Here is a 144,179-nt window from a genome sequence, read left to right as displayed (position 1 = left end):
CCGTGTTTAATTTGTAGGGAATTTTGAAGCAAAATTTTACTTTATTACGTCTGTAATGTCTCATATATACTCAAAATTACACGAGTTTAAATTACGTGCAAATAAAAGAGATTTTGTTTTAGCAATTGTTTTTTTAATGTATTAAATTGCACGTATTTATATTATACACATTTACTTGTTATCGTTCAGATTTTAGATTGTTTATTATATTTATTTGGAAAAATAAATGTCGATTTAATCAACATTTACATCATCATGTTGCAAACGTAATGGATTGAAATGCCGAGAGGAAAAGCGAAAGGAGACGAGTACGTGGAAAAGGTTGCCGGAAAATTGCGGAAGTTGTTACTCTGCGTGATAAATAAAGTCGCGCTTTCTCGCCGGTGCGAAAGAATTGATCCCCTCGGCGTACTTGGCGTCGTCGTAATGTCGAGTACCTAGAGTTCAGAGGGTATCGCGTAATCTTTAATGGGTCTAATAATTTTCACTCTTCTCGTTCCGCGATAAATCATGAGACCTGCCATGCCGCTTTCTATCACCTTTCGCAGGCTGGTTTCGCTCGAACTTGTGTGACGAAGAGAAACAATCGATCTTTCGTTTTAGACATTCTTATCATAGGCTTGACACTAAATGTAACTATCTTATTTTATGTTAGTTTCCATTGTTCAAGTACCTAAAGCGTAAAATGCGAGAAAAAAACGCTTAACTTTAAGAGCGCCATGAGACGTTATAATGACTTAAAATCAGTGTCATATTTCGCATCTTATTATATATTTTTTCCTAGAGCGAAATTGTCGTGACTTAAGAAAAAACCCTGTAGTTCATTTTAAAGATTAAACAGATCTGTTCCATGTAATTGTAGCGCAATTACATTTGCTTGGGTTATATATATATGTAGATAAACTATATATGTATATAGCAGTCAACCGATATCGACAATGTGATTAATTTTAATTGCTACAATGCTACAAATTATTTAATACTTTTTTAAAAGAAAAACAGGAATTAGCTACGTTTTAAAAAAAGTTGAAATTTATATCTAACTTTAAATTTAAATTTCAAGAATAATATGTCTATCTTTGTTTTAATCGGGAAATAGAAATTAATTTATTATTATATTTTTCCTGAAATTTTTACATTTCAAGAGGAATAAAATTGTGTGATTTTAATAAATCAGGAATATGTATAGTTATATTTTCCGCGTTCAATTTAATTTTATTTATTTTCGATTTATTAAAATCACAATTTTTGATTTATTAACATTACACAATTTCATCCTTTTTGGGACGTAAAAATTTGGAAAGCAACGACTGGTAATCAAATAAAGTGATAATCAAATTAATTGATTCGATTAAATATTTTTCCAATCTTTTCCTTTTAAAAATTAAAAAGATATATCTCATTCTTTAGAGAAACATTTGCTTTGATGTGCGATAGTGACCCATCGACTGCAAAATATAAGAAATGAAATATTCGGCACGTGTATATTTCAAACGTAACGTTAAATATTTCGTGGCATAGCACTCGGAGGGTGGTACTGTTTTTATATCTATGACGTATGCGCGCCGTTGCGTAAACAAGGTCGCCGCGGCGCGCGCGCGCGCGGCGCCGGAACCTGTCAATCCTGCCATTCGTATCGTACAGCGTGCCTCGGACGGGTATGAAGTGGCGCGTGCCACTGCGCGTATCGTCGCACCGTTCCTCAGAATGCGATGCTACCTTGTGATTACTCGCCGAATGGTGATTCACACGATTGATTAATTCGAACTAACATGATCAACAATTCGTAAGAGTTGACGGCGCCGGCGTTACAATAAGACCGCTATATTTCTCTTCACGCGATTTATCTCTTGGAAGTATATATTTTTATTTGGAGGTTAACCTCCTTTTTGGTTAGTAGCGCGTAGGCGCTTTCAATTCTGCTTTTGAGTTATATAGCGCATTCTTTTGGAAGTAAAAACCAAAGCGGGATAGAACTTATAAATTGCTTCGCGATTGTCAAAATTGCCTTTTTAACGATCCTTCGATTCAGATTCCGATATATTATCTCGTCCGTTAGCCAATCGAAAATGATAGGCACATCGCATAAAAGTCGGCGAAAATTTTAAAATACGATGCAAGACATTTGTATACAAATCCGAATAGTTCAAGTAATAGAAAGTATAGCAATCGATAGTACTGACCGCTTATAATTAATTCGGTATGCGAGGAAAAGAATTCGGTATACTTATATTAATAATTTCATAAATATTTCGTGGTAACGATAAATTGGCTGATACGGCCGGTGCGCTCGACGACTCATACTTGTTTTTTTTTGCGGTGTGTATCGTGGTATGCGTGTTTGCGCGATCATCTTGTTATCATTCGCGCGATAAGACTCGAGCATGCAGGCATTAGCTCCGTTCATTATTGTACTACTCTTCGAAACACGATCGCGATAGGTATGAGAAAAAACGAAATTATTCTCTAAGAATGTTTAGCGATGAGCAACTTGTGTCACTATGTAAATCTCACAATTAATTACTTGTGACCGTATCGAGGAAAATATTTTACGTAACTTATTCGCTTTAAATCGAAGCCGTAACAATATTCGGTGGAAATTATAGATTGTTTATAATAATTACGCGGATAGTACCCGCTTCTTCAATTATATTTTCAGATATTGTCGGATTAGATAAGATAAAAATATCATTATTTTTCAAACTATTGGTAAAACACCGCGAATAGGAACCAGATCGCTGTAATCTGATGATTAATGCGCACGCCAATGCAATTAACAGTATTTTCGCGAGTGAGTGTTGTGTGAGTACCGTGAAGAAAAGCAGTAACGGAAGAGTAAGAGAAAAGAGGCAGACTTTTGGATAGCATTGGGCGACGGCGGAGCATCAGTTATGCGGTAAGTGTTTTGCTATTTATTATTTATTGGTTGTGGAATTACTCACGTATTCTTGCAATGATGACGATAGCGCCATTATGTGATGTAAAAAATGCATATTCTTTTACTCGCTATTTTGAATTACTTACTGTTTAATCAAATGATAAAACTTTGATTAAATCCTACATAAAATAACCTGATATAAAAATATTCTGACAAATATTTGAATGGTCAATGAAACTCTGAACTTTTTAATTCTCTTCACTGTAATGAAGCGTATACGAAAAATATTTAGGAGATACGAATTTTTCGCGAAGCATTTGCGAGAATTTTTTGATTACAAGAAACGGCCATCTTGCACGCCAGCCACTGCTCTAATTGAGGAAACTTCGCGGAACTCATTAGTCTCGCTAGTGTCACTCATTTTCACCACAGGCTCGCGCAATTAAAGAGAGCGACACACCGGAAGTAGTTTCTATCGCGCGACGTCGACCGTGCGGTTTTATCGTTTTTTTTTTCGCGCGCCATTTGCCGGAATTTTCCAGTGGCGAAAGTATAGCTGACATTGGCTCTCGTTAGTCGTGATCGCGGCCACTCACGTAAATCACCCCCGGAATTCTACATTCGCGCGTCGCGCGATGCAGCTTTCGCCCCGTGTCGCCGCTTTCTGTATCTATCCCTCGCACTCGCGCGCGGCAAGAAGGTAAATGTTGGCAAGATTACGATCCTCGCTAAATTTATTCTATTAATTAAGTTTACCTGCTCCGTCGCCGCCTTACGCTGTCGTCTCGACTGTCGCCGAGATGGTCAGTCCGATGGAGGATAATACGAGGAGAAACTGCTTCGTAATTCGTAAAGATTATAATCGCGCGAGAAATCCACAATACGCATTTTCGCAAGATCTATTCGACGACTTTACAGGGAGAAGTACGCCAAGCGGCCAAGATCTAAACTTAACCGTTTTATTTTTAGTATCATAGACGTATTTTGTTCCCTTAAAATACGTGAAACGTATAACGTGTCTCAAAATTATTCACGGAAAAAAAAAGATTGGCTACTGTAGCAAATTTAGTTGTAAATAAAATAGGGATAACTAACATTTTTTGCAACGAGAGCTATAATTTAGCAATACCTTTCTTTTAATTTAAAGTTTTGCTACTATTGCTAAATTAGCTCTCGCTGCAAGAACTGTTAGTTATCCCTATTTTACAACTAAATTTACTATAGTAGCTAATCCTTTTTTTCCATATTCAATCTGATCATATTCTTATCTTATGAATTGAGTATTTACGAAGTAAGTCATTCAGTACACTTAGGTATAATTGTTATATTTAATTAAATTAATTACAGTCTGAAAAATGTGCCTCAAAATTATTCATTCTTATCTCGTCTTAATCTTATAAATTAGGTACTTATAATTATCATTTATGAATTAAGTCATTTTTAGTACGCTTAGCTTGAAATATTATCTATTTTATTTAATTAGTAACGATCTGACAAGAATATATCAAGATGAACTTTGGAAAGAACTCGTATTTAACTTTACGACTTAAAATACTACAAGAAGCCTCGTGCTTCGTTCTCTTTATCGTCCTGCCGTGGAAGACAATTTAACTTATTTAACGCGACGCAGTCACAAGTTTTCTCGGAAGTCTGTATCAATTGCTGTGTTTTCCGCCAGCGATAATCGGGTGTTAACTACGCGCCGTCAAGGGGCGGCATCGCGTGGAGGATAGGCATGAGGGAGAAGGAAGGGGGGATACTCGGTGCCGGCGAAATTTCGGAAAATTTATGGCTGCGACCTCCGCGAATTTCGAGAAGGGGCGAGAGAAACATCTTAACGAGGGGTCGGGCTATCGGCGAGAGCGGATGCGCGTTCCACTTCCGGCGGGGATGGGACGGCGCGGTGCCATCGCCGGGGAATTATTGCGCCTCTCGTGCGCACCCCCGCCGGGTCAACGCGCGTCGAAACTTCGCCGGGTGCTGTCGCGCACCTGCAACAACGGTGGCATTCCCTTTAGTCGAGAAGCGGCCTCCGCGCTCCGATAGTTTGGGGCGGCGCGGTTCGCCAGAAAATCACATACGATGCTTACATTAATGCGTACACGCACGCGAACCCACACGCATACATATCGGCTGGAGCATTCATGCGGTCGTATTGCATTAACGGAAGAAAGGAGAGGGGTGCGAGAGGCGATGAGCTTAATCAAATTAGTAACGTTCCCGTCATATTCTGGAGGAAAAGCGCGCGAGGCCGGTAATATAGCAGTGTATAACTGACGATTAGAAACGGTACTCCGAATTTTCTGACATCAGATTTATTAAGTAATTTTTGTATATTCTTTTTGATAGACAAGAGTTAAGGCTCACGCAATGACACAATGATCAGTATTGAGATTAAGGAGAGGATACGTGAAAAATTTTGGCCAGAAGCTTACAAAATAAATCTATGCAAAATAGAAATATTATTTTATGAAATATATGTTCTTTTCTCTCATAATAATTATAATGTATTATTACTCCGACAATGTCGCAGTATAAATTTTTAAACCAAAGTTTTATTATATTTTATTGTTCACGGGAATATGTGTCATATTATAATGAGGTGTGGTTATAAATTTTGTATAATTGAGTTTTATATGCATTTATTCGTTAAACATAATGATTATGTTTTTACTTGATATAGCCACAATTTCTCTCTATATGTTTTATTTCAATAACGTTTATTTTTCGACTATAGGGATGATTACATGAAGTAACTGCATCATTTTCTGTTGCATTTTCTTTATCAAAGAATTTTCTATTGTAACAATTTTTACGATTTGTCGTCACGATTACTCTATCGGTTGGATGGAATGAATAAATAGAGTATTTGTGGCAAGGAAAATCACTTTTTAAATCGGTCATGTACGAAGGAACATTCGCAACACATGAGATTACATATTAATTACATCGGTCGTCGTAATGGCTGTTCTATCCGTGACCCGCGTCATTTCGCGCATGGCCTAATAATATATTTGTCATTATTCTGGACCAGTTGTCCGCGCGCCGTATATTTTAAATAATGCGTGCGACGTGCGGTGCATCGCGCCGTGCAAAATTGCAATTGCAGTTTTCGCGCCTGGCCGTGCTGCTGGTCAATAAATTACAATTGTTCGTCGCACATAATTCTCTGTTGCATTAATAAATATCGTACGCTCCATCGGGCGCCACGCTGCGCGAGCTGTTTGTCCATTATGTTGTCGGTTCTTTAAACAACAAAAGAAAACGCGGGGTCGCGTGAAATATCTATCTATGAATAATGGATTTCTGTCCGTTTACTGTTAAAAAAAAAAAAACAGATGTGTTAAGGTGGTTTATTCGCGACTATGTGAGTCAAAATAAACCTCATTTTAAAACTTCTAATTTCATACACTTTCATAGTCGACTAAATTCATTAATGAATTTCTCAAAATGATTGTATATCACAAATCGAATAAATAATCAATAATAAAAAAGAGGCGAATGAAAATAGTCCAATTTTCTTAGCGTAGTACAGAAGAGCTTCAGATGTGGCAACGTCGCAACATTCATGTAAACAAATGGTTGCACGTGTATCGTTCGGAGCAATAAACTTAGAAGTTAATTTTATTTAAGTGCAACATTTACTTTTATATCATGAACGAACAACCGCGTTTTAACCTATGCAACTCGCGTTATGAATTCAAAGCGCGACGTTGCCACATATCCGAAGGTTTGTGATCACAGTGAGGAATGGACTGAAATCGATGTCTTTTAACTAATTTTGTGAACATTCTATACGGTTGAGATTGTTGGCTTTGGTACCATATGATTCGAAAGACACTCCTCTGTTTTTATTCTAATTTTCAACCTGATCTGTTTTTTCTATAATTTACTACCATCAATTTATCTCAAAATTACGGTCTCTCACGCGTCGTCCGCCATAAACGCAATGCTTAAGATAGGGAAAAAAGCATATTTTTAGACAATAATATCTCGGAAACTACACGGTCAATCCATTTCAAATTTAGCATGAAGATTCGTCAGTTGCTTAATTACTTTTACTGAAAAAACTGCATCGATCTGTTTTCATAGGTTATATGGACATACCACCTTAAATACACGAAATGTAATAAGAGAAGAACGCCGAAAATCGGCCTCGACAAATTTAAACAAATTCTTTCTTTTTTCCTTTTATAGAAAGTAGAATTATTATTCGACTTTATTCGAAATAGGATGGCGTACATTTATATCGCAGATTATACCGGTCGATCGATCTGACTTGTCTGATATTTAGACAGGAACTTACTCAATTCGTTCTCGTACACACAAACCACTATTGTTCGGTTATTTAGAAAGCGTTTGTTGACTTATACTGTTGTTTAGATGAAATTAGCCGCTATCTGTTACCAAAGTTCTAGCTAGCGGTATGTCGATATGTGGTTGGCAGTTCAAATATTGCTCAAATTAAATAAAGCGCGGGTCTTAGTCACCCACGATGTGGTGCCTTCTAAGATTTTACATCTTTATAGAAATTTTTCGCAATAGACAATTTTCCAGGAATCGTAAAAACTCTGATCTGAAACACAGAATGAAAAGGTTTGCAAGTTCCGATTCTCTTCCCGGAAAAAAAATACCGAGGTTAGAGTTACAGCATTTTTTGGAGAATACATAATAGCGCGACTCTATTTTCGTTGTTATTTTTCACCGAAATTCCGTGTTTCCACGCATCGGCGCTCACCGCTGCCATTTCCGCGTACGCTGATGACGTTTACACTTGCATTTCCGTCCTAGTGCCGCGCGGATCGGCGACTTCATACCGGCGCGGCGCGGCAGATGCAATAAATCTCTGTCAGGTTTCGGTAACATCACGGCGTCCATCCAGGCAGCGATACAGGGATACGTACGTCGGATAACGATTTGTGCTACTTACTCAACAATTTACGTGCTGGTTAAACTGAGTTAGTTAGCAACAAAACAACTTATTCGAGCTACGCGCGGCTTTCCGAACATTGACGAATACTGGCAAACTGTATGTGTCGGTGAAACATCTTGCCCACCGTCGCACTTTTCAGATCCGTAGTATTGCGGTATTATTCCTCCGGACGAAGTTGAGTTTAGACTCGGACGAAGTAGACTTTCCTAGGTACCATTGAATGTGCACAGTGCTCTAGAACTGTCGCCATTTCTTTGAATTACAGATACTAAAGAATAGACCTCGAGAAGTATGGCTGTTTCACCGGTGCACCGGTAGATTTAAGTTATAAATAATTGAAAATAAAGCAGTAGTTGTAAGTTATTCTGTATAATAAATAACATTAAAATGATGCATATATTTTAATTGCAAACGACTTTATCTTTAAGTATCTTTAATTATTTATTTATAATTATTATCAAATATATCATTTTTTTTTTAAATCAAATTTGCTTGAAATTAAGGCTTTGTCAGCTGTTTGTTATCTTACATCGCAATTTGCAAAAACCGGTTAGCTTCAATGATAACAAATAGTAACTTATAACTTAATGCAAACGAAAATTATATCCAACAGAAGTTTATGAAATTTCATAACAGGGCTAGAGAAAGATAATTCTCATAGAGTGTACTGTTTGTAATGCAAAATAATGCCTATGACTTATGAATATCTGCAGCAAAAAAAATTTTTAAACAGCGATTTTTTTAATATAACGCTGCGACTGAGTCTGACAGGGAAAAATTTCTCAACGAACTCTTTTTTCCTCTTTTTTTATAATCAAGCGCTTTTCAGTGATCCTTATTTTACAATTTCTTGAGGAGATAAATTTTTTGCATTTAAAGTATTATAGGAATAAAGCTTATCTACCGTTTTTTTTTCGTTGTAACGATGCAAGAAAAGTTTACAAGATAACTGAAACCTCGGTTATTTGCGGTGAATACTGTAATTTGAAATAACTTATGTCATTAGGCACATGTGATACAATCATAGCTATTGCAGTGATTATTTAAAAGACATAGATTTTCGCCACTTAATTTTACAAAATTGATATACCTATTCATATATATATATATATATATATATATATATATATATATATATATATATATATAAAAGTCCTAAAAAATTTCCAGATATATCTAAAAGAAACTTATCACTTGAAGACTATTGATATTGAAGTTAAAGAGTGTGTTCGTATAGATAAAACAGAATCACATGGCACGCTCTTTATATGCGAAGTGCAAAACGTATCTATTGCGCTTTATCGAAAAGCTAGAAGGGAGGTCACGGCATACGGTTATTAAGGAGGAGCCGGACGCGGGCTAGTGCGCTCGTTCGTCTCCGACGGACTCGTTAACATTATCTTCGGGGGTTGTAATGCGGTGCATGCGGTAGCCCATCTCTCGAATCCCAGAGATTGCCCTAACGAATTTCCTGCCCGCGGGAAGCACGATCGTAAATCACTCGTTACCGCGAATCGCTCGTTGTAATACCCCCGGATCTGGCGCGCGTTTTTAACGCGAGGGCCTGGAGGGTGCGTGTTTTCCATGTCGATGAAAACACGATGGTGGCAACGACGAATGATGATGACGGCGACGACGACAGTGATAATGGCACTTCGAGACTCTCGTCAAGTAGTTAGTAGTATACTGCGCAACGTATCGCGCATTTTGGTTAGTGATAATGAGCAATCAATGCTCTAATGCACTTCTGCAATCAAAATGATATTCTGGATTGTACGTAACTTTCTCAACTCTATACATTTTAGTTATATTGGCAAACGCTTATTTTATTTTATACTTAATTACACGTTACATGAAAAAAATAAAATAAAATTAAGAAGTTCATGGATTCAGTGTTTGAAATGTCAAGATATAATCTCGCATGATTTTGTTTAGAAAAATACAAAAGTTTTCTCAATTTTTAATGGTTTGCACAATATGTTTTTATATCAATCGGATGCACATAACACATATTTAGAATATAATATATGTTACATTCGTGAGATTAAATATCCGACTTATGTGCGTGCAGCTCATACTTTTATTATATTTTCTTCTATATTGTTTAAGTCTGTTCATTTACACACATCGAAGTTGTACGTCTGACTCATCGCATATTTTGCGGAAACATGCACATTCGCACGTTGACTCAGCCGACTACGCAATGTTCATTAGTGGCTTGTAAAGGCTCGTAAAAGTAAAATGATTTGACATTTAACAAGGAATCGATGAAAAGATAACCGATTATGAATGCGCTAGCCGACTGTTTTCTCCACTGTTTTCAACGCTTTCTCTTTTTCTTTATCTTCCTCTCTCGTTTTCTTAGAATTTCTTGGATTAGAAACCGGTAAAAATAACATGACTAATCTTTCAGTTGCTGGAGTTTCACCATCTTGTCACTTTTGCATCGACATTGTTGAAAAAAATTAGTACCCGGTGCTTTGTGTGATTAAAAAATCGATTAATTGGCTGATCGATTGATTTCGGAATAAAAGTGATTTTTAGATATATAAAGTAATATATTACTACGAATATGTCCTGCTGTGTATCGATATGCTCGTCATAAAAGAAAAAAGTTAAAAAAAAAAATGACAAATCTTTCTATATATACTCACAATTATATTATTTATTTGAATATTGATATAATATATTTTTATATTAAAGATTAATAATATTAATGTAATTATTAATATTATACGCGAGAATTAATAAGCAAGACTATTCTTATAAATTCTAGTTTCTAAATATTTTTTAAAAATTACCAGAACTGTCTTGGTTTTAGCTTTGCAAGAAATATGTAATATCTTACTAGTGCTATACTCCCTATCTAGAAATGTATTGAGAATTTTTATGGATCAATACTCTATATATCATTATAACTTGCATTGGATGTCGTGGATGGGCGGACATCCAGAGTACCATATATTTCTCATTTTCTGAAACGAATTGCCGCGTCCGCGAAGACTGTCTTCCTCTAGACACAAGTTCGCTTGATCTTCTCCTCCGTTCCTTCTGCTCCTTTACTGACTGCGTCTATAAATAAAGGGAGAGGCGAGGTAAGTGCGGAGCCGGCAGGTTGTCGTCGGAGTCATTAAGGGTAGTGCTTCGGTTTCCCTTGGAAGCGCGGGTTTCCAAGCACGCTTGTGCGCGTTGCATCGACGAAAACGCATGCATGCACGTAGATGTGTGTACGTATATACATACGCAAACACGCGCCGGAGACACCTTAGCAGAATGAGAGGTCGAGAACTGACTCGCACTAGCGTCGAATTATCAGCTTGTTTCTCATGTGAAACGTTCGTTTCTGCAAGTGCAATTTATTGCAAATTATGTACTTTAAAGAAAATATTTTGATCACAGTGCATTAAACAGTTTTACCGCAAAATGGGGACCATCTTGTAGATAAAAATTGTAGAAAATTATGAGAATTACGCACACATACCAGGATTCTTCAAGATAATCGAGTTTTTTTACGATCCATATTCATATCCCAGATTAAATAGAATTTACGGACGTAGTTACGGTTAAAAGATTTTTTAATACAACTTTTTTTCGTCAAACAATATATTTTGATCAAAGGGAGGAAGGAAGGAAGACGAAAGAATCTGATGAGTTTTAGTCTGGAGTTTTATAGCTCTGAATTAGACAAAAAGTTGGAACGTTGTTTCGTATGACGCGAGATGTTTTCCCTCGGGGGGGGGGGGTGAATTTTATGAGATGGTCAAAAGGCGGGTACATTCCCCATTATCGCAGGTAGTAATGCAAACTTGCCCTCTCGGCGCTCCTTGCGGAGTTTTAAACGCGCCATTAAATGAAATATTTCAACCCCGTGAATCATTGATGTCGCCGTTGTAATCATCGCCGTGCGCTGCCACCAATTACTTTGCTTGTCGTGCCCGTTATATCTTTCGAAGAGGGCAGCTAAGATTGTACTTCTCGAATAAAGAGCATGTCTTCGAGAAATTGTAACATATTTCTTTATAATTTTGGAAACTATATCACTTTGTGTTTCCTGTGTAAAATTGAAAATGAGAAATCTCAAATGACTTGAGCATATCCGAATCAGTATACCCTTTTACCGCTAATGCGTGCTCTTTCCGTGAACGATTCGTGTCTTTGTCAAAATCTGCGTATGGCAGAAATGAAAAAGGCCGTCTGAAGTCTAACATTGGCGAGTGTTTCGCGCGAGAACGTCGACAAAGGTGCTCGTGTAATTTTCGCCGCGCTTTCACGGCTGTAGCCGTGATTTTCTAATATTCGGCTGCCACGTAATGAAGACCGGGTTGTTTGCGGGATGTGTATAATACCATGAAAAGAAACGAACGTACAAAAGACCGCGCGATGCAATACAGTGCGACACGTATCTCGAGTTATTACTGATGTTTCCCTTGTCGGTTTCATAGCGTGATGCGAAAGGCTTTTATAAAAATTTGAAATGGCTGAGATTATTAAAGTTAATTAAAGCGTCGAAAGTTAATCAAAATTATGTTTTATACATTTTTTTGCTACTCAGCCGGTGTGTGAAGAAACACATTCGAAACATTTTTCTTTCTGATGTGAATATATATAGCACTAGAAATATTAAAAATAAAAAAATATGTAACTAATCTTTCTCTCTTTTTCTCTCTTGTACTTTTATATAGATTTTTTTCAATTTGAACTACATTATATACTTACACAGTAAAAAATTGTGTGTACATAGCGGTCCATATGTTAAAAATTTCTTGTGTTACCAAGATTTGATTATTATTTCAATGTAAAATTAATATACAACAGCTATGTTATTATTTTCTTAACATTTTCGTGTGTTACATTTATGTCAACGTGATAATAACTTAACACTTTATACATGTCATTTATAGAAATTAAATATTATTTTGAGTTTTTTTAACACAATTACTTTAGAAAATCAACACGTTTTAAAGTTATTTTAACACAAACAAAAGTTAAATTAAATTTTCAAATAATCGTAAACTTTGACGCACAAAATAATTAAATTTACTAAAATTAAATGTTTCTATATATTACACACAATTCAAGTAAAATCTGTAAAATAATTAATATCATGTGTTAATATAACTTGAAAAATAAAGTCAATAGAACAAATATAAATGTAAAATGTAATGTCAATTAATTAACATTTCTAATTTGTCAACAAGTAACACACGATGAATGAGTCATTTTAACTTAAAATTTAGGGTGAACTTTCTGGGCCATGTAAAAAATGTTAAAATTACGTATTATTTTTTACTGTGTATATATAGTAAAAACTGTGAGTTTGATATATTATAGTGTTACCTTTATCTCTTTAAGGATTGACGCATTATAGTGATTTGTATCACAAGTAGACAAGTGACATAATCACAATTTGTCATTCTTTGCAAAAATAACGGATATTAGTAAACGAAGTCCTCTTCTCTTCTTCATCTACTCGGCTTGGAGACGTGGTGATCCAATTTTGTGCAATTCATCACTGTGATCTTTTTATCATTAGCGGACCGTACGTATGGCTCATACTGGGAGAATTGCATAATTTTGCGCAAGTTCCATGTCGCACAAATGGAGTCTCGATGCGACAACCGTAATTCGAGTAGGGGCTTATGCCACCATGAGAATATCAGATAATGAGCAAACAAAGGGTTGAAACTTGTTCTGACCAGAGTCAAATGGGGAGAATATTTCAACGAAAATTCTTTGGCATCGGCGCATCGATCTCGTGCGGCGTGACGTAATTACATAAATAAGTTTTAATTGACATCGATAAATTTAATTATTTTATCAATTAACGATCGGTTTCTAGATAAATGCAAAATAAAGATTGAGGTTTGAGACAATAAATACATTCTAGTTTTTCAAACACCTACACCACAAACTTTTTGATTATAAATTCTTTAAATTATGGATAATAAAATATTGACGAATTAAGTGTAAGAAATGTAAATATATATATAATGAAATATGAATCTTAAATGATATATTTATCTAGAGGAAAAACTTTAAACATATTTTAAAAATTATATATATCAAGACATTTAATATTGCAAATTGACAAACCACAATAAACGAATAGATGCTCCGTTATAATTTTTTGTTGCGCGAAATTATTTTGTAATTAAACAAAAACATACTATTAAGTCTTTTTACGACGCCGGCTAGTTATCGCATGTACCTACTAACTAAGGAGATTATTACAACGTCGTGCGTATGTTCGTCCAGGGACGTTAGATTAGCGGCAATCATTTACGACTCCTCCTGCGACATTCAAACCGGCAGAAGCGCGTGTCACAAGGCGCGCGAGAAAGGGTTCGGCTAATCACTTTTTAACTATATTAGCACCGGTAAGCCACCCTTGTCTGCCGCGCTGCACCCTCGTCGCATCAAAAATAGATTACACCGCGCGTTTGCGTCCCGATGTATTCTCTCCGGCCACGGCGGAGCATGCGTCTCCGCATTACCGGTATATTACGCCGGTAATATATAAACGAGCACGACGGCGAAGGAAGTGCAACCGCATTAAAAATGAAAGTTCTTTTCGCGACGGGAAAAGAAGGCCGCCGCCGCACCGCGGCCGCCGCGAAGGAAAAGCCGCGAGCTGTCGCGTGTTGGTCCGACAAAATGCGGACTTATTTATTCAGTTTTCGGAATTTGTATACGTAGTTTCTGGCGGAGTGAGTGGCTGGACTCACAGTTCTGTAACGAAACATTTAACGTCGCTGCATGATTCGCGAGCTTGGTAAAACATTAACTCTTTGAGATATTTCAATGTATTAATGCGATTAAATAGCTTCTTTAATGTCGCATGCGCTAAAATGGTAAAACATTGACTCATTTATTCAGTACTTATTATTTGTGTTCTACACAATGAAAGAACATTTTTACACTATATTAAAATAACAGAAATGTTAAAAATTAACTTTTTTTGTATCAAAATAAGTTTATTACTATTATTTAGCAGATTAAACGTTAAGCTATTGATTTAATATGTCATCAGAAAAGAACAATGCAAGTATTCGCTTATGGAAAATAAATAAAATGACGATAAAATTTATGTCGCTAAGATGATGGACTTACTTAGATAATAGAAAATTGTACTCCAACGATGCTGCGCGTGACCGAAAGAAAGAACAATCTATAATCGCGAGAGAGGGAGCATTCAGAAAAGAGTACGTCTAGCGGGTGGGAGAAATAGGGGAAAGCCGAAGAGTGTTTTCTAGATCCGAAGTTGCTGCCACCGCAAGACAATCTTGCCGCATGCCTCCGCTAATAGACTGCACACGTCAGCCTTTTTCCCCCGGCCATTTCTTTTTTCCTCTATCCCTCCCGGGCCGTGCGCGATCTTCCTCCACGTCGGATTCGCTGCCAGGACGATGGATAACCCCGGGGCCCTAACAGCCGTTTAATTTGTGTCTGGCTCTACGTTTTTGTGCCGCGGACGGTCCTTCGTCCGAGCACGGAAACAAGACGCCCGCCTGCGCGACGACCCTTCGCCTTGGCTACTTGTTGTAGCCTGTCCGAGTGTTTTCAAGTGTTTTTCGAATCTCCCCGTCCAAAGTGAGAGCGTCTGATGGTCTTTCGAGCCGTTGACATGGCACCCGTGACAATAACAAATTGGTTTGGTCTAGTTTAAAGAATGAGAAATTTTAGGCGAGCGAATGGGAGTGTGGTAGTTCAAACGGCGGCAATTCACGTAGTTTGTAATGCTATCGTGTAATTCGATATTTATATATATTTATATATATATAGCACAATATTTATAGTACGATAGTGGGTTTCTTTATTTACTCCGAAGTTTAATTTATCTTTTCTCTTAAACTATTGGAATTAAACAATTATTGGAATCTTAACTTTAGCGCAGACGTCCTTTCTTCTCTGACAGATTTCGGATATTTAGTCTCACGCTGTGGATCTTGATCAAAATTACAAAGCAGGTCGACCATCTTACCTCATTATTTACGTAGACAAACGTACATATCTAGCGAGATTCTTAAAATACAAAACGAGAATAAACATTCTATGTGGGACGAAGCGATCGAGAAATCAAGAATAAGGAATTATAAGAAATAAATAAGCGCAACGCGTGTGTAAATTAATTAGAGAAACATATTTGACTTTCGCCATGTCTAGACAGATTCAAATGTGGATAACGTGTAATAGTAATCTAATATCAATGTCAGTCGTAGTTTGTAATAAACGAAGCAAACAGCTACAAATGCTTGTTCAAAGGAAACGTCTGTTTTTATCAAAGTTGTGGTATATATACATGTTTCTCACCGAATGCGCTTTTCGCATTTAATAATTAAATGCGAGCGCGTTTGCTTGTCTTATACTGAATTTGCGAACATTAAAGTTCCTTTCTATACTCTAAAGAGTGTGCAAACATTTCTCTACATTGTGAATTATTATCGCGAAGCTCTGATGGTTTTACATACATCTGCGGAAATTAAACAGTAACTGTGAGAGATGTGCACATATTCGATAAAATAATTTAATTTATTTAAAAATTTCTGCGCAATAAATTCGTTAAATTGGATTATTTATCCAATAATAATATTAATTTTGCTTATGGAAAAATCAAGTTGAAATTAACGATAAAAAAATAGACAATTTAGAGAAGGGTATATTTAAACGTTCTCTTTATATTAAAATTTATTTCCGTATCTTTAGGTTGGGGAAAAATTTTCTGTATTTTTTTTTTAGGGAAGCCGTCCGAGAGTTCAACGTTGAAATTTGTGTTTTAAATGTCCAACATTCTGCGGCACGGCGCAAGCTCACCAATTATTCATCTCCATCGGACGATGGAAAGGCGTGTCTCGTCTCCGGCGACACTTCCTAATTCCTAGACAACGGTTGGAAGATCTAATTTCCTAAGCTGTCATTCACGCCACCAGAACTCCGTGCCTTCGTCAGCGGTGCGGACGGTTACGGATCGTTCTAAGGATCCGTTTAAGTCGGAGACGTGTTCCGATACGCTCCGAAAATTTCCTGCGGCAAAACATTCCGGCGGCTGTAAATTTACTTTAATACTTTTAATACGTGATCATGCGTGACGCTGATAACACAATTTTATATTTCTTGAAATTACACGAGATTTATATCAGTAATTACAATTTTTTGTTGATAAAAGAGAGTATTTCTTTAAATATTTAGTTTATATATATATATAAGTATTAAACGGAATTAACGTTGTTTTTGAAAAAAATTCTAAAAAATAAATTTTATTGTAGCAACCTTGTGAAACCGTCTTAGAACACATAAAATATAATTATAGTTAATTGCAATCAATTGCTTATAAATTTCGAATGTAAATGAATGAATGAAATAATTGAGATGTTAACACTTTAATAGCATTAAGTTTTAAATAAGATACCGATACATTAAATCGTCCTTAAAATGATTTTATTAATAATTACTACGGCAAAGCTTTCGCTGCTTTTACATGCAAAGTACAGCGGGCAGTTTATGAGAGAAGGGGAGGACGCGGAGTCGAATTACACCGGTTGACGTCTCCAGTGACTACAGTAATAATATGCAAATTCGATACGGATGGTTGAAACGGTTGCCAGAATAAAAGTAATGCAACGGAGCGAAAATGCGCGCGCACGCTCGTGTCGGAGCTTATAAGCTTTAAATTTGTTTTGCGCGCAAGTCCATTTTGCCTCCCTTTCCTTCGACGGTGCGCGAAACGGTTTCGTCATAAGCTCTTAATGCCGCATTGCAAATTCACGCGAGATTTTTTCGCGTTGCTGTCGGACTCGGATTTTTTTTTAACCCTCTCCCTGCTTTTCCTTCCTTCCCCGCGTTTTGTAGGATTAGGAAAAATTGTGGTCTCAACACAGTCTCGTGAAACTCGTCAACATATATCTATTAAGAACAAATATTCACTTTGTCAAGGGAAGAGACCAAGGGGGGGGGGGTGCATAAATACCACCTTGCATCGAAACGTTCAAGCGAAAGCTTGATTCTTTAATGATTTTTTTATTACTATTTAATCAAACTTTTATTCTCGATAATATTGCTGTATTATCCAGAAAACATTGTATACTGATTACTTGATGTAACACTTGATTCATTATTTTGTTATTATATCATAGGCGAAACCGAGTAGATAAATCTTTAAATAATAGATACTATTATATACAATATTAATACAACTTTATAGAGAAATTATCTTTTTCTATTTTCTAATACTTTTTTAACTCTAATCAAGTTTATTTAACATTTTCTTTAAACTTTAATTTTCCCGATAAATAATTTAAGTAATTATATTAGATAAGCCATTAATAACTATTCTCAATGAATATTTTTGTGCTCTTGAGAAATCACTGCAATGCTTTTTCTGCCATATTATTTTCTATCCAGAATATATTTCTTTACATCGTAAGATCTTTTGCAAAACTATTTGTTTCAAACTAATCGGGAAAATCGAGCGTTTTAAGCGTTATCGCGCGTGCGTGATAAATGTTCGTCAATATCGGAAGAATGTAACACATTCAATTGTTATGCGTTACACGGACGAACGCTTTGTGGCATGATAGGGTAGATTTGTCGGATCGCGTTTAGATCGATACCGGAAGGCAATCGGAATCAAGGGAAGGAGCGGACAAGGACCAATCGGCGAAACGGATGGTCTAATTTAATCTTGACTAAGCTCGCGAAGAAAATTGGCCCGCGATCTGAAATGGCCGTCCAAGGAATCGCAGCTGCTCTCTTCGCACTAACCAGAAATCTTGTCCCGACTTCGTTAAAAGAAGAACACGCGAAGAACCTCAGCACGGACATGAACCTATTAAAATCGCCGTTTGTAGAATTACTTTTGCTTGTCGTCGATTTTCGCGGAAAAATTCCAGCGTCGCTAGACTTTCGTAATTAACAAATCTCGACAAGCTCGTGAAATTTAATTTAACTGCAAGTATTTCAATTTATTGCATTCCCTGAATTTTGCGAGGCAGCGAGCATTTAGCGAAAGGTAAATTAGATTTGTATATTTATTTAAGGTAATTACGCGATAATTTTTAATTAAATTAATTAAATTGATTAAATCTCTCTTAATTTGCACATTAATTCAATTTATTCAATAATATAATTATATAATATATATAAATAAATTGTAAAGACTTACATAATTTCCCACAGCTAACATTACACAGTTTTAGAAGCATTAATTTGTCATATAATTTTATCTTATTCTGCATTTTTATTATACATTTTGCATTTACATACACATAAGCAATAATAGTAATTAATTTTTTATTCAAAATTAATTTATGCATAATTTTATAACAATTAAGCTACATTATAAGGCATTACCTTATTTTGTATGATTATTATACGTATCTTATCGTCATATACGCAACTTTAACATTTTTTAATTTTAATCTTTTTTCTTTATTATTAATTAATCGTTAACATGTATCTATATAAACACTCCCACGCGAACGAATAGCTATAGCAATGAAAGGTCGAGGAATCTTTAACAAGCGCGATCTAATCCTGCAGTATTACGCGATCGGCACGATCGCAATTAACGAAATGATAAAGTGCGTTTGGTCGACGCGAGAAACCGGCGCGAGTGGGCACGCGAATCCGGAAGAAAATGTATCGATGTAGCAATTTTTTTTTACTTATGACATAACGGCAAGTCGTGTAATATCGTAAGTTACAATCGATGTGTTGGAGCTTACGCGAGTAATGCGTACGTATTTGCGATTTGCCGTACACGATCATCAGCCACATACATATTCGCGGTAACCCCTTCGGGTCTTGACTTTTACGTGTCTGGAATTCCTAGGACGAATCCGCGCTATACGGACTTCCAGCAGCTGGATATGCATACCGGGTGAATCCGAAAAGCGAAAATCCGTGGAAAATACTTTCTTAAAATAAAATTTGAGAGTTGCATTGAATCTTCAAATAAAAATTTAATAGCAGTAGAGTGACTTATTTAAAAAAATCAATATTTATTAAAAAAATTATTGTAAAAAATAATTTTCTCTTAATAATTGTGCAAGATAGCATTGTAATTTTATCTTTATTTCAATTTACTATTGTTTTTTTACACATAGCTCCTTAAAATAAAAAGATCATATTCTATTATTGAATTATAATTATCGACGAGTTCGCACTCGTCGCACTATAAATCGTGATCACAAATGCGTTCTTTCCATCCGATTTCTTATAAGTCGTCCCGATATCCCGAAAGGACCATCTCGGCGCGTCGTACTAATGTGGTCGATTGCCGCACAAACACACCGTCGATCGGCTATTAAAGATCGCGAAAGAGCGAAAGGAGGGAGAGTGAGAAGAGCGGCAATCTATTCCAATTTAACACCCGAGTCCGTGGCATTAAATAATCGCCATTGCCTTCGGTGAGACTGCTCATCCCCCCCTTCTCCTCCGTTCAATAATGGACTTTTATCCAACGAGCTTGTACTTAGCGTACGAGACGGGCCTGGGCGGGCCGAGATATTACCGCCGGTAAGTCGGCGGTGTTGTGACAGTAAAGAGCTCGAAATAAATCTTGGTTACAATAATTTCTTTTGCGGCCCGCGGCCCACGACGCGCATAAATCAAATATCATCGTTCCGCGCGAGCGCTCTCGCGCCGCGCTTCTCTTCCTTCTTTCCCATATAGTCGTCCTCGACTCGATGCACTTGTATTCGCCCGGGAATGCCACCCGCACCCTACGTTCGCCAATGCAAACTTCTTTCTTTCATTCTTCCTCTCGTCGCAATACTTTTTAAGAGTACGATCGCTTTATGCGTATTTGACGACTTGCGTGCCGTACACTTGAGGGTTTCGTTGTCTAAAGTCGCTCGAAAGAGCATATTTCCAAAAATTCTTGATTATATTATTTATTTAAGGTGTTAATTTAGACTTTGGAATTTCTTATCCATGAAATTATTGATAAGAGACTATTTCACGAAGAGTGAAGTTTCCGGTAAGCTGCCTCCGACGTATTGATGTATGATTAATTTTCATTAACATAATGGACTTCCGTGGAGGAATGTAATAAGATCAATGAAAAATTGAAGATAGGTAAAATTGTTCACGTTCATCGTGCGATCACCGCGAATGAAAGTGCTTTAAGAATCGCGTAAATTATGAATCATGTCGAAGAGTTCTTCGGCAAATCCGTCGTAGAATTTGGAGACTCGGTAGTTTTACAATATTAACACGCGCGCGTACGCACGAAGCAGTAGCGCAGGAATGGCTAATCTACCTCGTTAATATGTACTTAGCGATATAATTATTGCATCCGGTTGTACATAATGCAGCGGATATTCGGAGCAACGCCACGAGAAGTTAGGACGATAAAGCCGTTTACAAGCGACGGAATTAGTAGGCTTCGTGTACCGAAGTGCCTAACTATCCTAAACTTCATCCTCCAAGAACATTAAGCGAACTGGTCATCAAGTATGTAAACATGACCTACGTCACGCGAGTAGACACTGTTTAGCGCAAAATCAATTATTTTAATAAGGTTGGAATTCTTAATTCTTTATTTTTAATTTAAATTTTATCGTAACTCGAGCGTAGGGGGGAATTTAGATGTATAATTATGTAATTTATGTAACCCTCAGGAGTACACGTCTCTGAATACGAGATTGGCAACTCCGAGGTATTCAGCTATCCAATGTCTGGGGGGTGTAACTATAAGGACAAACACAAAAAAAAGAAAAAAAATCATATGACCTGTAGAATAACAATATTTCCATAAAAACAGATTACTCAAAATATAAAGTATTATATTATCGTTGTGTTTTTTATAGATTTTACTATTTGTTCTTATTATGTACAGGTCTTTAAAATTCGACACTTTTGTGATCAAAGATTCTTTCTGAATATTTCCGATATAAAAATATTAAGCATGAATTTATCAGGCGGTATTTATTATAATTTTATTCGTGATGATGTTGAAAAATTTACATTAAAATGTGTACTCTTTTGAATAAAATACTAAATTTTTGCGTTTTGAGTGTTTGAATGCACCGGTGATCATGGATTAAATCATGTCCGGAACAATAATTTGCAATCTTTCAAGATGAGGCAGTCTCCTGTTAAATAGCGAGCGGCGATTTAATAATTCTTTCGATGGGAGTAGCCGGCCAGCGACACAATCATGTTGAAAGTAGGTTTCGCCACGCCGGCCCCCGAATTCGATCATGAAATCGTGTTAAAAGGCACTTTAACCAGGCGACTCGATTTTCCGGCACAAATGATGGCACCCCGTGCTGTTCTTCCGCTAACGCCGACGCGCTATTAGCTCAGCTAATTTTCTATTAACCGTACCGGCGAGCTATATTTGCAAGCCGCAGTCTATCTCAAACCCATCTGCAACAATCTACGAGATCAGCTTGAAAAAGAGAGAGAGAGAGAGGGGAGGGAAAAAACGGGGACGCGTAAGAGTCTTAATAAATTTGCGTTAGCGTCCACTTTCCTAAGGGCTGCAAAATGTGAAACTTATTGCAGCGAAATTGGCTGTTTCGTCACTGCGACGAATTGATGAATATGCGTGAGATGACTTGTTGATAGCATGGCATCCTGTTAACTAATTTTCAAATACATAAGTGTAGTAATAATCAAGCAAAAAAAAATTAAAAGTATTTAGCAGCATCAGCTATCAATATACTTTGCTCCAGCTCGCGAATCTTCTTTTGAACATTTCTTAATGTAAAATATCAAAGTTTTTCGTATTATAATGTTAATACTTCTCTCGAGATTTACTGAATAATAAGCTCATATATTTAATTCAGAGAATATTTTTGCTCGCGATTTAATTCAGAGTTTGTTGGCGAGAAGCATGTTATCCCGCAGACTATCAAGATAAACTCGGGAAGGTCGAGAACGTTTTGTTTCCCCTGTTGATTTTCCCCTCTTTCCATGGTATGTTATCGCGACGGCAATACGAAGCGACGAGCCAACAAGGGTTAACCTAATTATTTAGCCGGCCGAACTCCTTGGCCGTGGAGAACGAGTGTAACTATTCTGCCAGATAGTACCCACGGGACGTAAACCATAGGGGAAGATGCTGAGCAAAGTCATGCTTGTATGCGAAGAGTGTAGAAGAAATAGGATAGAGAGTGTGGGAGAAAAGAGAAAAATAGTTTGCCAATATTAGACAGTATAGTAGCTAACTTAAATAAAAAGTTTGTTATATTATTATAGAAAAATATGCCACACACAAAACAAAGACAAATTATTTTTTCGAATTCCTTTTTTATTTTCATAATATATGATTGAAATGCATTAAAAATGTCTATAATTATTTACAATTTTCTTTGATATAATTATACTGTATTTTTTATAAATATTAGTGCTAGTTACAATCAAAGAAGTCTCATTACTGACAAATATTAGTATTTTTCGAATTTAATAGAAACATTCTGTCAGTTTAAAATTGTTCTAGTCCTTATTGCATTTATGTAGTATTATAAGATATTTAATAATATCAAAATCGAAAAATTAATACGTTATATAAGAACGAATTTGAACAAATTTTTAAGAATTTTTATTTTACATGTTCATATTTTGTATATAATAATTTTTCAACATTAATGAATGCGTTTTTGCTTGTTTTTGCGTGATTGAGAGAATTCTATTTGAAGGATTTCTCTAATTGCCGATTATTATCTTGCCGTTAATTGATCTCTTGTCACATTGGCCGAGTTGCCAATGGAATTTCCCATGCATGGAGATTTCTCTTCCAGTATATCCGTGAGCCTGCGATATTACGGCGACTGATTATCGTAAATTTCGTGCTGCCTCTTCCGGGAGATCCCCGAGGTTATTACGTCCGGCAGACTCTCCCTCAGGGACATGTCCACCAGGCATTTCTTGGGAACTTTGGATCGATAACGAGCCCTGTGACTGTGCCCGATAAATCGGAGATTCCACCGGGGTAGTGTTGCAATCGTTTAAGACTTTAGAGCTCTATTCGTAAAGTAGCGGTAAACCTGTAAATAAATTGTTAGAATATGAGCGCGATAATAGGATGTAGGAGTATACAAGATCCTTAAATTATTAAGTTTCCATATGCAGCCAGTATTTTACAATCAAGAAATAACTTTAAATATATTCAAACATTAATTATTTTTACTTATAGTGATTTAGACGCTTAGTTTCGTAGCAAGCTATCTAACGGCGAAAGTTTATTTTGGTCTGCGGAATTATGACACGCTCGTAAAAGCATTAACGAAAATTCCGAGTGAACATTAGAGAGATTCTCGACTCCTGTTAATTCTTCATTCAGATGAGAATTCAATTTCCTATTACCTAGATCGTCACAGACTTTGCCCACGTGCTCTTTTCCCTTACTTTATTTCCATTCTATCTAATCCTACGCGATTTATTTATGCCCCAAGTTGGATATAGAATTGCGAGACGAGGCGATTCGAGTTCCCACTAATTTCTTTTTCACAAGCGGAGACACCTTGCGCAGATCTGCGTTACCTGCTCTTTGCTAAGCCCCCGCTAGGCCCCGTCCTTAATGGGCAGCCATACATTATCGTAAATGAGGAAAGTTGGGCGCGGGATAGGGCGGCAACGGAGGGTTGCCCACGCGGCGCCAGCTGCAGGACTGCGCAGCTTCCAACTTCATAACCGCCGGCGAGATGGCCCAAACTGGTCATACACCCCGAAATTTCCAAAGTGCACACCCTAACGTTCGAGGCGCGCGCCTCTTTTCTTCGTCTCTTCTTTCAGTGCCGTGCGCACCGAACTTTGCTCGTTAAAGCCGCCCGATATCGAACGCGTAAAAAGGATAACGAATGTTTCGGTCGTTAACTCTCCCGCGCGTTGCAGGGATCAACGCGATCTTGTATGTACGCTGTATGTAAAAGTTGTCGACACACTGTTTTGCTGAGGCTTTTATTTTATTTTCTCTCTCTTTCTCTTTTCGTGTTTATATCGGATTATTTGAGAACTTATTGCGGAATTTATAATTATCACATTAATTCTGCTAATACAATAAAGATTTGCATTCTCAATGTACTCTTGACATTATAAATAAAGGTTCAGACGATGCATATTCTACGGAATTTACACATTCCGGAAGCACATTCGCCGCCTACAAAGTGCATGCCGCGTAAAAACCGTGCAACTATAGAGGAAAAGAGAACGAGAGAGAAGAGAGATGCTGGAAACGTTCCTCAATGAGGAAGGTGTGGCATCGCGGTGCAAAGTTGCCGGCTTAAAAGAGCGCAAGCGGCGTGGCGTTCCATCGCGCGCTTTATTATAATAAATTGCGCCCGTATGCGCATATTCGTATGATTACACGCGTGCCTGTGTGTACGCGGGCGATATAATAACGGCGGGACTGTAATACCCCGCGCTTCTCTAAGCGCTCGTACGAAGAAGGCACGTACTTGCGTATACATGCTCTTCCATCACGATCATCTCCTCCGGATCCCGGTCCCTATCCTATCCCCCTCCCCGCCCTACTCTTGTCCTCCGTCTTTACGCTGTAAGAAGGATCCGAGATGCGCTCAGCCGCCTTATGCTGCATGTCGGGGGAGAGAGAAAGAGAGGGAAAGAGAAGAAGATATGGCCATTAGCTCGCGATTTCTACAAGATCTTATATTGATATACGTCTAATAGATACCGTCCGCTACTGCTTAGCCCGCCGCTTATGCCTGGAAATTACCGGTGGGATCTTTCCCGCTTCATACCCAGTGATCTAAAAGTATGCGCGTATTCTCGGAGCCGTACGGCAAGTTGGAAGGATTTCGGCAAACTTTGTTCTCCGCGGAGTTTCATTTTCTGACGTGATGGAATTGATTTCGCAACTTTGTTTCAACGCTATGCATGTATAAATTATTCTTGCGCGGTTATTTATTATATTTTGGTACGCAGTTATTAGATTAATGTAATTCCAAGTTTGCCGTTTCTCATAGAACTTATTGTTAGATATTCATATAGTTCTATAAATGTACGTGAATGACGTACGTGAATGCATATGATTATAGGATTTTAAACGTAGTTACGAATGTTCCCAATGTTACGAATCTCCGTGTATTTGAATCTATACCAGATCGATATTGTCTGATCCAAATGTGTGAATGCTTTTTTTATCCCGCAAATACCATTGACTCGCGAACATTGAGATATGATAACGAGAAGGATCCATGACAGCTGTGTACAAATTTTGCCCGGAATATCCGGTCAAGTGAGACCGTTGTAACGGGACACCCTTAGAGTGAATACAATGCTCGCGTGTAGCTTCGCCCCAGGCCAGAGCGGAGAACTACCACGTTTCACGATGCCATTACGATTTGCCCGAGCGCTTGTCATGGATATGCTTGTGAGGCTGTTGAAGAAGGTGTTGCTCAATCTGCAATACGCGTAATAACTTGTAATACACCGATTAACGATTACTTCTGCGAGTTTCTTTCGAACGTCAGTATGCAATATTTATAATATCAGTTTTATTAAATATTTGTTTGTTATTTATACCTCTAAAGTTCTTAATTTATAAAGAATTAGAGGAAATCCTTAAACAAAATATTAAAATATTTGAAGATACATGTATGCGTTTTTGTGGATCTGTAAACTATGTGGTTTAAATTTATATTTAGTAAATTGTATATATAATGTGTGTATTAAGTTCAGTAAAATTCAATGAATTTGGAACATTATAGGAATATATTTGCAGCTCTTGCAATTATTTAAATTTGTTTGTCTGTGTGAAAGTCACGTGTCAATGTGTTTTCCGTCACGTTTTTCGAATGTGTGATCTGCGGTGTTACAGATTAATTATCGGACGTGCGGATCTCTCCGTAAGGATTCAAAACTCCTCTTAAACCCTTCCGGATTTCACTGCAAGATACCGTTGCTCTTGTTCCCGCGTCTCTCATCGCGAGCGCTTCGCGCCTTTGCCGCGAATGGAAATCGGTTCCTCTCCGTCTCCGGGTCTAGCAACTTTAATCTCGCACCAAAATCGATGCGCTCTCCGCCGTCGCGTCGTCCCGACAGGACGACGGGTACATTGATTTACCTCGTGAGCGACAGGTTTATTACTCCGGCGCGTGTACGAGCGCGCCCGCATGAATAAAACCCGAGTCGTACGACTCGCCGGGATTGATTCGGGACCCTGGCGCGGCTCTTCTCGCGAAGGTGGAATCGGCCGTCCCGCCGCGGAAACGCGCTCGTATAACTCTGCCCCGGAGATCCCGAGATTGAATTCCTGCGTTTTTCCAACCCCTTTCTTGAGTCGCCCGTAAAATCCATAATGGTAACGTATACGTACACGCCGAGGCTGCAGCTACTGTTTTCGTCTGTTTCTTTCACGATTTTCTCCGCCGCGATAAAAGTGAAATTGAACGCTCGAAGATTCGCGACTGCGACGATGTCTCTTTTCAGTAGGGAATTGTTTAAATAATATTACGCGAAATATTCGAAATAGTAATTGTATAATGTTGACATTGTTTCTGAAGCCACATTGTTCCTCAGAAAAATTATTTTTTATATTTTTTACGAATATATTTTATTGTTACTGGAAATTGTGGATGAATGGATCGTATTCTATTTTCAGCATTAAATCTTGGGCTTTAAATCTAAAATTGGATTTTTACTAAAAGCAGATTTCGGTATAAATGCAATTTAATTTTCCTTCAACTACATCGATCTTCGTTTAGAATTGAAGGTACCCGCAAGCGTGACATCGCACCTCGCCCAATGTGCGAGTCGCGCGACTCGACGAGGAATAAAACCGCGGGAAACTTCTCGCGTGCGGACGAGCAGATTAATTTCGGCGGCGAATTTCATATTCGGTGCGTCACGGGCAAACGACTCTGCCAGTACCGTATCACCATAGTGTTCAAGAGGTGGCCCTGACAGTGACATGTGCGGTCGCGGCGGAAAAGCCGCGCGAAAATCCGCGCTTGATCGCGAGCGCGAGCGTGCACCGAGGGCGGCAATCACGTCGCCGCAGTTGAAATTGGCATTTTGATTGGGAACGAGACAAAAATTGCGGTCGCTCGGGGATACACGTCGCTGTTGAAACGCGTTCTTCAACGTCGACGTTTCGCTTCAAACGCAGAGATCTCGACGTTTAAGCTGCCGCGACCTATGTGACTTTCGGATCGGCGCGTATCAATAGCAGACGGTACTTCGTATTCAAGAGCGCCGGACATCGCTGTGACATTGCGTACGACTTTGCGTCGTACGTTTCATACTTGGAAAAATAATAAATTGATCGACGATGAGTTAGGAGAGATTCGTCTTGATTATAAAATCGCATTTGTTTTCGAAACGAGATTATTGCTTAATACATATAATGATGTAAAAAAAACTGACCAAGAATTTATATTAAGGTCTCTTCTCTTTTTTTTTCTTTACCGTTGTTGTAGCTTCTTCTTATTTCAGACTATGCAAATTTTTAAATGTGTTCTATATTTTTTTCTTACTTAGGAAATTGCAATATCAGTATGTTTTACGATATAAAGGACGCGCATTTTACCAGCAGTCCCGCGAGACGCGATAACGAAGCGTCTGCTTTCGTCGAGATCCTCTTCGGGGTTCGTTGATCGTTCGACTGCATCGACAATCGCGACTCTGGCATACGAGTATTCGAGGTGAAACGGATCGCCCGGAGGCATTCTATCGGGACCCCGACGTTGACTCGTCGTCATCGTACATCGCCGTTCGTGAACGTCGATTGCCCGCCGCGACGCACGTTGATTCGAAGCTCTTTCGGGGCTTTTCATCGCAACACTTTCGTCTAGGGCTCTTTGTGCGGTTTAAGGGGAACCTCGCGTAACCCAAGGCAATTCGCTCCGAAGGTGGTTTCGAATTTCTTCTCCCTCCTCGTCTATGAAGCACCGCCCGGCTTTCGCCCTCCAACCCAATTCGAAATCCGTTTCCTCCGGGAGAATCGTGGGCGCCGCTCAAAGGCGACCCGACCTTCATCGATTGCCGGTAAAAGTTGATCCGGGCTTTTCCTCCTTTGAAAGCGAGCGACACCTTGCCGCGATCATCAACTGTATTTGGTAAACTAAAATGTTACTTCTGGCACAAGTCTCCGGTCTGCGATATTTAGAACTCGGAAAATAGATGTCGATGATTAAATGTTCATTATGTCGAGGAAAAAGTCAAAGTTACGGATAGATTGTAGGATGTAATTTTTATGAGGTCAGATCGGGTTGCTATAAACACTTGAATCTGTAATTAACTGACAGTCTTTTATTGAAACATTTTTATTGGTTGAGAATAACACTAATTTACCAAAGTCGCGACTTTGCGAAATTATTTATTGTCTCGCGTATTTAAATAATAACGATGGTGAAAAGAAAACATCTTGAAATACGACTGCGAATAGTGCGAATGATGTCGAGAACGAGACTTTTTATACTTTACGAACGAGGAAAGATCAGCCGGTTAACCAAGCTAACTGTCGGAGACAGAGATATCCCGCAAAATTGTAGCAATTGTTTAACGATCCCTGCGGCGTTTCAATTAATGGGACCGGCAATTATCTGTTATTTAAATGAGACCTTTCAGAAACGATCGTGTTCTATACTCTGATTACAGCACAAAAGCCATGAGATTATAAAAATTTAAGAATCTTTTTACATAAAGGAAAATAATGTAGGATAATTGAAACATATTGTCGGATAATTAACACTATAACAATGCAATAATTTTATAAGAATACAATTCATTCGCGTACCGATAAAATTTATTGTTAAATAATTAAAAATTGAGAAATACTTATTCACACACATCAATTATAATAAAATTATTTAAAAAATGAATAATTAATTTTGTTACGTCTGATAAATAATTATTGTTGTATTTTTCTATTTATATATAAGATAAAGCATATTATTATTTGATTCTGTTTCATTCTTTATAAAATATTAAAAAAAATGTTAGCAGAGTATAAGATATTTAATTACAATATTTTAACTATATTAATTTATTAATTTACAATTATCACATTTATTACATTATTACAATTATTACTAGCTGGTTACCCGGCTTCGCCCGGGAGTCGTTTTTCTTCAAACGACTTCATTTGTGTTTTAATATCCTTAATCGAAAAAAATTCCTTTATCAGTTCGGATACCAATTCCCAAAAAGATCGGTAACGAAAAACTAGGCAGTTTATGGCGCTCCCTGGAAAATTCTACCCCTATTTTGTATACAATTTTTTAAGATTCGGTCAATTATGTCCCGAAAAATTAGAAAAATTTCGGATACCGGTTCTCAAAAAGATCGGTAACGAAAAACTATACACTCTATAACACTCCCCGAAAAATTCTACCCCTATTTTATATACTTTTGGTAAAAATTCGGTCGAATGGTTTAAGAGTGTATAAAGAACATACACACATACATACATACATACAGACATTCTATTTTATACTAGCATGCCCCGCCGGGCTTCGCCCCGGAGAACATGTGTATTAAGACACGCAAATAGTCTCTCTCTCTCTCCCTCCCTCCCCCTTTCCCCTTCCCTCTCTCCCCCTTTCCCTCCCTGGATATCTTTTTATTTTCAAATACCGATTTCCAAAAAGATCGGTAACAAAAAACTATACATTCTATAACACTCCCCGGAAAATTCTACCCTTATTTTATATACTTTTGGTAAAAATTCGGATGAATTATGTAGTAATGCATAAAGGACATACATACACTCTTAAGCATGTGTCGCCAAAAATTGGAGGTACACGTTGAAATTTTGTCCCTACGTAATTACGAGGGACATAAGTCACTCTTAAGCATGTGTCGCCAAAAATTGGAGGTACATGGTACCTCGAAGTTAGGAAGTACGTTATGGGCAACGAATATTCACCCGACAAAAAAAATTATTTATTTCAAAATTTTATTATTATTTTTTAACTATAATTTGTTTCTTAAGATGCAGTCTATGATTATAAATATTTTTTTGTATTTGAAAAACACACTTACCTTGGTGGGATTTGAACTCGGGACCTCTGCATCGTGAGCCAACTGCCTTACGTGGTCGACTACTTCTTAATTTGAAGTAAACGTTATATATAGTCTACATATGTCATACCAGTGCAAATATATAATTTTTCAAAAATTATCTTAAGAAACAAATTCAGTTTAAAAAGAGTAATAAAGTTTCGAATATATGATATAATATTGCCCGCTGCTATTCGCGAATGTCTTTCGTTCAACAAATGTCGCGATCATGCCATGGTTGGCTATGTATACGAGGTACGTATGTAGGAGGTATATACGGAAACCCCCCTAAAAAACTGTACCTCCTAAAACTGTACCTCCTATGACACGTTCGTGCACGCGTCTGCGTCGAGTGCTTCGCGAATGTCTTTTGTACGAGGTACATATGTAGGAGGTACACATTTGTACGAGGTACATATGTACGTACGAGGTACGTATGTACGGGGTACATACGGGAAGCCCCCTAAAAAACTGTACCTCCTAAAACAGTATCTCCTAAAAAATTGTACCGTGAATTTATAAATGCGGTACCTCCAATCGGTACCTCCTCCTTTACAGTACCTCGTGTATTCCGTACCTCGTGCTACTGTACCGGGAAAAGTATCTCCTAACAGCATGTAACTCCAAATGTCATTTCCATTTAGAAATTAGTACCTCGAATTTGGAGATACTACGCGGTACATGCTTAAGAGTGTACATACATACATTCATTTTTATATATATAAATAAATAGATTATTATTATTATTATTATTTACAATTAACAATTTTCTTTATTTAATATTTTACAAATATTTTTTTCCGGTAATTTTATGTTATCTTTTGGAATATTAAACTTTTGGAACTTATTACTTAGAATTGTTTATGTTGCTTTTAATCTTTTAAAGAAGTAAAAATAGAGCGTCAAGTGTCCGTACCCATCAAAATAGTTATTGGGCAAAACAATGTTGTTTTAATCTATTTTTATTATAAAAGCAATGATATCAGATATTGCGCTAACTGAGCATGAGTTTATATACATTATAAAATTTAATTCTTTCATTCATCGTACTTAAGAGAATAATAAAATATTTAATGCAAAAGAACTTTGTATTGAAAAATTGTGTTTATTATGATATTAAATTATTTTATTACGCGTATTAAAATAATTATTAACAGAAATACTTCGTCCAAAAAAACTTGGGTATAGACTTCTAAGGGTATGCGTGTGTAAAGTTTATGTGAATGAAGAACGAATTTGATTTAAATGTGAATGAAAAGATATCTGTGCAAAGTAAATTCAAGATAGTTTTCCTGTACATACATATAAAGAGACCACGCTTTTTTTCTTTACATGAAACATTCGCATATTTATTTAACACAACGCTAAGTTTTTTCTCTGGAAAAATTAAAATTTTCTAGATGAGATTTGTATATATTGCAATGCGAATAAATTTTATTCGATTACAGTACATACTAATCATTTATTATTTTGAGTTAAAACATTCAATTTTGTATCAAGAGTGAATATTCTCGTCGGCGAAATAACCCTTCTAATCGTCGACGATGTCGCCCCTTACAAGGTATCCAGGATTTTGCACCCCTTTTCCCTTTTTCTCGACAGTCTGTTGCGACTACGTCCGGGTGCAAAGACGGAGAGACGCGGCAGCCTCATTTAAATAACAGATAATTGCTGGTCCTGTTAATTGAAGCGCCGCGGAGATTGTCGGGGCAGAAAAGTTACCCAAGATTTCACGCGCCGCCTTTCCGCCCCCATCGTTGTTCTCCACCTCTTCTTCCTCTTCCTCATCGCCGTCGTTGTCGTGTCTTTCGTTGCGCGCTCGAGTTAGTTAATGCGGGGCTCGTTTTACGACGACGAGTGTATATGCTTTTGTCGTCAGCTGCGACGCGTCTCGGCACTCATTACGTCGCTTCGACTTCGCCTCAAAGCATCGTCGTCGTCAACCGTGTTACTATCGAGACGCCCGCGAATATAATAACAACGCAGACTGACTTACGCCGTTATTGCATAGGATAGTTTTCTGAGATCTTTTTATTTTTGGTCAGTCTGCGCATGATTCCACTTTTCATGATTTTGTATAAGAATATGGAACACTTTCACATACAACAACAATTTAAATCCGTTAATAGTGTAATATATAATTAATAAAAAGAGGTATTATAGTTTACAAAAATGACTTTCTGCATGTATCACGCGGTATTTAATAATGTGTATAAATTATACACTATTGCTTATTTATCTAATATACAATGATTTCAGTTTCACAGAAAACAGATAATTATTTTACTGTTTTATGCGTGAACAAGATTTAATACAGAAGAATATCGTAATACTAAAAGAGAGAGAAAGAAAGCGAAAGAATTAAAAACTAGCTCTCTTTGAAGAAATAACGAAATACATAACAAACCAAAACTATTATTGTATCATTTCTTCTTACTTCTTAGAACAGCATCTTTTACCCTTTCTGACAAAATTTTTACTTAGCTTAAATGACAATAAATTGTCAAATATTTTAGTTTTATTATTAGATAATGTAACAACGGTAATTTTTTCAGATGTATCAGGCAAATTCCTTTTCACTGACATAGTTATAGGCAGCACATGTATTGACAACTTACGTCGAGCATTGCTAAGTATATTTTTCTAATGGAGATTACGTTTAAAAAACATAATTAATTTATTATCTATCAAAATCACTTCTTTCAAAAATTGTACGTCATATAAAAAGAATTATATTTTCTATTTGTTTTTCTCTATAAAACCTTCTCTTTTTTATTAAATGATATTATATATAGTCCGCTTATAAAAATAAATGGTTACCTCAAAGAATTGCAGTAATTGTTGCCGCGATATCGTTTTTAAGTAAGGTACTTCAATATTTACTCTATCAAAATTATATTCTTGGCTTTCAATTTCTTTCCAATATAAAGAGCACTGACTAGTTATCGTATCTGATGCCTTCAAATATAATGAAACTAAACTTATCTTGTGGTTGTCAAATTTCTCTTTTGGCATAGTAGATGTGTTTCTGAAATGTAGTTATTGTGATAGTAACGATATTTTAATAGAAACGTAGGGGAGACCGGGGCTAAGCCGACAGCGGGGCGAACTTGACACTAGGCTTTTTGCCAATTTAAATCTATCGTAGAAATTTGCCTTTGCTACTGTAAATGCGTCTTTATGTACCAGTATTATCAACGGAATTTGGTAACATTCTGAGTTATAGTGTAATTTTTAACGCGACATAAGTGTTTTTGATAGTGAAAAGTAATTTTTCTGATCTCTCGAAAATGTCTACTCTTTCATCGAGCTTTACTCTTGCGAATCTACCGCTAAGTGATTTTGATGGAAAATTCGATGCTTTATACGAATCCGATAATAATTTTTGCATATTTTCAAAATTTATATATTTTTGGAGTAACAAAAGTAAAAAACGACGTTCGGGGCTAAGTCGACACGACGCCACCGGGACAAAGACGACACTAACCTAAAGTGACATTATCGCAAAAAAGGTCACTGTTTCGTCCGATTCCGATGACGATTTAAGGAACATCTGTTGCGTGTGTTCGGAAAACATTTCATTAGCTTCTAATAACAAGCAATGCATCTTATGCAACCGTATGGCTCATGACGAATGTGTGCGCACATCTGATCGCGAGTTTACGTGTATAAATTGTTTTTCAGACAGTTCAGAAAAAGATAATTAAAAGTTTAATCTTTTTTTTTCTCATTATTTTAAATAATTGTTTACTTTATTCCGACTTTTTGTTTCTAATACACAATGTCTTTTCATTTGATAAACAATGTATTTTTATTTTTAAACAATAAAAAAATAAGTTCCAGATCAAATTGTGTCGATCAAACAAAGTGTTGAGTTTGCCCCGGCGGGGTGTCGAGTTCGCCCCGTCATTTTTTAATTCGAAAATTTGTCTTCGCGTCACTTTTCCTTTCCTGGCGGCAAAACAAAGCGACGTACAGCAAAACTTCCTGAATCAATTTTGTACCTGAAGAAACACTCTTTAAATATATATCATTGAATTTGCCTAAAAATTTTAATTAAATATTAAAAATTGCCTTTGAAAAAATAGTGTCGGCTTAGCCCCGGTCTCCCCTACTCCAATTACTACGTCACATATAATAATTGGAATGATAAGTTGATTCATTTAATCATAATATTAGAATATTGCGTGAGAAATTGAAAAAAGACATGTTGTTATATAAGATCTTATTATACTTACAAACATATCCTCCATAAGTAAATCGATTCGGTCTTCGACATATGGCGGGCGACGGTTACCTTGTACAGCAACTGTCAAATATTGCGTTCCGTTCATCATACATATCTTACTAAATACTGTATAGCCTAAAGTATACGTGGTCCTTAAGATACTGGAGCACTTCTGATGAATAATTCGATTTGAAATAAGCAATAAAAGCATATTCGATTCCGTTGATCGTAGACCAGTTGCGTAGTACACTATGGTACTAGAAGTTACCTGCACTTTATTTTCTTCTTCAAATCGAACGTAGCAACCTACAGTAATTATATATATCAATACACAACACTTTACGTACTATGTCATATAGAAAATATTAACTCACTAAAAAGCTAATGTTAAATCTCTGGAACAAATTGTAATCCTGATAAAATAACATTCATAATAAATACTTTTTTTTATATTTTTACATATTTATTTTCTATATGAATATAATTTATGGAAATAATTTTTTTTAATTTTTCTTTCTTTATCTTTATAATAATCCTAATGGCAGCATAAGACGGCAGCATTAGAAGAAACAATAAAATATTTATATTGAACTGTTTCATAATATAAACTGAAATTCTTTAAGCATATAAATTCTTTTAAATTATTATAAATAAGATTTGGTCATGTCAAACTTGATATCTTTTAGTTTAATTTCACGATACAATACTAATTGCTTTTGCAACAAGGGTACTATGTGAGGCATTCTAGTTTTTAAATTAGACTCAATTAGTTCACCTATATCTGTAGCTTTCTCTTCAGTCACGTTACCATATATTAAGCACTTTATATGCATGTGGCTGAATAACTTTGGTATAAAAAGTATTCATTGTCACTTATTGTTAGATCTATACATCAGAGATATTTTAATATATCATTAATAAGTGCTTTAGTCGTGCTAAGGACTAAAAACAATTTTGAAAAAAACAAAAAAAATGATTTTAAACAGAAAAATATTAGTATTCTTTTACACTTACCAGCAGTAGATCCTAATAATTCATCATTAAGCCAATGTTGTTCTGTCAACGGCATTTTAAGATAATTCACTGTCTTCTGATATATATCATTGAAATCTCTGCACTGGGAGGTCTGTAAGCCATTCTACATAAATTTGATGTTTAATTAAATTAATGAAATTGACACATTAATTATACATACACCTCGGATTCTAAACGACTTCGTTTCATCAATCTTAAAATTTGTCATTTTGCTCATGCTTCTTTCTTAGTACCAGAACATGTTGCTTTTTGTTGTAACCATAACTATCTATTACAAGCTAATAAAACAATTTGTTTTCTGTTGGATTATACAATGCTTTTAAATAAAACATTAAATTAATTATTATTTATAAAACATTCCGTAAATTTTATTAGAACATTACAGAAATATAACTGGTTATATTTATATAATAATAATAATTATTAATAAGAAATGAAATCTGAATCCTAAATAAGTAATATTTGACGTATATGAAGAAAGATACGCTTAAGGACGTTCTCCGGTGGCAGTTGTGCTCAACTCAGACACACGGAGTAATGATATGGTTGACAACTACTTCCGTGCGCAAAAGTCTGAAACTCGTCTAGCCGCGCAGCTTTACTCGATCTGGCAAATTTTTGTTCCGTTTCCATTTCTCCAATACCAATCATAAATGAGTACGTTCTACTTGTTTATTGAGCATTCTAAAAGTAAATAATAATGAATCATAAAGAAAAAAGATTAAATAACTTGATTTAAATAACGTTCCCCATAAGATCTTGACGTTCTCTACTTAACCTATATGTCGCAGCGGTAGCAACGTTGCCAAGTCTCGCAGTGATCTCTCCCTCTTCCTGCCTCCGAGCAGACGAAAATTATGTCCGATAGTGTTCTTTAGACGACTATTTCTCAAAAATAAATACCGCTTGCTATATCGAACTTTATTGTCACACGTTACTAATAATATGAGGCATCTTATACTATTTTTTTAAAAAAATTCTAAGAAAACTGTACTTATTATTCATTAAAATGTCCGTGTCGAGAGAGCTCAAAATAGGGATCCCGTGTTAAAAATCGGAACTTTGAAGCTGAATATCTCGAATTTTAGTACCGCAAGGGGCATTGAATAAAACGCCTACGTATAAAACGCGTTTAATTAAAAATATACTGAAAGTTTAAAAAAATAATCGGAACTTTGAAGCTGAATATCTCGAATTTTAGTACCGCAAGGGGCATTGAATAAAACGCCTACGTATAAAACGCGTTTAATTAAAAATATACTGAAAGTTTAAAAAAATTTCTAAGAAAACGATTTTGCCGGTGAACGTCCTTAAGCATTACTAATAATATTAACAAGTTGAATAATTATTTATTCGAATAAATGTATTTAAATAATATACAATATTTTATTAATGTTAAAGACGAGTGTGTAAACAATATAATGTCTTCACAATCCATACATTATACAGTTGAATTTTAACGACAAAGTTATTAAAAAGCTGTTTCTCGAACAGCATATGGATTTTCGTGACCATAGTTGTTACGAAAATTGAAAACATCGCCTCTTGTGAATGTAGTTCTCTATTATATATGTCAAGGTCAAGATCGCAGGAGATTCTCCTTTAAGCTAAATAATTATCACCTCATCTAACGGCGTAACATTTATGTACGACGTGTCACTTCTTCCATACAAAATTTTAATTTTTGCTATAACTGTAATAAAGCATTGTAGGATCTACGTTTATATAACATTTTTTCTTATATTTCTGCTCATAGAACATTCTATTAAAGTTTGTCTAAAAAAAACTTGGGACACTTTGTATGATAATGGCAATTATGCAGAGATAAAGACCACTGTTTTGATTTTAATAATTTTGAGATATATTATTAAGGTCATTAGCTTCATCAATCTTTAAAAGGCTTTAACTAGCAATGTTTATTAAAAATTTTTTAACAATACAAATTTATAAGTAGAACGTAATTTTCTTGTTAATAACTTTTTGATGAACAATGACCATCGACTAAAACTTTTTAAATATACATTATACTTGTTGGTCACTCGTTACTTCGTTAACAAGCTGATGACTTTGATACTATATTTTAAAATTATTGAAATCGGAAAGAGTCCTTATCTTTCTGTATAATTACCATATTTATATTTAAAAAAATTAAGATAAAGTATTTGTATAAACTGTATAAAGTATTAAAGCCAAAGAGAAAGTGTATTATATTGCCATCCGGTGTTCACGCTTTGTTTTAAATAAAGAAAACGAAATGCATAACACTCTGATATTAAGTATCGGAACGTAGTACCATTTAGTGTTACAGTCTTCAGCCTTGATTGGATGTTCAGAATACATAGAAAGTTCAACTTTCTTGTTTTTTACATTACGAAAACATTCTACTACCATATATTTTCGAGAACATTTAAACTATCTAAAGAAAAAATTTATTTGTAGATGTAACATACATACGCTACATAAATATGTAACAAAAAATTATTATATTTGTTTATGGCAAAAAATATATTTTTTCAAAAAGAAAAATGTTATTGGAAATATATTTTACTTTGTGTTACAATTAGTTTTTTTAACATTTTGATCGAACCTTTTTTAACCTTTTGAGGCCACACGGGGTGGCGGCTACCCCGACCAAACTTCAGGGCCTGATATTTTTAATTCTTGATTTTTTATCTTAGATACCCTTTTTGATATATTTATGTAATATTTGTTAATAAAAATACTTTAATTTACTTTTAATTAGGAGTACATAAATTAAAATGTGAAAATACGCGTTTGCTTTATCTACCCAAAATCTCAACTTCGATCCTCAAGTAATTTTTTTTGGAACGTTTATATAAAACATATTTTTTTTCTTAAATAACACATTTTACATAATTTCTTAAATGAGCGCTACTTAATATCGAATCTTAAAAAAATACGAATATTTAAATTAAAAAAGTCAATTTTGTCAAATTTTTTTTTCGATTTTTTAATAAAAATTGGGAGCACATTTCGGGTTTTGAATATACATATTTTTTGAACAATACCCTTAAGATGTTTCATGAATTTTTACACATTTTTGCACATAATTGGAATTATGAGACTTTGAATCTGTCTGATTGTGAGTGGCGCCCACTCTAGGATGGCCGAGGCGTATTAAAAAGAGAGGTGTGGCCTCGAAGGGTTAAAAATATTGATTATAATAATAATAATATACTTATTTTCACTCACGCATACTATTATATTGTCGCAAAATCTTCATTAAGTGGATTTTTTTAAGAAAAACGTGCTTTAAATTCTAACGATTGTTGGAAACAAAACTTATAATACATATAGCTATTATGCTTATAAAAATTTATGTAAATAAGAATGTAACATTTTGCTAGTTATTTTGTACAATTATGCGAGGAATTCAATATTTACGTACAAAACAGCTGCAAAAGTGTTTTTTGTATTAAGTTTTAATATGATTTATTCGAATGTGTAATATGCGGTATTTAAAAAACAACAAGATGTATCAAGATTGCATTTGAATTCACCACGATACCGACACGTTGGTTTCTTCAATGGTCGAGTATATTACGTCATGTCGTGTTGTAATTAAATTGCGATACATTTGCAATTGTACAAACATTATTACTTACTTATCTAACACACAATGATTTCAATTTCATAGAAAGTAGAAAATTATTTTATTATTTTACTCGCGTAAACCACAGATTCGATACAGAAAAATATCGTAATAGTAATATACTAAAAAGAGAAAGAAAGAAAGCGAAAGAATTAAAAACTAGCTTTTCTTTGAAAATATAACGAAATGCATAACAAACCAAAACTATTATTGTGTCATTTCTTTTTACATCTAAGAAGAGCATCTTATACCCTTTCTGACAAAATTTTTGTCGTGCGGTTTTAATAAAGAATATTAACTTTGACTTACAATTAGCTTAAATGATATTAAATCGTCAAATTCCTTAATTTCATTATCAGATGACACAACAGTAATTCTTCCATGTGTATCAGGCAAATTCCTTTTCATTGACATAGCCGTGGGCATCACATGTACCGACAACTTAAGTCGAGCATTGCTACGTATATTTTTGTAATGGAGATTATGTTTAAAAAATATAATTAATTAATTATTTATCAAAATCACTTCTCTCAAAAATTGTACGTCATATAAAAAGAATTATATTTTCCATTTGTTTTTCTCTATAAAATCTTATCTTTTTAATTGAATGATATAGTCCGCATATAAAAATAAGTGGTTATCCCAAAGAATTGCAGTAATTGTTGCCGCGTTATTGTATTTAAGTTATGTATTTCTATTTACTCGAGGGAAATTATATTTTTGGCTTTCAGTTTCTTTCCAATATAAAGAGCATTGATTAGATATCGTCTTGAATGCCCCCAATGAAACTATTTCCTTGTGGTTGTCAAATTGCTCTTCTGGCATAGTAGATATGTGTTCCTGAAATGTTGTTACAGTGATATTAATAAATATTTTAATAGAGAAATACTCTCATTACTACGTCACATTATATATATATAATAATTGGAATAATATATTTTTTAATATGATCATAATATCACGAATATTGTGTGAGAAATTTAAAAAAAGGTATGTTGTATAATATCTTATTATACTTACAAACATAGAGTCTATAAATGAATCGATTCGTTGTTCGACGTTTTGCGGGTGATGGTCAACTTGTACAACGATTTTCAAATATTGCGTTCCATTCATCATGGTACATATATCACTAAATAGTGTATAGCCTAATTTCTCCGTGGTTTTAAGATATTGAAGTAATGCTCAATAATTTCATTTAAAAGCGATAAAAGCATCGACTCTCCGATTGTAGACCAGTTGCGTAGTACACTATGGTACTAGACGTTTTCTGCACTTTATTTTCCTCTTCAAATAGAACGTGGCAACCTACAGTAATTTATATTTTTTAACTAAGGAGATATTTTAAAATAACGGCATTCAGAGATAAATAAATGTACAAATTTAGATTTGTTTTATTAATGACAATATATTTCAGAGATAATCAATTTATTATTTTAATTTTATTTAGCACGTATATTAATATATATATATAGATACTAATCTTATTATTATGATAATTAAATTAATTAATTTACATTTGCAATTTGTATAAGTTGTATAAGTATTTTTTACAATCACACTTATCTCATACCTAACGAAGTGGAAGGTCATCATTGCTTTTGGTACATAAAATTTACCATCCTTTTTACATCAAAGTTTTACAAACGATGTATCCTTTACAATAACAGAAAACTTTTGTACCTGTAAAATTTTACTTATTAATATGTGCAGAAAATACACAAATGGCATCAAAATTAGTGGTTTATTAGGGCAAAGGACAATTCCGCAATTCATGCAAAAATGAGCGTAAAGCATTCTTTGAATTACAATTTTTTTTACTTATATTACAATCTTTCGGCTCTGTATTATATAAATTATTCTCTAAAACCCAGCGCATATCTTTATAAAATTAATGCAAATATACATATACATATAGTATCCCTCACGGAAAAAAACTTGTAGTAACTATTGAAATGACAACTATTTGTAACTATTAGTGCACACTACTCAATAGTAATTTCGCGCACTGTTGGAATTCGCACTAGTAGTGTTACGTCCGCACTAGTACTCTCTACATGTTTCACTGAATAATTATTCACCCGACATAAAAAAAAAAAATTTATTTCAAAATTTTATTACTATTTTTTAACTAAATTTGTTTCTTAAGATGCAGTCTATGATTATAAATATTTTCTCGTATTTGAAAAACACACTTACTTTGGTGGGATTCGAACTCGGGACCTCTGCATCGTGAGCCAACTGCCTTAGGTACGTGGTATAGACTACTTTTTAATTTGATGTAAGCGTTATATATAGTCTACATATGTCATAACCAGCGCATATATATAATTTTTCAAAAATCATTTTAAGAAACAAATTCAGTTAAAAAAAAGTAATAAAATTTTGAATTGAATATATGATATAATATTTCTTAATGTCGGGTGAATGTCAGAAACCAGTGCCGGCTTATTATGAAATTTTTATATTTATGAAAAAATTATATTTATAAAGTTAAAACATTTTTATCAAATCCTTACAAAGGCCTTATTAGACAAAAATAAGAAAACTTTTCTTATGGCATCCCTAATAAATAATGATCGGGACCTCATCCGGTTAGCCCTAATAAATAAGTATTTAAGAAGTTAAAACATCCTTATCAAATCCTTATAATTAGAGCCTCACTAGACAAAAATAAGGAAACCTAGGTATATATATGTATATATACCAATTAAACTTTCATGTGTGCACCCATGGCGGAAATATACTTCTGCATCATACAGAATCCCTTACGGAAAGAAACTACAGCCAGTAAATATTACACTTGTGTAGTTACTACAGGACTCCCTGTAGTTATCACAGAAAGGAACACAATAATCTGTAGTTATTACACGCTGTAATTCCTTTAGTGCGTGGAATTCCTGTAATATGGAATACATGTCTAATCATGAAGTGTAAAATCCACTACACGTGTAATCCTCTATATGTGTAATATACTACACGTGTGGTAAGTGACTTGTGTAGTAGACTACACGTGTAATCCATTATATGTGTAATATACTACACGTATGGTAAGTGACTTGTGTAGTAGACTACACATGTAATCTACAAAATGTGTAATACACTACTACACGCGTGTATTAAACGTAATGCTACCAGTAATCCATGAAATTTGAAATAGCGAGCCTCATATATGGAGGGGTAAAAACAACAGTGGTGTAAGTCAAATTTTTAAAAATATTTTCTTATGCGCATAGATGCAATTTATATATTGTACAGATTGCATCTATGCACACATCAAGAAAAGATTTTTAAAAATTTGAGTTACACCACTGTGGTTTTTACCCCTCCATATATAGTATACTTTTACTTCAATGCAGCTGTATATAAATTTTTTCTATAAATATTGTTTGAAATTTATTAGATTTAATGTATCACTTTTTAACCACATTTTATTATTTTTTAATTTCATATTTTATAAGTAAATAAATATTAAAAAATATAAAGTATCAGTGTGTATACAGGGTATTCGCCATTTTGACATCATATAAATATATATTTTTCTTATATATATTATAATTATACACTACAGATTATTTTCCTATAATTCCACAGTGATATTACAGGCTATTATTATCCTGTAATATCGGCAAGATATTCACAAAAAAAATATTCTACTGATAAGTGGGGAAATTTGTTTCTTAAGATGATTTTTGAAAAATTATATATTTGCGCTGGTTATGACATATGTAGACTATATATAACACTTACATCAAATTAAGAAGTAGCCTACCACGTAAGGCAGTTGGCTCACGATCCAGAGGTCCCGAGTTCGAATCCCACCAAGGTAAGGTTTTTCAAATGCAAGAAAATATTTATAATCATAGACTGCATCTTAAGAAACAAATTTAGTTATAAAATAGTAATAAAATTTCGAAAAAAAAAATTTTTTTATGTTGGGTGAATATCGGAAATCAGTGTCCTCTAGTATTAGGGGACTGCAATCTTAAGTTTAGTGTCTCATGGTTAGAGGATATTCCTCTAGATTTTAAAATATCTTCTTGAGACTGTATTTCAGAGGAAAATTCTCTAAAATCAAGCGGGAGCTACTAAATGACAGAATACAGGCTATTTTCCTGTAATATTTTCCTGTAATCCGAGCGTATAGTACGAAAATATTACAGTATATTACAATACTTCAGTCTGTAATTTCGTGTAATACTTTTATGTAGTTCCTGTAATATAATTTTCTGTAATCCGCTGTAGTTTCTTTCCGTAAAATGTGCACTATTTGGTTTAATATTGCAAACTTCTGCACATTATTAATTCGCACTGTTGAATGATTAGTATAACAGTGTATACTGTTAAATTTTTGCACTAATGGCAGTAGTATCTACTGTTACATTCTAATAATTTACACTGGTCAATAGTAATAATTGAGTAGTGGACACTACTTATTACCAGTATTACAGTAAGCATTGCAGTAGTAATCACTGCTTATAATTATTGGCATTTAATAGTTACTATTAGCATTCTAATAGTTTTTTTCCGTAAGGGATATTTAAATAGTACACCATAATTATTTTTATTATTTAAAAATTATGCGTAAGAATATAATTTATTATAAACTACGATTAACATTTTATATTTTGTACCAAGTTTTATGACATAGTTTATGCTTTATGGAGATGTTACTTATTGCTAGTACCACGAAGTGGTATTCAAGGATTGATATTGTGAAAAATTATAATTTTACTTACATTTGTTTCAGTTTTGATATCAAACTTGATCGGTATAAATTCATTTTTAGGAGGCAATTTCAGATCCGTGCTATAGCCAGCGAGGTTCCATATTGTTTTCTCGGATATCTTCCGTTTCTTATATTTAATACCAAACCATTACTCGGTTTAATTCGTTATACTTTCGTACGTTTTTGCAACGTGAATTCTAATATTTTGCGGCGTAAAATATTCCATTAGCTTTTCGATAAAATCCGCTATTTAGGGAAATCTTGTCGCATCGAAATGATTTCTTCCATGGGATACTTGTGCAGCAGACGGAATATAGTAGATATGCCATAAGAAGGGTCTATTTTCTTTATATATCTATTATTCATATGTTTAATATGTAGAAGTTCCTAAATGTAAAATTTTCATATAACTCTATATTTGATATACAATATTAAAGTACAAAGTTGTTTAGCGAATTGCAATCCTACAATCTGCCAAACATTCTACGAAAGATTATAATATTTTTCACTTATTACATCGTAGATCCATTTCATCGGTCCATTCTTTTTCAGCATATTGATATATTGGAACATTATTTGAACAATATCTTCTATATGCTTAATACCTTCCTCAGTTACACGAAATATAAGTGTAAAAAATAATGTAGGCTTGTGTCCACAGAATAATTTCCAGCTACTCTAGTGTTACACCAACCTCTGGCCTTTAAAGTCGATAATAACGAACCTTATTTGCCTTTGTGTCCAAGTAAATGCTTTGTATTTGAGAGGCTAACAATTAACAAATAAACAATAAACATAAGCTTTAATTAAAATGTGACATAATGATGTTTCATTATATGTACTACAATAATAACAATAATTATGTGTAATCAATTAGGAAGAGACAGAGAAAAGAAGAGAGAAAGAAATGGAGACAGACAGAAAATGTTATAAGCTTATTTTTATAACTTTCGCAACTATATATGTACATAAAGTTTTAAAGTACGACTGTATATATACATTATATGAATTAACATATACAGAGTGTCTCAATTTTTTCCGGAGAAACTTTAGTAGTATGTTCTATGAGCAAAAATAACAATAATATGTTATGTAAACATAGATTCTAAAATTTTATTTATTAGAAAGTTATAGCAAAAATATGAAATATATATAATATGTAAGAAACAATTTCACTTAATTCACTCACTAATGATCTTGAACACATATTTCAAAATTATTAAAATCGGAAAAAGTCCCCATCTCTGTATAATTACCATAATTATATTTAAAAGATAAGATAAAATATTTGTATAAATTTTATAAAGCATCAAAGCCAAAGGAAAAGTATATTATATTACTATCCGGTGTTCATACTGCTTTTCAGGTAAAGAAAACGAAATGCGTAACTTTATGAAATCATATATCGGAACGTGGTACCATATAGTGTTAAAGGCTTCATCCTTGAATGGATATTTAGAATACATGAAGTTTAACTTCCTTATTTTTTACATTACGAAAGCGTTCTACTACCACATTTTTGAGATCATCTAAACTATCTAAACCAAAAATTTACTAGTTGATGTAACATACATAATAAACACTACATAAGTATGTAACAAAAAATTATTATTTTTGTTCATAAAAAAGATATAATTTTATTCAAAAAGACAAGAAATATGTTGGAAATATATTTTACTGTGTACTACAATTCACATTTTGATAGATTTTTTTTTAATTTTGATTATAATAATAATATACTAGTTAAAACAAATTTAGAAAACAATTAAAATTTTACGGAGTAATTTATGTAAAGACCAATATTTCCACATATTTTCCTTACTTATGTACTGATAAGATTCTATCTTTTCTTTTGAAGATAGACAATGTATAAATGTTTAATACAATAACTGGTAATAAATTACATATTATTTCATTAATTATTAAAGTTTTATTTATTATAATTTATTACTTATTTTAAAATTCAAATATTTTTATATATAACAGTATAAAAAGCATTCAAATTTTTAATATTAAAAAGTTTTAAATTATTGTATTTTTACCAAGAACACACAGCGACATAATATCTGCAGAATAATATTTCTTATAAAATTCCGATAGTCTATTTATAACTTTAATGTTCTTTTTCTTCGGTATTTTGTTTAATGTCTCTTTATTGTCACAGCCGAATTTTGAATACCGATGATCCGGTCTCACAGATAATTTTTCTAATGCAATAAATTGCCATCATTTGTTAATTTCTCTTTGTTAGGCCTCACGCCACTCTGACACGCTTGGCTCTAGAACACTGTGACCGTCGGGGCACGAAGTCCTCGGGGCACGCGCTCCGCCTAACCGAGTAAGTAAGGAAACGATGAAGGAAACGATGAAAGAGACTTTGATAGAGAAGGAGATAAATGCGATACATTTATTCTAAATCTAAAATCTATAGCATTTATATCTTTTTCTATCAGTCTCGTCAAAGAGAAGCGCTATGAAAAACTGCGCAAATCGATCTAACGCTCCTTTCAACTTGTTCGGAATTATAGTGAAGGAATAATCATTGGAATTTATTTTTGTCGTTGCTAGGCGCGAACCGCCATACTGGTTCAGGTACTCACTTTGCCAGCATATGTTAGGTCTGAATCATTTCATTGAGGATTCAGACCTAACATATGCTGGCAAAGGTGCGCTAATCCAGGTAGATTCTTGGGATCGTGCTTGTAGCCTGTAATAAGTATTTTATCTCTAGTTAAATAATTTTTGAATTTGATAACGTGATACTAATTAATAGAAACATATTAATCTTTGATTATATATCCAGAAGAAAATCTAAACAATATTAATAGTGTAGAATGACCCAAGAGAAGGAGAATACATAAATTGTACATCAAAACATTGAATTCATACACAGCAAATATAAACGTTATTAAGCAGAAATTACAGGTCAAATTACAAAGACCTAAATACATTAAAGGATATTAAATATATTGGACTAATAAAAAGGTCTTGTACATATTCTTTAACTATATATTTTTTGTGACAATTTATAATTTATACACAGAATGATTTTATAAGAAAGTTTATATAAGTATTGTTAGAAACATTAAGTGATTGCGTAAATAGAGAAATAATATACATATAATTACATATAATTACCGATATCAACATTCATTGCAGCAATACTGATGTCAGTTTTTGAATCGCTTATTAAAAGAATTTTTATTTTATTAGTAAGTACTAAGCCTCTGCACAATTTATGGTCATTATCTGCACGTTTTATGTCATCGAATCGATCCACCACATCACCAAACGACATGTTGGTCACCAGTGCCGCAGACTCGAAAATATTATTTCTAACCGTGAAGAAAATACAAATGAAGATTTGAAGGATATATGAAATTGTCAATTTATTATATCTATACATCAACGATGCTAAAAAATATTGTAACAAAAAAAATTATAACTTCTTAAGAATTATTCGCACAATAGTCTGTGCCTGAGCGAAGGAAAGGAAAAAAGACCTTCGAGATTCACTGTGAATGCGGAAATTATAGATTATAATCGTCTAAAAATTGTATTTACATAGTTTTAAAATAAATATTTATTTACAGAATATGTACAAGTTAATCAACCCAAGAACGCGCGCGCCCGGGCGCTGGAACTGCTTAAACAACCAACCAAGTGTCAAAAAATGAAGCTCACGTCACAGTAATTTATAACTGCTTCTTTCGTTTTTCAAATATTTATTTGCTTTTTTTTTCAAATGAAGTAGTGCTCGTTCTCGGGTTAAGGGGATCCTAAAGTGAAGGCTAAACTTTCTCGACGTCGGTAATGTCAACATTTCTAATTCTGTTTTCTTTGTCATATATTTATATCTGTCCTTGTCTAACGAGAGGCATCTGTCTTTGTTCGATTACTGCGCCATCTCTTGCCACACGCAATATTGCTTATTCTGTCAACCTGAATGTGCTTTTGCACATATAAAAGTTATATAAAGTAATCTTTTTTTCTAGGTTTTCAATCTTAGATCTAATTGCACGATATTGTTCTTAAATGTTGTCCCTAGGTCATGCCGGTCTAATTTTGTGGATATTTATCGTGGAATTTTTGTACAAAGCAAATATTGTCGTCACGTATACCAAAAATTAACAAAAATATTAATTTTTTTTCGTTTTCGATATAAATTTGACCACCATGACTTAGATTTTGATGCGTACTTTAATTCTAGACAAGAATTTTGCATTTCTATAAAGTCAATTAAAAGATTAGTGCTAAGAAAAAAAGCCGGTATTACAGACGGCTTTAGGATCCCCTTAACAAGCGAGCGGCGGAAAGCAATCGCGCTTCCGCCGATGGAATAATGTTCGATTCCGCAAGTCACCTACTTTAAACCTGTGAGAATATCTACTTGTCGCTAGCCGCGAAAGTCTCTTTTGAAAATCGCCGAGTGAACGAAAAGACACGTAATCTTTTTCGGAACGCAAGAGAATCACACACTGTCGCAACTAAAGGCTGGAGGTCGAGTGCGAGCCCGCGCGCGAAGATCCGGGGTTTTATATTCGCGAATTTCGGAAGTTTCTGAAACATCAGACCCCCATCAACGAGCCAAAAAATTTACCGGGCCAATTGGTTGTCGACAGCCCAAGATATCAGTTAATTTTCCAAGTGTTAACGACTCGGCTGATCTCGGAGTCGACAACCGATCAGCTGTTGTTGTATAGCGACCCTTTGCTTTGCCCCTAATGTTTACCTGGCACTGAGTCCCCGAGACCAAGTATAGTGAGTCTGCATGACACAGGCAAAAACGAGGCATTGTTTTTCTTTTTTTGGGGAAAAATGCCGTCTATTCCCGAAGCGAAATTAAGCTGTTAGATTTTAGAATATTATTCACGCCGTTTAACGTCGCGAAAACTATACAAATTTGTAGGACAGATTTATCAATATTTTAAGGCGAGATTTTCATTAAACGCCATAGAGAAAGAGGGTTTGATTTTGAACAGTCTTTTTCGGAAAATTTCTGACATTGAGTCATAAAATAAGATATCAATAATATCAAATGTTACATAAAACATGAAAATGTTGCACAGTAATGCCAGCAAGTTTCACAATGGCCGATCTTTCTAAAAATAGAGAAAATTTTATCTGAAACGTTTCAAGCAAGTATAATATTTTTTGTTTTTTATAAAAATAAACGCTAACGGCAAGCACCGGCCTTCATTAATGGTTCCTAAATTTTAATATTTGATTTTTATTATTGCATATATGCGATTAAGGTCGCGCGCGATTTTGCGGTGACAGATAGGAAATGCAAGTGCAGAAGTAAATAAGAAGAAATGTTTTTTAAAACTTACGGTCTATTCGCGGTACACTATACTGAGCGGTGGCTGGATTTCAAAGACCGGTGGAATTATTACAGCAATGATAGTTCAATCGGAAGATCTGTCAGATCGAACGTACGAAACACACGGACTCTGTAGGCTCACAATCAGCGAAAGCGAAGTGGAAAAAGATTCTCTACTGCGAACTGTTACGCGCTACTGTCGTTACTACGTGACTGTAAATTGCGGGTCGCGATCTTACCTGCGCGCTTTTGTTTACTCGACCTTCCAGAGGATTCTCAATAATGAATTGCCGATATTAGGCTCAAGGCAAAGAATTTATCTTTGCGGCCGAAGTATTTTGTGGCTCAGAGGGATCAGCGCGAGCCCTCTGGCAGTGACGCGCTAATTCTGAATGAGAACGGGGGAACTTATCAAGAATGAGTTATTAATTTTTAATAGAAAATTAATTAGACACATTTGTTTCCGGTTTCTCAAACAATGCTTGAAATTCAAATTGTAAAGAATAACTCAGGAAAGAGATTAATGATGGCACGTATAATTATGCAATAGGTTCAATTTAAATAGAAAAAAATAATATTTTGCACTAATTACATACTGTATTGAAATACAGTTCTGTTTAAAAATACAGAAATAAATAAGATATGTAACATGTAATATAGAAACAAGAAGGTTGACAGCTTAAACTCTTGTCTAGCAAGTCTGGTTTCGACCGTAGTTCCCAAACTCCCAAACGCATGTATTTTTAATATAAAATCACCTACGCCAGACACTTTGTGCTCTTTATTTCTATGTCTCCCTCTTCCTTCCTCTCTTTCTCCCTTTTTCTTTCTTTCCTCCTCTTTATTTCGATTAATGTAAAACTCTGACAGCCCTAACTGGGAAATAATAATTCACTTTTTTTACGCGAGAATCGATATTGCGTAGCGTTCTTATGGCTAACGATTTTTATTGTGCACATTTTTGATTTTGTATAAGAATATATAGAATAATTAGAATACCTTAATTCACATATAGAATGACAATTTAAATCTGATAATAGTGTAATGTATAATTAATAAAGAGAAATATTATATATTTGTATAAATACGTTAATAACTTATGTATTTGTTCAAATATGAGGGACGTAGCACAATTTTATTACATTTGAGGGTTACATTCCTTCTGGTTATCTCAAATGTGAATACAGTTATTATAAGGTTATTTAATATTTCAAAATACTTTTATTGTGCAAATTAAAAGTTACATAACATTAAATGGTTAAATAATATGATTTCATAGATAATAGACTATTTAAGAATATTAATATAATAAAGATAAAACGAAGATAATGATATAACGAACGATGATATATTTAAAAAAAATGACTTTTTGCATATCGCAGTATTTAATAATGTGTATAAATTATACATTATTTCTTACTTATCTAATACACAACGATTTCAATTTCATGGAATACATAGAATTATATTACTGTTTTACGCATGAACGAGATTTGATACAGAAAAATATCGTAATACACTAAAAGAGAGAGAAAGAAAGCGAAAGAATTAAAAGCTAGCTTCTCTTTGAAGAAATAACGAAATACATGATAACAAACCAAAACCATTATTATATCATTTCTTCTTACATCTTAGAAGAGCATCTTATACCCTTTCTGACAACATTCTTGTCGATTGGTTTTAGTAAAGGATATAAACTTTGACTTAGCTTAAATGACATTAAATTGTCAAATTTCTTAATTTCATTATTAGATGAAGTAACGGTAATTCTTCTAGATGTATCAGGCAAATTCTTTTCCTTTGCCATAGCCGTAGGCATCACATGTACTGATAACTTACGTCGAGTCAACTTGCTAAGTATATTTTCCTAATGGAGATTATGTTTAAAAAATATAATTAATTTATTATCTATTAAAATCACTTCTCTCACAAATTGTACGTCATATAAAAAGAATTAAATTTTCCATTTGTTTTTCTCTATAAAACCTTTTCTTTTTCATTAAATGATATAGTCCGCTTATAAAAATAAGTGGTTACCGTAAAGAATTGCAGTAATTGTTGCTTTGTTATTTCATTTAAGTAAGGTACTTCAGTATTTACTCGATTGAAATTATATTCTTGTCTTTCAATTTCTTCCCAATATAAAGAGCCTTGACTAGAAATCGTGTTGGGTGCCGTCAAATGCAAGTACAACTTTAGACTTTCCTTGTGTTTGCCAAATTGCTCTTCTGACAGAGAAGATATATGATTCTGAAATGTTGTTATAGTGGTGTTAACGATATTTTAATAGAAATATGCTCCAATTACTAAGTCACATAACAATTGGAGTGATGAATTGATTCAATAATATTAGAATATTGCGTGAAAAATTAAAAAAAAACATGTTGTTGTATAAGATCTTATTATACTTACAAGCATAGAGTCCATAAATAAATCGATTTGTTCTTCGACATATTCCGAGGGATGGTCACCTCGCACAAAGATTTTCAAATATTGGGTTCCGTTCATTATTCTACATATCTCACTAAATACTGTATAGCCTAATTTCTTCGTGGTCTTTAAAAAATCGACGCAATGCTGCTTAATAATTTGATTTAAAAGCAATGAAAGCATCCCTTTCGATTGTAGACCAGTTTCGTAGTACACTATGGTACTAGAAGTTTTCAGCACTTTATTTTCCTTTTCAAATAGAACGTAGCAACCTACAGTAATTATACATCAATACACAACATTTTACGTGCTATGTCATATAATAGTTATTTGTGCAATAAGTGCTGGAAGATGAAAATTCACGGGTGCGGAGTTGACGCACGAGCCGAAGGCGAGTGCGGTCACCGCACCCGGAAACTTTCAACTTCACGCACGTGTTGCATACCCTATTTTATGTTGCAAGTGCGTGGAAAGTGGCCTATCACGCGCGCGTCGCGTGCGTAATGGGCCACTTTCCATGCACGTGTGACATAAAAAATATTAACTCACTAAAAAGCTAATGTTAAATTTCTGGAACAATTTGTAATTCTGATAAAATAACATTAATAATAATAGTATATTGTGCACCAAGAGGGCGAAAATAGCGTTTTTCAGACGAGTGTGAAGTTTGCCGCCCTAGCCGAAGGCGACGAGGGCGGCAAATCACACGAGTCTGAAAAAGCTCTCGCACCGAGGTGCACATGATATTTTTCACAATACCTTTACGTAAAGTTCGACTTCCATGCCTAGAGAGAGGCGAGAGTGGTCAATTTCAAGCCAGGACTTACTTTCCTCTCTAGGGCGGAAAGTAACCACTTTGGTGGTTACTTTCCGCCCTATTAGGGAGGAAAGTGACCATTTTCGTCCCTGTTTAGCGGGACGAAAGTGATCACTTTCCGCCTTAGGGAGGAAAGTGGTTACTTTCCGCCCGCTATGCCACCCTGGCGTGAAATTGGCCGCTTTTGCCCCTCTTTACAGGCATAGAAAGTCGAACTTTCCGTGGAGGTGTTGTAAAAATATTTTTCCTTATATTTTTAAATATCTATGTTCTATATGAATTGAAATAATTTGTTTTTTCTTTTTTTTTCATTTATCCTCATAATAATCCTAATAACAGCTAAAGACCATTAGAAAAAACAATAAAATATTTATATTAAAACTGTTCCATAAAATAAATTGAAATTCTTTAAGCATATAAATTCTTTTAAATTATTATAAATAGGATTTGGTCGTGTCGAGCTTACCTTTTTCTAATTTAATTTCACGATACAATACTAATTGCTTTTGCAACAAAGGTATCATGTGAGGCATTCTAGCTTTTATTAATTTAGACTCAATTAGTACACCTATAACTGTAGCTTCCTCTTCAGACACGTTACCATATATTAAGCACTCTATATGCATTTGGCTGAATAACTTTCGTATAAAGAGCTTGAGTTCATCCTTGAGGTCATTGTCACTTAGATCTATACATCACAAATATTTTAATATGTTATTAATAAGTGCTTTAATCGTGCTAAGGACTAAAAACGATTTTGAAGAAACAAGAAAAATGATTTTAAACAGAAAAATATTAATATTCTTTTACACTTACGAGCAGTAGATTTCAATAATTCATCATTAAGCCAATGTTGTTCTGTCAACAGCATTTCAAGATAATTCTCTGTGTTACAATATAATGCATATCGTGATTTTCGAAGTACTTGATATTCTGTAAGTCATTTCAGATAAATTTAATGTTTAATTAAATTAATGAAATTGACTACATTGATTATACATACACATTCTTTTAGGATTTTAAACCACATCGGATCAATCTCCAAATTTATCATTTGGTCCAAGGTTTTTTCTAACAGAACACGTTGCATTTCGTCGTAACCATCTATTACAAGCTATAAAATGATTTGTTTTCTTTTGGATTATACAATGCTTTTATATAAAACATTAAATTAATCATTTATAAAACATTCCGTAAACTTTATTAGGACATTACAGAAATATAACTGGTCATATTTACGAATAATTATTAATAAGAAATGAAATCTGAATCCTAAATAAGTAATATTCGATGTACATTAAAAAGTAGATATATGTTTAAACATTATTAATAACATTAACAAGTTAAATAATAATTTATTTGAATAAATCTATTTAAATAATATACAATATTTTATTAATGTTATTATATATATATATACTTACATTTATTCCATATTTTGTACCAGTAATTTGCCATTTTATACCAGCTAAATTAGCTATATATGTATATTTTTTAAGAGACTCACGAAGTAGGCAAACAAACATTTGAGTCAAATTTGAACTGAAAGGATCCATGTAGGCGAATGGACTATAAATTAACGACAACACGAACGTTGTTTGTAATTATAAAAAACATTTTCTGTCCATTACATGAGAAGAGATTATAGCACCATTTTAATTTATATTCTTGAACTAAGGAGGTATTTTATGTGTGAAATAACGGCATTCAGAGATATATAAATGTAAAAATTTAGATTCATCTTATTAATGATAACATTTTAGAGGTAATTAATTTATTATTTTAAATTTATTTAGTACGTATATTAATATATATGTATATTAATCTCATTATTATAATAATTAAATAAATTAATTCACAATGGCAGTTTGTATAAGTTGCTAGAATACCTCAAATTCTAATTTAAAGTCATCTCAATATTCCATATTTGATTAGACCAACAATGTATTTTTTGCAACCACACTTATCTCATACCTAACGAAGTCAAAGATCATCGTCGCTTTCGGTACAAAAAATTTATCATCCTTTTTATGCCAAACTCTTACAAACGATGTATCCCGTACAATAATAGGAATAAACCATGGTACCTATAAAGTTTCACCTGTTAATATGTGTAGAATACAACAAATATGACATCAAAATTGGTGGTCCATTAAGGCAAAAGACAATTCCGTATGCAAAAGTGAGCATGTGTAAAACATTTTTTGCATTACAATTTTCTTATTTGTATTACAGTCTTTTGACTGTATGTTATGTAAATTAATCTCTAAAACTCAGCGTTTATTGTTTTTATAAAGTTAATGCAGATATATATATATATATAATATATATATATATATTATATATATATATACATATATATATCAGGCCATAATAAATTCTATTTTTAGCATATTTTTATATAATAAAATAATTATGGTATATATATATTATAATATATATATTATATATATATATATATATATATAACACACACACACACACACACACACACCACACACACACACACACACACACACACACACACACATAACATGTATATATCTTTTTTAACAATACACCATAATTATTTTTATTATATAAAAAATATGCTTAAAAATAGAATTTATTATAAACTACATTAACATTTTATATTTTATATCAAGTTTCATGACATGGTTTATGCTTCATGGAGATTTTGCTTATTGTTAATATCACGAAGTGGTTTTCAAGGATTAATATTGCGAAAAATGATAATTTTACTTACGATAATCTTGATATCCAACTTCTTCGGTATAAATTTATTTTCAGGAGGAAATTTCAGATCCGGGCTAAGGCCAACGTGTTTCCAACTTTTCATTGTTTTCTGGGATATATCTTCTTTTTTATATTTAACGCCATACCATTGCTCCGTTTCATTATCTGGACTTTCGTACGTTTTTGAGGCAACGTAAATTCTAATATTTTTCGGCGTGAAATATTTTTCTATTAGCTCTTTGATCAATTCTGGTTGCCATGTACGTTGCTCCGAAAAGATTTCTTCCATGGGACACTCGTGCAGCCGACGGGCTATTCTAGATATGTCCTTATGAGACAAACGGTGTACGTTCTCATTATAACTATTATTTATTTCCGACATTTTCTGAATTTCCTATAAATGTAAAATTTCCACATAACTCCATATGTGATATACAATATTATAATATTAAAGTACAAAGTGTCTAGCAAATTGCAATCCTACAATCTGCCGAGCATTTTACGAAAGATTATATTATTTTTCACTAATTACTTTATAGATCGATTCTTGCGGTCCATTCTTCTTCAGCATTTTGATATATTCGAACATTATTTGAACAATATTTTCTACATGGTTAATACCTTCCTCAGTTAAAGCAATTATAACTCTAAAGAAAGGTATGCCTGAATCTTCAAAATTATTTCCAGCTACTATAGTGTTACACCAACCCCTGGCCTTTAAAGCCGATGATAATGAACCTTCGCTTTCGTGTTTAAATAAATGCTCAATGTATTCGAGAGGCTATGTTAACAAATAAACAATAAACATAAGCTTCAATTAAAATGTGACATAATGATGTTTCATTATATGTACTACAATAATAAACAATTATGTGTAATCAATTAGAGAGAGACAGAGAAAAGAAGAAAGAAATAGAGGTAGAGAGAAAAGTTTATAAGCATATTTTTATAACTTTCGCAATTATACAATATACATATATATATATATATATACATAAAATTTTACAATACAACTGTATATTTTATACATATATGTATTATATAAATTAATATATACAGAATGTCCCAATTTTTTGCGGACAAACTTTAGTAGTACGTTTTATGAGCAGAAATAAGAAAAAAATGTTATATAAACATTAGGTCCTAAAATGCTTTATTAGAAAGTTATAGCAAAAATATGAAATATACATGTAAGAAACAATTTAACTTAAGTTTGTATTTTAAAGTGCTGCCTGCCCATACCAATACAAGATGTACATCCATCTAAATGTATCCACATGTGTTGGCGAAATAGCAAAAGTATATCTTTGAAAGCAATCGTTAAATTGTTGCTAAGAAAGTTCAAAAAATAATGTGAACTTAAACGTTCTCGTAAGAAATGGAAGTCAATTAGCACATCGTTGTACATGCCCATTCATATATTGCAGTTCAATTGACGTTAAATAGGTATGTTTCTCGAACAGTATATGAATTCTCGTATGACCATGATTGTTACGAAAATTAAAAACACCGCCTCTTATAAATGTAGCTCTCTATAATAAATGTCAAGGTCAAGATTGCAGGAGATTCTCCCCTAAGCCAAATAATTACCACATCATCTAACGGCATAACATTTATGTACGACGTGTCACTTCTTCCATACGAAATTTTAATTTTTGCTACAACTCTGTAATAAAGCATTGTAGGACCTACGTTTATATAACATTTTTTCTTATATTTTTGATCATAGAACATTCTATTAAAGTTTGTTTAAAAAAAACTTGGGACACTTTTTATGATAATGGCAATTATGCAGAGATAAGGGCGACTTTTTGATTTCAATAATTTTGAGATATATTATTAAGGTCATTAGCTTCATCAATCTTTAAAAGGCTTTAACTAGCGATGTTTATTAAAAATTTATTAACAACACAAATTTATGAGTAAAACGTAATTTTTTGATACTATATACATTTAAAAATGAATTTACACTTTGCCGAAGCTTATATTTTTCTTTTTTTTTGTTCTCTATGCGTATCAGAAACGCGCATCGGCCTCGCTTTGCGTGGAAAGTTGGAGACTCATGTGGAACCATTTTGCGTTAATAATATGTGTGCTACTACAGGGAAAATCTGAGATGTGGAGGGGGGGGCAAAGCCTCCTCTCTCCTACTTATACATGTGTTATTTTGTCATACATATTAGCAAATTATGTCCTCCATTGCTGAAAACAACTGTTACATTTTTAAAACTTTTTTTGTTAATAACTTGTTGATAAACAATGACACACCGACTAAAACTTTTTAAATATATATTATATTTATTAGTTACACGTTACTTCGTTAATAAGCTAATGACTTTGATAATATATTTTAAAATTATTGAAATTGGAGAAAGAGTCCTTATGTCTTTCTGCATAATTACCATAATTATATTTATAAAGAAAACTAAGATAAAATATTCGTATAAATTGTATAAAGCATCAAAGCCAAAGGGAAAGTATATTATATTACCATCCGGTTTTTATACAGCTTTTCAGAAAAACAAAACGAAATGCGTAATTGTTTGAAATCACATATCGGAACGTAGTACAATATAGTGTCAGAGTATTCATCTTTCAGTGATGGGTGTCCAAAATACGAACGTCCAACTTTCTTGTTATTTACATTACGAAAGCATTCTACTACCATTTTTTGGAGATCATCTAAATCATCTAAATAAAAAATGTATTCGTTGATGTAACATACATATGCTAAATAAATATGTAACAAAAAATTATTATATATGTTTATAGCAAAAGGTATAATTTTTTTCAAAAAGACAAATAGTATTGGAAATATATTTTACTTTTATTACAATTAGTTATTTCACGTTTTGGTCGATTTTTTTTAACCTTTTGAGGCTACACCGGGTGGCGGCCACCCCGACCAAATTTCCAAACCCGATATTTTTAAATTTGGAGTACATAAATTAAAATGTGAAAATACGCGTTTGCTTTATCTACCCAAAATCTCAACTTTGATCCTCCAAGTAATTGTTTTTTGGAACGCCCATATAAGACATATTTTTTTCCTTAAAATAACACATTTTAGATAATTTCTTAAATGAGCGCTACTTCATATCAAATCTTAAAAAAATACGAACTTTTAAATTAAATAAGTCATTTTGCAAATAAATTTTTCCTTTTCGATTTTTTAATAAAAATTGGGAGTACATTTCGGGTTTTGCATCATGCATATTTTTTTAACAAGACTCTTAAGATGTTTCATGAATTTTTACACATTTTTGCACATTAATTGGAATTATGAGACTTTGAATCCGTCTGAGTGGCGACCACCCCAGGATGGCCGGGGGCGTATTAAAAAGAGATGCGTGGCCTCAAAAGGTTAAAAATATTAATTATAATAATAATAATATATTAATTAAAACAAATTTAGTAAACAATTAAAATTTTATGTAGCAATTTTATGAACACCAATATTTCCACATTACTTCCTTACTTATGTATGTACTGACGATAAGATTCTATCTTGAAGATTCTCTCTTGAAGATAAGATAATATGATATTTAAAACAATAACTTATAATAAAATGTCCATTAATTCATTAATTATAAAAATGTCATTTATTATCATTTAGTAGGGGAGAGTTGCCGAATGCTTACCTAATGTATGTGTCGCCTAACTCGTACTTCATCAATATTTTATTATATTATTACTTAATATAAGCAACATTTAGTAACAAAAATGTGAAATAAATGAGAAATGAGTAATATAGACAACAATTTAACATGACATTCAGAGCACGGATTATATCTTGTTTTGTACGTGCTAACGTATGTATATAAAAATTTCAGATACAACTAATGTAAATTTTTGATCAATTTATATAACTAATAATAATGTAATCATACAATAGTCGAACATTTTACGTCCTTTGCATATGTATATTTGCAATTATTATAATGATTAAATCGATATTTTTATAAAATCTACCAAGTTTTCTGAATTGTACCTTTCTTATATCGTGCCGGTACAATCTAGGAATTTGTGCTGTATACTCACGCGCGCGCATCTCTACGTTACGTGACATAATTTAAATTATGTTAACACGACAGTGACGTCCTTATCTTTTCATTATTGTGATTTATTAATTATTAAGTACTTAATCCTTTTTTGATAAATTATTAGTAAAATATGTAGTAGTTAATTATTTCTTTTATTAGTCTTATATTTTTAATTAATTAATTTGTTATTGGAGAAAGGTCAAACATGTAATAATAGGTGTCTGAAACATCAAGCTATAATTTTTAACGTTTGTTTGCGTACAAATCACTACCAAATAGGAAATATGATAAATAATTACTTAAGTGGTACACATTTGCCGACAACTCTCCCCTAATACTTATTCCAAAATTCAAATATTTTTATATATGCATAACAGTGTAAAAAGCATTTAAATGTTCTAATCATAAACAGTTCTAAATTATCGCCGTACCTTTACCAAGAATACACAGCGACATAATATTTGCAGAATAATATTTTTCATAAAAGCCTTCCAGCCTATCGTTAACGTTAATGTTGTCTAATGTCTCTTTACTGCCTAAGATGAATTTTGAATACGGATGATCTGGTTTTATAGAAAATTTCTCTAATCCCATAAATCGAAATTTGTCATCCGTTAATTCTTCGTTGTATTTTGAATGTATAGCTCCTTTTATCACATTCTCTATCAAAGTCTGTTCAAAAAGAGGCGCTATGAAAAACTGCGCAAATCGATCTAAAGCTTCTTTCAACTTCCTCGGAATTATATTGAACCAATAATTAGTGAAGTATAAGTTCACATTTGCATTGCTCCTACCGCCATGCTGCGATAGGAACTTATTGTAATCATTTTGTTTAAAATATGCCTTCGTTCCCATAATAGGTAACATATGCCCGCAAAGGTGCGCTAATCCAGGTAGGTCATCGGGATCGCGATCGTAGCCTGTAACACATATTTTATGTCTAGTTAAATAATATTTGAAATTGATAATATGGAACATTAATTAACCCTTTCGGTATGGAGAGTGACTATAATCACTGTCCATTATACTGCTTACTGCGGCCGAGCAGTGACTATAGTCACCGTCCACCCACATGCTGCTCACTGCGGCCGAGCAACTTGAAATGTTAACTTGAAATGCTTCTGTTAATACATTTTTTAAATTGTTCTTGTTATTGAGTTTTATTACATATAATATTTGAACGTCGAGTGTCTAGCTCTGTCGGCCAAATCGTGTGTATCGGCGGATCGACGCTTCAACCACTGGAGGGCCGTTTGCGTCCCGGTCGCTCCGTACCGAAAGGGTTAATATTAATCTGTGATTATATATATATACATATATGCAAAATTACAAAATATAACTAAATCTATCCACAAGAAAATGTAAATAATATTAATAGTGTAGAATGACTTATAAGAATAAGGAGAATATATAAACTGCACATCAAAATATTGAATTTATAGATATACAGGAAATATATAATGTTATTAAGCAAATTACAGATTAAATTACAAAGACCTAAATATTAATACATTAAAGTATATTAAATACTCGTATATTAAACTAACAAAATTGTTATTTATCTTTTGACGATATATTCTTTTGTGACAATTTATAATTTATGCACAGTATGATTTCATATAAGAAAATTTATATAGGTAAGTATTGCTAGAAACATCAAGTTAATGCATAAAATACAGAAATAATATACATACAATTACCGATATTAACGTTCATTGCAGCAATACTGATGTCAGTTGATGGATCGCTTATTAAAAGAATTTTCATTTGATTTTTAAGTACTAAGCCTCTGTACAATTTATAGTCATTATCTGCATGTTTTATGTTATCAAATCGCTCCTCCACATCAGTCGACATAATGGTCACCAGTGCCGCAGACTCGAAAATATTATTTCTAAACGTGAAGAAAATACAAATAAAGACTTGAAGGATATATGAAATTGTCAATTTATTATGTCTATACAACAACGATGCTGAAAAATATTGTAACAAAAAAGAATTATAGCTTCTTAAGAATTATTCGCACAATAGTCTGTGGCCGAGCGAAAGAAAGGAAAAGAGACCTTCGAGATTCACTGTGAATGCGGAAATTATAGATTATAACCGTCTAGAAGTTGTATTTACATAGTCTTAAAATAAATATTTATTTATTGAATATGTACAAGTTAATCAACCCGAGAACGCGCGCGCCCGGTCGCTGGAGCTACTTCAACAACCAACCAAAAGTGTCAAAAAATGAAGCTCACGTCACAGTAATTTATATGTGCTGCTTTCGTTTTTCAAATATTTATTTGCTTTTTTTTTATTTTTCTCGGAAAATATTGAATAAATTTGTATACGTATTGTCCTCAAATACTGCTAAATTATAGAGCAATCAAAAATATGCAATATATAGATAATTAATAACAATGAGATTAATTGGGGTGTATAAAAGTAGCCCCAGGCACCAAGTAACCTTTTTTTTTTTCTTTTAAATGAAGTGCTCGTTCTCGGGTTAACAAGCGAGCGGCGGAAAGCAATCGCGCTTCCGCGAACGATGGAATAATGTTCGATTTCACGAATCGCGGACTTTAAACTTGTGAGAATATATATCTAGACTTGGCGAGTCGCTAAAGCTTCTTTTAAAATTTACCGAGCGAACGAAGAAACACGTAATCTTCATTGGAACGCAATAAAATCACACACTGTTGCAACTAAAGTCTGGAGATCGAGTGCGAGCCCGCGCGCGAAGGTCCTGAGTTTTATTTTCGCGAATTTCGGAAATTTCTCAAACTCTGGACCCCTAGCAACGAGCCAAAAAATTTACCGGGCCAATTGGTTGTCGACAGCCCGAGATATCAGTTAATTTTCCAAGTGTTAACGACTCGGCTGATCTCGGAGTCGACAACCGATCAGCTGTTGTTGTATACCGACCTTTTGCTTTGCCCCTAGTGTTTACCTCGCACTTGAGTCCCCGAGACCAAGTATAGTGAGTCTGCATGACACAGGCAAAAACGAGGCATTGTTTTTCTTTTTTTGGGGAATTATGCCGTCTATTCCCGAAGCGAAATTAAGCTGTTAGATTTTAGAATATTATTCACGCCGTTTAACGTCGCGAAAACCATGCAAATTTGTAGGAAAGATTTATCAATATTTTAAGGCGAGATTTTCATTAAACGGCATAGAAAAAAAGGGTTTGATTTTAAATAGTTTTTTTCGGAAAATTTATGACAATGAGATATCATGTAATGAGATATCAATAATATCAAATTTTACATAAAACATGAAAATGTTGCACAGTAATGCCAGCAAGTTTCACATTCGCCGATCTTTCTGAACATGAAGAAGGTTTTATTTGAAACGTTTCAAGCGAGTAATACTTTTTGTTTTTTATAAAAATAAACGCTAACGGCAAGCACCTTTATTAATAGTTCCTGAACTTTAATATTTGATTTTTATTATTGTATCTGTGATTAAGGTCGCGCGCGATTTTGCGGTGATGGATAGGAAGTGCAAGTGCCGGAGTAAATAAGGAGAAAAGTTTGTTAAAACTTACCGTCTATTCGCGGTAAACTATACTGGATCCCGCGCTGCGGATGCAATGTAGCTCGGCGGAATTATTACAGCAATGATAGTTTAATCGAAAAATGTATCGGATCGAACGTACGAATTACACGAACTCTGTATATAGGCTCACATTCAGCAAAAGCGGAATGGACAAAGATCTCTGCTGCGAACTGCTACGCGCTACTGTCGTTACTACGTGACTGTAACGTGCGTGTCGCGATCCTACCCGCGCGCTTTTGTTTACTCGACCTTTCAGAGGATTCTCGATAATGATTTATTGATTTTAAGCTGAAGGCAAGGAATTTACCTTTGCGGCTGATGGATATTGTGTCTCGCGATTCGCGAGCGAGGCGATCCGCGCCAGTCACGGCCGCTGCTGATTGGTGCACGCACTGTTCAGCGATCCCTCTGCGGTGACGCGCTAATTCTGAATTAGACGAGGAAAACTTATTAGACATAAGGTTAACAAATATTAAATTTTAATAGAATATTGATTAGACACATTTGTTACCCGGCTTCCCAAACAATGCATGAAAATAATTTTGGATAACTCAGGAAAGAGATTAATGATGGCACATATAATTATGCAATAAGTTTAATTTAAATGGAAAGAATTAAAATTTTGCACTAATTACATGCTGTATTGAAATACAGTTCTGTTTGAAAATACAGAAATAGATAAGATATATATGTAACATGTAATATAGAAACAAGAAGGTTGACAGCTTAAACTCTTGTTTAGTAAGTCCGGTTCTGACAGTAGTTCCCAAACGCATGTATTTTTAATAAAATTCCCTACGCCAGACACTTCGAGCTCTTTATTTTTTTGTCTCCCTCTTCCTCCCTCTTTTTCCCCTTTTTTCTTTCTCTCCTCTTCTCTATTTCGATTAATGTAGAACACTGACAGCCCTAACTGGGAGATAATAATTCACTTTTTTTACGCGAGAATCGATATTGCGTAGCGTTCTTATGGCTAACGATTTTTATCGTGCACATTTTTGATTTTGTATAAGAATATATAGAATAATTAGAATACCTTCACATATAGAATGACAATTTAAATCCGATAATAGTGTAATGTATAATTAATAAAGAGAGGTATTATATATTTGTGTACATCCGTTAATAACTTATGTATTTGTTCAAATATGAGAGACGTAGCACAATTTTATTACATTTTTGGGGATTGTATTTTCTCTGGCTATCGCAAATGTAAATAAAGTTATTAATAAGGTTATTTGATATCGCAAAATATCTTTATTGCGCAATTTAAAAGTTATATGACATCAAGTGGTTAAATTATAACATTTCATAGAAACACAATAGATTTAAAAATATTAATACAACAAAGAAAAAATAAACATAATGATATAACGAACGATGACATAAGTTTACAAAAAGGACTTTCTGCATGTTTCACGCGGTATTTAATAATGTGCTTAAATTATACATTATTACTTACTTATTTAATATACAATGATTTCAGTTTCATAGAAAGTAGATAATTATTTTACTGTTTTATGCGTGAACAAGATTTGATACAAAAAAATATCGTAATACTAAAAGAGAGAGAAAGAAGACGAAAGAATTAAAAGTTATAGCTTCTCTTTAATGAAATAACGAAATACATGATAACGAACCAAAACCATTATTATATCATTTCTTCTTACATCTTATAAGAGCATCTCATAGGGTTTTCTGTTAAAATTTTTGTCGATCGGTTCTAGTAAAGGATATAAACTTTGACTTAGCTTAAATGACAATAAATCGTTAAATTTTTTAGGTATATTATCAGATGTAACGGTAATTTTTCCAGATGTATTAGACAATTTCTCTTTCTTTGCCATAGCTGTAGACATCACATGCACCGACAACATACGTCGAGTCGACTTGTTAAATATATTTTCCTAAGGGAGATTATGTTTAAAAAATATAATTAATTTATTATCTATCAAAATCACTTCTCTCACAAATTGTACGTCATATAAAAAGAATTATATTTTCCATTTGTTTTTCTTTATAAAATTTTTTCTTTTTCATTGAATGATATAGTCCGCATATAAAAATAAGCAGTTACCTCAAAGAATTTCCGTAATTGTTCCTGCGTTATTTTCTTTAAATAATCTACTTCAATAGCTTCTCGATCGAAATTATATTCCTGTCTTTCAATTTCTTCCCAATATAAAGTGCATTGACTAGATCTCGTTTTGAATGCCGTCAAATGTGAATTTAGACCTTTCTTGTGGTTTTCAAATTCCTCTTTTGACATAGTACATATGTGTCTCTGAAATGTTGTTACAGAGATATTAATAAATATTTTAATAGAGACATACTCCAATTACTACGTCACATAATAATTAGAGTGATAAATTAATTCATATAATCATAATATCAGAATATCGCGTGAGAAATTGAAAAAAGACATGTTATTATATAAGATCTTATTATACTTACATACATATCCTCCATAAATAAAGTGTCGATTACGTCTTCGACATATGGCGGCGGGTAACGGTCACCTTGTACAACGACTGTCAAATATTGCGTTGCGTCCATCTTTGTAACCCGACTAAATACTGTATAGCCTAAATTATACTTGATTCTTAAGGTATGGAAGGTACGCTGATCAATAATTTGATTTGAAAGCGATAAAAGCATATTTGATTCCGTTGATCGTAAACCAGTTGAGTAGTACACTATGGTACTAGAAGTTTTCAGCACTTTATTTTCTTCTTCAAAAAGAACGTGGCAACCTACAGTAATTATATATCAATACACAACACTTTACGTACTATGTCATATAGAAAATATTAACTCACTAAAATGCTAATGTTAAATCTCTGAAACAAATTGTAATCCTAATAAAATAACATTAATAATATAATAAATACTTTTTCTTATATTTTTACATATTTATTTTTTATATGGATTGAAATAATTTGTTTTTTCTTTATCTTCATAATAATCCTAATGGCAGCATAGGACCATTAGAAGAAACAATAAAATATTTATATTGAACTGTTCCATAAAATAAACTGAAATCCTTTAAGCATATAAATTCTTTTAAATTATCATAAATAAGATTTAGTCGTGTCGAGCTTACCATTTTCTAATTTAATTTCACGATACAATAATAATTGCTTTTGCAACAAGGGTACTATGTGAGGCATTCTAGTTTTTAAATTAGACTCAATTAGTTCACCTATATCTGTAGCTTCCTCTTCAGTCACGTTACCATATATTAAGCACTCTACATGCATTTTGCTGAATAACTTTGTTATAAAGAAATCGAGTTCAGCGACATTTATACCTATACATCACAGATATTTTAATATGTCATTAATAAGTGCTTTAGTCGTGCTAAGGACTAAAACCAATTTTGTAGAAACAAGAAAAATGATTTTAAACAGAAAAATATTAATATTCTTTTACGCTTATTAGCAGCATTTAATTCATCATTAAGCCATTGTTGTTCTGTCACCAGCATTTCAAGATAATTCACTGTCTTCTGATATATATCATTGAAATCTCTGCACTGGGAGGTCTGTAAGCCATTCTACATAAATTTGATGTTTAATTAAATTAATGAAATTGACACATTAATTATACATACACAGCTTATTATTCCAATCCTCTTCTGACCAAAATTTATCATTTGTTTCAAGCTTTTTTTTAACAGATCAAGTTGCTTGTCGTTGTAACCGTCTATTTCCATCTAATAAAATAATTCATTTTCTCTTGTATTATATATGCTTATATATAAAACATTAAATTAATGCTTATTTATAAAACATTCCGTAAACTTTATTAGAATATTACAGAAAGATAACTGGTCTTATTTACAAATAATAATAATTATTAATATAAAATGAAATCTGAATCCTAAATAAGTAATATTCGATGTACATGAAGAAGTAGATATATGTTTAAATATTATTAATAACATTAACAAGTTAAATAATAATTTATTTGAATAAATCTATTTAAATAATATACAATATTTTATTAATGTTATTATATATATACTTACAAATATTCCATATTTTGTACCAGTAATTTGCCATTTTATACCAGCTAAATTAGCTAAATATGTATATTTTTTAAGAGATTCACGAAGTAGGCAAACAAACATATAAGTCAAATTGAAACTGAAAGGATCCATGTAGGCGAATGGACTATAAATTAACGACATCACAATTGTTATTTGTAATTATAAAAAAAAAATTTTTTTTGTCTATTACATGAGAAGAGATTATAGCACCATTGTAATTTATATTTCTTAACTAAGAAGGTACTTTGAAATAACGACATTTGGAGATATATAAATGTACAAATTTAGATTCATTTTAGTAGTAATAACATTTCGGCGATAATCAATTAATTACTTTAATTTTATTTAGCATGTATATTAATATACATATATGCATATTAATCTCATTATTATAATAATTAAATAAATTACTTCACAATTGCAATTTATATAAGTTGCTAGAATATCTCAAATTCTGATTTAAAATTATCTCAGTATTTTATGTTGGATTAGAGAGAGAGAGAACAACACAATGACTTCTTTTACAACCATACTTATCTCATACCTAACAAAATGGAACATCATCGTCACTTTCGGTACATGAAATACATTAGCCTGTTTATGCCAAACTCTTACAAGCGATGTATCCATTACAGGATACTCTTGTTCAGGAAACTTTTGTTGTACCTATAAAATTTCACCTGTTAATATGTGTAGAATATACAAATGACATCAAAATTGGTAGTTTATTAGGGCAATGGACAACTCCGTATGCAAATGTTAGCGTGTAAAGCGTTCTTTGCATTACAATTTTCTTACTTATATTGCAGTCTTTTAACTCTATGTCATGTAAATTAATCTTTAAATCTTAGCCTTTATTTTTATAAAGTTAATGCAGATATATGTATATATATATATTTTTTTTTAATAGTACATTATAATTATTTTTATTATAAGAATAATATGCGTAAGAATAGAATTTATTATAAACTACATTAACATTTTATATTTTAATCAAGTATCATGACATGGTTTATACATGGAGATTTTGCTTATTGTTAGTATCACGAAGTGGTGTTCAAGAATTAATATTGCAAGAAATGATAATTTTACATACTTGAGGCTTGATATCAAACTTTTTCGGTATAAATTCATTTTTAGGAGGAAATTTCAGATCCGTGCTACGGCCAGCGTCTTTCCACATGTCCATTGTTAACTTGGGTATCTCCTCTCTTTTATATTTAATGTCAAACCATTCCTCGATTTTATCCACTGTATCTTCGTACGTTTTTGAGGCAACGTAAATTCTAATATTTTGCTGCGTAAAATGTTCTTCTATTAGCTCTTTGATCAATTCTGGTTGCCATGCACGTTGCTCCGAAAAGATTTCTTCCATGGGACACTCGTGCAGCTGACAGGCTATTCTAGATATGTCCTTATGAGACAAACGGTGTATGTTCTCATCATAACTATTATTTATTTCCGACATTTCCTGAATTTCCTATAAATGTAAAATTTCCATATAACTCAATATGTGATATACAATATTATAATATTAAACTACAAAGTGTCTAGCAAATTGCAATCCTACAATCTGCCGAGCATTCTACGAAAGATTATATTATTTTTCACTAATTACTTCATAGATCCATTTTTGCGGTCCATCCTCCTTCAGCATATTGATATATTGGAACATTATTTTAACAATCTCATCTACATGGTTAATACCTTCCTCAGTTAGATGAAATACAATTTTAAAGAAACTTGTGTTTGTGTCCATATGATAATCAAGAGCTTCTAATTCAACACACCAACCCTTGGCCTTTAAAGCCGATAATAATGAACCTTCGCTTTCGTGTTTAAATAAATGCTCAATGTATTCGAGAGGCTAATGTTAACAAATGAACAATAAACATTAAACATAAGTTTTAATTAAAATGTAACATAATGATGTTTCATATTATATGTACTACAATAATAACAATTATGTGTTATTGTTATCAATTATAGGAAGAGACAGAGAAAAGAAGAAAGAAAGAAATGGAAACAGAGAGATTTACAAGCATATTTTTATAACTTCCGCAACTATATATATATATATATATATATATATATATATAAAGTTGCGTGTGTGCATATATACATATATATACACACACACATAAAATTTTACAATACAACTGTATATTGTAAAGGGGAGGCCGGGGCACCATGGGCTACGAGGTACCATGGGTCATTGACTGTTTAGGATAATCCAAAATGTTCAGGTTGATTCAGTTAGTATCATGTGACAGTTATTTCGTTGTCCATATTTCGTATCTAGATAACAGTCATCAAAGTCCATAGTCTCGAGAAGCACGTGACATAAATGGTTTTCGTGATGCGTAAATTTCTGTTTAACCATTTGACCTTTACAGTGCCAGACTAGAGTCAAGCTCAACAGGGTCTTCTTTCCCCGCTAATTTTTCCAAGCCCGTTCCCTTGGCAGTGGTTTCGCTAGATAGTAGATAGCGACCAAATTTAAAAATGTTTTAATATTGTTTTCGTAGTAAAATATACATGTACTAAAAATTAGGTGCAACTTTCTAACATCTTTTGTCATTTACTACACTATATAGATAATCATGTATCATTTATTTTTTTTTTTTTTTTTATTATGTTTAACCGTTTTCTATATTAAAGGGGGAAACCACTGTGACGGCCGGAAAAAATGCTATTTTCGCGAGAAATAATAAATTTAATCAAATTGGTTTGTCATTTCTTTAAAGTACATATATTAAATATATTGTAAAAGAAATCATTAGAAAATATTTGCGCTTTTAGCGTGTGGTGCCTCGAAACTACATTTTCGTATATCTCGGGCGCTCGCATATCTCGGTCAATTTTTATCCGTACATGACTTGAAATTTGAACAGAATGTTTATAACAAAATTGTCTACAATTAAGCGTACAATTTTTTGATTGGACAATTAGCTTTTAAATAACAATTTAAAAAATGGCAAAATTGTTGTCTAAATCTCGAATTCTTTTTAAAACTGCGCCATTTTTTGTTAAAAAGTAATATTTCAAAAAATTCGTAGGCTTAATTGAAACTACATTTGTATAGTTTAAAATGACACCAAAATTTTTAATTTTAGACATCCCATTTTGACAGAGCGCCCGCTTTTTTTGCGGAGGTACACGGCACCACATGCTGAAGGCGCAAATATTAATATTTTTTAATAATTTTTTTTACAATATATTTAACATATGTACTTTAAAGAAATGACAAACCAATTTGATTAAATTTATTATTTCTCGCAAAAAATGCATGAAAAAAGCATTTTTTCCAGCCGTCACAGTGATTTCCTCTCTTAAGTGCATTTGGGACATCATAGGGCACCCAATGCTGCGGTACCATGGGTCATACACGCCATCAAGGTTGATAATAGACAGATAGGTTGACGACATATGTTATTTCTGATTGAAGAAAACATGTCAGAAGTTAGTTAAAAAAAAAAAAATGATATTTTAGTAGTGGGTTTTAATATCTTGTTTGTCCTGCCCAATCCTGAACAGTGGTCATAAGAAAACGTATCAAATAATTTTTTTTTAATTTTTGTAACTTTTCGTTATTCCTTGAATAAATAAACTGAGTTTTGTGTGTGTTATAGCTTCAGTGACAGACCCATGGCCCCAAGTGCTCCGGGTATGTGACACTTTGGGTCATTTCTCAAAAAATGTTTTAATTTTTTTTTTTCAAAAACTAATCAATATTTGCGAAATACGCTAAATAAATTTTAAAATATACATAGTGCTTTAATTATTAAAAAAAAATGAGACAAAGAATTTTATGTTTAAAAGTACTTTTTAGAGTTTGAATTTTTATCGTGTCTCGGTCTCCCCTACATATATATGTATTAAATAAATTAATATATACAAGATGTCTCAATTTTTTGCAGACAAACTTTAGTAGCATGTTCTTTGGGCAGAAATAAGAAAAAAATGTTATATAAACATTAGGTTATATAAACATAAGGACCTAAAATGCTTTATTACAAAGTTATAGCAAAAATATGAAATATATATGTAAGAAACAATTTAACTTTTCAGTTTGCATCATAAAGTGCCGCTTGCCCATACCAATACAAGATATACATCCATTTAACTGTACATACCCACATGTGTTGGCGAGATAGTAAAGCTATATCTTTGAAACTAATCGTTAAATCGTTGCTGAGAAAGTTAAAAAAAAGAATGTGCATTTAAACGTTTTGACAAGAAATGGAGATCAATTAGCATATCGTTGTATATGCCCATCCATACATTACAGTTGAATTTTAACGACAGAGTCATTAAAAAGCTGTTTCTCGAACAGCATATGGATTTTCGTGACCATGGTTGTTATGAAAATTGAAAACATCGTCTCTTGTGAATGTAGTTCTCTATTATATATGTCAAGGTCAAGATCGCAGGAGATTTTCCTTTAAGCTAAATAATTACCACCTCATCTAACGGCGTAACATTTATGTACGGCGTGTCACTTCTTCCATACGAAATTTTAATTTTTGCTATAACTCTGTAATAAAGCATTGCAGGACCTACGATTATATAACATTTTTTCTTATATTTCTGCTCATAGAACATTCTATTAAAATTTGTTTAAAAAAAATTTGGGACTTGTATGATAATGGCAATTATGCAGAGATAAGGACCACTTTTTGATTTTAATAATTTTGAGATATATTATTAAGGTCATTAGCTTCATCAATCTTTAAAAGGCTTTAACTAGCAATGTTTATTAAAAATTTATTAACAACACTGTGAGTAGAACATAATTTTTTTGTTAATAACTTTTTGATAAACAATGACCATCAACTAAAACTTTTTAAATATACATTATACTTGTTGGTCATTCGTTACTTCGTTAATGAGATGATGACTTTGATACTATATTTTGAAATTATTGAAATTGGAAAGAGTCCCTATCTTTCTGTATAATTACCATAATTATATTTAAAAGAATTAAGATAAAATATTCGTATAAACTGTATAAAGTATTAAGTATAAAACTGTATAAAGTATAAAGTATTAAAGGGAAAGTGTATTATATTACCATCCGGTGTTCACGCTTTGTTTTAAATAAAGAAAACGAAATGCATAACAACTGGATATTACGTATCGGAACGTAGTACCATTTTGTGTTAAAGTCTTCAGCCTTGATTGGATGTTCAGAATACATAGAAAGTTTAACTTTCTTGTTTTCTACATTATGAAAGCATTCTACTACCATATTTTCTAGAACATCTAAATTATCTAAAGAAAAAATTTATTTGTAGATGTAACATACATACGCTACATAAATATGTAACAAAAAATTATTATATTTGTTTATGGCAAAAGATATATTTTTTTCAAAAATAAAAATGTTATTGGAAATATATTTTACTTTGTGTTACAATTAGTTTTTTTCACATTTTGATTGAACCTTTTTTAACCTTTTGAGGCCACACGGGGTCGGGGGGTGCGAGTGCATGGACCGTGAAAACATGTGCCCGCAACAAGAACCAAGAAAGAAGAATCATAGCGTTTCCCGGGGCTCCTCCAGTCAAGGCACCGTGAGGACCATCGTGGAGTTTTAGCCGGTAAAAATCCGGCACTCCCTTCGCCTTTCACGGAGGCGATGGGGTCTTCCCCTCTCACAAGAGGGGGCTATAAGTCGAATGGCCGGTAGTCGAAGATTTCTCCACGTAAAAAAAAAAAAAAAAAAAGGCCACACGGGGTAGCGGCCACCCCGACCAAACTTCAGGGCCCAATATGTTTAATTCTTGATTCTTTATCTTAGTTACTCTTTCTTATATATTTATGTAATATTTGTTAATAAAAATACATTAGTTTACTTTTAATTAAAAGTACATAAATTAAAATGTGAAAATACGCGTTTGCCTTATTTATCCAAAATCTCAACTTCGATCCTCCAAGTAATTGTTATTTGGAACGCCCATATAAAACATATTTTTTTCCTTAAAATAACACATTTTACATAATTTCTTAATGAGCGCTACTTAACATCAAATCTTAAAAAAAAAATACGAATGTTTAAATTAAAAACGTCATTTAACCAAATTTTTTTTTCGATTTTTTAATAAAAAATGGGAGCACATTTTGGATTTTGCATCATACATATTTTTTGAACAATACCCTTAAAATTTTTCTTGAATTTTTACACATTTTTGCACATTAATTGGAATTATAAGACTTTGAATCCGTCTGAGTGGCGACCACCCCAGGATGGCCTGGGCGTATTAAAAAGAGAGGTGTGGCCTCGAAGGGTTAAAAATATTGATTATAATAATAATAATATACTGGTTAAAACGAATTTAGAAAACAATTAAAATTTTATGTAGCAATTTTATGAAGACCAATATTTTAACATATTTTCCTTATTTATGTATGTACTGATAAGATTCTGTCGTGAAGATTCTTTTTTGAAGATAAGATAATATAATGTTTAATACAATAACTGATCATAAAATGTGCATTAACTCATTAATTATAAAAATTTCATTTATTATCATTTAGTAGGGGAGAGTTTCCGAATGCGTACCGGTCGCTTAAATCGTATCTTATTAATATTTTATTATATTATTACTTAATATAAGCAACATTTAGTAACAAAAATGTGAAATAAATGAGAAATAAGTAATATAGACAAAAATTTAACATGACACTCAGAGTACAGATTACATCTTGTTTTGTGCGTGCTAACAACATTTAAAAATTTCACATACAACTGACGTAAATTTTTTATCAATTTATATAGTTAATTATGCAATTTTATTATCAATTGTTACATTTTTATAAAAGAAGGTTTAGTCGAATATTTAACGTCTTTTGCATATGTATACCTATTTGCAATTATTATAATGATTAAATCGATATTTTTATAAAATCTACCAAGTTTCCTAAATTGTACCATAAAATTTCCTATATCGTGCCGATACAATCTAGGAATTCGTGTTGTATACTCATGCGCATGCATCTCTATGTTACGTGACATAATTTAAATTATGTTAACACGACAGTGACGTCCTTATCTTTTCATTATTGTGATTTATTAATTATTAAGTATTTAATCCTTTTTTGATGAAATATTAGTAAAATAGGTATAAGTTAATTATTTCTTTTATTAGTCTTTTATTTTTAATTACTTTTATTTATAAATTCGATACTTTCAAGGAGGATATGATTTAAAAGACTCACAGGTACGATTTATGCGACCGTTTGCCTAAATCGTACCTTTTGCAGCATGTTACGAAAAGATTTATAACAAATTAATTTGTTATTGGTGAAAATTTGTTTGCGTACAAATCACTATCAAATGGGAAATATAATAAAAAATAACTTAAATAGTACGCATTCGGCAACTCTCCTTTACTTATCCCAAAATTAAAATATTTTTGTATATAACAGTGTAAAAAGCATTTATGTTCTAAATTATTGCCGTACCTTTACTAAGAATACACAGCGACATAATATTTGCAGAATAATATTTCTTATAAAACTCCTTTAGTTTAGTTCTAACGTTAATTTTCATCTTCTTCGGTAATTCGTCTAATGTCTTTTTACCGCCTATGCTGAATTTTGAATACGGGTGATCCATTTTTACAGATACTTTCTCCAATCCGATTAATCGGCGCATGTCTTTCGTTAACTTTTCGTTGTATTCTGAATTTATATTATTTATCTCTTTCTCAATCAAATCCTTGTTAAAGAGAGGCGCTATGAAAAACTGCGCAAATCGATCTAAAACTTCTTTGAACTTCTCCGGAGATGCAGTGAACCAATAATTAGTGGAGCTTAAGCTTGTCGTTGCATTTCGCTGACCGTTAGACTGCGTCACGTACATATCAAAATCATCTTGTTCACGATATTTCTTTGTTCCCATATGTAACATATGCTCGCAAAGGTGCGCTAATCCATGTAGGAGCCAGGTATCGCAATTGTAGCCTGTAACATATTTTATCTCTAGTCAAAAATTTCTGAAATTGATAATATGAAACATTAATTAACCCTTTTGGTACGGAGAATGACTATAATCACTGTCCATTATACTGCTCATCGTTGCGGCCGAGCAGTGACTATATAGTCACTGTCTACATGCTGCTCACTCTGCGGCCGAGAGTTAATTTGAAATGCTTCTGTTAATACATTTTTTAAATTGTTCTTGTTATTGAGTTTTATTACATATAATAATTGAAGTCGTTGAACGTTGAGTGCCTAGCTCTGTCGACCAAATCGCGTATATCGGCGGATCGACGCTTCGACCACTGGAGGGCTGTTCGCGTCCCGGTCGCTCCGTACCGAAAGGGTTAATAGAAACATATTAATGTTTGATTTATATATACATGTATATACATGCGAAATCACAAAATATAACTAAATCTATCCACAAGCAAATGTAAACAATATTAATAATGTAGAATGACTCAGAAGAAGGAGAATACATAAACTGCACATCAAAACATTGAATTTATAGGTATACAGCAAATATATAATGTTATTAAGCAAATTACAGATTAAATTACAAAGACCTAAATGTTAATATATTAAAGTATATTAAATACTCGTATATTAAACTAATAAAAATGTTATTTATCCTTTGACGATATATTCTTTTGTGACAATTTATAATTTATACACAGTATGATTTTATAAGAAAGTTTATATAGGTAGGTATTGCTAGAATGCATAAAATACAGAAATAACATAAATATAATTACCGATATTAACGTCCATTGCAGCAATACTCATGTCAGCTTTTGAATCGCTTATTAAAAGAATTTTCATTTTATTTTTAAGTACTAAGCCTCTGTACAATTTATGGTCATTATCTGCATGTTTTATGTTATCAAATCGCTCCTCTACATCAGTCGACATAATGGTCACCAGTGCCGCAGACTCGAAAATATTATTTCTAAACGTGAAAAAAATACACATAAAGACTTGAAGGATATATGAAATTGTCAATTTATTATATCTATACATCAACGATGCTGAAAAATATTGTAACAAAAAAAATTATAACTTCTTAAGAATTATTCGCATCATAGTCTGTGCCCGAGCGAAGGAAAGGAAAAAAGACCTTCGAGATTCACTGTGAATGCGGAAATTATAGATTATAATCGTCTAAAAGTTGTATTTACATAGTCTTAAAATAAATATTTATTTACAGAATATGTACAATAAGTTAATCAACCCGAGAACGCGCGCGCCCGGGCGCTGGAGCTACTTAAACAACCAACCAAGTGTCAAAAAATGAAGCTCACGTCACAGTAATTTATATGTGCTGCTTTCGTTTTTCAAATATTTATTTGCTTTTTTTTTTACTTTTCACGGAAAATATTGAATAAATCTATATACGTATTGTCCTCAAATACTGCTACATTATTATAGAGCAATGCAAAATATGCAATATATAATTAATAACAATGAGAATAATTGAGGTGTATAAAAGTAGCCCCAGGCACCAGGCAACTTTTTTTTTTTTTTTTTTAATGAAGTGCTCGTTTTTGGGTTAACAAGCGAGCGGCGGAAAGCAATCGCGCTTCCGCGAACGATGGATTAATGTTCGATTCCGCAAGTCACCTACTTTAAACCTGTGAGAATATCTAGACTTGTTGCGAGCCGCTAAAGTCTCTTTTGAAAATCGCCGAGTGAGCGAAAAGACACGTAGTAATCTTTTTCGGTACGCAAGAGAATCACACACTGTCGCAAAAGACTGGAGGTCGAGTGCGAGCCCGCGCGCGAAAATCCGGGGTTTTATATTCGCGATCTTTGGAAGTTTCTGAAACATCGAATCCCTATCAACGAGCCAAAAAATTTACCGGGCCAATTGATTGTCGACAGCCCGAAATATCAGTTAATTTTATAAGTGTTAACGACTCGGCTGATCTCGGAGTCGACAACCGATCAGCTGTTGTTGTATACCGACCCTTTGTTTTGCTCCTAGGTGTTTACTTTGCACTGAGTCCCCGAGACCAACTGTAGTGAGTCTGCATGACACAGACAAAAACGAGGCATTGTTTTGCTTTTTTTGGGGAAATATGCCGTCTATTTCCGAAGCGAACATAAGCTGTTAGATTTCAGAATATTATTTACGCCGTTTAACGTCGCGGAAACCATGCAAATTTGTAGGAAATACATATCAATATTTTAATGCGGGATTTTCATTAAACGGCATAAAGAAAAAGGGTTTGATTTTGAACAGTTTTTTTTCGAAAATTTCTGACAATGAGTCATAAAATAAGATATCAATAATATCAAATGTTGCATAAAACATTAAATAAAAACATTAAAATGTTGCACAGAGTAATGCCAGCAAGTTTCACATTCGCCGATCTTTCTGAACATGAAGAAGGTTTTATTTGGAACGTTTCAAGCGAGTAATACTTTTTGTTTTTATAAAAATAAACGCTAACGGCAAGCACCTTTATTAATAGTTCAGGAACTTTAATATTTGATTTTTATTATTGTATCTGTGATTAAGGTCGCGCGCGATTTTGCGGTGATGGTATATTTGCGGTAAACTATACTGGATCCCGCGCTGCGGATGCAATGTACCTCGGCGGAATTATTACAGCAATGATAGTTTAATCAAAAGATGTATCAGATCGAACGTACGAATTACACGAACTCTGTATATAGGCTCACATTCAGCGAAAGCGGAGTGGACAAAGATCTCTGCTGCGAACTGCTACACGCTACTGTCGTTACTATACGTGACTGCAAACTGCGAGTCGCGATCCTACCCGCGCGCTTTTGTTTACTCGACTTTCCCGAGGATTCTCGATAATGATTTGCCAATTTTAAGCTCATCAAGGCAAGGAATTTACCTTTGCGGCTGATGGATATTGTGTCTCGCGATTCGCGAGCGAGGCGATCCGCGCCAGTCACGGCCGCTGCTGATTGGTGCACGCACTGTTCAGCGATTCCTCTGCGGTGACGCGCTAATTCTGAATTAGACGAGGGAAACTTATTAGGAATAAGGTTAACAAATATTAAATTTTAATAGAATATTGATTAGACACATTTGTTACCCGGCTTCCCAAACAATGCATGAAAATAATTTTGGATAACTCAGGAAAGAGATTAATGATGGCACATATAATTATGCAATAAGTTTAATTTAAATGGAAAGAATTAATATTTTGCACTAATTACATGCTGTATTAAAATACAGTTCTGTTTGAAAATACAGAAATAGATAAGATATATATGTATCATGTAATATAGAAACAATAAGGTTGACAGCTTAAACTCCTGTTTAGTAAGTCCGGTTCTGACAGTAGTTCCCAAACGCATGTATTTTTAATAAAATTACCTACGCCAGACACTTCGAGCTCTTTATTTTTTTGTCTCTCTCTTCCTCCCTCTTTTTCCCCTTTTTTCTTTCTCTCCTCTTCTCTATTTCGATTAATGTGGAACACTGACAGCCCTAACTGGGGGATGATAATTCACTTTTTTTACACGAGAATCAATTGCGTAGCCTTATTATGGCTATTATAGCGATTTTTATCGTGCCCATTTTTTATTTTGTGTAAGAATATATAGAATACCTTCACATATACAACGACAATTTAAATCTGATAATAGTGTAATGTATAATTAATAAAGAGAGGTATTATATATTTGTGTACATCCGTTAATAACTTATGTATTTGTTTAAATATGAGAGACGTAGCACAATTTTATTACATTTTTGGGGATTGTATTTTCTCTGGCTATCGCAAATGTAAATAAAGTTATTATTAAGGTTATTTGATATCGCAAAATATCTTTATTGCGCAATTTAAAAGTTATATGACATCAAATGGTTAAATTATAACATTTCATAGAAACATAATAGATTTAAAAATATTAATACAACAAAGATAAAATAAACATAATGATATAACGAACGATGACATAGTTTACAAAAAAGACTTTCTGCATGTTTCACGCGGTATTTAATAATGTGCTTAAATTATACATTATTACTTACTTATTTAATATACAAAGATTTCAGTTTCATAGAAATTAAGTAGATAATTATTTTACTGTTTTATGCGTGAACAAGATTTGATACAAAAAAAATATCGTAATACTAAAAAAGAGAGAAAGAAGGCGAAAGAATTAAAAGTTATAGCTTTTCTTTAATAAAATAACGAAATACATGATAACGAACCAAAACCATTATTATATCATTTCTTCTTACATCTTATAAGAGCATCTCATAGGGTTTTCTGTTAAAATTTTTGTCGATCGGTTCTAGTAAAGGATATAAACTTTGACTTAGCTTAAATGACAATAAATCGTCAAATATTTTAGTTGTATTATCAGATGTAACGGTAATTTTTCCAGATGTATTAGACAAATTCATTTCCTTTGCCATAGCCGTAGGCATCACATGCACCGACAACATACGTCGAGTCGACTTGTTAAATATATTTTCCTAAGGGAGATTATGTTTAAAAAATATAATTAATTTATTATCTATCAAAATCACTTCTCTCACAAATTGTACGTCATATAAAAAGAATTATATTTTCCATTTGTTTTTCTTTATAAAATTTTTTCTTTTTCATTGAATGATATAGTCCGCATATAAAAATAAGCAGTTACCTCAAAGAATTTCCGTAATTGTTCCTGCGTTATTTTCTTTAAATAATCTACTTCAATAGCTTCTCGATCGAAATTATATTCCTGGCTTTCAATTTCTTTCCAATATAAAGTGCATGGACTAGATCTCGTTTTGAATGCCGTCAAATGTGACTTTAGACCTTTCTTGTGGTTTTTAAATTCCTCTTTTGACATAGTACATATGTGTTCCTGAAATGTTGTTACAGAGATATTAATAAATATTTTAATAGAGACATACTCCAATTACTACGTCACATAATAATTAGAGTGATAAATTAATTCATGTAATCATAATGTTAGAATATCGCCTGAGAAATTGAAAAAAAGACATGTTGTTATATAAGATCTTATTATACTTACATACATATTCTCCATAAATAAAGTGTCGATTACGTTTTCGACATATGGCGGGTAACGGTTACCTTGTACAACGACTGTCAAATATTGCGTTGCGTCCATTTTTGTAACCTGACTAAATACTGTATAGCCTAAATTATAATTGATTCTTAAGATATGGAAGGTACGCTGATTAATAATTTGATTTGAAAGTAATAAAAGCATATTCGATTCCGTTGATCGTAAACCAGTTGAGTAGTACACTATGGTACTAGAAGTTTTCAGCACTTTATTTTCTTCTTCAAATCGAACGTGGCAACCTACAGTAATTATATATCAATACACAACACTTTACGTACTATGTCATATAGAAAATGTTAACTCACTAAAAAGCTAATGTTAAATCTCTGAAACAAATTGTAATCCTAATAAAATAACATTAATAATAAATACTTTTTCTTATATTTTTACATATTTATTTTTTATATAGATTGAAATAATTTGTTTTTTCTTTATCTTCATAATAATCCTAATGGCAGCATAGGACCATTAGAAGAAACAATAAAATATTTATATTGAACTGTTCCATAAAATAAACTGAAATCCTTTAAGCATATAAATTCTTTTAAATTTCATAAATAAGATTTAGTCGTGTCGAGCTTACCATTTTCTAATTTAATTTCACGATACAATAATAATTGCTTTTGCAACAAGGGTACCACGTGAGACATTTTAAATTTTAATTTAATCTCAATTAGTTGACCTATAGTTTCAGCTTGATCTTTAGTCATGTTACCATATATTAAGCACTCTACATGCATTTTGCTGAATAACTTTGTTATAAAGAAATCGAGTTCAGCGGCATTTATACCTATACATCACAGATATTTTAATATGTCATTAATAAGTGCTTTAGTCGTGCTAAGGACTAAAACCAATTTTGTAGAAACAAGAAAAATGATTTTAAACAGAAAAATATTAATATTCTTTTACTCTTATTAGCAGCAATTAATTCATCATTAAGCCATTGTTGTTCTGTCACCAGCATTTCAAGATAATTCACTGTCTTCTGATATATATCATTGAAATTTCTGCACTTGATTTTCTGTAAGCCATTCCACATAAATTTGATGTTTAATTAAATTAATGAAATTGACACATTAATTATACATACATAGCTTTTTCTTTCAATCCACTTCGGATCGATCTCAAAATTTATCATTTGTTCCATACTTCTTTCTAACAGATCACGTTGCTTTTCGTCGTAACCGTCTATTTTCATCTAATAAAATAATTCATTTTCTCTTGGATTATATATGCTTTTATATAAAACATTAAATTAATGCTTATTTATAAAACATTTTGTAAACTTTATTAGAATATTACAGAAAGATAACTGGTCATATTTACGAATAATAATAATTATTAATATAAAATGAAATCTGAATCCTAAATAAGTAATATTCGATGTACATGAAGAAGTAGATATATGTTTAAATATTATTAATAACATTAACAAGTTAAATAATAATTTATTTGAATAAATGCTCTTCTAAAAAGGAGATGTGAAGTTTATTGTTGTCGCTTTTCCGCGATGCCGATTGGTTCTCTTGCTGCGCTTACTTCATTTGCAGCTGTCATTGTATATTTTGACAGTTGTGTGTATCAAGGAGTTAATAATGTAATAGTAATAGCATAATGTTAAAGCTAAATAGCGCGCGCGAAGCGTAGTGTCTAGTCTATTTAAATAATATACAATATTTTATTAATGTTATTATATATATACTTACAATTATTCCATATTTTGTACCAGTAATTTGCCATTTTACACCAGCTAATTTAGCTCTATATGTATATTCATTAAGGGACTTACGAATTTGTTCAACAAATAAATCAGTCAAATTGGAACTGCAAGGATCCATGTAGGCGAATGGACTATAAATTAACGACATCACAAACGTTATTTGCAATTATAAAAAAAAAATTTTTTTGTGAGAAGAGATTATTGCACCATTGTAATTTATATTTCTTAACTAAGAAGGTACTTTGAAATAATGACATTTGGAGATATATAAATGTACAAATTTAGATTCATTTTAGTAGTAATAACATTTCGGCGATAATCAATTAATTACTTAAATTTTATTTAGCATGTATATTAATATACATATATGCATATTAATCTCATTATTATAATAATTAAATAAATTACTTCACAATTGCAATTTATATAAGTTGCTAGAATATCTCAAATTCTGATTTAAAATTATCTCAGTATTTTATGTTGGATTAGAGAGAGAGAGAGAGAGAGAACAACACAATGACTTTTTTTACAACCATACTTATCTCATACCTAACAAAATGAAGGATCATCGTCACTTTCGGTACATCAAATACATTATCCTGTTTATGCCAAACTCTTACAAGCGATGTATCCATTACAGGATACTCTTGTTCAGGAAACTTTTGTTGTACCTATAAAATTTCACCTGTTAATATGTGTAGAATATACAAATGACATCAAAATTGGTTGTTTATTAGGGCAATGGACAACTCCGTATGCAAAAGTTAGCGTGTAAAGCGTTCTTTGCATTACAATTTTCTTACTTATATTGCAGTCTTTTAACTCTATGTTATGTAAATTAATCTTTAAATCTTAGCCTTTATTTTTATAAAGTTAATGCAGATATATGTATATATATATATATATATATATATATATAAATTTTTTTTTTTAATAGTTACTATAATTATTTTTATTATAGGATTAATATGCGTAAGAATAGAATTTATTATAAACTACATTAACATTTTACATTTTAATCAAGTCTCATGACATGGTTTATACATAATGATTTTGCTTATTGTTAGTAACACGAAGTGGTGTTCAAGGATTAATATTGCGAGAAATGATAGTTTTACATACGTGAGGTTCGATAACAAACTTCTTCGGTATAAATTCATTTTCAGGAGGAAATTTCAGATCCGTGCTACGGCCAGCGTGTTTCCACATGTCCATTGTTCTTTTGGATATCTTCTTTTTCTTATATTTAATATCAAACCATTCCTCGGTATTATTCGCTATACTTTCGTACTCTTTTGCGGCAACGTAAATTCTAATTTTTTGCGGCGTAAAATGTTCTTTTATTAGCTCTTCGATCAAATCTGGTTGCCATGCACGTTGCTCCGAAAAGATTTCTTCCATGGGACACTCGTGCAGCTGACAGGCTATTCTAGATATGTCCTTATGAGACAAACGGTGTATGTTCTCATCATAACTATTATTTATTTCCGACATTTTCTGAATTTCCTATAAATGTAAAATTTCCATATAACTCAATATGTGATATACAATATTATAATATTAAAGTACAAAGTGTCTAGCAATAAATTGCAATCCTACAATCTGCCGAGCATTCTACGAAAGATTAAATTATTTTTCACTAATTACTTCATAGATCCATTTTTGCGGTCCATCCTCCTTCAGCATATTGATATATTGGAACATTATTCGAACAATATTATCTACATGGTTAATACCTTTCTTAGTTAGATAAAATACAACTTTAAAGAAACGTGTGTTTGTGTCCACATGATCAGCTATAATTTCTAATTTATCACACCAACCCTTGGCCTTTAAAGCCGATAATAATGAACCTTCGCTTTCGTATTTAAATAAATGCTCAATGTATTCGAGAGGCTAATGTTAACAAATGAACAATAAACATTAAACATAAGTTTTAATTAAAATGTGACATAATGATGTTTCATTATATGTACTACAATAATAACAATTATGTGTTATTATTATCAATTATAAGAAGGGACAGAGAAAAGAAGAAAGAAAGAAATGGAAACAGAGAGAAAATTTTACAAGCTTATTTTTATAACTTCCGCAACTATATATATATATGTATATATATATATATATATATATATATATATAAAGTTGCGTGTGTGTATATACATATATATACACACACACACACATACAATTTTACAATACAACTGTATATTGTAAAGGGGAGGCCGGGCACCATGAGCTACGGGATACCATGGGTCATTGACTGTTTAGGATAATCCAAAATGTTCAGGTTGATTCAGTTAGTATCATGTGACAGTTATTTCGTTGTCCATATTTCGTATCTAGACAGCAGTCATCAAAGTCCATAGTCTCGAAAAGCACGTGACATAAATGGTTTTCGTGATGCGTAAATTTCTGTTTAACCATTTGACCTTTACAGTGCCAGACTAGAGTCAAGCTCAACAGGGTCTTTTTCCCCGCTAATTTTTCCAAGCCCGTTTCCTTGGCAGTGGTTTCGCTAGATAGTAAATAGCGACCAAATTTAGAAATGTTTTCATATTGTTTTTGTAGTAAAATATACATGTACTAAAAATTAAGTGTAACTTTCTAACATCTTTTGTCATTTACTACACTATAGATAATCATCTATCATTTATTTTTTTTTAAATTATGTTTTACCGTTTTCTATATATTAAAGGGGGAAACCACTGTGACGGCCGGAAAAAATGCTATTTTCAATATTTTCATGAACTTTTTCGCGAGAAGTAATAAATTTAATTAAATTGGTTTGTCATTTCTTTAAAATACATATATTACACATATTGTAAAAGAAATCATTAAAAAATATTAATATTTGCGCTTTTTTAGCGTGTGGTGCCTCGAAACTACATTTTCGTATATCTCGGGCGCTCGCATATCTCGGTCAATTTTTATCTGTATGACTTGAAATTTGAACGGAATGTTTATAACAAAATTGTCTATAATTAAGCGTGCGTTTTTTTTTATTAAACAATTAACTTTTAAATAACAATTTAAAAAATGGCAAAATTGTTATCTAAATCTCGAATTTTTTTTTAAACTGCCATTTTTTGTTAAAAAGTAATATTTTAAAAAATTTGTAGGCTTAATTGAAACTACATTTGTATAGTTTAAAATGACACCAAAATTTTTAATTTTAGACATCCCATTTTGACAGAGCACGAGCACCCGCTTTTTTTGCGGAGGTACACGGCACCACATGCTGAAGGCGCAAATATTAATATTTTTTAATGGTTTTTTTTACAATATATTTAACATATGTACTTTAAAGAAATGACAAATCAATTTGATTAAATTTATTATTTCTCGCAAAAAAATGCATCAAAAAAGCATTTTTTCCAGCCGTCACAGTGATTTCCTCTCTTAAGTGCATTTGGGACATCATAGGACACCCAATGCTGTGATACCATGGGTCACACACGCCACCAAGATTGATAATAGACAGATAGGTTGATGACATATGTTATTTTTGATTGAAGAAAACATGTCAGAAATTAGTTTTTCTATTAAAAAAATGATATTTTAGTAGTGGGTTTTAATATCTTGTTTGTCCTGTCTAATCCTGAACAGTGTCATAAAGAAACGTATCAAATAAATTTTTTTTTAACTATTGTAACTTTTCGTTATTCCTTGAATAAATAAACTTAGTTTTGTGTGTGATTTATAGTGCTTCAGTGACAGACTCATGGTGCTCCGACTATGTGGCACTTTGGGTCATTTCTCAAAAAATGTTTTAATTTTTTTCTCAAAAACTAATCAATATTTGCGAAATACGCTAAATAAATTTTAAAATATACATAGTGCTTTAATTATTCAAAAAAAATGAGACAAAGAATTTTATGTTTAAAAGTACTTTTTAGAGTTTGAATTTTTATGGTGTCTCGGTCTCCCCTACATATATATGTATTAAATATATTAATATATACAAAATGTCCCAATTTTTTGCAGACAAACTTTAGTATAGCATGTTCTTTAGGCAGAAAAAAAAATGTTATATAAACATTAGATTATAAAAACATTAGGTCTTGAAATGCCTTGAATTTATTACAAAGTTATAGCAAAAATATGAAATATATATGTAAGAAACAATTTAACTTAAGTTTGCATTATAAAGTGCCGCCCGTCCATACCAATACAAGATGTACATCCATTTAACTGTACCCACATGTGTTGGCGAGATAGTAAAAGTATATCTTTGAAACCAATCGTTAAATCGTTGCTGAGAAAGTTAAAAGAAAAAATGTGCATTTAAACATTTTGACAAGAAATGGAGATCAATTAGCATATCGTTGTATATGCCTATCCATACATTACAGTTGAATTTTAACGACAGTCATTAAAGAGCTGTTTCTCGAACAGCATATGGATTTTCGTGACCATGGTTGTTACGAAAATTGAAAACATCGCTTCTTGTGAATGTAGTTCTCTATTATATATGTCAAGGTCAAGATCGCAGGAGATTCTCCTTTAAGCTAAATAATTACCACCTCATCTAACGACGTAACATTTATGTACGGCGTGTCACTTCTTCCATACGAAATTTTAATTTTTGCTATAACTCTGTAATAAAGCATTGTAGGACCTACGTTTATATAACAATTTTTCTTATATTTCTGCTCATGGAACATTCTATTAAAGTTTGTTTTAAAAAAACTTGGAACTTGTATGATAATGGCAATTATGCAGAGATAAGGACCACTTTTTTATTTTAATAATTTTGAGATATATTATTAAGGTCATTAGCTTCATCAATCTTTAAAAGGCTTTAATTAGCAATGTTTATTAAAAATTCATTAACAACACTGTGAGTAGAACATAATTTTTTTTGTTAATAACTTTTTGATAAACAATGACCATCAACTAAAACTTTTTAAATATACATTATACTTGTTGGTCATTCGTTACTTCGTTAATGAGATGACTTTGATACTATATTTTAAAGTTATTGAAATCGGAAAGAGTCCCTATCTTTCTGTATAATTACCATAATTATATTTAAAAGAATTAAGATAAAATATTTGTATAAACTGTATAAAGTATTACAGCCAAAGGGAAAGTGTATTACATTACCATCTGGTGTTCACGCTTTATTTTAAATAAAGAAAACGAAATGCATAACCATCTGATATTATGTTTCGGAACGTAGTACCATTTAGTGTTAAAGGCATCATCTTTGAATGGATATCCAGAATACATAGAAAGTTCAACTTTCTTGTTTTTTACATGACGTTCTACTACCATATTTTCGAGAACATCTAAACTATCTAAAGAAAAAATATATTTGTTGATGTAACATACATACGCTACATAAATATGTAACAAAAAGTTATTATATTTGTTTATGGCAAAAGATATATTTTTTTCAAAAAGAAAAATGTTATTGAAAATATATTTTACTTTGTGTTACAATTAGTTTTTTTCACATTTTGATCGAACCTTTTTTAACCTTTTGAGGCCACACGGGGTCGGGGGGTGCGAGTGCATGGACCATGAAAACATGTGCCCGCAACAAGAACCTCCCCCCCCAGCGAGGAACGGCGGATTAGAGTCGTGGTCCCTCCAATCCGCCGTACATGAGGAAGCCTGGACAATGGGCTGGGAGAACAATCTCCCGGGAAGGCGCCAGACTGGCGCGGCGTTTCCCGGGAGAGAATTTTCCGGGAGAGGTTTCCCGGAAGAATCATAGCGTTTCCCGGGGCTCCCCCAGTCAAGGCACCGTAAGGACCATCGTGGAGTTTTAGCCGGTAAAAATCCGGCATTTCCTTCGCCTTTCACGGAGGCGATGGGGTCTTCCCCTTCTCGCAAGAGGAGGCTATCGGTCGAATGGCCGGTAGTCGAAGATTTCTCCACGTAAAAAAAAAAAAAGTCCACACGGGGTGGCGGCCACCCCGACCAAACTTCAGGACCCGATATGTTTAATTCTTGATTTTTTTATCTTAGTTACCCTTTCTGATATAATTGTGTAATATTTGTTAATAAAAAGTACATAAATTAAAATGTGAAAACACGCGTTTGCTTTATTTAACCAAAATCTCAACTTTGATTCTCTAATTTTTTTTTTGGAACGCCTATATAAAATATATTTTTTTCCTTAAAATAACACATTTTACATAATTTCTTAATGAGCGCTACTTAATATCGAATCTTAAAAAAAATACGAATGTTTAAATTAAAAATGTCACTGCCAAATTTTTTTTTTTTTTTTTAATAAAAATTGGGAGCACATTTCGGGTTTTGCATTATACATATTTTTTTAACAATACCCTTAAGATGTTTCATGAATTTTTACACATTTTTGCACATTAATTGGAATTATGAGACTTTAAATCCGTCTGAGTGGCGACCACCCTAGGATGGCCGGGGCGTATTAAAAAGAAAGGTGTGGCCTCGAAGGGTTAAAAATATTGATAATAATAATAATAATATATTTGTTAAAACAAATTTAGAAAACAATTAAAATTTTATGTAGCAATTTTATGAAGACCAAGATTTTCACATATTTTCCTTATTTATGTATGTACTGATAAAATTCTATCTTGAAGATTCTTTTTTGAAGATAAGATAATATAATGTTTAATACACTAACTGATCATAAAATGCATTAACTCATTGATTATAAAAATTTCATTTATTATCATTTAGTAGGGGAGAGTTTTCGAATGCGTACCTGTCGCTTAAATCGTATCTTGTCAATATTTCATTAGATATATTATTACTTAATATAAGCAACATTTAGTAACAAAAATGTGAAATAAATGAGAAATAAGTAATATAGACAAAAATTTAACATGACATTCAGAGTACAGATTACATCTTGTTGTGTGCGTGCTAACATTTAAAAATTTCACATACAACTGACGTAAATTTTTTATCAATTTATATAGCTAATTATAATGTAATTATGCAATTTTAGTATCAATTGTTACATTTTTATAAAAGAAGGTTTAGTCGAATATTTAACGTCTTTTGCATATGTATACCTATTTGCAATTATTATAATGATTAAATCGATATTTTTATAAAATCCTATCAAGTTTCCTAAATTGTACCATAAAATTTCCTATATCGTGCCGATACAATCTAGGAATTCGTGCTGTATACTCATGCGCACGCATCTCTATGTTACGTGACATAATTTAAATTATGTTAACACGACAGTGACGTCCTTATTTTTTCATTATTGTGATTTATTAATTATTAAGTACTTAATCTTTTTTTGATGAATTATTAGTAAAATAGGTATAAGTTAATTATTTCTTTCATTAGTCTTACATTTTTAATTATTTTTATTTATAAATGCGATACTTTCAAGAAGGATATGATTTAAAAGACACACGTACGATTTAGGCGACCGATTTAGACGGTTGCCTAAATCGTACCAGTACCTTTTGCAGCATGTTACGAAAAGATTTATAACAAATTAATTTGTTATTGGTAAAAAGCCAAACATGTATTAATAGGTGTCTGAAACATCAAGCTATAATTTCTAACGTTTGTTTGCGTAAAAATCACTATCAAATGGGAAATATAATAAAAAATAACTTAAATAGTACGCATTCGGCAACTCTCCTTTACTTATCCCAAAATTAAAATATTTTTGTATATAACAGTATAAAAAACATTTATGTTCTAAAATATTGCTATACCTTTACTAAGAATACACAGCGACATAATATTTGCAGAATAATATTTCTTATAAAACTCCTTTAGTTTGGTTCTAACGTTAATTTTCATCTTTTTCGGTAATTCGTCTAATGTCTCTTTATCGCCTAGGCCGAATTTTGAATACGGATGATCCATTTTTATAGATACTTTCTCTAATCCTATTAATCGGCACTTTTCTTCCGTTACCATTTCGTTGAATTCTGAATCTATATTATGTATCGCTGTCTCAATCAAATCCTCGTCAAAGAGAGGCGCTATGAAAAACTGCGCAAATCGATCTAAAGCTCCATTCAACTTATCCGGAGTTACAGTGAAATAATAATTAGTGGAGTTTAAGCTTGTCATTGCATTTTGCTGACCGTTAGACTGCGACACGTACATATCGTAATCATCTTGTGCAGAAAATTTCTTCGTTCCCATAGATAACATATGCTCGCAAAGGTGCGCTAATCCAAGTAGAGGCCAGGTATCGCAATTGTAACCTGTAACATATTTTATCTCTAGTCAAATAATTTCTGAAATTGATAATATAGAACATTAATTAACCCTTTTGGTACGGAGAATGACTATAGTCACTGTCCATTATACTCCTCGTTGCGGCCGAGCAGTGACTATATAGTCACTGTCTACATGCTGCTCACTGCGGCCGAGAGTTAATTTGAAATGCTTCTGTTAATACATTGTTTAAATTGTTCTTGTTATTGAGTTTTTATACACCCAGTTATTACATATTATAATTGAAGGCGTTGAACGTCGAGTGCCTAGCTCTGTCGGCCAAATCGCGTATATCGGCGGTTCGACGCTTCAACCACTGGAGGGCCGTTCGCGTCCCGGTCGCTCCGTACCGAAAGGGTAATAGAAACATATTAATGTTTCATTATACGTATATATAAATGTATATATATATGCGAAATCACAAAATATAACTAAATCAATCCACAAGCAAATGTAAACAATATTAATAGTGTAGAATGACTCAGAAGAAGGAGAATACATAAACTGCACATCAAAACATTGAATTTATAGGTATACAGCAAATATATAATGTTATTAAGCAAATTACAGATGAAATTACAAAGACCTAAATGTTAATATATTAAAGTATATTAAATACTAAAATTGTTATTTATCCTTTGACGATATATTCTTTTGTGACAATTTATAATTTATGCACAGTATGATTTCATAAGAAAGTTCATATAGGTAGGTATTGCTAGAAACACCAAGTTAATGCATAAAATACAGAAATAACATAAATATAATTACCGATATTAACGTCCATTGCAGCAATACTCATGTCAGCTTTTGAATCGCTTATTAAAAGAATTTTCATTTTATTTTTAAGTACTAAGCCTCTGTACAATTTATCTGCATATTTTCTGTTATCTGCATGTTTTATGTTATCGAATCGCTTCTTCACAGGTTTCACATAAGGATTCTTCACAGTCACACAGGGTGACTTGTTGGTCACCAGTGCCGCAGACTCAAAAATATTATTTCTAAACGTGAAAAAAATACACATAAAGACTTGAAGGATATATGAAATTGTCAATTTATTATATCTATACATCAACGATGCTGAAAAATATTGTAACAAAAAAAATTATAACTTCTTAAGAATTATTCGCATCATAGTCTGTGCCCGAGCGAAGGAAAGGAAAGAAGACCTTCGAGATTCACTGTGAATGCGGAAATTATATATTATAATCGTCTAAAAGTTGTATTTACATAGTCTTAATTAAAATAAATATTTATTTACAGAATATGTACAAGTTAACCCTTCGTCCCACTAGGTGGGTCGTTTTCGTCCGGGCGAAAATCAAATGTAGTTGTAACTTTTGCAAACGCGTAGAAATGGCGCCACTGCGCATCCGTAAAAAAAGTTATGCTCCCCGAGAACCCGCCTACCGAGTTTCAAGGCGCCAGACCTCCTCCAGCCGTCACAGGAGACACGTAATTCTTGAAAAAACGAGGTTGGCGGCGAACACTTAAGCACTTCATTTCAAAATAATTGCATGCAATATTTTTTTTATGAAAGGTACGTTTTTCCCCTTCAATTTCTTTTTTTATTCATTTCGATATCTTTATTTGTCTTAAAGTTATGATTTTTTGAGTAAAAGATGATTTTACAAGTTGTAGTTGTAGTTGCTCCATTTCTTAAATAAAAAATATGTGAAAAAATTAAATTGCTTATAATTTTATGATTGATACTTCAAATTGAAGGTTTGAATTACCTCCATGAATTTTTTCAGATTTTTTGTAACACTTTAACACTTAAAAAAAAACGACAAGACGAAAACGACCCACCTATGCGGCGTAAAGGTGCCAAAAAAACGTATGCGGACGAAGGGTTAATCAACCCAACAACGCGCGCGTCCGGGCGCTGGAGCTACTTAAACAACCAACCAAGTGTCAAAAAATGAAGCTCACGTCACCAGTAATTTATATGTGCTGCTTTCGTTTTTCAAATATTTATTTGCTTTTTTTTTACTTTTCACGGAAAATAATGAATAAATCTATATACGTATTGTCCTCAAATACTGCTAAATTATTATAGAGCAATGCAAAATATGCAATATATAATTAATAACAATGAAATTAATTGGGGTGTATAAAAGTAGCCCCAGGCACCAGGTACGGTTTTTTTTCCCCTTAATGAAGTTCGCGCTTCCGCGAACGATGCCGCGATGGAATAATGTTCGATTCCGCAAGTCACTTACTTTAAACTTGTGAGAATATCTAGACTTGTCGCCAGCCGCTAAAGTCTCTTTTGAAAATCGCCGAGTGAGCGAAAAGACACGTAATCTTTTTCGGAACGCAAGAGAATCACACACTGTCGCAACTAAAGGCTGGAGGTCGAGTGCGAGCTCGCGCGCGAAGATCCGGGGTTTTATATTCGTGAATTTCGGAAGTTTCTGAAACATCGGACCCCCATCAACGAGCCAAAAAATTTACCGGGCCAATAGGTTGTCGACAGCCCAAGATATCAGTTAATTTTCCAAGTGTTAACGACTCGGCTGATCTCGGAGTCGACAACCGATCAGCTGTTGTTGTATACCGACTTTGCTTTGCCTTTAGTGTTTACCTGAGACCAAGTATAGTGAGTCTGCATGACACAGGCAAAAACGAGGCATTGTTTTTCTTTTTTTGAGGAAATATGCCGTCTATTCCCGAAGCGAAATTAAGCTGTTAGATTTTAAAGTATTATTTACGCCATTTAACGTCGCGAAAACCATGCAAATTTGTAGGAAAGATTTATCAATATTTTAAGGCGGGATTTTCATTAAACGGCATAGAGAAAAAGGATTTGATTTTGAACAGTTTTTTCCGAAAATTTCTGACAATGAGTCATAAAATAAGATATCAATAATATTAATGTTGCATAAAACATTGAATAAAAACATGAAAATGTTGCACAATAATGTCAGCAATTTTCACATTCGCCGATCTTTCTGAACATGAAGAAGGTTTTATTTGGAACGTTTCAAGCGAGTAATACCTACTTTTTGTTTTTTATAAAAATAAACGCTAACGGCAAGCACCTTTATTAATATAGTTCCTGAACTTTAATATTTGATTTTTATTATTGCATCTGTGATTAAGGTCGCGCGCGATTTTGCGGTTATGGATAGGAAGTGCAAGTGCAGAAGTAAATAAGAAGAAAAGTTTGTTAAAACTTACGGTCTATTCGCGGTACACTATACTGTGCGGTGGCTGGATTTCGAAGACCGGTGGAAGCTTCTGGATCCCGCGCTGCGGATGTTATGTAGCTCGGTGGAAGTATCACAGCAATGATAGTTTAATCGGAAGATCTGTCAGATCGAACGTACGAATTACACGGACTTTGTAGGCTCACAATCAGCGGAAACGGAGTGAAAAATGATCCTCTGCTGCAAACTGCTACGCGCTATACTGTCGTTATGCCGGGATTACGATGAATTTAACGTAACGGAACGCGACGGACGCGAAGTAACGTAACGTGAACTTAAGAAATTACGATCGCCGTAACGTGAAGCAGCGTGCATTTGAAAAATGATTTGACAGCGTGGTGTGAATTTCTATTCACATTACTACGTGACTGTAACATGCGTGTCGCGATCCTACTCGCGCGCTTTTGTTTACTCGACCTTCCAGAGGATTCTCGATAATGATTTGCCGATTTTAGGCTCAAGGCAAGGGATTTACCTTTACGGCTGATGGATTTTGTGTCTCGCGATTCGCGAGCGAAGCGCCGGACATGGCCGCTGCTGATTGGCGCACGCGTTCAGCGATTCTTCTGCGGTGACGCGCTAATTCTGAATTAGACAAAGGAACCTTATTAGGAATAAGGTTAACAAATATTAAATTTTAATAGAATACTGATCAAACACATTTGTTACCCGGCTTCCTAAACACTGCATGAAAATAATTTTGGATAACTCAAGAAAGAGATTAATGATGGCACATATAATTATGCAGTAATTTCAAATTTAGATGCAAGAAAATAATATTTTGCACTAATAACATACTAACTGTATGTTGTATGAAAATTATTAATTCTGTATTGGAATACAGAAATAATAGATCAGATATGTAACATATGTAATATAGAAATGATATGTAATGTGCAATATAAGATTAGTATAATATTTAAATGCATAATATTAAGATATACATTTATTTATAGGTAATTTTACTAGACTAATAAGTCATGATTAATATCTTTTTCTTATTCATTTGTTGCTTTTGTATACATTTCTACAAGTATGTAAATCTTTTCTACATGTTCCTATATACATATGCGCTTTCATACATGACAATTATCTATACATGATGATGCGTCTTGGTGGACAAAGTCGCTTTGAGTGTGTAAATATGTGCGTAAGTGAAACTGAAAACTCTCTGGAATTGTTAAACACTTTTTTGTAGATTCGACTCGATATCTAAGGATTGACGGCACTAATTTTATTCGAATTGGTCACAATCGAAACTTTGTATCGATATTATATATTAAAAGTGTCATTAGACTTTTTTTACGACCTTTGGTTCCGAGATGCTTAAACCAAAAATCTGACGAGGCGAAAATTCCAGATAAGCTACTTGGCAGCGCCAGTACTGTATCATGTCGTGCGGTCATGTGGCGTCAGTTGCTTTCTTTATTTAATTTTTTGTGTATTTTTCAAGCGTCACGTCGCTTGAAAAGCATTGTTTTTTTATATCAAAAGACGCGGTAGTGTCTCGCGACCTGTCTAGTACACGACCGTTTGGTGTATATTTATGCGAACGGACGAGAATTACGAGAGTAACCGAGTTGATTATAACATTGATGGACTGTGACCCATCTGTATGGATAGAATTGAAGAAAGAGAGGCAGATATTGGCTTGTCGGTGTCTGTACTACCCCTTTCTAATCATCGCCATCATCCTCATCGTCGAAGTCGTCCTCATTGTCGACGTTTCTTGCATTCTTCATTTCGAGCCATCATCTTTATGAAACATCTTTGTCCATTTTCCGTTTTCCTACTATCTTCTTACTATCGTAAATAGCGAAGAGGGTTGACAACATAAACCCTGGTCTAGCAAGCCCGGTTCCGACAGCAGTTCCTAAACGCACAAATTTTTAATGAAATCACTTTCGCCTGACACCGCGTGCTCCCTATTCCTTTGTCTCCCCATCTCCCTTCCGTCCTTGCCCCTTTTTTCTCACCGTCTTTCTCTTTATTTTGACTAATGTAGAACTTTGACAGCCCTAATTGGGGGATGATAATTCACTTTTTTTACACGCGAGAATCGATTGCATAGCCTTGCTATGGCTAGCGATTTCATCATGCTCCATAACTCGGCCGCGACGTCGAATCTCGATGAATTCGCGAATACCGCGAATACCATTTTTCAAGCTTTCACGCCTAATTGATAGCGTATTTGTTCTGATTGTATGATTGCTGGTTACATTAATTATTAGCGTTAGTAACGGAAGCAACAAATGGGTTTAATTGCAACGAGATTTTTTGTGACTACCTTTTAATTATTATTTGCAGCTACAGCGTTTATATAAAACAAATATTTCAGAATGCGAAACATATGCTACTAAAATCAAGAGATTTTTTAATATAACATAGAAACGTCATACTACTATTTAAAAAAAATCTTTTTTAATTAATAATTTTAATTTCCATTGTCTATTAGAAGCATTTATTTTTTATATTTTTGTGTTATTTATTAAATTGCTTAAATGATATCAATAAATGAGAATTTCTCTTCTAGATGTCCCAAGAAACTGTAAGGTCTTAGCACGGATAATTTTCTTCCAGATTTTGTAAGTCCATATTAGGATATCGTAATAATTTAGTTTTTCTTAAATCTTTTTTCCATTTCCGATGACCCTCGTCTGGGAGAGTTCGTTGATTCCGCCACAATGCTACATATTATTGTTGATTTTACGTTCGCACTCAGACATCTGTCTGACTACTTTCGGGATTTTTTATTACACCGATTTTCATTTGCCCGCATCAAATTATTGTCATTTTTTTTTTTTTTTTTTTATATAATTTGCAGTCGAAGTAGATACCAAAATATTAACATCCAGAAATATACTTAGCTAGATTTAGTTTGAAATACATAAATCGAAGTTTACATTTAAAAGTTAATCTTGTGATTTTCATTGTTGGCTTTGTTTTATTTAACTTTGTTTAATTAATGAAAATGATAAATTTGAGTTCTGTCAACATACCTTACTTATTATTATCTACAAATATAATTTAATTGTTTAAAAGCTGAAGGTGCTTAGAGAAATAAGTTTGCCGGATTTAATAAATCAGATTTGTATCCTTGTGCGAATTTTGATATTAGAAGGTTTTCCTTTGAAGGAGACTTATTTTGACTCACGCATACCATTATATTGTTGCAAAATCTTTATTAAGTGGATTTTTTTAAGAATAACGTGTTGGAAACAAAACTTATAATACATAGCTTATATGCTTATACATATTTATGTAAATAAAAATGTAACATCTTGCCAGTATTTTGTACAATTATGCGAGGAATTCAATATTTACGTACAAAACAGCTGCAAACGTGTTTTTTGTATTAAGTTTTAATATAATTTATTCGAATGTGTAATATGGTATTTAATAAACAACAAGATGTATCGAGATTGCATTTGAATTCACCACGATACCGACACGTTGGTTCCTTCAATGGTCGAGTATATTACGTCATGTCGCGTTGTAATTAAATTGCAATACATTTGCAATTGTACAAACATTATTACTTACATATCTAACACACAATGATTTCAATTTCATAGAAAGTAGAAAATTATTATACTATTTTACTCGCGTAAACCACAGATTTGATACAGAAAAATATCGTAATACTAAAAAGAGAGAAAAAGAAAGCAAAAGAATTAAAAACTAGCTTCTCTTTGAAAATATAACGAAATGCATAACAAACCAAAACTATTATTGTGTCATTTCTGTTTACATCTTAGAAGAGCATCTAATACCCTTTCTGACAAAATTTTTGTCGTGCGGTTTTAGTAAAGGATATTTTAACTTTGACTTAGCTTAAATGAAATCGTCAAATTCCTTAATTTTATTATCAGATGACACAACGGTAATTCCAGGTGTTTCAGGCAAATTCCTTTTCATTGACATAGCCGTGGGCATCACATGTACCGACAACTTACGTCGAGCATTGCTACGTATATTTTTCTAATGGAGATTATGTTAAAAAAATATAATTAATTTATTATTTATCAAAACCACTTCTCTCAAAAATTGTACGTCATATAAAAAGAATTATATTTTCCATTTGTTTTTCTCTACAAAACCTAATCTTTTTGATTGAATGATATAGTCCGCATATAAAAATAGGTGGTTACCCCAAAGAATTGCAGTAATTGTTGCCGCGTTATTGTATTTAAGTAATGTATTTCTATTTACTCCAGGGAAATTATATTTTCGGCTTTCAGTTTCTTTCCAATATAAAGAGCATTGATTAGATATCGTCTTGAATGCCCCCAATGAAACTATTTCCTTGTGGTTGTCAAATTGCTATTCTGGCATAGTAGATATGTGTTCCTGAAATGTTGTTACAGTGATATTAATAAATATTTTAATAGACAAGGACTGCAGAAACAGCAAAACGAAACTGAATCGATTACTCATACAAATGAAAAAAGGAAACATAGAAAGAACAGAATACATAGAGGAATAACAAAGACACAACAAGCTCTGCAAAACAAAAAAGAAAGAATAAAGAGAAAGAGAGCAGACCGAAATCGCAGAGATACAAAATGAAACAAAAATATAGAGATACATAAAAAAGGAGAGAGATTGACGAGAAAAGCCAGATGACAGCATTGAGGAACAACAATGAAAAAGACACTTCATGGAGCTACTGGAGGGAAGAGAGACGAGAGGAAACAACGATACACGAAACGAGCAAGAAGCAGGAGACAACGAAGAAGTGCCACGAGAGGAAGAAACAAAGGAAGAGGGAGAGGAAATTACAGAAGAAGAGATGGAAAACGCAGTAAGAAGACTCAAGAAAAAGAAAGCAACAGGTGAAAACAGACTCAGAAACGAAGTGTGGTCAAACGCAGACAAGGAAACAAAAAAAAAACTGAGAAAAATAATAGGAAAAATATGGAACGGAGAGAAACTGCCAAGAGGATGGAAAGTAGGCATAATATACCCAATACACAAAAAAGAAGACAGAAAAGAAGCAAAAAATTACAAAATCTATGCAATGATTCTAGAAGAAAAACTGAGGAAGGAAGTCGAAAGACTGAAGCTGCTCCCAGAAACGCAATCAAATTTTAGGAAAAAGAGAAGTTGCATAGAATAGAGAATTTGCACTGAAAATAGCAGCAGGAAAAACGATAACGAAAAAGAGGGGAAATCTCTACGACTTCTTTGCAGACCTGAAGGCAGCGGTTGATAAGGTAAACAGAAAGAAACTATGGAAGGCTCTGGAAGAAAGCGGTATAAATAGGAAACTAATCGACAGAATAAAAGATATTTATGAGGAAACGATCAACAGAGTAATCGTAGGAGACAAATGCACAGAAGAGTTCTGGACAGAAGGAGAGCTGAGGCAAGGACGCCCACTGAGCCCACTCCTGTTCATAACATTTATCGCAGACGTGGAGGACTTTCTAAAGAAAAGACAGAACGCGTAAGACTGGGAAGAAAGAGAATATATACCTTGGCGTATGCAAACGACCTACCGATGATGGCGGAGACGGAAAGAGAAATGAAGAAAATGCTGAAAAACCTAGAAAGATATTTAGAGGAAAAGGAACTAACTTTAAATGTAGATAAATTTAAAATGTTGGTTTTTTGTAAGAAAGGGAGAATTAAACAAGAAAGGAACTAGAAATGGAAGGAAAACAAGATAGAAGAAGTCAAGGAGTTCAAATATCTAGGATTTACATTTAAGAAATGCAACACCGATGAAGCACACATAATAGATATAGTAAGAAAAGCAGCAGCAGCCATGGCACAGATTTGGGGAATAGGTGAGAAGAAATTTGGAGGAAACTTTGACAGGAGAATGATGATGTTTAATGTCATGGTCAAAAGCATACTCTTATACAGAGTAGAAATATGGGGATGGAAAGAATGGAAGAAGATAGAAGCACTTCAAGAAATATACATAAGATGAATATTAGGCTTAAATAGATGCACGCCAGGCTATATAGTCAAAGAAGAAACAAAGATAGAACAAATCAGTATAGAGGCTGGAGGAAGAGCACTAAAATACCAAGAGAAAGTAAAAGGAATGACTGACAACGAAATACTGAGAGAATGCAGAAGAGAAATTATCAATATAGAATGGGAGGAGACACAATGGGGCAGAAGGATGCAGACGTTTTACGAGGAGGGCGGATTAAACCAGTGGACAAGAGAAGCAAGAGAGGAACAGGAAAAAAACACGACAGAAGAATGGACAACCAACTACAAAGAGAAAAATTGGAAGAGAGAGGAAAGAAGATGGAGAGATCAAAATCACCGAAGGAATACAACAGGTGGAAAACAAGTGAAAGAGCGAAATATTTGGAGTATAAAGGAAAAGGCATAAAGATGAAAACAATCGCAAGATTCAGATGCGGAAACGAATGAAAAGGTAATAGACACTGGGAGGAGGAAAACAAGAAAATGTGCAGGATGTGTGAAGAAAGAGAGGAATCCTGGCACCATATACTAAGGGAATGCCCGGAATCAAGAGCAGCCAATCCGAGCAAAGAATTTATAATGGCAGAAGACGGGAAAGGAATAGAATGGATGCTGAAGTTGTGCAATAAAAGGAAAGAGAGGGAAAAACTGAAGAAACAAGAAATGAGTGTAGAAATTAATATAGAAAAGGTGTAGATGTGAAACATGATTTAACCAAAACACAGAACATGTATCCCGAGAAGGGAATCATTATCCTAAATAAAAAAAATAAATAAATATTTTAATAGAGAAATATACTCTAATTACTACGTCACATTAATAATTGGAATAATATATTTTTTAATATGATCATAATATCAGAATATTGTGTGAGAAATTTTAAAAAAGGCATGTTGTTATATAACGCATCTTATTATACTTACAAACATAGAGTCCATAAATGAATCGATTCGTTGTTCGACGTTTTGCGGGTAATGGTCACCTTGTACAACGATTTTTAAATATTGCGTTCCTCCGTTCTTCCGTTCATCATTGTATATATATTACTAAATAGTGTATAGCCTAATTTCTCCGTGGTTTGTAAGATATTGTAGCAATGCTCAATAATTTCATTTAAAAGCGATAAAAGCATCGACTTTTCGATTGTAGACCAGTTGCGTAGTATACTATGGTACTAGAAGTTTTCTGCACTTTATTTTTCTCTTCAAATAGAACGTGGCAACCTGCAGTAATTTATATTTATTAACTAAAGAGATATTTTAAAATAACGGCATTTAGAGATAAATAAATGTACAAATTTAGATTTGTTTTATTAATGAAAATATTTCAGAGATAATCAATTTATTATTTTAATTTTATTTAGCACGTATATTAATATATATGTATAGATACTAATCTTATTATTATGATAATTAAATAAATTAATTTACGTTTGCAATTTGTATAAGTTGTATAAGTATTTTTTACAATCATACTTATTTCATACCTAACGAAGTGGAAGGTCATCATCGCTTTTGGTACATAAAATTTATCATCCTTTTTATATCAAAGTTTTACAAACGATGTATCTTTTACAATAATAGAAAACTTTTATATCTGTAAAATTTTACCTGTTAATATATACGTAGAAAATACACAAATGACAAAATTGGTGATTGATTAGAGCAAAACACAATTCCGCAATTCATGCAAAAATGAGCGTGTGTAAAGCATTCTTTGAATTACAATTTTTCGGCTCTATATTATATAAATTATTCTCTAAAACCCAGCGCATATTTTTATAAAATTAATGCAAATATACATATATATATAGTATAATTAATTAGTACACTATAATTATTTTTATTATTTAAAAATTATGTGTAAAAATAGAATTTATTATAAAATACATTAACATTTTATATTTTATACCAAGTTTCATAACATAGTTTATGCTTTATGGAGATGTTACTTATTTTAAGTACCACGAAGTGGTGTTCAAGGATTAATATTGTGAAAAATGATAATTTTACTTACAGTTGTTTCAGTCTTGATATCAAACTTGATCGGTATAAATTCATTTTTAGGAGGCAATTTCAGATCCGTGCTATAGCCAGCGAGGTTCCACATTGTTTTCTCGGATATCCTCTGTTTCTTATATTTAATGCCAAACCATTACTCGGTTTCATTCGTTATACTTTCGTACGTTTTTGCAACGTGAATTCTAATATTTTGCGGCGTAAAATATTCCATTAGCTTTTCGATAAAATTCGGTCGCCATTTAGGGAAATCTTGTCGCAAATGATTTCTTCCATGGGATACTCGTGCAGCAGACGGAATATAGCAGATATACTATAAGAAGAGTCTATTTTCTTTATATATCTATTATTCATATGTTTAATATGTAGAAGTTCCTATAAATGTAAAATTTTCATATAACTCTATATTTAATATACAATATTAAAGTACAAAGTTGTCTAGCAAATTGCAATCCTACAATCTGCCAAACATTCTACAAAAGATTATAATATTTTTCACTCTTTACTATTACATCATATAGATCCATTTCATCGGTCCATTCTTTTTCAGCATATTGATATATTGGAACATTATTTGAACAATATCTTCTATATGCTTAATACCTTCCTCAGTTAGACGAAATGTAACTGTAAAGAAATGTAGGCTTGTGTCCATAAAATAATTTCCAGCTACTATAGTGTAACACCAACCTCTGACCTTTAAAGCCGATAATAATAAACCTTTACCTTTGTGTCCAAGTAAATACTGGTTAAAACAAATTTAGAAAACATTTAAAATTTTACGAAGTAATTTATATGAAGACCAATATTTCTATATATTTTTCTTACTTATGTATACTGATAAGATTCTATTTTTTCTCTTAAAGATAGACAATGTGTAAATGTTTAATACAATCAAATGTTTAATTCAATTCAAAATTGAAATATTTTTATATATAACAGTATAAAAAGCATTGAAATTTCTAATATTAAAAAGTTTTAAATTATTGTACCTTTACCAAGAACACACAGCGACATATCTGTAGAATATTTCTTATAAAACTCCGATAGTCTATTTATAACGTTAATGTTGTTCTTCTTCGGTATTTCGTCTATGTCTCTTTATTGCCACAGCCGAATTTTGAATACGGCTGTGGCAACAAAGAAACATTAGACGAAATGCGGATTACGGATGATCCGATCCCACAGATAATTTCTCTAATGCAATAAATCGCCATCTGTTATCTGTTAATTTCTCCTTGTATTCTAAATCTATAGCATTTATCTTCTTCTCTATCAAAGTCTCGTCAAAGAGAGGCGCTATGAAAAACTGCGCAAATTGATCTAAAGCTTCTTTCAACTTGTTTGGAATTATGTTGAAGGAATAATCAGTGGAATTTATTCTTGTCGTTGCTAGGCGCGAACCGCCATACTGGTTCAGGTACTCAAGGTAATCATTTCGTTGAGGATTCAGACCTAACATATGCTGGCAAAGGTGCGTTAATCCAGGTAGATCCTTGGGATCGTGCTTGTAGCCTTTTTACAGTACAGGCTATAATCAAGATCCGAAGGATCTACCTAGATTATATGTGTGTATATTTACGAAATCACAAAATATAACTAAATCTATCCAGAAGAAAATGTAAACAATATTAATAGTGTAGAATGACCCAGGAGAAGGAGAATACATAAATTGTACATCAAAGCATTGAATTCTTATACAGCAAATATACAACATTATTAAGCAGAAATTACAAGTCAAAAATTACAAAGACCTAAGTACGTTAAAGGATATTAAATATACTGGACTAATAAAAAGGTCCTGTACATATTCTTTAACTATATATTTTTTGTGACAATTTATAATTTGTATACACAGAATGATTTTATAAGAAAGTTCATATAAGTATTATTAGAAACATCAAGTTAATGCGTAAAATAGAGAAATAATATACATATAATTACATATAATTACCGATATTAACGTTCATTGCAGCAAAACTGATGCCAGTTTTTGAATCGCTTATTAAAAGAATTTTCATTTTATTAGAAAGTACTAAATCTTTGTACAATTTATGGTCATTATCTGCACGTTTTATGTCATTGAATCGATCCACCACATTACCATCAAACGACATGTTCGTCAACAGTGCCGCAGACTCGAGAGAGAGGAAGTTTCTTTGAAGATAAAGGAGTGGGGTTAAAAGAACTGGAAAGGCTGAAAGAAGATGGAGACGAATGGTACCAGAAACTATTTGGAGGTGATAAGGAGACGCAAAGGAAAGAGAGATGGGAGAGGATCGAGAAATCAGAAATCAGAATACAATAAATGGTACAAAGTAATAAAAGAAGGGGGTATCCCGGGATATTTGAAGAAGGGATGGGGTGAGATGGAGAAGGGTGGCGAGGTTTAGATTAGGAAATGAGATGAGAGAGAGCAGGCACTGGGAAGGGGAAGAGAAGAAGAAATGTAGGTTGTGTGAATACAAGAAAGAAACGTGGGAACACGTATGGAAAGAATGTAGAAGATGTAAATCTGGAGGAGGAAGTTGGCAGGGAGCGGTGGAATGGGTATTAGATGAGGAAGGGGGGGAGAGGAATGGATGATGGAAATAGAGGGGGAAAGAATGAAAGGAAAAAGGGAGATAGAGGAACAAGAAGAAGGAATAGGAGAGAAAGAAAGGGAGAAAAAAGAGGCGTACGAAAAAGGGGGGAGGGAGAGGGAAGTAGAAGAAAGGAGAGGGGAGTAATATAATATTCATGTTACAGATATCCAGGATGGAATGCAATGGGAGGATAGTCATAGCGAGAAGGAGGCAGTGGAAAAACTTGTGGAAGAGAAAGTAAGGAAGATGCTGAAGGAATTGAAAGAAGACGGTAAAAGAAAAGATGAGGATATAGAGGAACTGAAGGAGGTAAAGAGATTGAAGAGAAAGATAGAAAGAACGGAGCAAAATGGGGGCAAAAGGAAGAGGGAGGATAGCGAGGAGAGTAGAGATAAGCCTGGGAAGAGAAAATGGTGGGCAGGGGAGGACGAAAGGAACAAAGATGAAAGGAGAAGAAAAAACGTGATAATAAAGATTGAGAAGGAGAGATGGGAAGGTGAGGAATCAAAATAGAAGAAAGTGGAGGAGTTTTTGGCAGAAGGTTTGAAGGTGAAGGCGGAGGTAAGAGACGTGTGTGTGATAGGACAGAGAGGGGACTGGATGACGATACTAGTGAAGCTGGGAGAGGAGGATAAGTGGCGGGTGTTGGAGGCAAAGAGAAAAGCAGGAAATAATATAAGGGTGAAAATAGATGAGGATAAGCCGTGGGAGGCGAGGATGAGAGAAAGAGAGGAGAAGAAAGGGAGATTGGAAAAGAGAATGCCATGGAAGAAAGCAAGATGGCAAGGATGTCTGAGAAGGAAGAGATTTCGAGAGAAATGGAGAAGAAGCTTTTAATGGACTCGGACGAGGAAAAAGAGGACAGGAAGAAAAGACAATAGGAAGAAAGGGGAGAACCGAGATAGGAAAGAGGGAGGTGGAGAGACGCAGAGGCGGAGGAAGCGGAAGGGAGCAAGCAAAGGGGCAAAGGAAGAGGGGGGAGGATAAGGAATTAAGAGAAAATTGTAAGGTCGCATATGGCCAGGCTAAGAAGGGGTGAATGTCTTGTAAAGGGTTGGGTATGTCCCTTTAAAAAACGCCAATGTTGTAGTAATTTTGTAGTAGATTGTAAACCCTATGGGGAAACGCAATAAAGTTTATATACATACAGTATAAAAAGCATTCAAATTTCTAATATTAAAAAGTTTTAAATTATCGTACTTTTACCAAGAAGACACAGCGACATAATATATATCTGCAGAATAATATCTTTTATAAAACTACGATAGTCTATTTATAACTTTAATGTTCTTCTTCTTCAGTATTTCGTCTAATGTCTCTTTATTGACTAAATTAGAGAAATTATCCGAAGAAATTCTCTTTGTTAGGCCTCACGCCACTCTGACACGCTTGGCTCTAGAACACCGTGACCGCCGGGGCACAAAACCCTCAGGGCACGCGCTCCGCCTAACCAAGTAAGTAAGGAAACGATGAAAGAGACTTTGATAGAGAAAGAGATAAATACAATAAATGTATTCTAAATCTAAAATTTATAGCATTTATCTCCTTCTCTATCAGTCTCGTCAAAAAGAGGCGCTATGAAAAACTGCGCGAATCGATCTAAAGCTCCTTTCAACTTGTTCGGAATTGTGAAGGAATAATCATTGGAATTTATTTTTATCGTTGCTAAGCGCGAACCGCCATACTGGTTCAAGTACTCACTTTGCCAACATATTTTAGGTACAAATCATTTCGTTGAGGATTCAGACCTAACATATGCTGGCAAAGGTGCGCTAATTCAGGAAGATCCTTGGGATCGTGCTTGTAGCCTGTAAAGTATTTTATCTTTATAAGTTAAATTATTTTTGAATTTGATAACGTGATACTAATTAATAGAAACATATTAATCTTTGAGTATATATTATATAATTAAATCTATCCAGAAGAAAATCTAAACAATATTAATAGTGTAGAATGACCCAGGAGAAGGAGAATACATAAATTGTACATCAAAACATTGAATTCATATACAGCAAATATACAACGTTATTAAGTAGAAATTACAGGTCAAATTAGAAAGACCTATAAAGTACGTTAAAGGATATTAAATCTCCATCTCTATCAAAGTCTCGCCAAAGGCGCTATGAAAAACTGCGCTAATCGATCTAAAGCTCCTTTCAATTTCTCCGGATTTATATTGAAATAATAATAATTAGTGAAGTTTAAGTGTGTCACTGCATTTCTCCAACCGCCATGCTGCCACAGGTGCTCATCGTAATCATTTTGTTTTGGATACCCCACCGTTCCCATATCTAATATATGCTCGCAAAGGTTCGCTAATCCAGGTAGGTCATCGGGATCGTGATTGTAGCCTGTAACATATTTTATCTTTAGTTAAATAATTTTTTAAATTGATAATATGGAACATTAATTAACCCTTTCGGTACGGAGAGTGACTATAGTTACTGTCCACATGCTGCCCACTGTGGCCGAGCAACTTGAAATGTTAACTTGAAATGCTTCTGTTAATAAATTTTTTAAATTGTTTTTGTTATTGAGTTTTATTACACATAGTAATTGAAGGCGTTGAACGTCGAGCTCTGTCGCCTAGCTCTGTCGACCGAATCACGTATATTGGCGGATCGACGCTTCGACAACTGGAGGGCCGTTCACGTCCCGGTCGTTCCGTACCGAAAGGGTTAACAGAAACATATTAATCTTTGATTATATATGTACATGTATATATATGCAAAATTACAAAATATAACTAAATCTATCCACAAGAAAATGTAAACAATATTAACCCTCAGTGTACGGTCTATAAAAAAGGTACAATTTTCAAAATCGTATAACTTGAGTACCAAGCGTAGACTGACGCTGCCCCTTGGCGCTCACATAGTAGCTACCTCAAAGATTCCCCCCCCCCCGGTACGGACCCCCACCATTCACTTCCTTTGAAATGGCGCCGCTACTTTCAAAATTCGCTCGGGTTACGCTAACCCGGATCGTACACTGAGGGTTAATAATGTAGAATGACTCAGAAGAAGAAGAATACATAAACTGCACATCAAAACATTGAATTTATAGGTATACAGGAAATATATAATATTATTAAGCAAATTACAGATCAAATTACAAAGACCTAAATGTTAATACATTAAAGTATATTAAATACTCGTATATTAGACTAATAAAAATGTTACTTATCCTTTGACGATACATATTCTTTTGTGACAATTTATAATTTATGCACAGTATGATTTCATAAGAAAGTTCATATAGGTAAATATTACTAGAAACATCAAGTTAATGGATAAAATACAGAAATAACATACATATAATTACCAATATTAACGTTTATTGCAGCAGTACTAATGTTAGTTGATGGATCGCTTTATTAAAAGAATTTTTATTTTATTAGAGAGTCGTACTAAGCCTCTGTACAATTTATCGTAATTATCTGCATGTTTTATGTTATTGAATCGCTTGTCCACATAACTATGAATCGACATGTTACCAGTGCCGCGCGCAGACTCGAAAATATTATTTCTAAACGTGAAGAAAATATAAATAAAGAGTCAAAGGATGTATAAAATTGTCAATTTAGTATACAATGTACAATGCTGAACAACATTGTAACTGAAACAAAATTATAACATTTTAAGATTTATTTGCACAATAGTCTTTGTACGCAAGCAGAGAAAAGAAAAAGAGACCGGCGAGATTCAATGTGAATGCGGAAATTATAGATTATAATTGTCTACAAGTTGTACTTGCACAGTTTTAAAATAAATGTCTATTTACAGAATATGTACAAGTTCATTAATTTGAGGACGGGCGCTGGAGCTACTTAAACACCCTGGTAACAAAGAAATTAAGTTCACCTCACAATAATTTTAAGGTACTTCTTTCGTTTCCAATACTTTTTTTATTTCTTCTTATTTTTTTTGGAAAATGTTGAGTAAATCTTTATACATATATTGTCTTCAAATACTGATAAATTATAGAACAATCCAAAATATGCAATATGTAATTAATAACAATGAGTTTTAATTGGGGTAAGTAAGGATACTAAAAGTAATCTCATCAGGCTGTTTATAATTTAAAAAAAAAAGAAAGAAAAATGAGACGCCCGTTCTCGATTAACAGCGAGCGGCAAAAAGCAATCGCGATTTCTCGATCGATAGAATAATTAATGTTCGCGAGCCACGGACTTTAAACTTGTGAAAATCTAGACTTATCTAGACTGGCGAGCCACTAAAGCCTCTTTCAAAAATCGCCGAGTGAACGAAAGACACGTAATCTTTTTCAGAACGCCAATCACACATTGTTGCAACTAAAGACTAGAGGTCGAAGTTTCTCGGATTCTGGACCCCTAGCAACGAGCTAAAAAATTCGCCGGACTAATCGGTTGACAGCCCAAAAAATCAGCTAATATTCCGAGTGTTAATGGCTCAGCTAATCTCGAGGTCGACAACCGATCAACTGTTGTTGTTTACCAATTCCTCGTTTTGCCCCGGATGCTTACCTCGCGCGCACTGAGGCCTCGAGACAAAGGAGCGAATCGGCATAGGTAAAAACGAGACATCGTTTTTCTTGTTTCTGGAAAATATGCCGTCTATTCCCGAAGCAAAATTAAGTTGTTAGATTTAGGATATTATTTACGCCGTTTAACATCGCAAAAACCAAGCAAATTTGTAGGAAAGACGATTTATCAACATTTTAACGCGGGGTTTTCATTAAGTGACGTAGAGAAAAAAATGTTCGATTTTGCACAGTCTTTTTCGGAAAAATCTCTGACAATGAGTCACAAAATATTTATTAAGATAACAATATCAAACGTTACATAAAACATTGAATAAAAATATTGCATAATAATGCCAGTAAGTTTCACGTTGCCGATCATTTTGAGAATAAAGAAGCTTTTATCTGGGACGTTTCAAGCAAATAATACTTTTTTGTTTTTTATAAATTCAATAAATGCTAACGGCAAGCACCTTTTCATTAATGGTTCTTGAACTTTAATATTTATTTTTTATTATTGCATGTGCGATTAAGGTCGCGCGCGATTTCGCGGTGAAGGATAGGAAGGCGCAAGTGCTGAAGTAAAGAAGAAGAAAAGTCTGTTAGAGAAACTTACGGTCTATTTTCGGTATGCCATACTGAGCGTATTATACTCGAGGTGACTGGATTTCGAGGGCCGGTGGAATTAAGTCCCGCGTTGCGGATGCAATCTATCACGGTGAAATTATCACAGCGATAATAGTTCAATCGGAAGATCTGTCAGATCGAACGTACGAACCACATCTGTAGGCTCACAGTCAATGAAAGCGAAGTGGAAAAAACTTTTATTTACTTGACCTTCCAGAGGATTCTCGATAATGAGTTGCTGATTTTCGGCTCAAGGCAAAGAATTTACCTCTGCAGTGACGCGCTAATTCTGAATAAGACGAGGGGAACTTATTAGAAATAAGATCAACAAATATTAATTTTTAATAGAATATTAATTAGACACATTTGTTACCCAGCTTCCCAAACAATGCTTGAAAATATTTTTGGATAACTCAGGAAAGAGATTAATGATGGCACATATAATCATGCAATGATTTCAAATTTTGATAGAAGAAAATAATATTTTGCATTAATAACATACTAACTGTATGGAAATACAATTCTGTATGGAAATACAGAAATAATTGGATAAGATATGTAACATGTAACATTGAAATAATATGTGATATATGCGTAATATAAGATTAGTAATATTTAATTACATAATATTGAGATACATATATTCATAGATAATTTTACCTAACTAATAAGTCGTTATTAATCTCTTCCTTATTTAATTGATGCTTTTATATACGTTTCTGCAAGTATGTAAATCTTTTCTACATGTTCCTATATACATATGCGCTTTCATACATGACTATTATACTCATACATGATGATGCGTCTTAGTGGACAAACTCGCTTTGAGTGTGTAAGTATTTGTGTAAGTAAGACTGAAAACTGAAATCGTCAAAAACTTTTTCGCAGACTCGACTCAATATCTTAGGATTGATTGCACCAATTTTATTCGGGTCGATCGTAATCGAAGCTTGTATTGACATTATATAATAAAAGTATCATTTGATTTTTATTTACGACGATTTTATTTGTCGACGATTTGGAAAATTTGACGAAGCAAAAACTCCAGATAAGCTACTAAACTTGGTAGTGCCATTGCTGTATCATGTCATGTGGTTATGCGACTAGTCGCTTTTTTTACTTACTTTTTTGTGTACTTGGCATCGCTACCGCATCACTTGAAAAGCATTGCCTTTTTGATATTGATTATATAACATTGATGAACTGTGGTGCATCTGTATAAGTGGAATTGAAAGAAGAGTGGGAGATATTAGCTTGTCCATTGGGTGTCCTTGTTACTCTTTTCCATCATCCTCATCAGTCGAAGTCGTCCTCATCGTCGACGTTTCTTGCATCCTTCATCTCGAACCACTATCTTCATGAATCATCCTTGTTCATCTTCCGTTCTCCTACTCTCTTCCTACTGTCGTAGATTCCAAAGAGGGTTGACAGCATAAACCCTGGTCTGGCAAGCCCGGTTCTGACAGCAGTTCCCAAACGCATGAATTTTTAATAAAATCACCTACGCCAGACACCGCGTGCTCTCTATTCCTCTGTCTCCCTCTCCTTCCCGCCTTTGCTTCTTCTTTCTCTCCCTCTCCCTCTCTATTTCGACTAATATAGAACTCTAACAGCCGTAGCTGCAGAGGGATGATAATTCATTTTTTTCACACAAGAATCGATTGCGTACCCTTGCTATGGCTAGCGATTTTTATCGTGCTCGATAATTCGGCCGCGACATCGAATCTCGATGAATTTGCGGATACCATTTTTCACGCTTTGACGTCTAATTGATCGCGTATTTGTTCTGATTGGATGATTACTATTTACATTAATCATTAGCATCGTTAGTAACGGGAGCAGCAGACGGGTTTGATTGCATCGAGATTTTGGGTGACTGCCTTTTAGTTATTATTTGCAGCTACAACGTTTACAAAACACATATTTCAGAATAGAAAACATATGCTACTAAAATCCAGAGATTTTTTTGTATAAGATTATGCTACTAATTTCGAAAAATCTCTTTTAATTTCCATTGTCTGTTAAAAGAATTTATTTTATTGTTATTCATGTTATTTAATGAATTACTGGAATGATGTCAATAAACGAGAATGGTTAGAAATGTTCTTTCAAGATGTCCCAAGAAATTATAAGCGCGGATGATTTTTTTCCGGATCTTGCGAATCCGTATTAGGATATCGTACTCATTTAGTCTTACCTAAATCGTCTTTTTCTTTGTCCCCGATGACTCGTCTGGGAGAGTTGATTCCGCCACAATGCAACATTATTGCTGACATTACGTTATCGTACTCAGACATCTGCCCGACTACTTCCTCGCGGGATTTTTGTTACTCCGATTTTCATTTCCCCGCATCAAATCACTCAATCGCATTTCTTTTTTATAAATTGCAGTCGCAAAATATATACATATATTTAGCCAGATTTAGTTTGAAATACATAAATCAAAGTTTGCGTTTAAATTTTAAAAATGAATCTCATGATTTTAATTGTTTGCTTTGTTTCATTTGTTTAATTAATGATAAATTTGAGTTCTGTTATCATACCTTTTGCATTATTATCTATGAAAATATAATTTAATCGTTTGAAAGTTGAAGGTGCTTAGAGAACTAAGATTGTCGGATTTAATAAATCAGATTTGTGTCCTTGGCCTTGTGAGAATTTTGAAATCAAAAGATTTTCCTTTGAAGGATTAGAAATTCAAGCTTATTTTCCTCACGCATACTATTATATTGTCGCAATATCTTATTTATTAATTGGATTTTATTAAGAATGACGTGCTTTGTAACGATTGTTGAGAACATAATAGCTTATATAATACATAGCTTATATGCAGCTTATGTATAAAAATGCAACATCTTGCCAGTATTTTGTACATTTATACAAAGAATTCGATGTTTAAATGCAAAACAGCTGCAAACGCTTTTCTTGTATTTTACAGATTTCAATGTGATTTATTCGAAAGTGTAGTATGTAGTGTTTAGAATACAACAAGATGTTTCGCAGATTGCAATTGAATTCGCTTTGATATCGACACGTTGGCTCCTTCGATAGTCGAGTCCGATACATCACGTCATGTCGTGTTGTAATTAAATTGCGATATACATTTGCAATTGTAATGCAATAATGTGTAACAACAATCAGCACGCTATAACGCCCGACGACGTATCGCGACGTTGCATTTCCCTTCCAGAATTGATATCGTTCATGTTTGGACGGCCGGTCCGCGCGGTATATATTGCTACTATTATCATAATCGTGGCTAAGTTGTAAACAAACAAATACGTTATTTAGATCGCATTTACAGCGCGCATTTCATTCTGCGCGATTTCAGAAAGCAATTACATTTTCATCATTACATTTAATTACAGTTTCGTTACTTAATTAGATTTGTTTAATGCTGTTTAATTACAAACCCGTTTAATTATGCGCTGTTGGAAAATTTTATCATCATTCGTCATTGTTATCTGGATGTTTACTGTCAGCCACGTATACAGGATGCCTCGTTTAACTTTGATTTACAATCGGTTTATTTCTCAGCGTAGGATTGATAAAATTGTCAAAAAAAGTTCAGCAGATAAATCTGAAATAAAACGACTGTTTAATTCATTTGAGATATATATTAGTGAAGCACACATGTTTTTGTTACATGCCATTATATAAACGCTCTCCATTCTGAATTGTAAATGTCTCTCTCATTAAGGCTTCCACATCAAACTTCCACCGGGGAAAAATTAACTTTAAATATGTCAAATAACGTGTAACGAAAGTTCCGCGTGTTGAAGCTACAATATTCCGTGTATTCCGCAGCAACTTTGGGTAATAAAATTCTCGTCGCGCGCGTTTACGTAAATACAAATAGCAAGATAAAAAATTCTAGTAAATCCATGAAACAAGAGGGGAGATACGTGTGCGAAATATAAAATATCGTTTCTCGTACGGCAGATCGATTCCGGCTACCGAGACGGACCAAGAAATATAGCGGCCGGTATTTACGTATCGGAAGGTTAAACGGCGGGCATCGTCGAGTTTATTTCGCGAGCGAGGAATCGATCTTACGCGCGCGCAATATTCCTTAACTTTCCGAAACGGCCGTCGCGGTTTTCCTTTTTTTTTTGTCTCTCACGAAGAGGACGAACTAAAAAGACGGTTGAAGAAAATGGATCATGGGGCGGAAGAAGGGAAAAGGGAGGACGGGCAAAGCAAAGTTTTGCAGTAAACTCGCTCTCGTCGACGATTCATGGACTCAGCGCGATCTCATCTTAAAGATTACATCGAGCAGACTATAACGAACCGGCCCTTTTTTTCCTCATTGGGACTGGTTCAATTCCCTGCCCTGCCCTTTATGATATCGCTTTTCCCGCCATCCCCGGTCTCTATCCCGTCTATCTGCAGAAGACCGAGGGGGAGGGGGAGGGAGAGTTCGAACTGCTCTTTGATGACGATGCGTCGCCAAGTCGCCGCGGTGCAGCTTTATTTTACGGGCATCTCGTGATGTAGATATTGATTGAGATTTCTCATCCTCAAATGTCGGTAAAGAAAAGGAGTATCAGGGATGAGAAATCTCAACTTCCACCGACTGGTTATTTCAAGGGGCTCAAGTCTCGTGACTCGGTTCGACATAAAGTTCTTTTCTTATGGAAAATGTAAATTTATAAACGTGTGTATCTTTGCGAATCGAATTTGGTTTTATTAATCCAAATACATGGACAAATTTGAAAGTTATTAATTGCAAATTTTATAATCTAAAAATAATGAGAGATATGATGTTTCTTAAAATGTCAAAATAGTTGAAGCATTCTACATGGAAGAAAGATAAAAATAATAAAATATTGTTACTAATATTCTATGAAAAGTATTATCACTGAAATATGAAATGTATAAATTTCGTAAATTTTACGGACAAAAGTATAAGACATTTTGTATCTGATAAAGTTCGCTGATAACGCTCGCTGATCGTAAATCGGCATGGCAGAGTTACGTTCTAATTTAAATTAGCTCATACACGTGCATCGATCGCACGTTGTGCCTACCATTAATCATCAATCATCAAGCAAGTAAAACGAAAATGAATTAACCATTAATCACCATTAATCGAGGTTCCTATAAAGCGTGAAAATCTCGAGGGTCGATTTCTCGCGAGCGGCAAAGTGTGACGAAACGAAATAACGGACGAGTGATAGAAAAATGGACATGTCGATGGAATGGAATGGTGAACGAGAAGCAACGGCGAGCAGAAAGGAAGAAGAACGCATTGTTAAAAACGTGGGCATATGGCGTCGAAATGAGCCACTGGGGAGAGATTTTCGGAGAACGCGAGCAGTAGTGTTTGTCGTACGCATCCGTGTTTACCGATTCACCCCTCCGCGTGACGTTCGTTCATTGTGCATCACGCGTTGCACTCTTGCCGCCCTTAACGCGCTCGTTGAGGCGCGAGGACCGCGCCTCGTTGTTTTGAGCGATTGAGAGCAAAGATAGGTTGACAGACTCCGCAAATAATAACTCGAGGGATTAGTCCTATCCCAAGACTGCAATGAAAAACAACTGTGTTGTTTTTTTATATAAAACGATTTATTTAATGTTACTTGGTTCTCAGACAAGAAAAAGAGTTCAGAATTATGCCAGGATTAACGTTTTGCTTACTGAAATCTCTTCAATATTTTTTATTTTATTTTATGTCTTATAATTAGACATAACAAAATTAATAACAATGTAATTTATTCTCTTTTACATGTACGTAATTATTTAAAATAATATTAAGCAATTTAAACATGTTATTTTGCTTGAAATTATTTTAGCTGATAGAAGAATGAAGATAAAATTCTAGTTTTCATGTGCACATCCCTTAAATTAAAACAGCAAAATCGACATAACGATGTTTTTGGTTGCCCCAAACATCGGATATCAATTATTATGTACCGAAAATATCCGATATGGCTAAATAAACATTTCATTCAACAAACGTGATAATCACTTGCTTTTTCGCGAACCGAACGTCAATGTGCGGCGCATTAATATGTTTTATTATCATGCGTCCTGACAAAAGATGCACTCCCGTCAAGTCGACACCACCTTATAGGCGGTGCTGGTTTTGTACGTTAAATGCACATCCTGGAACAAATTCACCCACAAAAGGCTCATTAACGCTCTCGCATTTAACTCGGTATGAAACAGAAAATTTATTTACACTAACTCTTTTATGCAGGATGACCTCGTATTATTCTGCGAATTAACAGAGAGAAACGTATCATAAAAAACAATAATTAAATATAAAATATTCTTATATTAATAAAAATATAGGTATAATAAACATATCAAATACACATTGATAACAGTAATATTTATGTTGAAAATTTAAATGATTTCCAAATAGGCTATACTATACTATATTAAGTGAGATAAAATTTTCAAATGGTGATTTACTCGACGGACAGCAAAGTGTTCGTAAGTACGTTCGTGAAAAGCGTGCACTTTCCATAATTATCTGTTAAATAAAAATTGCAAAATTGTATTTCCATCCTATGTAATTTCCGCTCTGCACAGCTAATTAAAAAGTAAAAGGGTATTTATTAATATCCGGAATGCCCATCCATATAAATTTCTCTTTTTTCCGGTCAGGGGCTCGTTCGAATCTTCCAATATTAATTATAAAAATATTTCTGATTGTATCTTGGTTGTTGTAATGTAAAACCAGAGCGTCAAGGTATCACAATAAAAAATGAAAAAGATTATTTTTATGTAAAAAATATTTAAATAAAACAATATTAATTTAAAAATATTAAAAACTAACAAAACACAAATTTAAATGCTATCACACACCTATTAGTCCTATTACATGTAATAAACTTCACATTTTTTTCTGTAAAATCTGCATTACGCTAAGATTCATAAAGACTTTTCTTACGCTAAAAATAATAGTCATTAATTAACCTTTTGTTCCATTGAGCGATAGTCCCTATTTCCTAGCAAGTGCTTGCTCGCGGAGATAGGTACCTAATTACCAACCTGCCCGATGATTGCCAATCACGGAAGCGGCGAGAAATAAAGTTAAAACGGAATAAACTTTTACGTAGCGGATAGACGCGTCCCGCGTTTAAACAACGTACAAATAATTTTTATAGGAACGACAGCATTTTTTAAACTTTTTTTTATTATATTGCAACTCGCAAGGATGATCTTTAACCTTTTGTTATTCTATGTAAAGTTGGACTCAACAAATGCTTTGTGATAGTCTTTCTTATCTCTTTAAGCTCTTAAGTACGTGATTATATCAGCAAATTGTACTTTTGGAATCTTTATACAAATTTTTTTAAATAATAAAAATTTTTTGATTTGTTATTTAGACCCTTTGATTAGATTCGCTGATTTCATTAAATTGAGGTTAAAATATTTGACCTTTGTTTATTTGTGAGAAGTAATTTGCTGGTTCATGAGTATTTCCGTAATGCAAAGACGTGTAAGAGTTTCAACAGCTTTCTTAATGAGAATTGAACATAAATTAAGAAATGCTAGTTTAGAGACGATCATTTAGATTTATTATGTGAAAGCGTTTTATTATTTTTATTATTTTTATTAACAACTGCATTATTAACTGAAATAATCGATGCGTACATTAAATGCATAACAGGTGTTTGCAATTGCAATCAAACTGTACGGGTGTTTAATTAATTTCAAAATATTAAGTGTAATAAAATTGCCAGTTTCTTTCACATCCATCATTTCTTAAGAAGATTTGCAATGAATCCGCGTTTCGCGATAACTGGCCGTTCATTCATTTTCCTCGCGAAGTATCTAATTAACGACGTCACGAAACAAGTGTGCATAATCAACGCCTCGAGTGCTGCTCGTCAAGCGCGTAATCCTCTCGTGAATGGCCGTTTACGTCGCGCGCGTACGTGCAATTAGCGAGCATATTTAAATGGAACATAGCAATGCAACTCTCGAGAATTCTCCGTCATCCTTTCGGCTTTTGTCGTATTTACCAGCGAACTCGTGCGCCACGAGCGTACATTCGTTTAGAATATCGTTTGTCTTGAATAATCATCTTTCAACACCGCGAAGTTATTGACAGCTTACTTGTTTTCTAGGCTTTGTAAAGTTCCCCCCCCTTTGAAAAACCGATATCCCGTAAAAACGACGTACTCTGTATCTCGACTTTCACGTCTTCAAAAATCGAAAATCGATCGCGTTTAAAGTAGGAGCGATCGGAGAGGTTGTCTCTTCTCCGTAAAATTCTGAGACGGTAATTTCTGACCTAATAGATTTTGGAAAAACCACTAAAAGTCAGTAAAGCGAATGCTGAATTTAAAATGCGATTTGCTCCGGTCTCATTCAACCATCATTACCGGAGTAAAAAGAAAAAAATCCACAGTGACTAATCGAAGATAGACCGCACGGCAAATTGCACCGAGACGTGACTTTGCCCTTCCGTTTGCTGGCCGTCGGCATTCAGTTCGGTTATACAAGGAGACCGGAGAGCGCCCGATATCAAAGGAATTGTAAAATAGGCCAAGAACCGGCTTATATATATACGTACGAGTTTTCCCCGGCTACGCGTCGATACGCGCGAGGCTCGATGTATTATTCATATAGGACTACGCTCGCGGGGCCGTACCCCTTTTCCCGTCTCCCTCTGATCAGGAATGGATCATCCATCGGGTGCAGTCAGCACGCTCGCGATGCTCATGAAAAGTGTCTGGAATATAAAAGTATCGTCTTTTCGGAAATAATAAAACTCACATGCTAGAAATTAATCTTGCTGCTATTCGGTGGATACATTGCACATCAATTGTAATATCAAGGATATTATAGCTTTTCCTCGTTTTATGATAAATCTCCGTTCAATTTACATTTTATGTAAGACAGAATTTGTTAATTGTAGTTTAGTAATCTTTTGGATATGAATTAATTTATTGAAAGATACTTTTCTATATATCTATTTCTATTTTTTGTCGGCACGTATAATTGTGACTAATATTTTATATAAAGCAAACAATTTTCTCTGTCGATTCATTCTTCGTTTATAAAACCAATTTGGACTTGCGAACAGCTTGAACCTGGTCCTCGGACCGTCTTTTCAACTGCTCTTGCCGGTTTTAACGAGCGCTCACCTCGAGCGCAAGCGAAGCGCTAAGTGACGGTCGCTTTCTCGAAAAAAAGACCCGAATCGGGTCCCTTGATTATTTGCAGCCGGCGCGTAATGACGCGAGAAGAAGATCGAATAATTAATCTCGAGAGGAGGGTAAGGATGACAGGATGAGGAAAACGGATAGGAAAGAAAGACCGTAGATGGAGAAAGGGATGACACGACCGAAGGAAAAGAAGCGAGGAATTCGCTCTTCCACGATCTCTTTCTCGTTTTCTCTTTCTTCCTCCGGAAAGTTACATTTCCGTTGAGAGAGCCGTCGACAGAAGGGTAGAGGGTAAAGGAAAAGACGAGGTATTGACAATCCTTTAGTCGGTACTTAGCTGCACTTTTTTCTCTTTTACGAACACTGTTCGCCGTTCTGGCGTCGTCTTCGGTTCGTTGTGTTGATACGAACAAGAGTATTTCCGCTGTATTGAAGCCAATGGATCGATGAGACTGTAGTCATAAATATAATGCAGAAGTTCCATAAATAACACTAAGAATTGTAAAAGCAAACACAAGAATATGTTTTGTATTTATTTAAATCTTTCTGTGAAAATAGCTTAAATATGTTCAACACCTGTACAAAATTTCAATATCAGATATCTGGGATCGATTGGATCTTTTAATTACATATTTTTCCAAAGATATTAAATTTATTTTTATTAGATATTTATCAAAATTATTTTTTGGAATTAAGACGATTTCGTTGTGAATCTACTTCTTTACTGATCGATTCGCCAAGATTGCAAAAATATAGATTTAATCGGTCCCGAGTGGAAGAGCGAATGGTCTTTGAGGAGCAATCGCTCACAGCGGCAACTCGATTCGTGTATTGTAGAATGGATCCGCAGTTTGCGAGAACGATCGATGCAAACGAGCCACCGATCGAATTGCGGATAGAAAAGATGCAATAAAGGAAGCGCGGCAGCCGACAGAGAAGCGGAGGCACGCGCGTCCTGCAGGAACGGAACCGCGTTGATCCAAGTGGATGTCCCTCTTCCCCTTTGTTAGACAGTCGATACTCCCTAGAGATCCGCTTGATCAAGTACAGCCCTAGCGTAGGGATTTGCTGAGCATGTACCGGAACGCACGGTCCCTTTTACGCCCTCGGAAAACAGCGTGACGAATCGTTAAGAAGTCCCATCCTCGTCTTTTCGTCCCCGTTCGATTACAGGCGCGCCAATCAATGTCAAATACATGTCACACTCGTCTACTATAGCTTTAATTTGATGTACCAACAGTCGCTTTATTGTTTTAGGTAACGGTTAAAGTATACTATAAAAATAGTAAAATGGGTTATCATCATCGGTATCGTCATGTTAGAAATAAGGTGTAATTTTTTTAAGGAAATTTGCAACGGTGGTGCAAACAGTATATCGTGTCTTTAAGAATTTTTTTTTAATTGAAAGCAATATTTAATTTTATAATAATGTATTATATATTTCGCAAATATTTTATCAAAAGAATATCTATTTTTATATCAACATATTTTTTATATCTTGTGTTACATCTTTTTTAAATAAAAAAACAAGGAATAAAAATTTTTAGTATTACAAATAATATCTGTTTATATTAACAAGAAATTTTTATATAAAGCTTTAATATTTTATTTGCTAAATTTTGGTCGTATTTGTTGTAACTTTTGGTCCGATTGGAATATATTAATTACGATCGCCAATCGAATGCAAAATAATGAAAGCATGACGATTGTATAACTCCATGTCATGAGATCGTCGAGTTTTCGGCGTTTTCAATATGCTTCTCGCGTGAGTATATATCCTTCGCTGGCTGTAAGGCAGAATAGGGAAATAAAAAAGAAGGGCCGCAATGCACAGTATCGACAGCGAGCTCCCTTTTCAGGAATTCTTCTGAAGGCCCATTGGGAGAATCTCCCTATCTATCGCGCTGATCCAGAAGGGTATCGAAAGGAATTCTCTCTGCCATATCTGTGATCTTACATGAGTAAATGTAACTGAATTATGATATAAATCTTTATAATTTCACTCGTGCGTTTCATACGATACACGAACAATTTAGCCTGTATAGATTTAGGATATATACAATATGTAAAAAAATTATATATATGATAAAGTTTAATCGACAAAAAATTTATTCTTCAAAAAGTTCTCCTGATATTTACACAATAATTTTAAAATAAAAAATTTTTTTTTTATTTTTTTTTCAAGAAATGCATCGAAAGGAATTGGTAGAAATTAAATTAAAATGACAAATTTCCCTTTGCAGCTTCTTCTGTTTTTAATTCTTTGTTTCTAATATTTGAAGTGTAAAAAGATGAATGAAGAATAACGTCCTGTATTTTGAAGAGAAAAGAGGTTTAATCTCGAAAATGAATTCTGAATAACTCCTCTTAATTTAAATATGTTTAATTAACTGAAGACTCTCGATATTAAAGTTAACGAATAACAAGGAAAAGCGGACTTTAAGAGTTAACGCAGTTAATTGTGCGTATGTGTTAACGTTATGTAACTTTTAATAGTTTTAATTAATAATTTAATACAAATTAAAAAGTCGTACGTTTCGGCTGTACTTTGAGCCATCTTCAGCGCGACGCGGTGATAAGTAAATTGAATAATATCAAGTTCTTTGACGAGCATAAGGTGAATATTTAAAAAGTTAAATGTACAAAGATGTGTGATTTTCCAGAGAAAATACCAGAAAAATTCTACTGCTATTCATAGTCCGTAAAATGTTCAGACTGGAAATGAAAATTAAAACTAACGGGCAAGGAGAAGTCCATGAAGTCCATTTACTAAACCAAGTCCAGGAAACGTGAGATTGACTGAAGCCTTGGGTTGGGAAAGACATCGGAAACGGAAATGATTTTTAATCGACGGTGTTTCACCTCAGTGTCACCTTAATCAACGATTGACAGTCAGACGAATTAGCTGTTATTTAAAATCAAGTCCGTTTTTTAATTGTATTATTATCTCGATTATATCAACCACCGCCGCTTAAAAATCATCTCAATTTCCGATGTCTTTTCCAAGGCTTCAATTTGTCAATTTCACATTCCCTAGACTTGATTGGATAAATGGACTTCATTTCTCTTTGCCAGTTAGTCCCAATTTTCACTTTCGGTTTGAATACTTTGCAAATTATAAATATTAGCAGAATTTTTCTGGTAATTCCTTTTAAACATTACACTATCTTTGTACACTCAATTTTTAAATACTTACCTTATGCTCATTGGAAAGTTTGAGATTATTTGACTTATCACCGCGTCACTGGCATGAAGATGGCTCAATTAGAGGAAAACGCACGTTTTATAATTTTTATTAAATATATTATCAATTAAATGTTACATAACGTTAACTCACGCACAACTAACGTTTGATTCTTAAAGCCTACTTTTCTTCGTTACTCGTTCTTTTTATTTCTATATTAACTTCCCATTCTTGTAGAGAAATAACTCATTAACCGCTAATTTTCTAAGGAAGATATGATATTTTTGGATTAACAAAAATAGGACACTCTCTCTCTCTCTCTCTAAAATATACTCCACACTTTCGCAGCTTATTTTTTATTTACAAGATAGAACCGTTTATAATATATACAATATTATAACCTTTAATATTTTAAATCACCTAACCCCACGCGGCAAGCACGAGATGTATGTTTGTTGCAAACTTCCGGAAAAATTATGGCGCAAATATCCATGATGTATTATTCGCATTTGCGTGGCAGTCGACTGCTGTATTCATAGTGGATGGCGGCTTTATAGTAGCAAACAACTAGAGTATGCCAGAACTGTCTCAGCTGCGCGGTAATAGACTGCTATCATGACCTGGTTTAGAATGATAGTTCCGAAACTCCCTCTTGTCAAGCTTATCGCGGTGGCCAAGGAGGATTATACTTGGCTCCTCCCCGATAATTCTGACATTCATTCTACTTAGAACTGTTTTCCGTTCTCCTGGAAGTTCCTCGCGCCATCGGGTATTTTGCGAAAACAATCGTGAAATAACAAAGCAGCGGAACGTTGGTGTATGTAAATGAGAGCGATGTTGAAGTCGCGCGTAATATCTCGATAGAAAAATGTATCGGCGCATATCGAAATACGGGAAGGTATTGAAAAACGAGAAAACGGATAATTAACGGAATAATAATATTTATTGAACTGTAAGAACGAAATCTCGTAATAACAAGATACAAACAACATTGAAATTGCATATTGAATTGTATATTAATATGCATTACAACGTATGCGAACTTCGAGATTCCAATCCGGCATGTTGGGAATTACCGTAAAAATATTTCAATTATAAGCAGTCGTATATATTTACAAAGTTATTTACTTTATTCATAGTTACAGTTTAATATATAGATAGATTAAAATTGCATTAACATTTCAAAATTATAAATCATTACAACATTTCGACTTTAACATATAGAGATTATAAAATAAAAATATGAATATATATTTCTATTAATTTAAAGTATGACAAACGTAACAAGCTTTATAAAAACAAAGTATTAATTTATTAAAAAGTTATGTAAAATTAATAAAATCTTTAAGTTTTACAGTAGCTGCGTTTCAAATATATAAAAATCCTAACACATTATGAAAGCTTAGTATGATAACGAGTTTGCAATATTCCAAAACTTCTAAAATATTGATGTAACATAATTTGTGAGACTTACGGGTCGAAATTCCAAACTGATAGATTTCCAAAGTAATCAGATATCAATAACAGCGATCTATGAAAGGACCGGTCGATAGGATCGCTAACACTCCGCGAACATTGAACTTGCATGCAGAGCAGAACTTGGGAAGGAGCTTCTATCGCGAATATTCTAAGGTGATTCAGAAAGGAACGCCTTTTCCATTCGCTTCCACCTTTTACATGTATCCCTTCTGATCTGCGTAGAGGGCGGCGAAGACGGACTTCCGCGGGATCGCCCGCGGTAGATTTATTCGCCGTTGCTCCTTGCACAGTTCTTACGAGTGCGTTCCTCTTCGGGGGAGCCTCGATAAAATAGGAGTGAAAATTGTGGGAGAGAAGATCGACATCCATCACCCGGTTAACCGGAGATAAGAGGAGCCGTTGGATGAGCTATCGGCGGCTTGCGATCCTCCACTTAGGAAAATACAATTGGATGGTCGAAATAAATTCTCGCGGCCGCTCGTGAGCCTCCTCCCCTAACGTCGCTCCTTTTCACAGTATTTGTTTTCCGAAGTTGGAACCGACGATGTCGGTATATCACCGGAGTTCGCCCGGAGTTCGATTCGGCGGAGAAGCGGAGAGATAAAAATACTCGATAAACTAAAGGAACGAGCTCGCACGGACGTTCGCCGAAAGCGAGAACAATCGTCAATTACGATAAACTACGAACGATGTGTCAGAAAGATTGCCATCAATGACGAATCTATCATATGTATAATTTTAAAAAATGTTTATTTTATACTTTCATAATATGAATAAACGATAAACGACTTCTTAAACAATTTAAAATATTTGTGATCAGTGATTTAAACAGTTTGAATAGTTAATTGTTAAAGAATTCTTTATCTTTCCATGTAGGGACTCTCCAAAAATATTCTCTTGATAGATTAACAAAATAATATCTCTAAATCGAGAAGGAGGTTCACGTTTTCCACAAAATCTGCCTCAACCTACCAATCGTCAAACAAAACCACTTACATCCAGCATCGATCACGTTTGCCGGTTCCTGAGAGAAAAAAATCTCTCACCGAGGAGATTTTCGCGAGCGAGTCAACGAGGAGAAGAACACGGGTCGCAGGACGAGCGAACGACAGCAACGAAAGAGAGAGAATCTCCCCAGGAAGGGGAGAATTAGGCTCTCGGGCCGAATCAGCGTTTATCGCCCCAACAAGCCGGCTTTTAATGGGCCGCTCGAAAACTGGGCGAAATAATCCGCGGCCCCTCCGGCTGGCGGGGATGTCGGCCGAGGGTTTAGGGAAGGCAACGAGCCAAGGGGGGCGGCTGCGAACCCTCCGAAGCCCCGACGACAATACCTTACGGTTCGGCGCACTCTCAGCTTCGGGATCGACGGGCTTCGAATCCGAATAGCGGCTCGATGTCGCTGTTCTCTGTTTAAACTAGACACGTGGCTCCGTTTACGCGGTTCGAAGGGTGATACAGGGCGGTTCGTTTGTGTGCGCGCCGGCCTTTGAAAACCAAAATCAAATACATTATTCCGGGCTCGATCGGCGCCCGCGGGATCCTCCTATTGTTGTCCGCTGTCAGCCTGGAAGAGATCGCGCGACTTTATTGGCCGGCTAACAATCGCCGGTATCATCGCCGTCCTACAGCTAACGCTTTCCTAATTAAGTGTCTTGCGGAGACGCACCGAACCTATATAGGATATATTACATATATACGTGATTCGGACGAGAATTAATTTCATTTGAGACGCTGGTGCGTTAATCCTCGTTAAATCCCTGAAGAGACATGGTTACGTTGTGACTGGACGCGACAAAATTAAGCAAAACATAAGGTAAATATAGTCACTAATAATTAACAGAAATTAAAATATTTATTATCGATATGTCCCAATATAAACTAAAAACGTATATTTATTTTAAAATTGCAATCTAGTTTCCAATAATTGTTGTATTGTATCACTAAATACTCATGCGATAAATACGAGGTGTTTAAAAATTTATTAGCAATATTAATTTTATCATATCTATTGTATGCATATTTAAACAATAATCTACAATGGGTTAATAGAATTTTAATTGCCCTGTCAAATTCACTCGAATTCTGTGCCGATCGTAATACCACGTGCACGTTTTTACTCATTCTATTATTATGCTATTATGAATTCAGCAATAGGAATATACATACAAATTAATTATATTAACCCAAACAGTTATATTATTGCATTGAACTCTGCTATCATGAAAACAGCATTATTTTAACCAAGACAATGTTTATTTTACAATTACTATTTAAGTATTATTATAATTAGTAACTTTAATATAATGCTAAGAATACAATAGTAAAAAATAAAAAAATAAATATTTTTTCTTTATAAATAAGCTTGCGTTAAATATAAAATAAATAGATATATAGGTAGGTATAAATATAAAATATTTTATTAAATAGAATATAAACAGTTAAAAAATTGCTTTATATCCACTAAAATCGTTCGCATGATAAATATCGTGGGTTTTGCATAATGGACAATATTCTACCAATTCACTGAGTTGCAAAAAAATAAAATGCTATTATACGTCCTTCTTGCTTAATATGATAGCGAGATCGATTCCAGCCGTCGGCGTCGCGACGGGGAATTACACATATATCTAATACGTAGACAGTACGTAACATCGAGCAGGCATTCCATCGCGAGTCCATTATCATATGGCGGAGTTGGCAATCCTCCCACGTTGCTCTGCAGCTCTGAATTGCGAGGTCGGCTTCTCGGCCGCCGCCGCCGCGGCAAGATACGACTCTCGCTCTCGCCACCCCCGGGTAACGCACAAAAAGACACTCTGAATGGAAACTTCGCGGCATTAGGGGACAATTGGGCCCTCCGTCGTCACGTTATTATTCCCGCCACCGCTGCGAAGGCCGGAGCACTCCTGAAATTGCTAGAATTTATGGACTCAGCCGGAGAGCGAGAGACGAGCGGAATGAGCGAGCGAGCGAGCTCGGTGAACTTTTCTTCTTTCGGACGACGCTTATGGCTCTCTTTTTCGACGACCCGACGAATCCGCGTTGTCTTCCCGGTCTTGCTTTAACCGCCAAGACGAATGATCGCTGTTCACGAGGCAACGATCGCGTCGAGAAAATGGTAGGCCAGCCCGTTCTCACCGCATTCACGGATTTTAATGAGAAATTATAAGATTTATCTTTTATACTTAGGAATTCGTAAAGTTCAGATTTAATATTTATCAAAGGATCGCGATTTTTTAATATACGCGACAGTATCAAGCTGAGAAAGTTATAATTTAATTTTATATCTGATTTATTCAAAATGTATATTCTTTTATTTTTGTTTTGTAATTTTATAATTCTTTGGTACACACGAAGAATATTAAAATTTAATAAGATAAGATTATCTAATATATTTGTAAGCTGATTACTTGATGAATTTTCACCCCATAGATTGGCATAGATTTTTACCACAATTCACCTCTCTTATTTTATCTTTATATTTATAATCTTTATACACATATTTTATACTTAATTTTTATTTATTGCTTTTTATAATCTGGACTGTGTATCAACTTTTAAAAAGTTTTTTTTTCTCTCGATTAAAACATACAAAAGAAGGATTTTTCTTCCTTATCAATTGGCCGGCACGACTTTCGACTCTTTTTAAGTACTTCCGAACTTCTCTCATTGAGCACCATTTGAATCGCGCAATTCGCCATAATACGAGTATCGGTGCCGGTTTATAAGTCGTTCATCGGCCCGAGGAACTTTTCCGAGGGCGAGTAACGATAATGCAACGGTGGCAGCGGGTGTTCAAAAGAAAGAGAACGGCAGTTTCGATGCTTAAGTTGTTGTCGCCGCACCGCCGAGAAAACCCTTGAGGATTCGTCGTGGAGGCGGCCATTCTCCACCGATATCCGAAATTCGCTGTTGTACGGTATACGTGTGTTTGTACAGTATTAAAACTTGAAACTCACCCGGTGCTCTTCCGGCGAGAGAATCTTAAGCTCCCTCTCCTCTTGTGCTCCGAAAGTTTTCCGCTGTCCTCCTTTCGGTATTTATGCCGCGCGTATTTCGAAAGCTTTTGTCCGCCCAAGCAAGTTGCAAAGCTCATTGGGCTAGTTAAACACATTTGTCAATGTCGCAACCATGCAATTTATATTATAAACTGCTATTATAAACTGATATCTTTAATCTTACATCATGCGAATACATTGTTACTTACAAAATATTCAAGTGTTTAGCTGTTCGAATAATTCCAATAAACTTGAATTATCGGAAGAATGGAATTGATTTCAAGAGTGCAGTAAAAAATAATTAAAAATGAAGATCTTTAGTTCTCTCTTTTTCTCTATTAGATTTTATAAACATAACCACAAACTAAAATTTAAAAAAATTATGTAGAACGGCTATTCTTTAATTATTTTATTTTTAAGTAAATTGGATTTGTATAACTATATAATAATAAATTGAGAATTATAAGAAAAGTACCAATAATAAAATAAGATAAAAAGTTATAAAATAGAAAAAACGACGTTTTATATTATCAGCAATATTATTACATTGCGATCTATCATCCGCTACTATAAATTAAAAAAAAAATTAATTATTATAAATTAATGCACCGTATTGTCGATGTTCATGTCGCTGAAGAACTAAATTCGCAATAAATGCTCAAATTCTACAGAGTGTGTTCGCGAATGCGCCCTCAATTACCGTAAAATCACATTTTTCTAGCGTTCAATCGTCTGTATTCGGACAATTAGGTCACTAGTACCAATGACCCATTAAATTTCCGATATACGATTTCTGATACACAAGCCAGGGCGGAAAATAATCAGTTAATACACGTTGTAGCGGATAACTTTTGAAAAATGGATCTATCGACCGAATTAATACGGGCCAGTTGAAAGTCCATTGATTACAACTGAATTCGCTTCTTTTTCTGTTAAATAACTCAACTCTGCAAAATATTTTTATTATTTTAATTTCTTTTGTGTGAATATAACAATTAAATAATTTTTATGAAAGGTCTACAGTTTAATTACAAATAATAAGAATAAAAAAATTTAACTGTAAATTAACGTCCGTGTTTGTTAATATGTGATAATAGATATATGAAAACAAGTAAATTTGAAGATATCGCATTAAAAGTTATAACATAATTTTATCTCAGTTACTGAGATTAAAATAGCAGTTTATTTGGACCAAAAGAAAGACTGATCCGGAAATTCAACAATAAACAGCTTTTAAATAATATTACAGAAATAAATAAAGCAAATAACGAAATTAGATATAAATCCATTACTTTCTTTAGAATTTATTTTGCTAATTTGAGATTTTATAAGTCTCTTTTACTACTATTTTCTTAATTTATTATTAGATTATAATTAGATATTATTAGAATATAGTGCCACAATATTGCACTATATTTTCTTTTTTTTAATATTTGTCTTTGAAAGTTTTAGCACATATATTCCAATGGTTATTACTTCAGAATCTTTTTTAATCCTTTTCTCGAAGGTTAAAAGTAGTTACGCTACTTCCCTCGACCGAGTCACGAATTTATTCGTGGCGCTATCTATTCCTTTTATTATTATATCGTGTGTTTCGAGATAACGTATTGCCCGCAATGCTCTGTTATATATTATATTCCGAGGCTTTTCCACGAAGCCGACTGCCCCTGGCGTACATTTTTCTCGCAATATTTCTGTGGAAGGATCGGACGTTATGGATTTCGGAAGTGGGCACTACATTAAAGAAGGGCCGCTCAGTTTCTTGCTATCTCTTAGTCGTTTCCATATTTATGGCCAGTGATCTATTGAGTTCGCCCACGCTCGTTGTGAAAAATTCGATGGGTAAGCGGATGCTAAGTAGCTCTCGAAACTAACTCCGCGCGAGAAAAATTGAACGAACGTCTTCGCATCGTAAAAGTACTTTATTGATTGCCTACGGCTGTAAGAATTAAAGACTACTTACGGAGATTTAATATTTGTGTCATTGGTATAATATGTGAAAATGTAAATTGGAAGTAAAACTTATTGATAAAAAATAAATGTGAAAGAGATTTGAAAAAACGTTTGAGGATTACACTGACGATTTCGAATATTTTCACGAATTACTATTGCAACAAGGTGTAGCATAAGTGGGAGATGGCAACATCGCCGGTGAAATACCACTAGGCCTTAGGACACCTGCGTTATTCTTTGACAGATGTACCGCCCCAGTCAAACTCCCCGCCTGGCAGTGTCCTCGAATCGGATCACGCGGGAGTATTAACGGCGATCGGCCGCGAGGCCTCACGCCACTCTGACACGCTTGGCTCTAGAACACCGTGACCGCCGGGGCACGAAGCCCTCGGGGCACGCGCTCCGCCTAACCGAGTAAGTAAGGAAACGATGAAAGTAGTGGTATTTCACCGGCGATGTTGCCATCTCCCACTTATGCTACACCTTGTAAGAAGGGCCTTGTATAATGTCTTAGGTTTTTCAACAGTGTTTTTGTTAAAAATAAGATATATTATTATGTGAAAAAAGAAAATCTCTTAAATTTGTTTAAAATATTGCATATTATTATAAAAAAGAGAAACAAGAAGCTTTTTTGATCAATGTCAAAATGATAACTGGATCTTGTAAAAGGACCGAGAAATCCGTGTACACAAAAATATATGATTATGAAATAATATACAGGTTGAATTATTTCTTTCTCTTTGCTCGTTTTATCGATGAAGTATTCCTATACGTTTGCAAACTTAATTCTGTAATAATTAATAACAATTGTTGTAAAGAGGACGCTCTAAAAAATGTCGGGGCTCGCTCGATAATTATCGTTTCGCAATTGCGAACGGCTTAAACTTTGACAAGATTCCACCTGGCGAACCGCTCAAAACGGGACGCGTGTATGCACGCGCGCCAGGAATCCCGTTTAATGAAATGTCAATATCCGCGACCTAGGTTTTAGTCTGGCAGCGTCCGCGTTACTGTCAAACCGGATTCACGCTCGCCATAGTTTTGCCACTCTGTTTTGAGGACAAACGGCGAAGGCGGATTTATGGGTTGGCAGACGATAGCGATTGCAAGGAAGAGAGAATGAAAGAGAGGAAAAGGGAGAGAAAGTGAGAAAGAGATGGGGGAGGGAAAGAGGAAACGAGAGAGGGAGAGAGAGAGAGAAGGAGAGGGGACAGGGAGAAAGATAGCAGACTTGCTGCGACAATATTTCACGAACTTCCGTCTCTTGCCCGGTAAGATTAAATAATGCAGATTGCAATTACAGAAAGCAACGCGAATTCGTCTCTGTCGTTACGCCGCTCCTCTCCGAGAACGATTAAAGCGTAATGAGATGACGTCCGTTGGATTCGAAAATATCCTCTTCGAGACGTGTCTCTTTCCTTCACTAAATGAAACGCGAAGGCTCTTTGCTGAATTTTCTCACGATCGCGGTTTGACATTATATATATTAGAATTTGATTTAGTTCAGTTTGAAAGCTGATTCTTTAGATATAATATAGATACGAAAGGCCCACCGAAAGGGCCAAAAATATCTTCAAAAATGTCAAGAAATACCTTCGTTCGTTATATTTTTGCAGCGGTATTATCAATATTAAGAATATTGGCTTGATCAGGTAACATAGTGTATTTGTTTATATAAAAAAACTTGGATATATAGTAACTTTATCAAATTTAATCCTTCAATATTTTTCCTAAAAATGATTTAAAAGATTTCAAGATGTAACAGAAAATTAAATACCATGCAATCAAGCTACAAAAACCGACGATAAATATCCAGGAGCTAATACAAATAAAAACAATATAAAATAATAAATAGAAGTTAACAAAAAAATATATTTTTAAAAAGTAACGAGCAAATCTTCCCTTAGGGCACTTGCGGATATTTCACATCGAAAAGTTAAATCGCATCGGCGGGGGAGTGCATCCCGTTCGAAGCAGGGTACAGGGGTACGGGGGTAAAAGAACGGAGCTGTCTGCCTCGCGACGCGGAACCCTTGAGGCTTCAGCTACGTCCTCCATTGCCTCGCTCTCTTTCTCTTTCTCTCTTCGTTTTTCTACATCCGTTCGATTCTCCCGTACATCCCTCGGGGCTGCGTAACACGTGCGGGTGGATCGCGAGGGTGGGCTTGAAGGCGACGGCTATAGGAGCGGAGGTTGAGAGACCCAGAGACGAGGAAGGTTGAAAAGGTGGTCGGGAATCGCGCAAGAGTAACTGCTAGTAACAATGTTTTCTCACCCCTTTGCGTTTTAGCGGCGAGGGAAAGAGCAGGAAAGGGGCAAGGGGTGAGCATGCCATCTCTATCCTCGCGCGCTTTGCTACCCCACGTGGGACCGCGCTTGCTTATACACCCTCCGCAATCAATTTCGTCAATACTGCTTGTTGCGGACGGGGCATGAGGTGGTGGGAGGAGGAAGGGGAGAAAAGGGGATGAAAAGAGGGTCGCTGCCTCGCCCGCGGCAGCCTCTTTTGCCCTCCTCGTGCTCTCTCTCTCTCTCTCTCTCTCTCTCTCTCTCTCTCTCTCTCTCTCTCTCCCCCTGCCCTAGCCATTCTACGAGAGGGGCCGTTGCTGGATTTTTACGTTCGAACGATGGCGCGACACCGAAGTCATCGAGACCTTTTGTTTCCGACTCTCGCTCGAGTTTTGATTAAAGGTATTATGTAAGTAGCGCTGGAGCGGTAAGACTGTGGACCGAGAGTGAAGAAAAGGGTGAAAGCGATGGTCGAGGGCGATTAAGCTGCGTGGTGCTCAGGACGATCGAAAGTTCCGGGATTTGATGAGTTTTATCAATTTTCAATTTCTCTCCTCCTTCGTATTCTGTTTACAAAATCGTATAGCGTAATCATTTTTATGCGTAATTATTAAATTATTAATTATTTCTTAGTTAGTAAAATTTATATGAAAATTTATATGGTACGGGAACGGGGGGTATAGCTCCGGACATTATTGAAATTAAAGTATACCGCGTATCTATGGCCATTGTTTAAACATTCTGCATATGTCGAGATACGCAGAAGGGCATATTAGAATGTTTAAACAATGGCCATAAATACGCGTTAAATTTCAATAATGTCCGGAGTTACCCACTGTCCAGGGCTACCCCCCGTTTCCCAATTTTTTTTTATAAATAAGAAGAATATAAACAATAAAATGTACAGCATTTATAAGAATTTTTTAATTTGTTATTTTATTTAGAATTTAACACTCTTCCTTCTTTAATGCACGCACAATGGTACTTAAATGTGGAGATTGTCTTTTGGTTTTTTTAGTTATTTCTTAGAAAGATCACTCTTCGTGTTCAGTGCTTTATCCCTTCTATGTTGTATTCTCGAGAAGGGTCGGGTGATAGATTTTTATGTTCGTCCTGCAGCACCGATCCCTTTATTTCCTCCCTTCTGCGCTTTTATATCGAATCCACTTACACTCTTACGTTGCAGTTCCCGCTCGGATCGTAATTAATATTGCCATACAAGTAGCTGCATCGAAAAAAGATCGTGCAGATATTGAAGAATTATTGCTCGGTGGGGAATGGTACTTCTGTTGTAATAGGATATAAATAACACAGTAATTTTACAATCGACGTGTTTCAGTAGTAAAGGGTCATAAATAACTGAAAAAATAAAACGGTTGTGGATTTTCCAATATTTATGAATAAATTTAACTTTATTGAATAAGGAGTTAGGGACAAATGTGCTAATAAATTGAATAGTTCGTAAAATCTTTTTATACTAATTTAAAATAATATATATAATTTAAATATGTATAACATAATAGAGCTTTGTAATCATTTTGCAATACATTTCTCTTTTAATGTTTTCAATTACTTTGCTAACTAAGATTCTCAATAACTTTTTTTATGCCTCCGGATATAAGAGATTACGGTGAATTTTCGTTTATACCGACGGATTTTCTTTACATCCGGAACAAAACAGTATATACCAAATAAAGGAAGAGAAACAATTTACTTCTCTAATACGCAGGTCCGTACCCATAAATATTATTGCAAGGTTTCGGTCTGTAGGGTGACCGTAACAGTTCCCATGGTGCCCTTGAAGATCTCGAGAAATGATGCTTTTTAGTAAGATAACAGCCCTGCGGGCATCTCGAACCCCGGCCTTCTATTCTTTCTCCAGCACCCTTGGATAATTGGACTTCAGGATTCTGTGCAAATATAATGATAATAAAACAGCATCCTCGTTCAATGAAGATATGATTGACGTAAAAATAATTTTGGAACAAGAGGGTGGCAGCGTGGTCCAGACTCGTAGTCGCGAAGAATCAGGTTCGAGTCCACCTAATCAGGAATTTTTATATTCCAAACTACATCCTTTGAACAAATTTTGTATCATAATATAAATATACTTTTAGATTGATTTCTCGCCAGAATGGCTAGAAGAACATTATAACATATTTCCACATGAATGTAGGACAAGTTGTGTCAGGACTCCCCGCAGAACTGAATTATATTTTTGATGGTACAAGTTGTTTAGAAGAACATTTGAAAAATAATCATAAAAGGCTAAACAAATTTGATATTAGTGGATTCCAACAGAGCCCAGTTTCCCCGTACAAGAGTCCCCTAATTTCTCGTGTGGGGAGTGCACACAGTTCTGAATATAAAAATTCCTGTGATCAGGTGTGGACGCGAACTGTAAATTGCAGTTATAATTAAAATAAAAGCGAATAAGTTGTGGAACATGCTTTTATTCACGTAATTTAAATAAATATTAAAGTTTACAGTACAAAATTTTAAAAATAATTAATATTGAAACTCAGTAAAAAACATTAAGCTTCTACGTGTTAGTAAAACAATACAATATGGCTTTGTAATATTTTTATTGTAGCTTCTTAAATTATTGTTGTAAAATGAAAAAATAATTTCAATTTATAAGTTACAAATATTGTCTATCAATATTTTAATATATCAATTTGAATGTTTAAAATCCTCAATTTATATTCCTTCGTATTTTTTAATAAAATAAAATGATTTGCGCACATTTTTAATTAAAAATTAATTTGATTCCCGAAAATCAAAAAGGTTTTAACCCCACAAACAAAATGAATAAAAGTAGATAAATTATTAATACTGATTTACATATTAAATATTACAACTTCGTGCCATAGATCAGTGAATTTCTTGTCTCTCCGAGTAAGCTCTGAGCTAACTAATGATTTTGCTGTCAACTTAAATGCTGATTAATTCTGTAAGCCTTCCCTATCCTTTCGGTGATCTATGAATACTAAAATTTGCGACTGTATGAAACAGTATACAGCGGCAACAATACCCTCGAGGACTGACAATATACTCGGATTAAGGTGGCGTTACTTTTTTCACGCATCCTTCACGTAAATATCGATTATCCCGTTTATCCGGATCATCCCGGCAGATTGAAATTACTGTCTCGGCTTCTGGAGATCCGCGAGCAGCCATTTTATCGATATAAACACAAAATTGGCTCGACTCCAATAAGAAAACGCTCTTCTTCGATCTCGATTAAGTATTCGCTGTATCGAAAATTAATATAAAATATCTCAGTTTAAAAATAATATTCATTTCATTTAATAAAAAACAATATTTATTTTATTTAATATACAAATGAGATATTTACATGGACATAACTTTCATTAAAAAGGGCAAATGAGCATGTAAAAATGATAAAAATATTACATTTTACGCTACGTTTTATTCTTCCATTCATCAGCCACAAGCGTCGCGAAATCGCGATTCTTCGTACGCTTAAAAAATGAGCTCTTTTTGTCGCAACTTTAAATTGTTTATAACGGGCGTGAAATTTCGCGGTCGCCGGGCGAGCGGGTCCTGAACTGGTTCTGCGACCGCGACGAAATGGAAATGGCCGGCACGATCAGATAGTCACGCACGATAATGTCGCCGAGAGCGTTCGTCAGGACTTTACTGACCGTGTGAAGGGTTCCTTAAATGCGTCAGGATTTCGTAGATGAGTGCGCACGAGTTATGATGGCTTGTATGGCCTCAGAACGTGGCGCATTGTGAGAATGCGTTTCAAATGTTGTGAGTTTAAAATGCGAATTTATATTTCAGAAATTTATTCTTGTTTTTTTTAGTATAAATAATAAGTAGTATAATATAGTAGTGTAATTGTAATATTTTTAATTGCTCTAAGAAAGAAAATTTAATTTTAGGTATGAATAACAACATGAAATAATGATAGGTAACGAGAATTGATCTTTTGATACATGGAAAACCTCAATGATAAATAACATTACGCGTTGAAAATAATCTTCGCAACGAAGCTTTCGAACAAGGGGCAGCTTATTCGGTGCTTTATTTTTAGCGGCACATTGCCGGGAATCTCTAAAACGCGCCTCACGATGGCTCATAACTCTGGCGAGAAAGCGATAATCCGTCGACGTCATTATGCACGGGTACTCTCCGTCGGTCAATCGCAAAATCGCTCCACTGCACTGTCGAGCGAATAAACGCGCGGAACCGGCGCGTTTCAATTACTCGTCATTACGAATCGCGCCGGCAACGAAATTACAACGTCGCCCGACACGTAAATAAATCCGATCGCGCGCGAATTACTCGCCGTGTTTCCCCGCTTCAATTGAGTTTTTACGCGGTGTAAAAAAAAAGAAGTCATACACGCACGCAAGCCATGTTGCGCGCGCTATCATATTTTATCCATAAATCAAACGAGCACTCTCGCGAGCTTTGAGTCGAGTTTGGATTTTGTCCCGTGCCAAAAAATTCGTCACGAATTTCATTGCCTTACCGCTGTTAAAAAAATTATAAGGTCGTAATTGTTGATTCTTTACTGCAATATTCGGATCGATACGCCAATACGTTTTTTTTTTTAATTGAAACGCACATTGTATTCTGTTAACACATCTGATTATCTTATTTCAGAATAATCTTATTGAAATTGGATTTTCATATTATGTATAGTTATATTTTTTTAGTTAATATATTTTATTTTACTTTAGAATTAAATACATATCCTTCGTATAATATAGTTTTGTTTTATAGTATGACTAAAGTTATTATCACTATTGGCATTTAGCATAAAAGTATAACTTCTATAGGGGTACATCAAAGAACACATTCCTATCAATTTCTACTTCTTTGTGCATCCCTCTTCGCATACTTACGTCCAATCGCTTCTCTCCGAACAAATCGCGAGCAAATCTGACTTCATTTGCGGAAGTCGCTCGAATGTGAAAGAATCCGCTTCGTAGCACGCATGGCCGATCATCCCCTTGCTCGCCCGCGGCGATCGGGGAGAAAAAATTCCGACGGCAATCGCGATCGATCGATGTTGGAATTGCGTGTCCATTAGGTGATTGGTGCCGCGATGCGTGAGGAATTATCGTGGAAACAGCCCGCGTTCTATCACGGCGCTATCACGAGAAAGCGCAATCGCTCGACGCCAATCCGCGATCGGATCCACGCGATCGGAAAGGGTTGAGGGAGGAATGCTGGGCGGAATGTTGCACAGCGAGGGTGCGTAAATACGTACCATGTTACCACCGATGTTTGTACGCGCAAAGATACGAACAAACACGCGTCGCTATGTATTCCAAATTGCCATTTATGAAATTAAATTTCATGGTCTGTGGTATTCGGTTGTATCCAGCTTGTTGATCTTGTCGGTCGATGAACTCTCCATCCATCCCCATTGTTTATTCTCGATTGGATCTAGCCCGGCAGCCGGCTTTGCGTCGATCGAGATCATTGATCATTGGACTGATCGAGAATGTCAGATTGGCTTCGCTTTTTACAAAAGTATTGTATATTTTGTGTAAGGTCTCCTACGTCACTTCCTCTTCATTCTAATAGAAGAATATATAGTTAGCATACTTGATTATGAGAGGACAGGTTTTTATTTCTATAGTATTTTCGTCGGGACTGCTCAGGAAAGCTTCTCAGGATAGCTATGTAATAATTCTTGTATGTTTAGTAAAAAATTCTTAAACTAGAGGCTTAATCTAAAATAATTTTAGTACATATTAAATTGATGTTTATTTCTGAATAATGAAAAAAGAAGAGCTAAAAATATTTAGATAAATTACATTTACAGAATAAAAATTACATTTACAATTAACTATTAAATATAAATGAAAGAAGTTTATTGCTGTAATTAGAATTTATGTGACAGTCTCTACTATCTCGACAGACTTTATGCTTTCACGAGAGGCATTAGCACGACGACGTTATGGAACATTGTCGGTCCTCTCACATACGATCGCAGGATCGTCAATAAAGAGATAGGAGGGTGAATAGCCCTTGTAATTTCGAAACGTGCGGCGAGAAGACGCGGAAGAGAAGAGGCGGTACGCAGATGCGTGTGCGACGCGTAATTAAATAAAAGGTCCATCAGTTATAGCGATGCTCCGAAACCGACGTTAGGCGTCGACGCGATAGAACACCCAAGGGAGCCGCGATGCGCGCCGTTGAATCAGCCGAACGCGCATATACGAGCATGCATCATTCCCAGCATGGTAAATGCGTAACCAGCGAGTCATTGATTAGACGCCGGACACGAATGACTCAGGGAATTGTTTGCTACTTATTACAAGCGGAGAAGTCCTTCGTCATGCGGGAGATACGTTTGAAAAGCGATTCGGCATCGTTACGCACAGAGGGAAACTATATTGCTTTTGCCGAATGAAAACATCTGTGTTCGTTGCGTACGTACTTTTCAAGAATCTATAAAAGCGCGTACATTTGAAAACATTATTAATATTACGTGTAGTGATAAATTGGAAGATGAATATTCGAATAACGCGATTATCAGAAGAAAAAGTAAATTATAATGTAATTCTCTAAAAAGAATTATATCACTTTTGTAATAATTGACTGAAAATCTTTATTTTCCTGAACGGCATTTTAGTAGCACAACTTCATCCAGTGTCGATCCGAGTAATTTGTTCGAAGAGCGGAGAATTATCTTGCAGTTCGTAACAGTCCTTAAACAATGACATGACCGTGTTTAAATAATGATCGCTGCGTCGTGCACTCGAGGGCGATTCGTAGAGATCAGGTGTACTGAAGGCAAAACTACTCCCCCGGAAATGGATTGGATCGAATTCCAAAGGGCCCGGGGGTCGATTAGGGTGAAGCCAAACGGGAGATGCGAGAGATTTCTCGAGGAAGTGGAGAGACGTCGCCCGTCTATCTCGATTTACCGAGCGTCTCTCTGTTGCTCCTCGGTCATTTTCCTCCTCATCCCCCGTTGGCGTTTCCCCCCGGTGCGTTCAAGCAAGAGCACGTTCCACTTAACATTTCCATCGAATTTTTCCGCGCCATGAAGCACCGTATGAGCGTTTTTCGTCGCGTTTACACGACTCCCCATTCTTTGATCGACTAGAGTCGATTGTTTCTTATAACGCATGGCGTCCCAAGCTTATTGCCGTTCCTTTCATCCACAGATTCTTTGGATAATTGAGGTGCGGTATTTTCTCGACGATAATTCAATTAAGCATCATCATTAATGTTTCAATCCTGTTAAGTTACTATTCATTATTAAAATTTATACGTTCCTTACATATTTGTATAAAAATAAATACTTACGTAATATTTAGTAATCCAAAAATGCAAAGATATGAAAAAATTCAATATAATATACAAATATCAGGCATTTGAAATCGCTAAATTTAAAAAGCTTAGAGCACTAAACATTTAAGAAATCAGATATTCATAGATACAGGGAAATTCTAAAAATTTATGCAATTAAATGTCCAATCATCTAAGGATCTAACAAGACTATAATGATTCAAAGATTCAAAGCTCCAAAGACGGGTCGAGACAATCCTGAGTCGCTCAGTTCGCGATCAAAGCGAATGCTAGCATTATCTTTTGAGATGTCAAAATCAGTCCTCGGTCCCTGTATCTGGTTTCTGTCGAGCGCTTCCTATCGAAATCAAGCGCTTGCCACGATCGAGTAGCGGCCGACCCGCAAGATGAAAGACAAGGGTGGGCCGGGGTTGGGGTACGTTGACGCGGGGCAAGGTGGGAGGATGGGGGAAGAACGGAGCAGGTATAGGTAATGTACCAAAATTGCTTTACCGCCGGTCCATTTACGGAGATGAAAAGCACTCTCTGCCAAGTACACCGGTGGCCCCGGCCAAGGGCTCACGGCAGCCCAGAAGCGCCCCGTGCACCCTTCCATCCTTACGACGGTAGTCCCGGTAGGCGACAGGGAAGAGAAAGGGAGAAGGGCGGAGCCCTCTCCATTTCAGTTTGCAACCAACCCTTTCACCAATTTGGCGACATTGCCCGGCGTATAACTTTTGGCATGGCACTACCGACTATGACGGCGGTGAAGCGACGTGTAATAGATTACACGTAAGTGGACTACTACACGGGTACACGTCGCGCAGTATGCGCTATCGTGGCCGAAGGAAATCACCATGTAATGCCGAAATTTGCGGCGAGCGTGTCGGAAGTAAGTTCTCGCGTTTCCTCGCATTTGCAACAAGTTTGCAATAATTAGTGATTACGTTTACTTTGAAATATGTGTGACGTCTTGATTATAAATAAGGTTTTTTAAGATTTTCTAAATCGTACTCTAATTCCTTATTATATCAATTAGCATTTTTTATTGACAACAGCAATATCGGTAAATAAGATCACAATGAACTCTATTATCGGAGCTTGAAGTCCCTCTCTTTGATAATATTGTTGCAAATAAACTTTATGAGATAGTAAAAAGTGTTATTTAAAATTAATTTCGCATACATAAATTGACGCAACAAGTCACAAGATTAAATGACGTAACATGCATGCTATACACGTGAATCAAATATTCAAATCTTTATCCGAAATTTCGCACGAGTCGCGCACTTCCATTAAACAATCATCGTATCGGAAAGCAATCAGTTACTCGAAAGAGTCGGCATCCGATGGTTACGTTTAGATTATTGCGTCGCGACGTTAAGCCACGCCGTGTCGCACAAGGACCGTTTGTCACATGTCGTTACGGGGAATGCGTCTGCACAGCCCGGCTGCGCTCGTCGGTGCCATGGCGCAACGAGGAGCAACTTTTGTGTGCGCATTCTGCGGCCCGAGATAGCACAGGGCGCCATTGTCGTGAGACACACGAAGGGTAACGGCATTGTCCTCCATCGCGCTCCCTAACCATCCTATACACCTTTTTCGCGCACTCAATAATGAAAATCGAAAGAATTAAATCTTCTCTCGCAAAAATGAGAGTTCCATCGAACGAATGCTCGCGAATATTTTCGGTTCTTCGTCTGGTCATTCATCTCGTGCTGACCGCGCAATTTTAGATACCTAATAGCGAAGCTTGTTAATTTTCTAAGTTCCTCTTCCAGGATCATAGAGGATACATAAAGGAATAAATTAACAATCTATTTAGCTACATTGAATTAAGAATATTCTTCTCTCGGTGACAATTTTATTACATTTATTTTATCGAATATTTATAACTTTACTTGTTCTGTTTTTAATATTTAATATACAGATAAATTATAGATTTCAAACTTATATTCAGTTGAGTCTTTTTACTTCTATATGCATAATTGCTGCTTCGAATTGCCTAATTATCACAAAAAATGCGTTCGATTGCTTTTCGTTAATGCAGCTTCATATTTTACTAACTTGATTATGCTAAATTACATTTGTTGACTCTCGACGCGTGTCATAAAGCATTTTTATTTCGCATCCTTTTTATATGGCACACAGCGTACGCGGTAATCGAATCACCTTAAATACGTCGGCGTATTTAGTTATAATCGTATTGCGATTCGCAATCTACATGTTAAAAGCAGTTAATCGAGTCGTTTATTTCGAAAGTGGCGTTAGTCAAATTTTGGAACTAAATTTAAGCCGCGTTACAACACAAAGTGATGTAACATATCCTTTTTCAATTCGATTCGAAGTTTAAATTACGCCACTTTGAAAATGATTGTTATCAATTATCTCGAAACATTATTGCCGAATGGTAATACAACGCGTATGCCATAAAATAACTTAAAAGAATTTTTTAAAAACATTCTGTAAACACAAAGTGATAAATGTAAATAATATTCTAACGCGTTTTTATTTATCTACCGCTGTTTAAAAGAAAATGTGATTGCATTTAACATATCCATATATGTGATCGATGAAGTAAAATAAGTATTTTACTATATAAATAAGTACAATTCATATGTAGTCTTTAAATCCTCAAAAACAAAGAAATCTGGTTGTTGATTCCAGAGGGATTTGCATACTTTCATTAAACGGTGGAATATAAATTTAATATCTGTCGTTCCCTACAGCCCGAGCTCCTGACGGGAAGGCTTCTTTCAAAAGGAGCATTTCGGGGGCGGCATTGAGAAGGTGCGAGGGTGCGAGAAAGTTTGTCCGCGCGCTCGGCGATGAATGGCTGTACAAACTCGTGGCGCCGTATCAACCCTTCAAGAGTGGGAGTAGGATAAACCTAATTTGAAGGATCGCGCGATTCGTTTTTGAAGGCCCGGTACCCGGGCTTGCGGCCGACCGGAGCCGAATCCCTTGGGGGTGCTGGTGTGATGGTGACTCTACAACGAGCCGTGATTTTCGTTATCGGGGCCACCCTTGCGCACAAGACAACGCGGCCCGACGTGACAATGCCATCCCCGAGTGCATCCCTTCCGCTCTTCCACGCGTTGGTGGCGACGCAACAATAGCGCCGAACCCCTCTTCACTAAAGTGCTAAAATATAAACTTTTACGCGGTCTTTCGCAAGATTAAACGTTATCGGTTTTCCAAGTTAACCATTCTGTCATCAGTATCGTTGTTAGTGTTATTATGTAAGATATTACAGGAATATCACCGTTTATTGGATTACTTAAAAGATTTCTCAATATAACGGACTGTGCGATGATAAATTCCGTGGAATTATTTTCTTTCGCGATGATTTGGAGATTATTTTTACAATTGGATCATGAGCGATCCAGGAGCGAGGGGCGGTTTCCGCTCTAAGGGTTTTCAACATTGCCATTCCCCGCATCTCCAAGCGGTCGTGAAGATTCTTCGCTTACGCAGAATGCGGTTCTTTCATCGTTCTCCCGGGACCGAACCTTTCTTCTAGGGTCTTCGTGGTTTAAGGGTAACCACGATTTTGCACTTTCCCGCATTCATCGAGGGTCACGGCCAATACTTGTGCTTATACGTCTCTTCGGGGAACCGCACGTGTTTTGCATTCGGGATTTGTTCGGGAGGGGGGGCCCTTTTTCAGCAAATAATTCAAAGTTAAGTTTATGACACGAACAGACAATTGTAAGAAAAAAGCGGTACTTTCGACTTGACAGCGCTAATACTTTTTTCTCCTACTGCCGGTAAAATTTTAGCTTTTATGCCTCAATTGTTTTCAAATCTCTCCAGATGTCAAGTTGGCATTGTCGAAATACTAACAACGTTCTGTGGCATTAAAGCAGAAATACGCTCTATTCAAACGTATAATATTTTCTCTCTACTTTTCCTAGTTTTCCCAGAACAGGTTCAACTGTTCTAGTTTCAAGATGAATGATTGAAATAACAATAATGGATGCTGAAATAATAAACTCATATTTTCGCTGTGGTGTAAAATTAGTTCTGTTAATGTGAGAGAAACTCATTCAAGCTTAAATCGCATAGGATTTATCGCAAACAAAATTTTACCTGTTTTCTTTCTCGGCATTTCTCACTTTTGTTTATCTTTGTCTAGAAAATACCGAGTAAAGCAATTAATTCTCTCTTTTTCACCACGACATAGGTAGTAGTTTTCACGTTACGAGAGGTGTAACAAAAGATAGCGAGATGGGAACTTCACACTGATAGCTTTATTGCGTGATAGACGTTTAAAGATTAATTCGCGGTATTCTCATAGCAATCGATGGTAAGGAGGACGGGAGAGAGGAACGAGGAAGAGAGGTAATCGGTCACGCAACTAGAAATCAAGACTCTCTCTTTCGCGCGCGCCGCGCCGGCGCGGCGAGACGGAAATAAATGAGAAGATACGAGAAAGGGGCTGAGAACGATCGAGATAGACCGCGGGACTTGCGACGACGCACATTTGATGAAAAGGGTTTATGGCGCGGACAGAAATCCCGTAGACAATAGCCGAATTAATTCCTTGAGGTCTAATCGGCCTGTAATGATTCCGATCTCTGCAGTCGCGTCTGCTCGAGAATTAAGGAATTAGCCGTAATGTTCCGAGTTGCGGAGATCACTGGCGTCCGTCGCGTAATTAACGACAATTTGATCGATGATTTAAGGATCCTCAGATACAAAGCGGCACTCTCTACGGATCTTTGTCCGAAAATGACGCTCTGATTTTATCTCTTAATTATTGCGGCACTTAAGATTTAGATTATTATCTCTTTGTAATGGACTATCTCATTATAATGCGTTACAATTAGGACTGGGACTAGTATCGATTAGATTTTTTTAATGTTTGATAGAAACATTCTCGCAATTGAATTTAATTTGTAGTTAACTTGTTGAAATTTTTAATCTTTTAAACAAAAACTCATTTCTTTCCCCTCTAATATTTTTTATATAATAAACGTTCTATATTCAATTGTTATATATTTATTTAAAAATTAGACGACCATTTCTTAATTACACAAGAAAATATTTCACTATACGATTGCGTAATTAGGTAATTAACGCGATACATTACTAACGAAATAAAATGTTATTATAATTGTTATATTGAAATATTTGCCCCATAAGTTAGAGCAAAAATACTGTAAATGGAACCGAAATAGAGAGCAAGAGAAATAAAAGAAGAAGCGTTGATAAGCATTCCATACAACTATATAGCGTTATCCGCTGACGTCCTCGTCGAGAGCCACTCGGTTTCTTCAGGATCCTACGTTCTCGTCACCTCACCGAGATGTTCTCGTGTCCTTTCACGGAAAGCAGGCTCATTTAGCTCGACGTTGCACGACCGGTGAGGACAGAATGTATGAAGGCAGGCGAGCCAGCCACCGCCGCCACCACCTACCATCGCCTCGGCCGCGATAACCCACGGCGACAGAGCATGGCGATTAGTGTCCTAAGAGTTCTCCTCCCTGGGCCGCCTCTTTTCCCACTTTCGAAGAAAGAAGGAAGTTAATACGGATCCTCGTATCCCGCGGTCCTATCTTGTCTTATCTCGTCTCTTATGGCCTGGTGCCCGTGGCCACGACGGGACGTATCATCTTACTCCGTGGCTCCGGGCAAAGGCCGGACTGAGGGAGCT

The 144,179-nt window shown here is 34.2% G+C and overlaps 3 protein-coding genes and 1 pseudogene across 5 annotated transcripts; all 4 read right to left on the bottom strand.

The window, feature by feature from the left end:
* Nucleotides 1–50,897: 50,897 nt before the first annotated feature.
* On the bottom strand, nucleotides 50,898–63,521 carry LOC139815723 (insulin-degrading enzyme-like). The gene is made up of 14 exons (XM_071782823.1): nucleotides 63,269–63,521; nucleotides 61,434–61,627; nucleotides 60,165–60,653; nucleotides 58,182–58,381; nucleotides 56,223–56,471; nucleotides 55,701–56,084; nucleotides 54,929–55,041; nucleotides 54,379–54,523; nucleotides 53,958–54,068; nucleotides 53,771–53,887; nucleotides 53,421–53,642; nucleotides 52,120–52,409; nucleotides 51,745–51,957; nucleotides 50,898–51,574 (listed from the first exon to the last, which is right to left on the bottom strand). The coding sequence occupies exons 2-10, from the start codon at nucleotides 61,588–61,590 to the stop codon at nucleotides 53,816–53,818; spliced, it is 1,920 nt and encodes a 639-aa protein (XP_071638924.1). The 5' UTR covers nucleotides 61,591–61,627; nucleotides 63,269–63,521; the 3' UTR covers nucleotides 50,898–51,574; nucleotides 51,745–51,957; nucleotides 52,120–52,409; nucleotides 53,421–53,642; nucleotides 53,771–53,815.
* A 1,025-nt stretch (nucleotides 63,522–64,546) lies between these two features.
* Nucleotides 64,547–91,379, bottom strand: LOC139813796 (insulin-degrading enzyme-like). The gene is made up of 14 exons (XM_071779581.1): nucleotides 91,080–91,379; nucleotides 89,795–90,295; nucleotides 87,214–87,412; nucleotides 86,633–86,708; nucleotides 83,757–84,005; nucleotides 83,232–83,615; nucleotides 82,659–82,780; nucleotides 82,096–82,240; nucleotides 81,480–81,587; nucleotides 81,299–81,410; nucleotides 80,970–81,176; nucleotides 80,330–80,625; nucleotides 65,357–65,563; nucleotides 64,547–65,186 (listed from the first exon to the last, which is right to left on the bottom strand). Exons 1-14 carry the CDS (start codon nucleotides 91,333–91,335, stop codon nucleotides 64,953–64,955), a joined length of 3,096 nt encoding a protein of 1,031 aa, XP_071635682.1. The 5' UTR covers nucleotides 91,336–91,379; the 3' UTR covers nucleotides 64,547–64,952.
* Nucleotides 65,656–78,090, bottom strand: LOC139815653 (insulin-degrading enzyme-like). 3 transcript variants are annotated; one of them, XM_071782706.1, is made up of 12 exons: nucleotides 78,002–78,090; nucleotides 76,072–76,265; nucleotides 74,798–75,298; nucleotides 72,405–72,604; nucleotides 68,949–69,197; nucleotides 68,427–68,810; nucleotides 67,875–67,996; nucleotides 67,310–67,454; nucleotides 66,893–66,994; nucleotides 66,712–66,823; nucleotides 66,383–66,589; nucleotides 65,656–66,032 (listed from the first exon to the last, which is right to left on the bottom strand). In XM_071782706.1, the coding sequence occupies exons 2-12, from the start codon at nucleotides 76,226–76,228 to the stop codon at nucleotides 65,671–65,673; spliced, it is 2,541 nt and encodes an 846-aa protein (XP_071638807.1). In that variant the 5' UTR covers nucleotides 76,229–76,265; nucleotides 78,002–78,090; the 3' UTR covers nucleotides 65,656–65,670. The 3 variants fall into 3 exon arrangements, with proteins under 3 accessions (XP_071638807.1, XP_071638825.1, XP_071638815.1); XM_071782724.1 differs by having other exon boundaries at nucleotides 66,482–66,589; XM_071782714.1 differs by having other exon boundaries at nucleotides 77,972–78,065.
* Nucleotides 91,380–97,357: 5,978 nt separating the features above from the next.
* LOC139813742 (uncharacterized) lies at nucleotides 97,358–107,566 on the bottom strand (annotated as a pseudogene).
* Between the last annotated feature and the right edge of the window lie 36,613 nt (nucleotides 107,567–144,179).

Source organism: Temnothorax longispinosus, chromosome 1 (genome assembly GCF_030848805.1).
Source record: "Temnothorax longispinosus isolate EJ_2023e chromosome 1, Tlon_JGU_v1, whole genome shotgun sequence".
NCBI classification, from domain to species: Eukaryota; Metazoa; Arthropoda; class Insecta; order Hymenoptera; family Formicidae; genus Temnothorax; species Temnothorax longispinosus.
The sequence above is the reverse complement of the archived record's forward strand: the minus strand, read 5'-3'. Positions and strand labels throughout refer to the sequence as shown.

Bases quoted from the DNA above. Each gene is read 5' to 3' on its own strand.
- LOC139815723 (XM_071782823.1), bottom strand. From the start codon at position 61,590: ATGTCGACTGATGTGGAGGAGCGATTTGATAACATAAAACATGCAGAT. The intron at 54,524-54,928 runs GTATGAGATAAG...GTTAATTTATAG, and splicing joins ATGATCTTTGACTTCGTTAG to TCCATTCGCCTACATGGATC. The intron at 53,888-53,957 runs GTATGTATAATC...AATGACTTACAG, and splicing joins TTAAAATCCTAAAAGAATGT to AATATCAAGTACTTCGAAAA.
- LOC139815653 (XM_071782706.1), bottom strand. From the start codon at position 76,228: ATGTCGACTGATGTAGAGGAGCGATTTGATAACATAAAACATGCAGAT. The intron at 66,824-66,892 runs GTATGTATAATT...AATGGCTTACAG, and splicing joins GGATTGGAATAATAAGCTGT to ACCTCCCAGTGCAGAGATTT. The intron at 66,033-66,382 runs GTAAGCTCGACA...TAATTACTGTAG, and splicing joins TGAAATTAAATTAGAAAATG to GTTGCCACGTTCTTTTTGAA.
- LOC139813796 (XM_071779581.1), bottom strand. From the start codon at position 91,335: ATGTGTATTTTTTTCACGTTTAGAAATAATATTTTTGAGTCTGCGGCA. The intron at 82,781-83,231 runs GTATGTAAAACT...GAAATTTTATAG, and splicing joins AGTTTGTTATCGAACCTCAC to GTACAACAAAAGTTTCCTGA. The intron at 65,187-65,356 runs GTAACTGCTTAT...AATCTCCCTTAG, and splicing joins AATTACGGAAATTCTTTGAG to GAAAATATATTTAACAAGTC.